The 142,917-nt window shown below is 48.6% G+C and overlaps 2 protein-coding genes and 1 long non-coding RNA gene across 6 annotated transcripts in view; 2 read left to right on the top strand and 1 right to left on the bottom strand.

Moving 5' to 3' along the window:
* The first annotated feature begins 2,642 nt into the window (after positions 1-2,642).
* On the top strand, positions 2,643-106,670 carry LOC143645122 (guanylate cyclase D-like). Its single transcript, XM_077114717.1, has 25 exons — positions 2,643-2,681; positions 3,171-3,303; positions 5,761-5,957; positions 11,657-11,758; positions 14,666-14,715; positions 15,083-15,213; positions 22,748-22,879; positions 67,805-68,563; positions 72,191-72,486; positions 74,224-74,578; positions 80,549-80,633; positions 81,288-81,384; positions 81,486-81,614; positions 82,973-83,053; positions 85,604-85,780; positions 86,018-86,174; positions 86,486-86,635; positions 89,688-89,836; positions 93,301-93,464; positions 93,887-94,079; positions 98,327-98,501; positions 99,436-99,534; positions 100,383-100,477; positions 102,001-102,086; positions 106,353-106,670. Exons 1-25 carry the CDS (start codon positions 2,643-2,645, stop codon positions 106,456-106,458), a joined length of 4,137 nt encoding a protein of 1,378 aa, XP_076970832.1. The 3' UTR covers positions 106,459-106,670.
* A 22,794-nt stretch (positions 106,671-129,464) lies between these two features.
* On the bottom strand, positions 129,465-131,635 carry LOC143643452 (uncharacterized). The gene is made up of 3 exons (XR_013156284.1): positions 131,526-131,635; positions 130,308-130,379; positions 129,465-129,926 (listed from the first exon to the last, which is right to left on the bottom strand). It is a non-coding gene; the product is annotated as an uncharacterized LOC143643452 (long non-coding RNA).
* A 397-nt stretch (positions 131,636-132,032) lies between these two features.
* LRRC32 (leucine rich repeat containing 32) overlaps positions 132,033-142,917 on the top strand; it is a 13,288-nt gene continuing 2,403 nt past the window's right edge. The window contains exons 1-3 of one of the 4 annotated variants that reach the window (XM_077113526.1): positions 132,033-132,190; positions 136,582-136,672; positions 141,097-142,917. The exon at positions 141,097-142,917 is cut by the window's right edge and continues 2,403 nt beyond it. In XM_077113526.1, coding sequence (XP_076969641.1) covers positions 136,586-136,672; positions 141,097-142,917 — 1,908 coding nt within the window. In that variant the 5' untranslated portion in view covers positions 132,033-132,190; positions 136,582-136,585. The other 3 variants (XM_077113523.1, XM_077113525.1, XM_077113527.1) reach the window with 3 other exon arrangements.

Below are 142,917 nucleotides of genomic sequence, written 5' to 3' on the forward strand. Positions count from 1 at the left end.
AGCTTACTCGGACTATTATATTGTCACTGTTGTCTGTCTCCTGCAACAGAATGGCGGCTGTGGGCCAGGGCAGGGATGTTTTCTGGGCCGTGCACTGCTCTCTCTCCAGTACCTGGAGCAGTGCCTGGCACATAGTAGGTGTTGGGTCACTATTTGCGGAATGAATTTGTGGTCAGTCCTTTGCTGCGTTTGGAATGCTACATTGACCCAGAGCCCACCCCTGTCTTCTAGAAGCCTCCAGGGTGGTGGGAGAGGCAGACGCAGACAGTTATCCCAAATGATCTGTGCTGTGATAGAGGGGGGGAGGCATCCGGACTGGGGAAGCCAGAGCAGGCAGCAGCTGAACGAGGAGTGAGAGGAGGCTGGGTTCGGAGGACTGGAAGCCTCTCAGGGAACCCTCGGCTAAGATGTAAAAGATTAGTCAGCCTTGGAGGAACAAGGGAGGGGACAGCATTCCAGACAGAGAGAACAGCATGTGCAAAAGCATGAAGACGTGAAAGATTGTGGAAATGCAAAGTAGGGAGTGTGTGTGTATGTGTGTGTGGTGGGACCTGGGTGTGAGGCCCCAGGAGTGTCTGATGCCGTAGAGAGATGGATGCAGGGGGCGGGGAGGCGGATTGGTGGAGAGTCCCAGAAAAGGGGCCATCCTCACACTGTCCCTTTTCTGCATCTCCCCACCACCGGCCGGGTCCGTTCTGCCTTCAGCGGCCACAGAACTCCATCAGTTCTGTAGACTCTGGCCCTGGGCACCCTGGCCAGGCCTCGTGCTGGTTCCCAAGGATGTGAAGAGAAACCAGAAATGGCCCTAGAGGGGATCACGGTCAAATTGGAGGCACGGACCAGTAGGCATCTAATTTCAGTAAAAGCTTAGGGTGTGAAAGAGAGTGCTGGAACTGCAAAGCGTGAGCAAGGGGAAGTGAAGAAAGCAGGGCAGGTGTCTAAGATGAGACGTTTCTGTGTTGTTCAGCAAGGACCGAGGGGACATGGACACATTCAGTCTCTCTGCCCCACTCTAGAATCAGTAATATCCCCGCTGATATTTAAACCCCTATAGGGGTTCAGTCTCTGATGTCTCACCAAATAGCCCCCAATATCTATCTTATTGAATCCCCACAGCAGCCCTGCCAGAAAGTAACTCTTATTCCCATTGTAAAGATGAGAAACTGAGACCTAGAGCAATGAAATATCTCCCTGTACCTGGCACAGCTGCTTGGAGCTGGATTGAAACTAATCTAGCGAAAAGCCTCTCTCCGGGCTTTGCTGTGTGTTGTTTGTCCTTCTGTCCCTGCCACGGCTCGGTTTGGGGTCTGTTCCTTCCTAGAGCTTTCTCAGAGCTCCCCCTGGCTTCTTGAGCATTTCCTCAGGCCAGGGGGTCAGAGGGGGAAGCTCCCGGCTGGGGCGGAGACTCGGGCCTGGGCCTAGAACAGCTCCTCAGAACCTCATCACCCGGGGCTGGTGGCCTGAACCCCCGGTTGGATTCCAGGCATCTGCCAGCAGCCTCAGGATGTGCACGCTTGTGTAGGCGAAGGGGAGCTCTTCCTAGCATCCTAGCCCTGTCAAATCATGCTTTCAAGGTGGCCTTTTCTGTAACAGATAGGCAACAGGCAGGGAACTGGTCTGGAAGCCCAGAGCCCTGGCTGGCCCCTGACATGGAGGGTGATCTTGGAAGTTCTTTGGGGTTTCAGATACCCCATTCGCAGGCAGGAGGAGACTAAAGGAGATCTCCACGCAACCCTGTCTGGGTCTGATCTAGAAGGGTAGATGTGATTCTGAATGTCCTCCCCTATCCCCTTCCAAGCCCCTCCCACGTCTCTTGGCTGCCGCAGCTGGGTCCAGCCCATGTCTTCTCAGTGGCGTGTCCTTTTCCATTTAGGAGAGGAGTTCCCGCAAACAGTGATGTAGCAGGAGGGGCTTGGGAAAGATGAGATCAGTGTGGCCCAGCTGCCCAGTGGCGTGGTGAATAGAGTCCTTGGAACCTGACAGACCATTAACCAGCTGTGTGACCTTGGGCAGAGCTCTGAACCTTCCTGAACCTTCCGTTTCCATATCTGGAAAATGAGAATAATAGTGCCTACTTCTCAGGGTTCTTAACAGTGAAGATAAAATAAGGATTAAAGGGAAACGTGCCCTGCCAAGGACCCGGGACAGAGCCTGGTACGTAGTAAGCATTCAGTAAATTGTGGCTTTAATGACGACAGCAGTGATGATGACAGTGATGACAATTAGAGGGAATGATGATGACAGTTATGTTGAACGGCACAAGGCAGGCCTGTCTTCTCTGAACATGCTTTCATGCCTCTAGGCCTGTGCCCTTGCTGTGTCTCCTCCCTGGAAGGTTGCTCTGCCAGACTCTTCCTATCCTGGGCCCGCAAATGTGTCGTGGATAACTGAGGCCCTCAAGTCTTGGTTCCGGTCCCTGAGGATCTCATGCTGATCAGCCCCCAGCAGCTGTGCTCTGCTTGTGGTGGCTGCACCAGTTTTGGAGGATCTAATAGAACATTTCCCAGGGGAGGCAGAGCTGAGCTGGAGTCTTGACAGGAGTAGAAATTGGCTGGAAGAAAGGAATAGGACTTCTTTTTCCATTTAAAGACATTCCAGGCAGATGAAATAACACGTGCAGAAGCAGAGAGGTGTGAAATAGCATGTTGAGCTTGGGAAACTGCAAGAAGCACAATGTGGGGGTGAGCCGGGAGGGGTGAGAGATGAAGAATGTGTTGGGGGCTGACCTTGAAGAGCCTTGTGTGCTAAATAAGACATTCAAAATTGAAGGCAATTTGTCAATTGCTTTTGTCACCGAACAAACCTTTTTGGGCATCTGCTGCGCCCAAGCACCTCTATAGTGGCTGCTGCTGCCCAGGTACCCCATCCCCACCCCACTCCACCCCGGCACCAGGGCACACACCCCACAGCTGCTAGGCGTGCTGAAGCTTGCAGCTGAGACTCCCCTCCCTGCGATGGCTTTAGGCTGAAGAGATCCTCCTCCCTGAATGCCATGCTCCTTCTAGGGCTAACTGGTATCCAGTGATTGGTTCAGATAGGGATATAACGGATATATAGAATATAAAGACCAGGCCCCCCTCATCCCAAACTGGGGCAACTGGTGAAGCATCATTCCAGCTCCTGCCCTCGCCAGGGGGCTGGCTGAGACCTCTGAGGGGTCTTCACCACAGCCCAACTTCTCCTTCTCCCAGCCCGACTTCAGTCACTCCTCCTCAGATGTTGATGTCGAGAGCACCGCCCAGCAAGCCTTCTTCCAGAAGCTCTTCATCTCAGAACCCCAGCTGGCGACAACCATCATGGAGGGTGTTCTAGTTTGCTAGCTGCCAGAATGCAATATACCAGAAACGGAATGGCTTTTAAAAAAGGAGAATTTAGTAAGTTGCTAGTTTACAGTTCTAAGGCTGAGAAAATGTCCCAATGAAAACAAGTCTATAGAAATGTCCAATCAAAGGTATCCAGGGAAAGATACCTTGGTTCAAGAAGGCTGATGAAGTTCAAGGTTTCTTTCTCAAGTGAAAGGGCACATGGCAAACATGGTCAGGGTTCCTCTCTCAGCTGGAAGGGCACATGGTGAACACGGCATCATATGCTAGGTCTCTCTCCTGGCTTCTGACTTCATGAAGCTCCCCAGGAGGTGTTTTCCTTCTTCATCTCCAAAGGTCACTGGCTCGTGGACTCTCTGCTTTGTGGTATTGCTCTCTCTGAATCTCCCATTCTCCAAATGTTTCCTCTTTTATAGGACTCCAATAAACCAATCAAGACCCACCCAAATGGATGGAGACATCTCATCCCCTAATCCGGTTTAACAACCAGTCTTGACTAAATCACATCATCCAGAGAGATGATCTGATTACTGATTAAACATACAGTATTGAATAGGGATTATTCTACCTTTATGAAATGGGATTTTGATTAAAACATGGCTTCTCTAGAGTCCATATATCCTTTTAAACCAGCACAGAGGGATTTGAGCAGGAGAGCCCCCTGCTTCTGGAAGGCGGCTGCCCACAGTGTGAGGATGAAATCGAGGCAGAAACTAGAGCCCAGAGACCAGTGAGGAGGTGAGAAATGTGGAGGGCACAAGGTGGATGGGAGTGGGAAGGAGGAATGGATCTGGAGGACTTAGAGGAAACGTAATTGTCACACGGGGGACAGCGTGGGTATGGAAAGAGTCTTGGGCAACTCCGGGTTCCCGCCTGGAGCATCTGAGCAGAGGTGGGGTCAATCCTTGGGATGGATGAGTCTAACAGGGAAGACTCAGAAAGTGGCAAAACACGTGCTGCCTGTGAGCCGTCCAGGGGCGGGGCCAGGAGGGGGGGGTGAGTGTCCGTGACCCGGAGCTGGATCCAGGATGCAGTCATGAGTCTGGGAGTTGACCAGCACTTTGTATACTTTACGGAGCATTTGCTCACACCTGTGTAATTTACTTTGGACACCAACTATTGTCAGAAGGGCCACCAGAGTTCTGGAGACCCCCTGCGGGGCCAGATGTTAACCCTTTAGTTGCTGAATCATGGCGAGGTCCCAGAGGGTCCTGGAAGGGAGGGACACTTAGGGGACTCAGGATAGCAGCTATTCACTAGGCCGTAATTACATCCTTTGCGTGCCAGCTGGTTATCCGTTTCTGTTGGTTCCTCGTTTAATCCTCCTGGTAGCTGTGGGGGCAGATGCTGTATCTCATCTCAAAAAGAGGAAACCAAGGCTCCGTGGGGAAAGTAATTTGCCAGACACCAGGCAACTCCTAAGCAGAAGAGTTGAAGTTAAACCCAGGCCCACCTGGGCCCGCATGCCATGCTGGTAATTGTTGGAGTAGAGACCAGAACCTGGAATTCTTGGCTTTTCAACCAAGGTCTTTTCCCCTTGTTCAGTCATCCGCTTCCTATAGTGAATTCCAGAACTTTTCTGATCATGAGCCAACATCTCCTTCCAAGAAACGGTGCTGAGAAGGAGTGGAGCGGGACAGGCATGAGGGACTTTCCAGGCCCGGGGATCCCCCAGCCCCGGGTTTGGAGCCCAGGCATGTGGGGATAGGGGGTGATTCTGGGTGGCGTGGTCCTCTCCAGTTGGATGTTCATTCCCAGTATCAGAATGAGCTGGGGGTGGGGGGGGTGGGGGTGAAGCAGGGAGGATGAGTGTGTGTGTGTGTGTGTGTGTGTAGCTGGGTCTGCCTCAGCTTAAGCTCACCATCTCCAACTTGTTCCCTCTAGGGAAATGGGCTGCCTGCAAAGCAGTGAGCTCCTATTATTGAAAATGTTCCTGCGGAGTCTGACAATTCATTGGTTTGCTCATTCATTTATTTAACATCGAACTGCTGCTCAGCCAGCACCTCTCCTGGGCCCTGTGTCACCCTGGGCCCCACCCCCAGGGAGCATCCCCTCTGGCAGAGGAGTTGGATGCTGAACATACACCAACAATCCGGTGGGGCAGACTGGGGAGCAGACAGGGGCTGGGGAATACACAGGGGCTATTTTGTTCAATTTGTGTCTTCTGTGACTGGCATGAAGCCAGCACAGAGATGCCATTGGGACTATTTGATTAATGGATAAAGAAGGGGGGATTGAGGTTAGAAAAAAGGCTATCTCTGCTGGCAAGAGATAAAACACTGCAGGGGGCAGTTAGGGAGGGGTAGCGTCTCCATCCCTGGGGAATCCTGGCCTCTGCCCTGCAGGGTTTCACATCCACCCATCTAGAGGCAGGAGGCTGCACTCAGAGATCCTGGACCTTCCAGACCTGGGATCTTCAGTTCTGTAATGGTGCCAGGTGCCATCCAGCTGCTTAAAGGACGCCCCAGCTGTTTCGTCAAGCGTGACCCAGAACACAGGGAAATGACCTCGCAGAGCCCCACTCAGGGAGCCTGGGAGGGCTGTGGCCTGGAGGAGAATGGAGGTGGGAGAGGCCCCTCTGTAGTGCTCTGGTCTCCCGTGCTGGAGCCCACCAGAGGCCCTCGGCCTGGCCGGGTAGGGTTACACGAGGTTGGGTTTTTGAAAACATGACCTGTTTTTTTTTTTGCTTTTTGTTTTAACTTCTTTGAGAAGGTCATTTTAGAAGCCAGTTCCTTACTCTTCTTCATTCCTCAGTCACTGTTTCATCATGGGGCTGTAGAATTAAAAGAGAAAGACTTCCTTGTGGCCACCTATGGAAAAAGTGATTTGATGAGGTGGGAAAGGTGAGGAGACTGAGCTCTAGTGAAAACTTATTATGGCCTTTACACGGGTAAAGTAAAAAATTACAGGCTTTACACGGATGCTTTGCATATGATCTTCTTTTTTAATTTTTTGATGAAGAGACTGAGAGACAAAGTAATATGTACAAAATCACACAGTTGATAGTGATTATGCTAATAACAATAAAAATGATAATTATTAGGATGGCCCACGTGAAATTGCCATTACTTGAAAAACCAACCTGTTTTAATTTCCTAGGACGCTCAAAGCAAATACCATGAAATGGGTTTGTTTAAGCAATGGGAGCTTATTAGCTTACAGTTTGAGACTGAGGAAATGCCCAAATCAAGACATTATCAAGGCGATGCTTTCTTCCTAGAAACTGGTTGCAGGCGATCCTTGCCTCCTCTGCCACGTGGCAAGGCACATGATAGCATTTGCAGGGCTCTCCCTTCTCTTCCAAATTGCGTTGACTTCAGCTTCTTGCCTCCGTGGCTTTCTCTCTCTCTGTCTCGTTGTATTTATTCCATTTATAGAGGAGTCCAGTAATAGGATTAAAACCCATCCTGAATGAGGTGGGTCACACCTTAACTGAAATAGCCTCATCAAAAGGTTATACTTATCATGGGTTTACACCCACAGGAATGGATTAGATTTAAGAGCAGGTTTTTCTGGGGGTACATACAGCTTCAAACCACCACAGAACCCCAACTATTAGGTTTGGGGTTTCAACCTAACACCTGTTACTCAGGCCTGCTGTGTGCAGCCACAATGCAAGGTGTTCTCTCTCTGTTCTTACTCAGTTCTCTTAGGGCTCTGCAAGGGACAAGTTATTATTCCCGTTTCAAAGATGAGGAAATTGAGGCTAAGAGATATCAGGTGACTTGCCAGTGTCCCCCAGCAAGTCAGTCATGGAGCCAGGCCTCAAACTCAGATCCTCTGGCCCCTCAGCTCCCCAACCACAAGTCAGACCCCTTGTTTGTCCCCTTTCCTGTGATTCATGCTGACTCACTGGCCTGGTGAGTTGGGAAACCCGGGCTGGAACAGGCTCTGTCCCAAAGCACTGGGTGGCTTTGGGCAGGTTGCTCCCCTTTCTGGGCCGCGCCTTCCCCATCTCTAGAGTGAGGGGTGGAACTTGACCATCTTCCCACTGTGACTGCCTCTGGATGTGTGATGGGTGCAGGGGAGGCTGGGACCACAGCTGCCTCATTGATGCTCTGCAGGGCCTGGGGTGGCTCTTAGCTCAGAGGGGGCCTCAGTGAACTTTCATTGACAGGGTGGGGGGATGTGGGATGTGGGTGGCTGAGGATAGGGCAGCAGGAGGGCACCAAGTGAACACGCAGGGAGCTCAAGGCTGGGGTCACGCTGTTCCTCAGTGTGGACGGAAGCTGCCTTCCTGGAAGCAAGGAACCTTCTGTCCAGGCCTTGGGCAGGTCTGTCAAGTGGGGCAGGTTCTGGAAATCCCTCTCCAGGCTCACGGCGGGGCTCATGGCCTGGGTTGCCACTTAACAGAAGACCTGTAGCCGCTTGGCCTTTCTCCTGAGCTTCCCAAAAGGCCAGAATTGGAAGCTTGCTAGGGGCTGCAACGTCTAGATGCTTCCCCGGAACTGCCATGGTCTCCTATGTCAGGAGCTTCTGACACCTAATCTGGAGATAAGGAGACCAGGGCCATGGGCATTCGCAGCAAGAGACAGAGCTGTCTGCCCTCCTCGGTAAACACCCACCCCAGCTCAGAGGGGAGGAGTGAGAACAAAACCTGGGCTCACAGAAGGAAAGGGAAAATCTGTTGGCCCCTAGGGAAGGAATTTAGGTATTTTATGCTACAACCTGAGTTGACCTCCTTGTTGGTGGTTCAAGCCAAGGGGAGAGAGTGCAGCCTCCGTCTTAGCATCTGGGCATTTGGCCCACCAGCCACAGTAGCAACAGTGGCCATTTATTGTGTGTTTCTTGTGTGCCAAGCATGATGCTCAGCTCTTTGCATTTATTATCACATTTGAGCCTCACACCAGCCCTGTGAGTAAGTTACTATTTATTCCCATTTTATAGCTGAGAAAGTGGAATCTTAGAGAAATTATGTTGCGTGGGACTAATAACTCCAATTTCATACATCTCATAAGTGGTAGAGCTAGCATGCAAATCCAAGCTCAAAACCTGGGTTCTTCACCCTTACATTATACTGGCTCCATCCACCTGACCAATTATCCATTTATCTTAGTTTGCTAGAGCTGCTATAATGAGTATCTGGATTGATTGGTTTAAACATTACAAATTTATTCTCTCACAGTTTTGGAGGCTGGAGGACTGAAATTAAGGCGTTGGTAGGGTCCTGCTTTCTCCAAAGTCTGGAGAGTCCTGTGGTGGCTCGCCAGCAGTCTATATCTCGTGCTCTGCCTCTGTCACCGGTCCTTGTGTCTCCTTCTGACTCCTACGGCCTCTGTACCCAAGTCTCCTCTGCTTCTAAGGACTCCGGTCATATGGACCAAAGCCCATCCTGCTTCAGTCCGTCCCCATCGCCACAAGACCTTTGAAGTTCCTATTCACGAACGTGTCCGCGCCCACCGGGCGGTGGTTGGGACTTGAACATATCCAGGGAGGAGAGGGACGCAGCCCCTGCCCCTGAGCGCCCACAGACCACGGAGGGATCTAGCCAGCATCGCGTTCATCCTGAGAGGAGCTCTGGGCTGCCCGCTGCTCAGGAGAGTCTGGGGTCGGACGAGATGGAAGCAGTCGAACCAGCAGACAATCTGTTCGCTGAATTTATTGACCCAACCCATTATTCTTCGGATTCTATTTGCCTTTGGGCGTAGGGGCTGGGCTCAGCCTGTAGTCACGGGATGAGGGGTCCTGTCTGGGACTCAGCGACTCAGTCTCATGAGCGCCATGATCTTATGAAGAAGAAATAGCCCTGGCCACATGGGGAGCAAATCACAGTGCTCCTGAGGTGCACGGGGAGCTCGGCAGAGTCCACTTATCAAAAGAGCTGGCTTCTCTCTCAGCTCAGCTGTGCACCCTTAGAGGGGGCCCTGCCTCCCTCTGGGAGGTGCCTCCCCAGCGGTGCGGAGGCACTTGTGAGGCTCTGTGAGTCTGGGAGGAGGCCTTAGCGTCCTGTCCTCCAACCGCCTGAGGTCTGACCTCCTCTCTGTGTCATGAGTGTGCACTCCACCTCCTGGTTTAAGGGACGTTACTGCCTCCAGGGTCTCATTTGGGCCTTGGAACGTCTAAGTAAAATTTGCATTATTTATCTTTTGCTGTGTAACAAATTACCCCCAAAAGGTATATTTTGGGATAATAAATGAAATAACAATAATTTATTATCTTACAGTTTCTGTGGGCCAGGAATCTGGGAGCAATAGATAACAACACACAGGGAAGCCTGTACCTTGAACTTGTCAGACCCAGCCCTCCCGTTTATTAGTGGGGGAAACTGAGGCCCAGGGTTTTGCTGGAGTGGAATAATAAATATGATGGAGTGGAATAGGGAGAAGGCTTGGAGACAAAAGAAGACCATTCTGTACCCCCCTCACCCTTCCTTGACCCTAATTTTGGGACCTGTGTCTCCCCCAGGATGAATGCTTCTGCCCAAGGAGTGCTGGGTAGAAACGATCAAATGATGGTGGTGGCAGCAACAAAGTGGGGTGGGCCACGGTCAGGCAGAGGGCCAGGTAGGAGAGAGGTGGGGAGGCTGCACCGCCCAGCCCCCCTCCTGGGTGCAGATGCATCAACCTTAATGCTTGCCTTCCATTCTGCTCTGGGGAGGAGCACCAAGGCCCCTTCCGGCTGGAGCAGTCGCTTCCTTGTTGGAGCCGGGCCGGAAAGGGAATCGCACACCTGTAGGAACACCATCTTTCCCACACAACCGAGTTCCATATCCTGCCCACCCCGGGCAAATGTGCCCTCCCCCCACCTGGGTGCGGAAGACTCCTTGAGTTCTGTTTCCCTGGTTGTGTGTGTGTGTGTGTGTGTGTGCGTGCGTGTGTGTGATTCTGAACGTGACGGCATGAGTGTGAGCAAGTCTTCACAAGAGAATGTGTGTGCATGGGCGCATACATGGGACCTTGTTAAATAAAAACAAAAATCAGATCACACTGAACAAAGACCCATTAGGGGCTGCAGGCGCTTAGGTCCCCGAGTCCAGGTGTGCGTTTCTGACGAGGATCCCTCAGCTAACACGTTTGAGAGTCACCCAAACTGCCTGGTTCAGCGGCTCTGAGCCGCGGGCCCATCAGCTGGGCTTTCCTGCCAAGTTGGCCAGTGCCTTGGTTCAGGCTGAAAGGTGAGGGGAGTGCTAGGAAAATACTCTGAGTCACTCAAAGCAAGCATGAGCCTTTATTCAGATCCCACAGCAAAGACAATCCCTGGATGCATCCAGGGGAAGCACCAGCCCTGCTGGTGGGGAAGGGAGAGGCGGACCAAGCATGGAAACCAGAGGAGGGAAAGATGGACTGTGTACCCCGAAACAGGCCCTGCGTTCAGTCCATCTTCACCACTGCCCGGGGAGGTTAGAACATTATCCCCATTTTACAGAGGCGGAAACTGAGGCTCTAGGAAGGTGAATGACTTGCCCGAGATGGTGCAGCCGGGACTAAACTCCACCCTAACACACAATAGAACACCTTTGAAGAAGTGGAGAGGAAAGAGGAAGGTCTGGGCTTTCCCCAAAGATAGAGTGAGTGACCAACATCCTGACTCCCAAATTCACAGAGCCTGGCTTCCGGGAGACTGGGGTTAGGAGCACACAGGGGCTTTGGAGTCAGTCTCTGCGGCTCCCTGGGTGAGTAATCTTCTTCTTCTTTTTTTTTTTTTTCATTTTTTAAAATTAATAAAATCAATCAACATACAAACATGAACATTCTTAACATATGAACATTCCACACTTGGTGTGCAAGCAATGGCTCACAATATCATCACATAGTTGTATATTCATCACCATGATAATTTCTTAGAACTTTTACATCACTCCAGAGAAAGAAATAAAAAGAAAAAACTCATACACACCATACCCCTTACCCCTCCCTCTCATTGACCACTACTATTTCCATCTACCCATTTTCCATTTAAACATTTGTTCCCCCTATTATTTATTTATTTTAATCCATATTTTTAACTCATCTGTCCATACCATAGATAAAAGCGGCACCAGAACAAGGTTTTCACAGTCACACAGTCACATTGCAAAAGCTGCATCATTATACAATCATCTTCAAGAAACATGGCTACTGGAACACAGCTCTACAATTTCAGGCACTTCCCTCTAGCCTCTCTAATACACCACAAACTAAAAAGGGGACATCTATATAATGTGTCAGAATAACCTCCAGGATAACCTCTGAACTCTGAAATCTCTCAGCCTCTGACACTTTATTTGGTCTTATTTCTCTCTTCCCCCTTTTGGTCACTGGCTTAGTAATCTTGAGCAAGTCATTTCACTTCCCCGATTCTCAGTTACCACCCCTGTGAAATGAGGTGACAGTGCCCGCTGCGTCCTCCATCAGATTGCTGTGGCTTTCAGCGTGGTGCTGTGTGGGAAGCACTTTGCGCAGGGTCTGGCTGGAATGCTCAGTCTGGGGCTGAACATGGATAGTACTGGGGGTGGCGTGAGGTTGCTACACCTGGCGAGATTGAAGGGCAGGGTGTCCCCAGGGAGGAGAGGGCCTGGACAGTGACCGGAGTTGCTTGGTGCCTGGGAACAACGCATGGGGCAATGCAATTTTCTCATTCTTAGCCCGAGCTATTCCCATTTCCACGTCCTCTACTAGCCTTTAAGCCCCGCATGAACAACGGGAGATTTGAGAAAATTGCCTGGCCCGTCAGATTCAATCTCCTTGAATCTCCTCATTCCTCTCCATTCCTCTCTTCCGCTTCACTCCAGTCTTGGGAAGTCTTTATTCATAGGGAACACAGAGAAATTCTGGCCTAGCAGTTCCAAGGTACTTGCCTCTCTCCAAAGGCCAGATACGCTCTCTGGCTCCAGGCTTTTGCACAGCTGGTCCATCTGTCTGAAATACACTCATTGGTCTGTCCCACCTGGCTATTTTCAGAGGCCTTGCAGGACCTTCCCCTCCTATCCAGTTGACCGCTGTGGCTGGCTCTGTGGCCTTTGGTTCAAGCCTCTGTTTCAGTACTTGCTCTTCTGCCAGGTTTGATCGTGGCCTCACCCCCGTCCTTCCCTGTCTGTGGCTGTGAGTTCTGCCTTGGAGGGACGGTGTCTTTGCTTCTGTGTCCCCAGCACTAGCTCAGGGTCTGGGACAACGTTATATGTTAAGGCATCCACACGAAACTGCGTGTAGTCACGCCCTTCGCAAAGCATTTTGTTGAAAAGAACAGAATGACATAAAGGGAGTATAGATTCTGTTTACACAGATATCAGATAATGTAATAGTTAAATATTTAGAATCAGGATGTCCCAGGATGACCGAGGCAATGTGCTTGCCACGGTGTTTCTTGACACAAGGGAGCCCAGTGATGAGCTGATTCACCCCAAAACATGAAGAGCTGCAGATGTTTACTTTTAAAGGAAGAGCCCTGGAAAGGCACCATGGAAGGGGGCACATGGGTGGGTTTCAGGCACATGGCCCCCCCCACCTTCGCATGATGGCTGCATCTCCAGACATCTACATGCACCTCAAGGCTCCCCTTAGAATTCAGACGGGTGTGGGTGCCCCATCAGAAGGAGTGTCCTGAAAGGTTATATTTTCTTTAATGAGAGAAAGCAGAAAATGTCTTGGAATCCCTGAGTGTGGCTGTCCCCAGAAAGTTGCTGCAGGGAGGCCCCTGCTGTCTGAGGAGAGAGAGGGTCCCCTGCGGGGAAAGGGGACGGTGGTTGAGGGGTGCTGAGGGGGCAGACACTGGTAGCAACCTCAACCTGACTCCAGGACAGCCGGCACCCTGGGGAGTTGATTGGGAATGGACTGTCAGAATTTAAAACACATATAGCTTTGTGTATTTGACCCAGCAATTTCACCTCTTGGTATCTACTCTTAAGAAAGACTTGTGTATATGTATATAGAAAAAGGTACACAGATGCTTATTGTAGCACTGCTTATGATAGCAAAAAATTGGAGGGCAACACACAAGAACAGGGGATGATTAAAGACACTGGTACATTCATTCTATACTAGGCAGCCACAGGAGAGCGTAGCCCTGCAGACTTGGATTTAGAGTGTGGTCCGATAGATGGAGGCCTGAGAGTTTGCTTTCTCCAGCAGGGCTGTGTTCCAAGTGACCTGGATGCCAAATCGAGAGTCAGTGAGCTAGTAGGCCTGGGAGGGTAAAGGGCCTGGGCACAGAGGCTGAGAGGAGGCCACCGGGCCGGGAGCTGGTTCTGCAGCTCTGGTTCTGCAGGCCTTGGGAGCCGGGTGTAGCCGGATCAACTGGGACCATCACTTGGGGCCTGGCCTGGGCTGAAAGAAGATGCTAGAGTTCAGCTGCAGACCTCAGCACAAGGAGCCACCAGGCAGGCGCTGCATCGCCCTGGAGAGGCGAATGCATCCTCAGGGCGATCCCGCACCTGCCTGCTTGCTCACAGCACCTGCCTCCAGCTGGAGAGGCAGGTAGAGGTGGAAGCTACCTGCAGGATGGAGCATTTTCATACATGACGGACTGAAACCACCTAATGAGACTGTTTAAACAGTCAGATCAGGCCAAGCTTTAAACCAAATTGGATGATGACATTACCTAATATTTTCCTCCTGCTAATTAAGGGCGGGGGGTTGGGACAGAGTTCAGATTAGTTACAAACAAAATAATTATGGCTTCTTTGCACATTGGAGTGCCTGGTGAGCTGAATTTTGTGACACCCGCCACAGTCCCCGCCCCATGCCGGGCACTTTGTCCGTCTGCCTGGCATTTCTCCCACCCCTCTCCTCCTGCTGGTTCCTACTCAACTCTCAGCACTTAACCCTGATGTCCCTCCTCGGAGAGCTGCTCTTGAACCCCCAGACTAGCTCCACATCCCTGAACTTCCCTTTATCATAGCACTTAGGGCACGATAGACTGTGAGCTGGGGGTGGGAGGCAGAGGCCATCTGATATTTGTCAATGTACCCTGTGTCTAGCGTAGTACTTGGCACTGGGCAGGGGCTCAGCTAATGTCTGTTGAAAAAAATAAGAGAACAAATGAATAAATAAGGGAGGACTACATTTAAAGATGACCTGAAAGCTGTGTGACCTTGGGCCAGTCATTTTCCCTCCTTGGACTTTGGTTCCCCCAGGAGCTCTATCTGGAGAAAGGTGGGGGTGGGGCAACTGGGCTTCTGTCTCATGACCTTGTCCAGCCCAGTCCTTCTCCTGCAAAGCCCACGACTGCCCCTCTGCCCTTTCCTCACTGAGAAATTCCAGACCCGGCACCGCAGTTTAACATACCCTCCCCACCCCTTCTGCCCATCTGGGTCTTTGCACAATCCTGCTGCTTCCTGTTTCCAGACATGGCTCATGCCAGGCTTGGCCCCACACCCTCATCCCTGCAGACCCTGACTGATGGGTGTGGCCACCGCCGCTTTCCAGGAGGCCAGCCAAGAGGCTGCCCAAGGCCTGTTCCGTACCTGTGTGTCTCCGTATGTCTGCGTTCTCCACTTCTGTCTCTCTGTCCCTCTCTCCCTCTCTGTGGGTCTGCATATCACTTGGTCTCTGTGCTACTGGGTTTGTCGTTGCTTCTTTTTTTTTGCTCTCTCTTTCTACTTGCTGTTTGCGGTAGTGTTTCCCTCTCCACCCTTCTCCCCTTTTCTTTATTTCTCTCTATTCATCTCTCCTCTTTCCTCTCTCCAGACTCCTGTCCCACCCTAGTAGCCCTCTTCACCTCCACAGGCCTTACTCTTCCCGAGCCTGGCTGAGGGTGGCTCAGTTTCTCCCAAAGCTCCTTCCTGGCCCCTGGATCATGCCTGCATGCTCCAGCTGTGGCCAACCTGAACCCTCACCTCTCAGGCCCGCTGTCAGGAGCCTGGCCCCAGCCCGCCCGGTGCTCCAGGGCAGTGGCCGGCCCAGGAGGGTCAGGGGCAGCGAGCACTGCCTTCCTGAGGAGGAGGAGGAGGGAGTGGTTATAATCCACGGGCAGAGTCAGTCTGGCTCTCTTCCGGCCTGGAGTTGCCCCACCCCCACCCTGTGCATAGCAGCCTGGCACCCCTTCCTGCCCTTGACTGCTCCGATGGCCTGGCCAGGGAGCGACCTGAAAACAAGAGCTGCACTCACGGGCTCCCGAGGGGGCTGCTTCCCACTGCCTGCTCTCCTTGCCCCTGGGCCCCTGCCCCTGGAGCACAGCCTGCTGAGAGCTGGGCTATTAGACATCCTGACTGCTGAAGTTGAAAGGAATTAGACCCCAGGACCTGGCCAGAGGAATGAAAGAATTAACTGGCAAGTCAGAGAAAGTGAGACTGGAATGTGAAACCTGAGGAGGGGATGAAGAATGTAGATTCAGCCCTGTTGGAATGTTTTCTTTCCTGTAAATTGGGACAATGGATTCCCTTCTGGCGCATGTTGTGAGAATCAAATGTTAAGACATGGATAAAGCATCCAATGCCAAAGGCATACGATAAATACCTGAGATAGACCCTGGATCCCTGATAAAGGAATGAACAAAGAGTCAGGGTATCTGGTTCACATCCCAGCTATGCTTTCTGAGGCTGGCACAGGGGAGATGCTGGAAAAGGGGTGAGGAGGGAATGAATGAAGGAAGGAAGTGGCGAGTGACTGAATCTCTGTGACCTTGTATAAATCACAGGTCCGCAGTAAAAAGGAGATTTACTACTTACCTTGCAAGGGAAGAACAAATTTAAATAAGGTACGTAAAAGGGCATGGCTGGTGCTCAGTATTAGCCTTTATACAATTTATAGTAATCACAGTACAAGGATTAAAATAGAAGATTGGGTATATAAAGACCAATCCTGACTCAAAATGCTGGGACAGTTGCCCCGTTTAAGCCCAAACTGCTAAGGAGCATGGAAGAAGAGTCCAGCTTGCTTTTTAGGGGCCCTCAGGTCCATAGCAGACTGAGTGAAGGTATCTGGGAATTTTTGGGGGGGGGGATTTGCAGGGGAGGGGAGGGGCTTGGCTCAGACCAAGTGGTCAGGGTGACTTGAGAAGCCAGAAAAGCCACAGCCTGGAGTAGACCTGAGGAGGTCAGGGGCAGAGAGCTGCACCTGTCCAAAGAGTGCTTAGACCCAGGGAAGATGCTGTTTCCATGACTACAAGGCCTCACCCCCCCACGCCCACCCCTTGGCAGTGAGTCTGGGCACACGTCATCCCCAAGATGGGCCCTGGACTCCTCCCTACCTGGGCATGGGTAACAGTGGCCTACCAAGCTAGACCTGCCCTTCTCCAATCCAAACACATCCTGAAGGTCAGCACATCCATGTCTTGGCTCCTGCTGTCCCCTCCACCTGGCATATGCAGTCCAGCCTTCTCTTCCTGCCCATCCTTCAGCCAGCTCCACTGCAATCTCCCAGGATCGCCCTTCATGAGAATGATTCACCTGCTCGTTGGGTGACCTTGAACAGGTTACCTGATTCATTGATCCTCGGTTTACCTGCTTTCAAAATGGAAGATTACTACCAACTGTGGGTCTTATGAGGATGTAGAGAGAAAACTCACATAAAAATACCCAGCATGACTTTAGTATTTAAATTCTCCCCTGCTTCCTCTAATAAAATGTTTGTCTTGCTGTCCCTCTTATGTTAGTTGATACATTAGAACGGGAGTTCCTTGAGGCCCGGATCTGGCTGCATTTATTCCATCCCCAGTGCCTAGACCTGCACCTGACATCAGCACCTGCAGAGGCTGACAGGTGAATAGAGCCACATTCTCTGAGGGCCAGGTGACGTGGGAGTGTCTTCTTTGCAACGTTCATTCACGCCACAAATATTTAGTGAGCCTCTGTCACATGTCCTATCCTCGGCACTTAGGATGCATCTGTGAATAAAAGTGCAAAACCCTGTCCTCTCAGAGCTTGCCTTCCAGCAGAGGGAGGAGATGACAAACAGTTGGCACAGTGAATATTAGAAGGTGACGAGTGCTGCGGGTAGAATTAGAGCAGTGTAAAGCAGATGGCCGGAGGGGTGGGGCAGCTTGCAATTTTAAATAGGGTGGTCAGTGCAGGCTTCTTAAGAAAGGGGCATTTGAGCGACAGCTTGAGGTAGGTGAGGGAACTCGCCATCCAGATGTCCGTGGGGAGTGCCTCCCGGGCAAAGGCCTGGCCTGGAGCCTGCCTGGCTTGTTGGGGTGGAGGGAGAGAGCAAGAGGGCGTTAGGGCACCAGGTCAGAGTGGTGACAGGGCCCTGTCATCAGGCCCGTGGGCATTCGGAAGGACTTTGGCTTTTGCCCTGAATGAACTAAGGAGCCGTTGGGGGTTTTGAGCAGAGGTGTGGCATGCTTTGACTGTTTTAAAAAGATCACTCAGGGCAATTGGGTCAGTTCAAATCTCAGCTCCACCACTTCCTAGCTACATCCTGGGCAAGTCATTTTGCCACGCTGAGCTTTCGTTCCCTCTCTGTGATATGCATCTGACAGATCCTTGGCAGAAATCCCTGTCTGCATTCAGTCCTAAGAATAGCAGTACTTCTGAGCAGTTGGTCCATTTCAATCCCATGGACACCGTGGGACCTGTTTCTCTCGCTTGCCGGCTGCTGGGAAGCCGAAAGCAAAGCGTGCACTCTACCCAGAGCACACACCGGTGTTTGGGCAGCTCTCCCTTTATTCCTGCCCTTGATTCTTTCACGCCTCTGTTTTTTTTCTTTAATGTTATTCCCTTTTAAAATAACTATTTTTCCTTGTTACAAAAAACAATACATGTTCACATTAGATATTTTGGAAAATGTACATGAAAATCACCTTGAAGAAAAAGTTGAAGCACTTTTTGTAGTTTTTCTTTTCAATCTTTTTCTTTATCTAGTGATCCTCTTATTATAGATTTCATATTTGCAGATTTGTCTACTTGCTAAAATGTATTTGAAATCCTCAGATCAATACGCACAGCGCTTTGCAGACATGTGCAGACCATGGAAGATTTGTGTTCCCCGACGCCCGGGTTTCAGCTCTCAGGCTGGAAACAAGCATCCTTCCTGCAGTCTATTTAGTGCCACGTTTTTTTGTGTGTGTGTTTTTTTTTTTTTTTTTTTGCATTTTGCTGCTTTTTTGTTGTTGTTTTGCTGTTTATATGGTTCCCGAAGCATAGTGCTGAACGCTGTAACAGCATTCTTAAGGGTACAAAGGTTGTGATGTGTCTTAGGGAGGAAATATGTGTGTTAGATAAGCTTCCTTCGGGCATGAATTAAAAGTACTCTTGGCCATGAGTACAAAGTTAATGAATAAACAGTGTATATTAACTAAGACATCTTCAGCAGAAACACACATAGAAATAAGTTTTTATTTACTTATTGGTTGATGAAAATGCTGTGAGCAGAGGCTGACAGGATCATAACCCTAATTCAGTGTTGTGGCAAGTTTAGAAAACATAACTACCACAAATAATGAGAATCAAGTGTTCATACATGTGGCCAGAAAACAAGTGAGCTATTAGTTCCTTTAACCCCGTGCCCCCCCCTCTAGCCCGGGCTGCTGGGCAATTGCAGCTTCACGCCACAGAGACATGTGGGTAGTAAAGGGGTCAGACACTTGACTTTTGAGGTTAGAACACAGCATCACATTTGGTAGAATCAATGACGAGTCAAACAGCGGAGGCCCCGGACCAGACAAGAATGTCCTGACTGAGAAAAGAGAGTGAGCGTTGGAGGGAAGGTGAAGGACTGTGGGTGCCTAGAAAGGCCCCCGTGCCATCTGCGTCCCCGGGCTCTGCCCCAGGAAGGGTGTGTGTGGAGACACCAGCCACAGCAAAGCAGAGCAGGGTGTGAACTCCAGGAGCAGAGGGGACCTCCTCCCTCCCTCTACACCGAGCCTGGGACAAGTGATTTCCTTGCCCGAGGCTGAAGTCCTGGACCTTAGAGCAGAGATGATGGAGGGAAGCCCAGACAGATGGGTCTGAGGGAGCCTGGCATAATGCCCCCAGCCTTGGAGAGGCTTGGGGGCGGGAGAGTGAGGTCACGGGCCCCTGGAGGTTGTGGGAACGATGGACAACCTTGGAATCGCTTACCCACAAGGAGAACAATCGCGGTGCAGCTGAGAGGGGCCGCAGCTGTATCAGTTTCCTGTGACTTTATTCATAGATTACCACACACTGGATGGCTTAAAACAAATGTATTCTCTCACAGCTCTGGAGGCCGGAAGTCTGAAATCAGTTTCACTGAGCCGAAATCAAGGTGCAGCCCTGATCTGGAGGCTCCAGGGAAGAATCTGTCCCCTGCCTCTACCAGCTCCTGGGGGCGCTTTCTACATTTGTTGGCTTGTGGCTGCATCTTTCTCTGCTTTATCTTCAAGTCACCTTCTCCTCTGTGTGGCTGCCTTATTTCCCTGTCCTTCTCTCTTATAAGGATACATGTGATTGCACTTTGGACCCACCTAGATAATCCAGGATGAGTAACTTTTCTCGAGATCCTTAACTTAATTACATATTTTGCCATAGAGAGAAATGCTGGTGTTTTGCCATAGGAGCTAATGTTCACAGGTTCTGTGGATTAGGAATGGATATATCTTTGGGGCAGGGGTGGGGTAGGGTGGGGAGGTATGGCACTTTTTCTGTCTATTTGCCCTGCAGCATCCAGGATTGCTACCTGGAACTAAGGGCCATGTGATGGGGGACAAGGCTTGACCAAGCAGAGCCCAGGGCAGTCTGACCACCAGGCCTCAGAGGAGCTGATGGGGAATCTTAGGGAATACAGTTACGTGCAGCTGGCACAGGAAGACCTACCTGCAGAAATAGGGCAAAAGCAGTGGGGGGGTGGGGGTGAGTGAGGTGAAGTTTCAACCTCACAGAATGGAAGTTCATAAGAGAAATTAAATTCAGTTTGAAAAATGAAGTTACCACTTTTTTTTGCACATCTGAGTCTGCAACAGGAATTCATCACATATACACACATTCTCCAAATGAGCACTCATCTATTAATGCTATTTGGTAGGCTAATTTTTTTAACTTAATAAAATGCTTAATATGTTTTCCCATGGTAGGAAATATTCTTCTATAGCATCATTTTGGACTGCCTTTACATTCTACCATTTGGATATATAATCCCACATATACACCATTTTGTGTTTTTACATAATCTTCAATCTCTGTTTTACTTTCTGACATGATGGGAAGGAAGTATACATATGAATATCTTGCAGGCTTGTTGTAAGGATTAACTATATATAATGTATATAATATTTGAAATTGTAATTCATTCAAATCTGAATTCACTCTCCCCAAACTCACCCTCCAAAACTTACTTCCCACCTACTCTTTCCTTTTGCAGTAATACTGCTGCAACAATCAGAGATCTGGGGGTCACCCTTGACTTCTCCCTCTTTCTCACCTCCCCCTTTAATCAGTTGCCCAGTACAACCCATTCCGCTTCTGAAACAGCCCTGGAATTGGCCAGTCTTGCCTCCCTGGCAGCCACGCCCGTGGTTCAGGTCATTTTCATCTCACCTCCGCCCTGTTGTGCTGGCCTTCTCCCCGGCTGTCTCAGTTGGGATTTCCCTAAAAGCAGACCCTGTGCAAGGACTTGGGTGCAGGTAGTTTATGTAGGAGGTGAGCCTAGGAGGCAAAGTGAGGCGATGGAGACGTGAGACAGGGAAAGGATTGAAAAACAATGTGGGAAATGGGGAAAGGATTGAAAAACACGTGGGAAACGAGCTCAATCTCACTGGAGACCCTCTGTCTGTAGACAGCGCCTGCTCCCGTGAAACCCTTTCTCTTCTTGGGTAGAGATGCAGAGAGAGGAAGTCACTAGGGGTGGATGGGAACTGTTCCCTGTGGCTGCAGGTGAATTCACTGGTGGTCCAAGGACCTATGGGGGACCTGCCTCTCATATCATGGCGTCTGTGACGTGGTTCTTCTGCCCCCAGTCTCTCCAATTGTCTCTGCCCTGCAGCTGGAGGCGTCTTTCTGAGAAATAGTGTCCCAGGTTGAACTGGTGTGAAAAGGAGAAAAGAAGAGGGGCAGTGAGACAGACTAGTATCCACTAGGACTCCTTGAGGAGCTGCAGCTTGGCCCAGGGGCTCCCTGGCTTCTGAGTTCACCCCCAAACTGAGCTCCCCTGAGTTGGGTTGGACTGAGTTGTTGGGACAGGCTAGAGGTATGTGAGCAGCCTCAGGACACTCTTATGTGGTTCAAACTAAACCGGAGAGGTGGAGCCCATAGCTCCAGATGAGAGGAGAAGGTGGTCCAGGAGGCCCACGGAAGTCAGTTAGGTGTCCACCCTGACCAGGGATAATCCGCAAGCAGATAATAGTGCCTGTGTCTTATGAGTAAGGTTTGAAAGGTACAAAGATGTTTTAAAATGAGCATTGAGTCCAATTAATGTCCTCATATATGGCTGCAGATCTTACCAGAAGGAAAATATGCCCCTCTTAGAATATTGCCAGTATTGGAAAATAAGTGAATAAATAGGAGGCTCATTTGTATCATGAGATCAGCTGAGAAAGCAGCTGCCTGGTGGCTGGTGACTTTCCCCAATGGCCTCGTGACTCATTTCATTCACCGGATCTCAAAAAAGCCTGGAGTTGGTTCCCAATCTTGTTGGAAACATGCAGTTGTCACCATCAGCCAGACTGAACCCATCTGGGCCCCCTTGAAGGAACAGGTTTCATCATGTGCAGGTTAATTAATTAGTTCCGCAGTCATGTCCTGGTGCTAGCCCTTGGGTGGGTAACTGGGCACAGAGAAGGTTCAGACATGATTTCTGCTCTCAGAGAGCTTACATGCAGGGGTGGCTGAGATGGGAGACAGAGTTCAATGCTGCGATGGAGGGAAGCACAGAGGTCCCCAGGTGGATTGATGTGTCAAGGGAGACTTCCTAGCAGAGGTGATGTATGAGATGGGTCTTGATGAATAAGTAGAATTTGCTGGGGAAGCACAATGGTAAGAAAAGAGGGCATTCCTTCCACTCCACTTATACAGGATCTATTATAATATCTGACATATTATAGCATATTAAGATCCCCTGCTGGGTCTTAGAGCTATGAGAATGAGGGACACAGGAACCTTGGAGTTGAAGAAGCTGAGACCCAGAGAGGTAAAGCAATATGCCCAGAATCACACAGCACATCCAGGGCATACAAAGGACCCAATTCTACAAGTCCAAACTTTTTTTGCCACCTTCACTGGGCAGAACTCTGGAGGACAGTATCAGGCAGCTGGTGGGGACATGGCTTCCTACTTTGAGTATATCCGTGGGGTTTGCTCCATCCCACCCCTCTCTTCCCAACCCCTCAGCCCAAATGGATCTTGGATACATCTTTAATTCCTGATTTTGGGATCTCTCTCTGCCATCAAGGGTGGGTGTCATGGTCAGGTTCATGTGTCAACTTGGCGAAGTGGTGGTACCTGTTTGTCTGGTTGGGCAAGTGCTGGCCTGTCTGTTGCTATGAGGACATTTCATAGAATTAAATCATGAGCATGTCAGCTACATCCACAGCTGATTCCATTTGTAATCAGCCAAAGGGGAGTGTCTTCTGCAATGAGTGATGCTTAATCTGATCACTGGAAGCCTTTTAAGGAGGATTCAGAAGAGACAGGCTCTTCCTGCTTCGGCTGGTGAGCCTCTCCTGTGGATTTCGTCCAGGCCCTCCATCCGAATCGTCGGCTTCACAGCCTGCCCTGTGGATTTTGGACTCTGCATCCCCGCAGTCACGTGAGACACTTTTATAAATTTTATATTTGTGAGTGTTCCCTCTTGATTCTGTTTCTCTAGAGAACCCTAACTAGTACAGAGGGGCTCTTTCAGTTGGGGTCTATGCATGCCCCAGGTAGAGCCAAGCAGTTTTCCAGGTTATGTGGGTCTGGGAGAGGATATTACTATCTCGGCTGGAGGAAGCCAAGCCGAAGTATACACTAGCATGCAGGATCTCATGACACCAGGCTTTAAGCCAGAAAGGAGCTCTGCATTACCTGCAAAGTGTAGGTAATGTAGGTTTAGGGGGAGAACAGGCTGGAAGCAGGGGGTGGAGGTTGAAGTGTGCAGAATTTTTTATGATCCAGCCTCAAAGTCCTATAGTGTTGCTTTGGCTGTACCTTATAGGTCAAGGCAGTCAGAAAGGTCTGCCCAGGTTCAGGGGGACAGGACAGAAACTCAACCTCTCAATGAGTGAGGAGTGGCAAGCTTCTAGAAAAGCATCTTTGGAAAATGCAATTTCCCACACCCATTTGGTAACTTGTATTTTTACTTTCTTTATGGTATCATTTGATGAACAGAAGTTCTTAAATCTGTAGTAGTCAATTTTATCACTTTTCTCTTTATGTTTGGATGTTCTTGTCTTGTTTAAGAAATCCGTTCTACCTTAAGGTCTTAAAGAAAAATGTGTCCATATTTTCTTTTACACAACCACAAAAAATGGCTCTAAGTCCTTAATCCATCTGGAATTGATTTTTGTATATGGTGTAAGGTAAAGATCAAATTTCATTTTTTTCCATACGGAAAACCAATAGTGTCAACACCATTTAGTGAATAGTCCTTTCTTCATCTGTAATGCAGCTGTCACATATCAAGTTGCCATATGTATATGTGGGCTATTTCTGATGTCTCCATTCTATTGCATTGTTCTATTTGTTTCCAATCTGTGTCAATACCACACTTTCTTGATTTCTATGATTTTATGATAAAGCTAGTAGTCCAGGTACTCTCACCTTGTTTACCTTTTTAAGGAGCAGCTCAGCTCCTCCATTAAAAAAAAAATTAGAATCAACTTGCAAAATTCTCCAGAAGACTTGCTGGAATTTTGATTGGACATATTTGGAATCTATAAGTCAATTTGGAGATAATTGGCTTTGATAATTGACCATTAAAAAATTCTTTAATTAAAAAAATACTTTTATTGAGAAATCTTCACACGCACAAAATCCATTCATAGTATACAATCAATGGCTCACAATATCATCATGATCATTTTTAGAACATTTGTATCACTCCAGGAAAATAAATAAAAAGAAGAAACTAACATATCCCATACGCCTTATCCCTCCCTCTCATTGACCACTAGTATTTCAATCTACCCAATTTATTTTACCCCTTATTCCCCTATTATTTATTTATTTTTATCCTTATTTTTTTATTCATTCGTCCACGCTGTGGATAAAAGGAGCATCAGACACAAGGTTTTCACAATCACACAGTCACATTGTAAAAGTTATATAGTTATACAATCATCTTCAAGAATCAAGGCTACTGGAACACAGTTCAACAGTTTCAGGTACTTCCCCCCAGCCACTCCAATATACCATAAACTAAAAAGGGATCTCTACATAATGCATAAGAATAACATCCTGGACAACCTCCGAACTTGAAATCTCTCAGCCACTGAAACTCTATTTTGTCTTATTTCTCTCTTTCCCCCTTTTGGTTAAGAAGCTTCTCTCAATCCCATGATACTGGGTCCTGGCTCATCCCGGGAGTCCTGTCCATGTTGTCAGGGAGCTTTACACCCCTGGGAGTCATGTTCCACACAGACGGAAAGGCAGTGAGTTTATCTGCCGAGCTGGCTAAGAGAGAGAGGGGCCACATCTGAGCAACAAAAGAAGTTTCTTTGGGGTGATTCTTAGGCATAATTATAAGTAGGCTTAGTTTCCCCTTTGGAGGAATGTTTCATGGGGGCAAACCCCAAGACCAAGGGCAGCAGAGGTAGGTCGGACTGGGGCAGGTATGTATGTGTGTGTGTGTGTGTGTATGTGTGTGTGTGGGTGCACACGTGATGTGGGGCAGGAGAGTGGGGCAGGGATGGCTGGGGGGAGGTGTTGGGGCAGGAGTGCTTAGAGCATGATGGGAGGTGGATGACAGAGTTCAGGTGATTGGAATGCGGGCGGATTTGCAGGTCGTGAGTGGGGTTGGTAAGTGTGAGGGTAGCGGTTCGAGGAACACAGGTTGGCTTACTTCCTTGTCCCTCTCTCCCTGTTCTTACACTCCTGAGGGCTCCAAGCCTCTGCTTGGATGTGGACTTACTGGGCTGCTTGCACTAGCTGGATGGTCTCTAGTTTCCTGCACCTCAGTTCTTCAGCTTTTGTAGCCGGGGCCTCCCTATGTGGTATAAAAGATCCTCCCAGGTCACTTACCCTGGAATCACCCTCCCAGTCACCTTCCTGTCCCTTCTCTAGCTGTTCTTTGCAGCAGGGGTGATCCTAGACCTATCCTATTCTGCCATCTTCCGAACTTAATCTAGGAAGTTTTTGACTATTCTGAGTCTGCAAAGAGGTTTTTCATTTTAATGAAATCATGAATGAACATTGAACTTTATTGAATTCTTTATTTTTTTCCATCTACAAAATGAAAATATGGCCTATCTCCTTTAATTTGCTATTGTTGAACATTAGTTGAGATTATGTTCATCTGTGAGTGAGAGAAAACCCCAAATAATAGTGGCTTAAATATAAGAGGGGTTTGTAGCTTTCTCACATCTGATTCTGGAGTAGACAATTTGGGAGCAGGTTGTTGCTCTGCCCTCCTGTGAATGGGGTCACCCTAATGATCCAAGAGGGCACGCTGCCAGGACAGATTGCAGAGAGGGGAGGAGGACCAAAGGAGAGCAAAGGGCTGGCCAGTGGGCTCGCAGGACAGGCTCCTGGAAGGCAGTCTACTACATTTTGCTTCTATTTTATTTGGGATTTTTGTAAATACATTTATAGGTGCTGTCATGGTCAGGTTCATGTGTCAACTTGGCCAGGTGGTGGTGCCCGTTTGTCTGGTTGGGCAAGTGCTGGCCTGTCTGTTGCTATGAGGATACTTCATGGACTTAAATCATGATTACGTTGGCTGCATCCACAGCTGATTGCATTTGTAATCAGCCAAGTGGAGTGTCTTCTGCAATAAGTGATGCTTAATCTAATCACTGGAAGGCTTTTTTTTTTTCATCACATAGATGTATATTCATCATCATGATCATTTCTTAGAACATTTGCATCAATTCAGAAAAAGAAAACAGAAAAAAAATCATACATACCATACCTCTTACCCCTCCCTTTCTTTGATCACTGGCATTTCAATCTACTAAATTTATTTTAACATTTGTTCCCCCTATTATTTACTTATTTTTAATCCATATGTTTTACTCATCTGTCCACAAGGCAGATGAAAGAAACATCAGACACAAGGTTTTCACAATTACATAGTCACATTGCAAAAGTTTATCATTATACAATCATCTTCAAGAAACATGGCTACTGGAATACAGCTCTACATTTTCAGGCAGTTCCCTCCAGCCTCTTTGTTACACCGTAACTAAAAAGGTGATATCTATTTAATGCATAAGAATAACCTCCAGGATAACCTCTCGACTCTGTTTGGAATCTCTCAGCCATTGACACTTTATTTTGTCTCATTTCTCTTCCCCCTTTTGGTTGAGAAGGTTTCTCAATTCCTTGGTGCCAAGTCCCAGCTCATTCTAGGATTTCTGTCCCACGTTGCCAGGAAGGTCCACACCCCTGGGAGTCATGTCCCACCTAGAGAGGGGGAGGGCAGTGAGTTTGACTGTCGTGTTGGCTGAGAGAGAGAGGCCACATCTGAGCAACAAAAGAGGTTCTTTGGGGGTGACTCTTAGGCCTAATTTTAAGAAGGCTTAGCCTATTCTTTGTGGGGTTAAGTTTCATATGAACAACCCCCAAGATTGGGGGCTCAGCCTATTGCTTTGGTTGTCCCCACTGCTTGTGAGAATATCAAGAATTCTCTACTTGGGGAAGTTGAATTTTTCCCCTTTCTCACCATTCCCCCAAGGGGACTTTGCAAATACTTTTATTCACTGTTCAAATCCTTCTGGGATTTATCGAGGCATCACTCTGGACAAACCTACAAAAGGTTCCATGTACTTATGGTGTTCAATTAAGCTGTACTGGAAGGCTTTTAAGGAGGATTCAGAAGAGAAAGTTTCTCTTCTGCTTCAGCCAGTGAGCCCCTCCTGTGGAGTTCATCCAGACCATCCATTGGAGTTATCAGCTTCACAGTCTGTCCTACAGACCCTGGACCCTTATATCCCCACGGTTGCCCAGCCAACCTCTCCTGGGAGTTTGTTGCGGACCTTCATTGGCGTTATCAGCTTGTGGACTGCTCTACAGACCTTGGACTCTACGTTCCCACGGTTATGTGAGACACTTTTATAAATTTTTTATCTATGGATATTTCCTGCTGATTCTGTCTCTCTAGAGAACCCTAGCAAAAACAGTGCTATCAGCTTATTATTTTCCTTTATCATATCAACTTTGATTTGGTATTCTGGTTGTACATAAAAGAAGTTGGGACTTTTTTTTTCAATTCCATCAAAGAGTTACATGAATTAGGTGTTATTCATTATTTAAAGGTTTGGCATTGTTTATTTGAAAAACTATTTTGGGAGTCTTATTGTGGGTAGATCAGAAATTTATTTTAAACAATCTCAAATTTACAGAAAAAGTTGCAAGTAGAATACACATGACTTTTTTCTGAATGAATAATTTACTGTTTCCTACAAACAAGGACAGTTTCTTAAATAACCACAATAGAGCCATCAAATTCAGGAAATGAAATGTTTGATACATTCAAAGGATCCAGTTAAAAAGTAAATCAGAATACAGGGTCAAGGACGATATTGTCTGTATTTTACAACTTCAACTTGTGTACAAGACCAAAAAAGAAACAGATTTTTTTGGGTACAAAATTTAGATTTTTCTCTAGCACATTATCCAATTTAACTTAACTGGTCAGTTTATTTAAACAACCTAATAGAACCTAGAATTGGGAATGAAGGCTTATTATTTTCTATAGGTTAGTGTAATACCTGGAAACTTTTTAAAGTCCCCTTGAGGGACTGGGGGAAAATGTGGAACTATTAAACTTCCCTACCTGGGGAAATCCTGATAGTCTCTCAAGCTTTAGGGACACCCAATTTAATAATCCAAGTCCTTGATCTTGAGGTTCGCCCTTATGAAACTTATTTCTGCAATGGTGAAGGTAGGCCCGCATGTAATTATGCCTAAGAGTCACCCCAGAGAGACTCTTTTGTTGCTCAGATGTGGCCTTTCTCTTTCAGCCAACTCTGCAAATCAACTCACTACCCTTCCCTTACATGGGACATGACTCCCAGGAGGGTACAATTCCCTGGCAATGTGGGACATGACTCCCAGGAAAGAGCCTAGCCCTGGGATTGAGAATGCCTTTTTGACCAAAAGGGGGAAAAGAAATGAGACAAAGCAAAGTTTCAGTAGTTGAGAGATTTCGAATGGAATTGAGAGGTTACTTTGGAGCTCACTCTTATGCAAGCTTTAGCCAGATGTTGAAGAATACCACGGTATGCCAAGCACCAACCAACAATATTCCTGAAAACCCTAAGGGGTGCCCTAGGCACTATCTAAGACTCTAAATGTTTCTTATTAGTAAGTTTTTTTCAGAAACTTAAGGCCCCCAGATTTTTCCTGTGGAAGATAAGCCCTGAAACCCAGAGTTACTAGTCCCTGCAAGAACATCAACCAGTTTCATTCCTCTACCCCAAAGGTCAACACCCCTTTACAGCATGAAGAAGTTAAAAGTGCCTTTGCCCAAGATATCCCTGAAGCTTGAGAGAAAGAGCAAATGAGAGGGAGGAGATATAACTGCGAAATTAGGTTCTAACAAAGAATTGTGACTACTGACTCATTATACAGGTATGTCTTTTTAGTTTCTAGTGTTTTAGAATAGCCAGAAGGAAATAACTGAAGTTGCTGAAGTATAATCCAGTAGCCCTGAACTTTGATAATGATTGTATAACTACATTGCCAAAGGAAAAAAAAAGTCAGTACCCATATTGGTATGTATCTACTTCTGGATATTTTGTTCTGTACCACCGATATATAATATATCTATCTCTGACAATACTGCACTGTCTTAGTTACACTACCTCTATTGTAAGTCTTAAAATTGGGTAGAGTGCAATACTGGTGGTCAATACGAGGGAGGGTCAAGGGGTCCAGGATATTTGGGGTTTTCTTTTCTCTTTTTATTTTTTTTTCTGGAGTAAGGCAAATGTTTTAAAAATGATCATGGTGACAAATGCACAACTGTGTGATGATACCGTGAACCATTGATTGTACTTTGAACGGATTGTATGAATCCATGTGTGAATATATCTCAAAAAATTTATATTAAAAAGCAAAAGAATCCAGTTCAGAATCTCACACTGCATTTAGTTGTCATGTCTCTTTTCTTCTGACACGCAAATGCCTTACCAATAAGTCTAGAGTAGTTTCTACTTCTTGCTCACTATGTCCAATCAACATGATGTCATCAGTGTAATAGACCAGTGTGATATCTTTTTGGGAGAGAGAAAATATCAAGGTCCTTGCAGACAAGATTATGACACAGGGCTGGAGAGTTGATAAACTCCAGAGGTAAGATGGTGAAGGTATTCTGCTGGTTTTGCCAACTGAGTGCCAACTGTTTCTGGTGGTCCATAGTAACAGCTATTGAGAGAAAATATATTGCCAGATCGATAGCTGCATACCAGGTACCATGGGATATGCTGATTAGCTCAGGCAGTGATCTTGGAACACCTAGAACAGCAACTGCAACTGGAGTTACCACCTGGTTAGGTTTATGATACGTATCCTGTCCAGTGGTGCATCATTTCACTGTGTTCCATTAACGGTGATGCCCACTTTTATCACTTTGATGGTGTTTGCCAGGCTTCCTATGGGAAAATTACCACATAAAATTATTCCTTTTCCATTTGTAATGAATAATTGTTTTGTGGGCGACTATATAAATATCCTGTTCCTCATCAATTCTTTCTTCCCTCCTTCCTTCCTTCCCTCAGTTTAGACTCATGATTCCCTAGTTTATTCAATGAATTAAAATCTGTAATTATCATTATTTATTTTGATGCACAAATTGTTCCAGATTTGACCAGTGGGAGCCCCTTCAAGGTGATTGCTGTCTTTTTTATATGTCTCCAATACTCTCTGGACACTTCCTTACTTTCTTGTACAACACACAGTTCCAGGCTCACCTTGCACATTCCCTGCCCCATGCCTGTAATAAGCTCTTTCCACAAGGAGCCCCCGGCCCTTTTAGAAGCCAAGAGCTGGATGCTGGGGGTGCTCATTGCTATTGGGTGTTGCTGCTCCCAGGCCTGCTCGGTGGAGAAGTAACACACCTATCTGGAAAACCACAAATCCACACCTCTACTTCCAACTCCAATCCAACACTACAGAGTTCGTTCCATTTTCCTTTCTTACCATATGTGTAACTTCCTTCCCAACCTGATTCCTTTATCCTCACTGTATTTATTTACTCATTTGATCACATTTGGCCAATCTTCCGTCACAGCCTCCCTGTGGACACCCAATGCATCCCGCCCGTGCTCTGACACTCCGGGCTGGGTCACCACCTCTAAGTGGGCCCAGGGTCAGGCCCAGGGAAGTAGGGGTCAAGGTTTGTCTAAGTGACCCACTCAATACTCAGTCTTGCTTGAGAAACCCTGACTTAAGAAACTGAAGTTTTTTCCTAAGAAAATATCTCTTAATTTTGCATCGCTGCTGAAAAGGAAAACATTTGCTTTTACAGCAAGAAAGAGAATTTTGAGAATATTATCAAGCAAAGGAGAAAACACAATGAAAAATCTGCAGAGAAAATATCCCTCAGGAATATGTGGTTGATCTCAATTTGAGACAATTTTTCTGAAATGCATTTTATGCTTCTGCGCCTTGACAGGTAGAGTTTACTAAGAGCGATTACACGTCCTTGATAACCATGAGTCATCATTAAGCACCGTCACTGTTGCGATACTGGTGTCCCATATTGTGAAACCAGGTGATTTCTTGTATTTGCTGTTGATGGTTGTATGTTCTTCTCTCCCATCAGCTGGCATTTCTTAGACCTGCCAGTGTGATCACCTCTAGGAGGATCTCTCCTTCCTCCTGATTTACTGCTTTGAATCTAAAAAGGTCTGAGAAACCAACTCACCAGGCCTGAGATAAAAACGTGCAAAAAAAGAAAAGTCAGTGGAACAGTATTTGTTCACTCTACCCCATGCCTCCTCCGCCCAAACCGCACCACCACTCTTCTTTCCATCCTCTCTTTCCCTGCTTGGAGCTGGGATCTGGACCATCCAGGAGGCCAAGATTCTGTTGGCCATGGCCAGACCCCCGGCTGATGGAGTTCCCTGCTCTGGGGTCAAGGGTCTCCCCTGGCTTGTGGGTCACACCCAGGCCTCTCCTCCCCACCTGTCACTCTCCCTGCTCCCTTCTTCTTCTCACTATTTCTCTATTGACCTCCCATTCACCGTTTTTATTGCCTGCATTCTAAGTCAGATTCTGTCACTGATTTGCTGGGCCTCAGTTTTCTCATCTGGATAATGGGGAGAAGGTTGACCGTGGTGGATTCCAAGGTCCTCCTGGCTCTGTGGCTCCCCCTGGCTCTTGTCTCTGGCATGCTTCCTTTTAGTCGGGCTTCTCCCTTTTCTCCTTCTCCATTTATCATCTACTCTTTCCTTTCTGTTTCTGATTCTCTTGTTGGAGTTTCTCCCTCTCTGTCCTTTCTCTTTCATTCTATGACCATTTCCCTCTCTAAACATCTACTTCCTGTCTTAATTTTTTCCTTTTCCCTGTCTCCCTTTCTCGGTTTCATTTGCCTTTTGACTCTATCATCTCTTTCTCTATCCTTCTCTCTGACTTTTTACCTCTTCCCTGTCTATGACAACTGTGTTCTGAATTCCATTCTCGTCATCCTATTACTACTCCACCAGTATCCACCCCCGCCCCCGCCCCAACTCCCTGCCTGACAGCCCCTCTCAGGCTATGCCTGATACCAGTGTCTCCAGGTCCCACCCACTCCCCTGTCCCTGCCCACAGCCTCCTTCTCGTGCACGCCCCAGCCTGGGGCTGGGAGCCAGTGCCACGCAGCTCCCACCAGAGCCAGGTTCCTCCCTGTAATGGAAACACTGGCTGTGAGGCTGACTCCAGGAAACAAATTAGGCTCAGCCGGCTGCCTCTGTCTCAAAGAAGGCTGAGAAAGTCAGACATGGCACGCAGATGGTGGAAATCCTGCCGCAGCACAAACCCGGGAGTGGATACTGGCTGCACAGGCCATGCCTACTCCATGAGTGCACGTACGTAAGCACACACACAGCGGGAGTTATCTCTCATTGGGAACTTCTGCTGCCATTCTGGCTTCCCCACAGGGTGCTTCCTCTCTTTGGAGCCTTCTCCAGCCAGCCTCCTGGAACATTCTCCATGGATCAATACCTGGTAGGGAGAGAGAATTCTAACTCATTCACAGAATAGGATCTGGCTTAATTCCCATCAGACCCACAGATCATGCACCTGGCATCTGGCCCATGACTTCGAGACTCTGGGTCTAACATTTATCAGGCACCTTCCTCCCAGTGCCAAGTGCACCTGTCACCCCACATCAGGCTCCAAGAAACAAACCCTGGGAGGCAGTCTTAACTGTCCTCTATTTCACAGGCAAGGAGACTGAGGCTCCCAAAGTCACGGGGCCAGCCAGAGCAGAATGTTTCGCCTAGCATGTCTGCCCAGCCGACACTGCCCTTTATCCACTGTGACAACCCAGTGAAGAAAATGTGACAGTGCAGGAGAATCTGCCAGAGCCCTCAGAAGCAGACCATTGACAGCTAGTTCTATTGCTGGAAAAGGCACAAGAGAAAGAAAATAAGTCAGATCTGACACCCCGGTAGATGCCCTGTTATAGTCAGATTCCTGACAAAGGCTTGGTAGTCGACGTTTTAGGGATGAGGAGTGTCCCTTAGACTGTGGCTTGGGGGCTGGGCCACATCCCACGCAGGCTTTCCTACCTTGAAGGAAGTGAAAAAATTTGCAAAGGATGGCCTCGGATGTCAGCAACGGACAGGAGGGCTCCCTTTCTGGAGGGGCCTGACCGGTGGCTTTTTAGCACAGAGGACGTGACACTGGGTCAGCTGGGCTGCTGCACGTCCTAGTGTCCGCTCAGTGTTGCTCCCAGCCAACGGTTATTTCTATAAATGTTGTGCTACTCCCTGCTCTGTTTTGGGCACTAGAGCCATGGGAAATAATGTGGGAGTGCTTCGGGCCTGCAGACTCTCAGCTCCAGGCCCCTCCGGTGGCTCCCTTCCTCACCACGCTGCTGCTGGCAGTCTTCTAGATCCTCCCATCTGCTCCTTCTCTTTGCTGCTGTGTCTTTGCAGGTCTCAGCCAGCCTGCCCTGGGTTACCTCTGCCCTATTGGATCATTTGGCTGGAGATTGGGATGAGGAAGCAGCAGGCAGGCTGAGCAGCCTGTAGGTGCAGTGAGAGGGGAAGGGCCCAGATTCCCAGGGCTTTGGAGTCCCCATCCCAAAGCCAGTTGTCCCTGTCTCATGTGGTGCCTCCACCTCCACCTGGTTGCAATCTCTGTCTCCCCTGAGGGGTTGCAGCAGGGCCCTGGCTTAGTCACCCTTGTTTTCCAGCACCAACCACAGACCCGGCACAGGGTAGGGGGTCAGAAAACATTGAACCTACGGATAAATGAAAGCTTGAACCTCCACAGGCTGGCCCAATGAACAAAAGGCACCCAGAGGAGCTGTAACAGGGATGAATGCAAAGATCCCACCTTTGGAACCAACACATGAAGGACTAGAGGCCAGGACAGGGAGCTGGGTCCACGGGCTGCTGGTGGAAGCCGCAGACCCTGCCTGTCAGAGGCTGTCAGACCACCCAGAGGAGGTAGCACAGGGGGCTGCTGACAAACTAAAGTAGCTCAGGCTGCAGCCGCAGCTGGAGGTGCAGCTGGAGCCGCAGCTGGAGCCGGGGTAGACCAGGGAGGGAGGTTATGGATCCGCTCAGCTCCACACTGGCCCATAGCACCTTGACCAGGTCTGGATAATGCCATATGAGAAGAAGCAGAGCAAACCGAAATCCTCACCCCTACCTTGGACCCCATCCCGTTTTCTAGGGCTGCACTGTAGCTTCTGAAGTAGGAGCACTGCAGTGTGGACCAGATTTTGTTACCTGGGGCAGGGGCTGTGGCTGGCTTGTTGTTTGGTATTCCCAGCCGGCCTTTTCCTCAGCTCAGCACGGCCACTTGCTCCAGGAAAACACGAGGCTGGTTTTCTCTGTTCAATTTTTGAGGCCAGATAGAACTGGGCTCAGTCCCTGCAGAGCATTGTCTGTTGAAAAACTTATTCTGAAGGAACTCAAGCCGGGTCCAGTCCCTGAGATAAATCCCGAGCAGGGATCACAAGTGACAGCAACACATGAAATAAACGCCAGGGGGAAAATACCCGCTTAGGGTGGCAAATTTGCAGCCAGCCGCGGGGGGAGGTGCCAGGCAGGTGCCTCATTAAAATGTTGATTTCCCACATTACCAAGTTGCACCTGGCACTCCTGGTCCAGCTGTGAAGTGTGTATTTGGTCCCCATCCCAAGTGATGGGATACTCAGCTACCTCCGCCCTCCCCAGAATCTTCCCCAGCCTCAGAGGAGCTTCTCCTCAAAAACGTCTGCCCAAGACTAGAGCTGTCTTCATTCCCCCAAGAATCATTTTTGTTCTTGTTGAACTTTCTCTCTTCTCAGAGAAATCTCATGAGGCTTCTCAGAGACTGTTTTATTTCCTGCTTGTCCTTGCTGGGTGGCCTCTGGCAAGTCACATAAATCTCGCAGAGCTTCCAGTTCCTCAGTGTAAGTGTCGGGGGCCTCCAAAGCACCAAGCGCTCCCTAAAGTGCCTCTCAGCTCGTCCCCGTGACGGCCTCAGAAGGTACACTCATGTCCCAAAAGGGAAAGGGACTCTGTCGTGTGAAGTTCTCTCACCTCTCACTGAGGTCTCCCCGTTACAGGAGGTGGGCCCTGGGCTTGTCCCTCCCATGAGCTCTGACCTGGTCCCTGTCTTATAAGCCTTTTGCCTGTTAGAGCTGCCAACAAGCTTCTGGTCCGGTCCAGTTTTGGCGCTTGGTGGACCACCTACCCAGCAGGAGGCTGAGTGTTTTATTTTTTGATCACCAAACACTCTGGTCTACGTCAATTATTGGAGTGTTGGTGCCCTCTGCTGGATAAAGGCTAAAATACCACCCTGAATCTATGCAGACACGTTACTTTTTTAAAAAGAGCATTTATTTATTCATCTGTCCCTCTATCCATTCATCCATTCATCTATCCACCTACTTAACTCCCCATTGATCCACTCATCTGCCCTTCACCTGCCCATCCATCCGTCCATCCATCTATCCAATTCCATCCCAGTTTCACTGGGCCTGCTGGGTGCTGGGCACACCGGGTATCCTGCAGGCCTCACCCTCAGTCCCTTGACCTCTCATTGCACAGAGTCTCCAGCTTCTGTCTGTGCCAGGCCCTGCCCAGACCTCAGAGACACAGAAAAGGAAACAAGGAAGGCCCGTGCCCATGTGTCACTTTCCTGTTTGCAAAACATTATATCCTTTCCCTACAATTTAAATATTGAGGAAAGGCAGGCAGCAAGACGCAATAGAAGCAAACTCAGGAAGTAGAGAGACTGGTTTCAAATCAGGCCTCTGCTATTTACTAATTCCGCCACCTTGGACAATTTCCTTACGCTTTCTGAGCCTCAGGTCCTCACTTGTACAGTTAACTAACTTAGCATGTCCTTACAGCGCATACACCAGGAGCCAGGGGTGGCTTTGGGGATTAACAATGAACAGGACAAGAAAGGCCCCTACTCCTCCGCGCTTGATGCTGCAGAGGACATGATGAGGCATAAATGAGACGGGAATACCATAGTGCTGTATAAAAGCCCCTGTCATTATTATCATCTACACGAGGAACATGAAAGGGTTTGGAGATATTTTCCTGAGAAAATGAACATGGACAGAGTTGCAAAGTGAGGCTGTGTCCATTGACCGGGTGATGGAGGGCCAGATGTGGCCATGCCAGGCCATTCTCCTGCTCTCCACCTGCCTCCGCTGTGAAGCCCAGTGGGGCTTTCCCGGGACTGCAGATTCAGGGAGCCGTGGGGTACTCACCGCGAAGCCGTGCATTCCTGATGGCCGCGCTGCGATGTGACCCTCCCTGCGGTCAGCTCATCAGGTTCGTTCTCAGGTGTGAGTGTGCTCTGTGATTTGTGAAGTTTGGTGCAAACGCACCGGAAGAGAGAGCCCAGGCTTTGGGTTCAGGGAATGGGGTTCAAATACTGGTTTTCCAACTTGCCAGCTCTGTAAGACCTTGTATGAGTTTCCGAAATTTGGTTTCAAAATTTGTAAAAATAATCTCTACCTTCTAAGCTTGCCATTATTTTAAGCTAACATTTGTTGAGTACTCACTAAATGCTAGATCCTTTGTAAAATGCTTTCCATGCATGTTCTCATTTAAGTCTCCCATCCCACCTTATAAAGTAAGTATCATAATCCCTATTTTACATGAGGAGGCTGAGGCTCAGAACAAGGAAGTGCTAGCCCACAATCACACTGCCAGCATGGGGTGGTGTTAGGGTGCAAACTCATCAAGAGGGGGCTCCATACCCCTTCCCCTTAAACGTGACTGCTTCGACCAAGAAAGAATAGCAGATATGACGTTGGTGACTTCTGGGGCCAGGATGTGAAAGGTAAATGCAGTTTTGGCTGGCTCTGGCTCTCAGGAGGCTTGTCCTTGCACCCAGCTGCCTTGCTGTGAGGAAGTGCCGGCCACCTGGAAAGGCCCACATGGGGAGGAACCCTGGCTCCTGCCCTCAGCCCCACTGACCTCTCAGCCCACAGGCAGCGCTATGCGGCCAGCTGCCTAACTGCGCCTTCTTGGTAGCCAACCTCCAGGCCTCAGATAAGCGGCCCCAGCCGACACTGTACAGAGTAGCAACAAGCTTTCTCCGCCAAGCCCTGCCCACTTGCAGATCCATGAGCAAAATAAATGATTGCTGTTGTGTTAAGCCTTGACGTGTCGAGGTGGTTTGTTTCACAGCACTAAACAGGTAGAATATCACACCGTGCTCTGCTTTTCTCCCTGAGGATTCAGAGATGATACGCTTCAGAGCGTATGGCATGTGCTGAGCACATAGTTGTGTCCCTGCACAAGCTGCTTATCCTTCTGAGTCTGTTTCCTCATCTGTACAGTGGGAACAATAGCAACCTCTCCAAATGCAAAGAGGGTCACACGTAAAACCCTCTTATACCCACCCTTTGTCTTTAGAGTAAGAGCTGAACTCCTGGTACTTAGGACCCGTTTTGTTTGGTCCCTGTAAACACCTCTAGCTTCATCCCCTCCACATCTCCAACCGCAGGCCTTCTCCATGCTCCCGCACCTCCAGCGCTTGCTTGTGCTGGTCCCCTTGCCTGACACACTTTTCTACCCTAGCTACCTGGTGAGCTCCTATGGACACGAGGCATAAGCAAATGATACCTCCTCCTTGATGTCTTCCTTCCGTCTACCCATGGCAGTTATTCTTCTCTTCTGGGCTCTGATCTTCTATCAGAGCTGTTATGGCTACAGGAATTTCTCTATGGAGGCAGACATCAGAAAGTCGGCCTTTCTGGCATGGAGAACCATGTCTTATTTTCAAGGCCGGCCACAGAGATGGAACTCAGGAAAGATGTGTTTGGTCAGATGAACCCTGGCAAAGCTCTGAAGTCCTCAGATATGGGGTGGACAGCAGGGTAGAATGTGTAAAGTTCTGATAGCCAGTGGGATCAGCCCTTGGCGAACACTGTGAGAGGCGTCTCCTGAGGTCTCTGGGTGCCCAATAGGGGAGGCCCAGAAAGATGGACAGATTCCAGAAGTAGGGTATACTCTGGAATAACTGAGATTTGGTCCCAGAGTTTGAGCCCAGGCTTGCCTGTCAGCTGCACATGTTGGCACTAACTTTCCTTCCAGGCAAGCAGTCAACATCCGGTTATACCTGGCACTCTCTCGCCTCTGCAAATGTGCTTGTATCTTTCCACTCTTCTTAAATGCCCTCCTTTGATTTGTCCTATAATGGTTAGGTTCTAGTGTCAGCGTGGCCAAATGATGATGCCCAGTTGTCTAGTCAGACAGACGCTGGCCTGACCATTGCGGGAACAATATTTTGTGGCTGGTTGATAAACCGGAAGGCTGGTGTATTAAATCATCTGTCAGTTGATTGCATCTGTGGCTAATGACATCTGCCATCGACTAAGGCAGGTCTCCCAAAAAGAGATAATCCAATCAACTGAGAGTGTTTAAGGAAGAAGAGAGACTCTTCCACTGTGTCTTCAGCCAGCGAGGCTCTCCTGTGGAGTTCATCCAGACCCCTCATCAGAGCCACCAGATCACAGGCTGTCCTATGGATTTTGGACTCTTCCATTCCCATGGTTGCATGAGGCACCTTTATAAATCTCATATTCACAGATAACTCTTGTTGGTTCTGTTTCTCTAGAGAGCTCTGATACTTGCCTCTGGGAAAAGCTTTCCCTTCAAGGCCTGGTCGGTGAGGTACTGCCCTGCCCTTTGACTCTCTCAAGTAAAAGTGGTTATGCCAATGCTGTCCCTTTGTCTGACCAGGTACACTCGCCACACTCGCCCACCCTTCTGCGGGGCACATCACCATCCTCGGAGAGCTCTGTGGTGTTTGTTCTCTGTAGGCCAGAGGTGGCCATGGGAGATGCCATAATGGACAGGACCCCCCTGTGGGTAGCGGGAGCCCAGCTAGGTGGCAGCACTGAGCCAACAGAAAGAAGGTGGGCACAATTACTGTAGTAAGACACAAGTATGGAGTGGTCATGAGAGGGTTTTAGGCATTTATGAGGATGGTTCCTTAGTTACACTGTCCCAGAAAATAAATAGATCAAAGCCTTAGGGTGCTGCTTGATACATCTAGAAAGAAAATTTCTAGGTAGGGTAGGATTGCTGGGGAGAAGCCGATCCTCAGTCATCACAGTGTGGAGGCAAAGCCTCAGTTCCCAGACCTAATCCAGGTCCCAGGCTCGGAGCCCTTGGCTGAAAGGGATTCAGGGTCCTTTTGAGGAAGGACCTCGGAATGGACTATGCCTTGGCTCTTCCTCCAAAGTGGAGAATATGGCCATTTACCAGGGCGGCTGTTCTCTGAGGAAAGGGAAATGCCCTGATTATCCAGGAGCTTATTAGTTAAACGTTGGTTCTGACTGTCACTGATCCCTAAAGAGCTGAAATGTCCCCAGATCCTCCAGTAAAGAGTAGGATCTTATCAAGGTCAGATAAAATATGTGGTCGTGGCCTGAGACTTTCTACTAGAGGGCCTTGGGATCATGAACTCATCCTGTGGTTACTTCTGTAGACCCAGAATGAATGATGGGGCCAGACATGCCCAGTGACTGGCAGCATCCCTGCCTGGTTCCCTGACCTTTGGACTGAGGGCTTTGATGACACAAAGTGTCACATGTACCCGAAACTGCTCCCCACCTACCTTTCCCTGTCCAGAGAGTAGACCAAAAACAAAATTATTTCCTTCAGAAATAGTCATTGCACAAGTTAGTGCCTACATCAAAGACTTGAGAGATGCAAGGTTAATAATTCCTATTGCATCCCCATTTAACTTGCATTTTTGACTGGTGCAACAGGCGGAGGGGTCCTGGAGAATAATAGCAGATTACCACAAACTTACTCAGAGGATGATGCCAAGAGAAGCTGCCATTCCCTTTATCTTTACTGGAGTAAACCAATACAGCCCCTGACACCTGGTATGCAGCCATAGCCCTGGAACATTTTTTTTCCCATTCCTATTACTAGGGAAAATTAAACGTGGTTTGCAGGACAGCAATTCGCCTTTTCTGTTTGCCCCCAGAGTTATTTCAACTCTTCAGTTCTCTGTCACAATATAGCTCAAAGGGCCTTGAGTCAGCCTGATAGCACACAGAATATCCCGCTGGTGCATTATATTGAGATCACTTTGCTAATTGGACTTGGTGAGCAGGTAGTAGCCAGCGTCCTAGATGACTTAGTAATACATGCCAGATGTGTATTAATACATACACACTGCAAAATTCAGGAGGCTGTCACATTGGTGAAGGTGGGTCTAGAGGTTCAGTTGGTCTAGGGCCATGCTGGAATATCCTTTCTAAAGTGAGAAATGTTGCGACACCTTGTATCACACATGACATAGAAAGGGACATAGTGCTTGGGGTGGCCTATTTGGACTTTGGAGGCAACATATACCCCATTTGGGTATGACCCTGATCGATTTGTCAAGTATCCCATAAAGTTGTCATTTTTTAGAATTTTTTCTTACTATTTTCTTGCGATTTACATTTTTTAAAAATTTATTTATTAATTAAAAAATTAAGAAACCAAATAAAACATCAACATATATAATCAGTAATTCACAATATCATCATTTAGTTGCATATTCATCATTACTTAGAACATTTGCATTAATTCAGAAAAAGAAATAAAAAGACAATAGAAAAAGAAATAAATGAACACAGGAAAGAAAAAAAAAAAAGATTATACCTACCATACCCCTTACCCCTTGCTTTCATTGATCACTAGCATTTCAAACTAAATTTCTTTTAGCATTTGTTCCCCCTATTATTTATTTTTATTCCACATCTTCTACTCCTTTCTTGACAAGGTAGATAAAAGGAGCATCAGACACAAGGTTTTCACAATCACACAGTCACATTGTGACAGCTGTATCATTATTCAATCATCCTCAAGAAACATGGCTACTGGAACACAGCTCTGCATTTTCAGGCAGTTCCCTCCAGCCTGTCCATTACATCTTGAATAACAAGATGATATCTACTTGATGCATAAGAATAACCTCCAGGATAAGCTCTGGACTCTGTTTGGAATCTCTCAGCCATTGCCACTTTGTCTCATTTCCCTCTTCCCCCTTTTGGTCGAGAAGGTTTTCTCAATCCCTTGATGCTGAGTCTCCGCTCATTCCAAGATCTCTGTCCCACGTTGCCAGGAAGGTCCACACCCCTGGGAGTCATGTCCCACATAGAGAGGGGTAGGGTGGTGAGACTGCTCATTGTGTTGGCTGGAGAGAGGGGCCACATCTGAGCAACAAAAGAGGCTCTCTTGGGGGTGACTCTTAGGCCTAAATTTTAAGTAGACTTTTCCTATCCTTTGTGGGGTTAAGTTTCATATGAACAAACTGCAAGACTGGGGGCTCTGCCTATAGCTTTGGTTGTCCACACTGCTTGTGAGAATATCAAGAATTCAACTTGGGGAAGTTGAATTTCTCCCCGTTCTCACCATTCCCCGAAGGGGGCTTTGCAGATACTTTTTCATTCACTGATTGAATCACTCTGGGATTCATCGGGGCATCTCTCTGGACAAACCAACAAAATTTCATGTCCTACCTGAGATTCCAAGTACTTATGGCATACAATCAAACTATCTACATAAGTTATATTAGGAAATGCACTAGTCAAAATATTAATGTTGTAACAAATAAACATTTTTTGCTTTAGTCTCACACATAAGGTAACATTTTACAATATTAATTACCATCTATTTTCAGAACCCTGCAATAATGACATTCCTTTGTTCTTCCTCATGTAAAAACATTTTTATAATTGTACCTTGTACATCTCACTATTATTATACACTCTAGGCATTCCTAGATTATACCATTTAAATCATTACATCTATCTTTCTTTCTGATTTCAATATATCCCCAGGCTTCCTTCCTCTATCATTCTCACATGCAGCTTCATTCAGTGTTTTAACATAATTATATTACAGTTAGGTAGTATTGTTCTGTCCATTTCTGAGTTTTTGTATCCAGTCCTGTTGCGCAGTCTGTATCCCTTCAGCTCCAATTACCCAATATCTTACCCTATTTCTATCTCCTGATGGTCTCTGTTACCAATGACATATTCCAAGTTTATTCACTAATGTCAGTTCATATCAATGAGACCATACAGTATTTGTCCTTTAGTTTATGGCTAGTGTCGCTCAGCATAATGTTCTCAAGGTTCATCCATGTTGTTACATACTTCATAAGTTTATTCTGTATTAAAGCTGCATAATATTCCATCGTATGTATATACCAAAGTTTGTTTAGCCACTCGTCTGTTGATGGACATTTTGGCTGTTTCCATCTCTTTGCAATTGTAAATAATGCTGCTATAAATATTGGTGTGCAAGCGTCCGTTTGTGTCTTTGCCCTTAAGTCCTTTGAGTAGATACCTAGCAATGGTATTGCTGGGTCATATGGCAATTCTATATTCAGCTTTTGGAGGAACCGCCAAACTGCCTTCCACAGTGGTTGCACCATTTGACATTCCCACCAACAAGGAATAAGTGTGCCTCTTTCTCCACATCCTCTCCAGCACTTGTCATTTTCTGTTTTGTTGATAATGGCCATTCTGGTGGGTGTGAGATGATATCTCATTGTGGTTTTGATTTGCATTTCTCTACTGGCCAGGGACATTGAGCATCTCTTCATGTGCCTTTTGACCATTTGTATTTCCTCTTCTGAGAGGTGTCTGTTCAAGTCTTTTTCCCATTTTGCAATTGGGTTGGCTATCTTTTTGTTGTTGAGTTGAACAATCTCTTTATAAATTCTGGATACTAGACCTTTATCTGATATGTCGTTTCCAAATATTGTCTCCCATTGTGTAGGCTGTCTTTTTACTTTCTTGATGAAGCTCTTTGATGCATAAAAGTGTTTAATTTTGAGGAGTTCCCATTTATTTATTTATTTCTTCAGTGCTCTTGCTTTAGGTATAAGGTCTATAAAACTGCCTCCAATTATAAAGATTTATAAGTTATTTCCCTACATTTCCCTCTAACTGTTTTATGGTCTTAGACCTAATGTTTAGGTCTTTGATCCATTTTGAGTTAACTTTTGTATAGGATGTGAGATATGGGTCCTCTTTCATTCTTTTGCATATGGATATCCAGTTCTCTAGGCACCATTTATTGAAGAGACTGTTCTGTCCCGAATGAGTTGGCTTGACTGCCTTATCAAAGATCAAATGTTCATAGATGCGAGGGTCTATATCTGAACACTCTATTAGATTCCATTGGTCAATATATCTATCTTTATGCCAGTATCATGCTGTTTTGACCACTGTGGCTTCATAATATGCCTTAAAGTCAGGCAGCATGAGACTTCCAGCTTCTTTTTTTTTTCCCTCAAGATACTTTTAGCAATTCGGGCACCCTGCCCTTCCAGATAAATTTGCTTATTTATCTGGTTTTTCTATTTCTGAAAAGTAAGTTGTTGGGATTTTGATTGGTAGTGTGTTGAATCTGTAAATCAATTTAGGTAGAATTGACATCTTAACTATATTTAGTCTTCCAATCCATGAACACGGTATGCCCTTCCATCTATTTAGGTCTTCTGTGATTTCTTTTAACAGTTTCTTGTAGTTTTCTTTGTATAGGTCTTTTGTCTCTTTAGTTAAATTTATTCCTACGTATTTTATTCTTTTAGTTGCAATTGTAAATGGAATTTGTTTCTTGATTTTCCCCTCAGATTGTTCATTACTAGTGCATAGAAACACTACAGATTTTTGAATGTTGATCTTGTAACCTGCCACTTTGCTGTACTCGTTTATTAGCTCTAGTAGTTTTGCTGTGGATTTTTCAGGGTTTTTGACATGTAGTATCATATCATCTGCAAACAGTGGTAGTTTTACTTCTTCCTTTCTAATTTTGATGCCTTGTATTTCTTTTTCTTGTCTAATTGCTCTGGTTAGAACTTCCAACACAATGTCGAATAATAGTGGTGATAGTGGACATCCTTGTCTTGTTCCTGATCTTAGTGGCATCTATTTCTTCTTGAGTCAAAGTTGGTTGTTCATGCCTTTCTAGGGAAGTGTCCATTTCATCTACATTGTTGTATTTATTAGCATAAAGTTGTTCATAATTTCCTGTTATTACCTCCTTTATTTCTGTGAAGTCAGTGGTTATGTCTCCTCTTCCATTTCTGATCTTATATATTTGCATCCTCTCTCTTCTTCTTTTTGTCAATCTTGCTAAGGGCCCATCAATCTTATTGATTTTCTCATAGAACCAACTTCTGGTTTTATTGATTTTCTCAATTGTTTTCATGTTCTCAATTTCATTTATTTCTGCTCTAATCTTTGTTATTTCTTTCCTTTTGCTTACTTTGGCGTTAGTTTGCTGTTCTTTCTCCAGTTCTTCCAAGTGGACAGTTAAATCCTGAATTTCTGCCCTTTCTCCTTTTTTGGTATAAGCATTTAGGGCAATAAATTTCCCTCTTAGCACTGCCTTTGCTGCATCTCATAAGTTTTGATATGTTGTGTTTTCATTTTCATTTGCCTCGAGATATTTACTGATTTCTCTTGTAATTTCTTCCTTGACCCACCGGTTGTTTAAGAGTGTGTTGTTGAGCCTCCACATATTTGTGAATTTTCTGGCGCTCTGCCTATTATTGATTTCCAACTTCATTCCTTTATGATCTGAGAAAGTGTTTTGTATGATTTCAATCTTTTTAAATTTATTGAGACTTGCTTTGTGACCCAGCATATGGTCTATCTTTGAGAATGATCCATGAGCACTTGAGAAAAAGGTGTATCCTGCTGCTGTGGGGTGTAATGTCCTGTAAATGTCTGTTAAGTCTAGCTCATTTATTGTAATATTCAAATTCTCTGTTTCTTTATTGATCCTCTGTCTAGATGTTCTATCCATTGATGAGAGTGGGAAATTGAAGTCTCCAACTATTATGGTAGATGTATCTATTTCCCTTTTCAGTGTTTGCAGTGTTTACCTCAAATATTTTGGGGCATTCTGGTTCGGTGCATAAATATTTATGATTCTTATGTCTTCATGTTGAATTGTTCCTTTTATTAGTACACAGTATCCTTCTTTGTCTCTTTTAACTGTTTTACGTTTGAAGTCTAATTTGTTGGCTGTTAGTATTGCTACTCCTGCTCTTTTCTGGTTGTTATTTGCATGAAATATCTTTTGCCAACCTTTCACTTTCAACCTATGTTTATCTTTGGGTCTAAGATGTTTCCTGTAGACAGCATGTAGAAGGATCCTGTTTTTTAATCCATTCTGCCAGTCTTTGTCTTTTGATTGGGGAGTTCAATCCATTAACATTTAGTGTTATTACTGTATGGGAAGTACTTCCTTCTACCGTTTTGTCTTTTGGATTTTATATGTCATATGTAATTTTCCTTCTTTCTACACTCTTCTCCACACCTCTTTCTTTTGTATTTTCATATCTGTCTCTCGTGCTCCCTTTAGTATTTCTTGCAGAGCTGGTCTCTTGGTCACAAATTCTCTCAGTGACTTTTTGTCTGAAAATGTTTTAATTTCTCCCTCAATTTTGAAGGACAGTTTTGCTGGGTATAGAATTCTTGGTTGGCAGTTTTTCTCTTTTAGTAATTTAAATATATCATCCCATTGCCTTCTCGCCTTCATGGTTTCTGCTGAGAAATCTACACATAGTCTTATTGGGTTTCCCTTGTATGTGATGGATTGCTTTTCTCTTGCTGCTTTCAAGATCCTCTCTTTCTCTTTGACCTCTGACATTCTGACTAGTAAGTGTCTTGGAGAGTGTCTATTTGGATCTATTCTCTTTGGGGTACGCTGCACTTCTTGGATCTATAATTTTAGGTCTTTCATAAGAGTTGGGAAATTTTCAGTGATAATTTCCTCCATTAGTTTTTCTCCTCCATTTCCCTTTTGTTCTCCTTCCAGGACACCCACAACACGTATATTTGTGTGTTTCATATTATCATTCAATTCCCTGAGTCCCTGCTCATATTTTCCCATTTTTTTCTCTACAGTTTCTGTTTCTTGTCGGATTCAGATGTTCCGTCCTCTAGTTCACTAATCCTAACCTCTGTCTCTTGAAATCTACCATTGTAGGTTTCCATTGTTTTTTTCATCTCTTCTACTGTAACTTTCATTCCAATAAGTTCTGTGATTTGTTTTTTCAGACTTCCCATTTCTTCCTTTTTGTTCATTCCTTGCCTTCTCATATCCTCCCTCAATTCATTGATTTGGTTTTTGATGAGATTTTTCCATGTCTGTTTGTATACTCTGAATTAATTGCTTCAACTCTTGTATCTCATTTGGACTGTTGGTTTGTTCCTTTAACTGGGCCATATCTTCAATTTTCCTTGTGTGATTTGTTATTTTTTACTGGCGTCTAGACATTTAATTACCTTAATTAGTTTATTCTGGAGATTGCTTTCACTTCTCTTACCTAGGGTTTTCTTGCTAGATGAATTTGCTGTCTATCTGTTCTTTGACCTTCAGTTCAGCTTTTTCTGGACTTCTAGCTTAGGTTTTGTTTAACAGAGGATAATTTTTCAGTTCTTGTTTTCTTGTTTCTTGCCCTGCTTATATGGTGCCTTTTCCCTCCCCACCCTTAGGAGGGTCTACATAGGTATTATAGACTCCAGCCAGGTTTTTCTGGACTAAACTGGCCTCCTATCAGGGGGAAGGAGTCACTGTATCAGTTTTCCCTGAGGGTGAGACCCAGCAGGTTAAAAGACTTTTCTGTGAAGTCTCTGGGCTCTGTTTTTCTTATCCTGCCCAGTATGTGGTGCTTGTCTGCCTGCGGATCCCACCACCATAAGATGATGTGACACCTTTAACTTTGGAAGACTCTCCCTGCTGGGGGCGTGGTGGAGACAGAGGAGAGGTTGTAGGCTAGTTTTAATGGCTTCAAATTATCAAGGTCTGAATTCCTTGAGGGAGGGATTCCACCTGAGTTGGGCTTCACCCCTCCCCTGGGGAAGGCACAGGTGGGAGAGTAGTCCATTTCTGCCTTTGCCCAGGGCAGTTGCAGCCTGAGAAGTCTTGCCGCTGAATCCAGAGCCAGCCAAGCCTCTGTTGAAACACAGCCACAAAAACCTCCGTTTCCTCCCCTTTCCTCTTTTTCCGTTAGCCCAATGAGCGACCTCCGCTTTGACCAAGTTCACCTGAGCTGGAGGCCTATTTTTAGTAGTCAGAATTTGTAACTAATGCCACAATTGGTGTTTGGTTGGACTCAGCACCAGCTGCTGTTAGAGTCTCTTTCCTTTCCCCCCTGGTAAGTAGCCTGTGGGGGAGGGGTGCCGGCTGCCACGGCTTGGGGAACTCATGGTTTTGGGGAGGCTCGCAGCTGGTCCAGCAGGTCCAGATTGGGGTATGCTGTGTTTCTGGTCACTGACGTGGCCCCAGGAACTGTTCTGTACTGTTTCTTGTTATTTAGTATTTGTTCTGAAGGACAAACTAAAACGTGCACATTGCTAAGCCGCCATCTTGGCCACCCCTCAAGTTGTCACTTTTTAGTAGAACTGAGAGCAAGACAGGGCGTTATAGCAGATCCATGCTGCAACACAAACTGCCCTGCCACTTGCGCCTATGACCCAGCAGACTCAACGATATCTGTTGCAGGCAGAGATGTGTATGGAGCCTCTCAAAAATTCCAATAGAATTGTAACACAGACCCACTAGGATTTTGGAATGAACCCATATTCTTTCCTGTGGTCAACTTTTATTAATTTGAAAAGCAGCTTCTGACCTGTTCCTGGCCCTGGTGAAGATTGAATGTTTGATCATGGAAGACCAAGTGAATGTGCCACCAAAATTGACAACATGAATTGGTTTTATCCAATCCACTGAATTGTAAGATCAAATGTGCACAGAACCCTTCCTTTATAAAATGGTAGTGGAAATATGAGACCAAGCAGGTGGCTGAGACTCTCACAGGGCTCCTATTTTTGCCACTTCTCCTTCAACCCAAACCCATGACTTCATGGGGGAATTCTTTATTACCATTAATGGAGGATGGCTCATTGATGGCTACACATGGTATGCTGACACAAGCCAGAAGTGGGCAGCAGCTGCATGATAACCCCAATCAGGACTGGCCTTAAAATATGGGTGGTGAAAGGGGTACATCTGATTGCCCATTTGGGCAGAAGTAGGTACTTACTCACTCTTGTGTGTGGGCGGTTAGTGACTTCTGGGTTGTCTGGAAAGTCAGGGTCATGTTCTACACAGAACTGGAAAGCTGGTGACAGTGAGGTGTGTGGATGAACCTCTCAGGAAAGGCAGATGGCCTCGCATATGGCATCTGTGAAAGAGGAAGCTTTCAATAACCAGGTGACAAGATGACCCATCCTGTGGCTATCAGTGAGCCACTGTAGAGTTCATTTCAAGAGTTGAATCCAATGGGGCAGGGTGGACTATGACTGGAATCCAGGAGATTAACTGAGATCCTTGTCAATGGCACATGAAGCAATCCATAAAGATCAGACCACTGAGGACTCAGACCGCGCAGAAATAAGAGAGGATCCCCCTCCAGGTAGGGAAGTGCAGCCGCCTGAGCTTCTGTCACCAGGGTACAGGGAACCTGGAATCAATGACGCATGAAAGCAGCGAGGGTTACCAATTTACACCTTGTAATTAGCTATGGAGATGGGGGCTGTAGCAGCCATGCTTTATGTTAATTTTCTTCTGTTCTCATTTCTTATGTAAAGAACAAATTGTGACCAATGTTGTAGGTTCCAGGTGATTGTAAGATGAACAGACATCACCTTTCCAATACAGCAGGTGATGGTGCTCTGTGTACTCTGTCTTAGAGACACAATTTTCCCTGGATGAAGGACAAGGGTGCATACTCAGAGGCAAAGGGGTGGACTGTGCCAGATATCTTCTCTTTGCCCTCCAGATCATCTCTCCCTTTCCCACCTGCCTGGAGGCTGACTTCTATGGGCTACACTGGTGGGCCTCCCTTCCCTTTAACTTTTGGTTGGGTTTGGCCATGAGAGTCCTGGTGTATCAGAGGAAGGCCAGAGTATCTATTTCCATTGTAGCCTCCACAAAGAATTGACTTGGGCTGGCTCCAATCGCTCAACCATGGGTCACTATCCCTCTCCGGGCAGCCTTCTTTTGAGACTTTATTTTTCTGAATCTCTGTGTGGTAGTTGGGTTCAGATGACAACTTGGCCAGGTGAAGGTGCGTAGTTTTGTTGCTGTAGACAATAGCCAGTGGCATGTGAAGCTCATCTGTCGCTGATGACATCTGCAGTCGGCTAGGAGACATGCCTGCTGCAATGAATGAAGTTTGATTGAATTGGCTGGAAACTTAAAAATGTAGCACAGCCAAAGCAGCTCAGCACACTTCAACTCAGCAGTCGCAGCTCAGCCCAGGCCTTTGGAGATGCAGAAAGGAATAAACCTGGGGAAAGTTGTTGGAACCCAGAGGCCTGGAGAGAAGGTCAGTAGAGATCGCCCTGTGCCTTCCCATGTAAGAAAGAACCTCAGTTGGAAGTTAGCTGCCTTTCCGCTGAAGAACAATACATTTTTAACTAAATAAATCCCCTTTTATTAAAAGCCAATCCATCTCTGGTGTGTTGCGTTCTGGCAGCTAGCAAACTAGAACACTGTAACTGCTCCCTCCCTCATTCCTTTGGACCTAGGGATGGTAACAGCTCTGCTACCACTGCATATTCTACATCCAATCAGCCCTTTTGCTAGTGCTTCTTTTTTAAACAAATCCTCAAATTACCCTAATTTGCAAGTGCCATCTGCTTCTTGCTGGGATCCTGACTGGTACATCTTTTCTTTCTTTAAACATCCTCCAGGGCACTGAGCTCTTTGAACTGTGGGATCTGTGTCAGTGAGCACAGCATCAGGCCCTGAGCTCTTAATCCTCACATTCAACAAAGATTTGGAGAATCTACTCTGTGCGGGGTTCCGGAGCTGGTGCAGTGAACGAGACAAAGTGCTGGTGCTTGTGGACCTGACCTGCCAGTGGGAGAGACCGGCAGCAAACAAGCCAGACCACCTGGGTTAGAAAACTGGCCCTTCCCTCACCAGCTGTGGGGCCTTGGGCGAGCCACTTACCCTCTCTAGCCTTAGCTTCTTGTTAAATAAAGTAAAAGAGCAAATACATAAATAAAACATATTTTCTAGGAAGTGAGATGCGCAATGAAGGAAAATAAAGTCAGGAAAGGCATAGAGGGTGATAGGCGAGGGTCTATGCTAGATGGCTGGATCAGGAATGGCCTCCCTGAGGAGGTGACATTGGAGCAAACCCTGAATGAGGGATCTTGGAGAGACGAGTCCCATGCAGAGGCGGCTGCCCATGGTGGGGTCGGGGTGGTGGTGGTGCAGGATTGGAAGCCACAGCTGCCTGACTCCAAAATCTGCGTGCTCTCTTCGTTCTAAAGTCTGCTGCCTGTGTATGCAAAGGTGTATACAAGGCTCAGCTCACCTCTCACCTTGGCCTTCTCCTTCAGACCAGCAGTCTGCGTTTGCAGGAAGGGCTGCCAGGGTAACATTATGATAATTTTAAATTAAAATCAGCACACTTTAGTATTCCTATTTGTAAAATGATCCTTACCGAACATTTCACAAAATATGGCAAAGAGGACATAAAATGCTTAGCACGGTGTCAGGTATCCAGTAAGTGCTGAGAAATGCTAATTGTTGTTATTATTATGTGCAGTGTTTATTAGTTACCAAATGCTTTAATTCTCCCCATGAATGCCCTGAGAGGTGGATATGTAAAATATTATTACCACTTATAGATAAGGCAACTGAAGCTCAGAGAGGCCATGATATACCAAGATGACTCAGAGTGAATTATGGGTTGAGGGTTTTAACCAAGAGCTGTAGGCCCCAGAGTTGCCTTCTGTTCACTGTGTCAGCGTGGAGATACTGCATCTAAGGTCATAATTGACTGATTGCTCCTTCCATCCCATAACTGTCCCCAAAGATCATTTATGCCCTCCAGTGTCTAAGAGTAAATCTTCATTCTCCTGGAGCCAATCCTTTTGTTGTCTTTGTTACACAGGAGATACCCTGGGCTAGAGATCCTAGTAAGTCATTGTGCTGGTTTAAAAGGAAGTGTGCCCCCTAGAAAAACCATGTTTTAAACAAAATCCCATTTCATAAAGGTAGAATAATCCCTACTCAATACTGTATGTTTGAAACTGTAATCAAATCATCTCCCTGGATGATGTGATTTAGTCAAGAGTGGTTGTTAAACTGGATTAGGGGATGATATGTCTCCACCCATTTAGGTGGGTCTTGACTGGTTTACTGGAGTCCTATAAAAGAAGAAACGTTTTGGAGAATGGGAGATTCAGAGAGAGCAGCACCACAGAGCAGAGAGTCCACGAGCCAGAGACCTTTGGAGATGAAGAAGGAAAACGCCTCCCGGGAAGCTTCATGAAACCAGAAGCCAGGAGAGAAAGCTAGCAGGTGACGCTATGTTTGCCACATGCCCTTCCACTTGAGAGAGAAACTCTGAACATCATCGGCCTTCTTGAACCAAGGTATCTTTCCCTGGATGCCTTTGATTGGACATTTCTATAGACTTGTTTTCATTGGGACATTTTATCGGCCTTAGAACTATAAACTAGCAGCTTATTAAATTCCCTTTTTAAAAGCCATCCTGTCTCTGGTATATTGCATTCTGGCAGCTAGCAAACTAGAACAGTCATTATTCACCATCAGTCCTTTAGGGAGAGACTGACCTCAGCATGACTTACCCAAGAGAGAGTTTTAGACTAGAGAACAGAGACTTGCTTGGGACATGAAGGAGAGGGGAGGAGGTGGAAATTAGGAGTGGAGAGGGGAGGGGAAGAGGGACAGCTCTGGCCTGCCCTTGAGAGAGCCATCACCTGATGGGAGGGGGTAGGTGAGAGATGTGGGTTCTGGTTCCACCCTTGATCCAGTTCCCTGCAGAATGTTATCAAGTCTTTGAACTTCTCCAGTCTGTCAGTTTCTTCCACTATTCAATGCATTGGTGGATAGATGCTTAGGTGGCCCCCTCAATTCCTGCCTCCTTCTATTCACATCTTATAAAATCCTCTCCCTTTGAGTGTGGGTAGGACCTGTGACCTGCTTCTAACCAATAGAACATGACAAAGGTGAAGGGATGTGACTCTCATGATTATGTGACATTAGGTTATGCTGCATAAGACCCTGCCTTGCTAGCAGATGCTCTCTCCGTTGATGGCTTTGAAGAAGTTGGCTGCTGTGAATCCTATAGCCAATAACCTGAGAGAGTTTGGAAGTGGATCCTTCCCCATTTGAACTTTCAGATGAGAACTCAGCCCTGTTTGCAGCCTGTGAGACCCTAAGCAGAGGTCCCAGCTCAGCCGTGCCCAGACTTCTGAGCTACAGAAACTTTGACATAATAAATGTATACTGTTTTAAGCCACTAAGTTTGCAGTAATTTTTTTGCACAGCACTGAAAGCTAATCCAATGCATGCTTTTAAAAAATGTTGGTTAAATTAGGAGAAAAATATACAATATTAGATGCTGAGGAGGATTTGATGAAACAAGTACACTTACATTATTAGTTGGTACAACCTTCAATGTTACTTTTTATTTTCAAACATATACAAAAGTAGTAAGAATAATATAATGACCCCAAGGATACCCATGGCCTAGCTTAAAAAAATCAGTAGGATTTTTTCATATTTTATCCCTCCCTTTTTGGTATAATAATTTCAAAACAAATTGCAAACATCATGTCATTTCCCTCCTCACTTCAGCATGCGTATTTGAAAAAAATATGCAATTTCTTAAATAAGTACACTGTCATGATCAACCTAAAAAAATTAAGAATAACCTTGTGTCAGATTCCCAGTGCATTAGCTAAAGAATATATTGAGTTCAATACACTTTTTATAATATAATGTGAAGCAGTATGTAACAAGGGACTTTAAAATGTTCATATTCTTTGACCCAGTGTGGCTCTTCCTGAAGGTATACCATGAGGATAAAAAAAAAGATGCAAAAGCAAAATATTTATTTTAATTATTTTATTTTAATTATTTTAATTCTAAATAAAGAATTATTTAGAATAGTGAAAAATTACAAACAACTCAGATTTACAGTGTATTGCTCAGAGAACACTCCGGAAGGCAGAGCTCTTGCCAGTAGGTCAACAGTGGGAAATTAGGGTGGGAGGATGACAACAAAGGTGTTGGGATGTGAAGCAATTCAGAGATTGGCATCAGCAGGAGGCCACTACCACCCCTACAGTACAGCGAAAGGGAGGGAGGAGACGGTGGTACCAAAAGCCAGAAATTGGGACTGCATAAGGAGGGGCATCTGGAGGCATCTGGCATAAAGAACCACAGAGGAGATGCAGCCATTGCTGGGCATGGTCAAACACAGAGAGCAGGAGAACTTCCCAGACTTCTCCCTTTTCCCTGTCCTCCAGTCTCCTGCCAGTGCTTCCTATTGACTGGATCCAGCCAGAAGCCAGGGGCAAGGAATTTTGGGAGGTGAAGTTCCCAGGACTCAACCCCCTGCTGCACAGAGGCCCCTCCCTTCCCCCCACCTGAGAGCCCCATCAGGTCTGGCATGGGCAGAGAAGGGATCTGAGAGCAGGCAAGCACGTGTGGTTCGGTGTATCAATGAGAGACCTAACATTTTTCCAAACAAGATTGGGGCTATATAAAAAATTCCAACAATAAGATAATTGCTAACTTATAACATATCCACTCCTTGTGCTCCTTGACCATTGAAATTAGACTTACAAAGATTGTGCAGCAATGTGGAAAACACTTGTACTGAGGTATGGTATAGCATGGTTACCTTTCTTTTTTCTTTTTCTATAAGACCTATCACTTTCTAACACATAAAATAATTTACTTACTTCTCATGGTTATTATTTGTTGACTTCCATACCCTTTCCTACTCCCGCTGGGAAGTAACTTCTGTGAGGGTGGAAATCTTTGCTTTGTTCATTTGTTGATGTGTCTTAAGGGTCTAGAATAGGGCTTGGAATATAATAAGTACTCAATTTGTTGAAGGAACAATGACATAACATGAAGAAAGTAAAATACAGTGCCCATTTCACAAATTATTGCAATGGCTAGAATGAGATTGTGTAGATATGGTCCCTGCTACATGCTATTTAGGTACCTAAGTACTTAATCTCACCTGGCAAGAAAGAGCAGGTAGAGGAGGGACGGCTGAAAGCCAACTGGTGGGTGGTTTCTAGCTTTACATAAGGATTCATCCCAAAATGGAAGATAAGAAAACCTCCATTCTAAATCCTCAAAGGGTCTGTGTGGTGTGGTGAGCTTCTTAGAAGCCTGGACAGACAGTTGGTTCTTCCATTGTCCAGTTCTGTGCCCTTTGTCAAATTCCCTAACCTCTCTGGCCATGGTTTCCCTATCTATAAAATGGATATATTAATGCCTGTCTCAGCAGATTGTATAAATACTGGATGCTCTGTAGGGCTATTTCTGTACTACCTTTCCACCCTTCCTTCTTCCGGGGGACCCCGAGCCAGGTCTGGAGCTGTCCAGAGTGCTGAAAACATCCTCCCTCCCTCCCAACCTTCCTCTCTCCATCCTTCCTCTCCTGCCTTTCCTCCTTCCTTTCTGCTTGTGACTTTCCAGAGCCTGGGCTCCAAGCAGATCTAATTTTCCAAGTGGCTTCTTCAGCTCCTAGGGGGATGGGGGAAGGGGTGGGCACAGAGATGCATCATATATGAGGCACTCTTCAGGCAGCAGTCTTGGAAGCAGCCAGAGTGACAACCTGCAGGCTGCAGTGGGAATGGGGGTCCCCAGGCCAGAGCCTGCTCTGAGAGCTTGCTACTTGAAGACCCTGGTGCAGGAACCTTGGGATCTGCAAAGAGTCCACCCTCAACAGCACAGTATGGCAGGTGGGTCTGCAGGGGGCTTGTCCAGAAGGAAGGCAAGGAAGACTAGGTTGGGGAATTGGGAGGGTGACCCTGGCTGCAGGGGTTGAAGGGGCCCTGACCTACATAGGAATCCACATTCCCCTTCTCTGGGTGCCTATTGCCTTCCTATTTTTGTCATTCATCTGTTAATGCAGCTAACGGCATCTTCACCTTTTGGGGCTATGACACTATGGAGTTGAATAATCTTGCACCAAGCAATCTGAGGCTGATCCTCAGGGTCCATCTCCTCAAGCCTAAAGATGAAAATGGTCTACCTCTAGGAGAGTGGCGCATTACCTCACTGTGCTGAGGTGGTGGGTACTGGCAGCCCACACACTCCCAGGGGGAGGGAAGGAAGAGGGGACATGAAGAGCTCCAGAGACAAAAGTCCCTTCTGTCCTGATTTTTATTGGTACCTAGAACATCAGAGCAGAAAAATCCTTAGGGTTGTAGACCTCTAAACCAAACCCTTGGGGAAGCTGAGGCACAGAAAGGGCTATGGGTTCTGCCTCACAAATCAGCAGCAGAGCTGGGGCTAAAAGCTGACTCCTGCTCTGGCCAGAAGCTGGCCCTGCAAAGGGCCCAACCGCTCTGTGAGCCCCTGCTGGCCACCAACTGCATAATTCCTGGGACACTGAGCATGACTGGCAGGACTGTGGTGTGTGGGACAGGGAATTCCATGTTCCTTTCTGAGCCTCGGTTTTACCACCTGAACTGGGAGGGCTTAGTTTAGGAGCTTTCTGCTCTGCTGTTCTAAATATTAACGTAGGTGATTTTTGTTTATGGCTGCGAGGCAGGAGGCCAAGCTCAGGTCCTAACTCAGCCCCGACTTTGGTGAGATCTTGGACAAGTCACTGTCGTGCCCAGTGTCACAGTCTCCTCCACTGAAAAGGGACTAAAATATTTCTTCTCAGGGCCTCTTGGAGGACGAGGCAAAGCAGTGGATCACAGATCCTTTGGAAAGTACAAAATGAGGGTGACATGGCTGTCATTATTATCAGTAGCAGCAAATGACTCCATTCCCAACTGGCCACGATTAACTCTTTGTCAGCCCAATCTCGCCCAGCAGCTCTGAGGGATTAGTCTTGAGCGGCATGGATGAGCTTCATCCCAGCTGCTAGGAGACCACTTCAAGCGGGGGTGGGGGGGGGGGGTCCTGAGGGCTTCTCAGAAGCTGGAGAAGAGAAATCCTCTCCAAGTCCCCAGGTCCCTGAGCCCTGATGTGGGAGAACTGCAGCAGCACAGGCTGGGAGGTGCCTTAAGTTGCTATCCTTGAAACCTGGCTACTTCTTTTATTTTTTTATTTTATTTTTTTTTACATGGGCATGCACCAGGAATCTAACCCGGGTCCTCTGGCATAGCAGGCAAGCATTCTTGCCTGCTGAGCCACCGTGGCCCACCCTAAACCTGGCTACTTTTAAGATGGAGAGTCTAAGACCCAGAGTCTATACTCAAGGCCAGAGCCAGGGGACTGCAATTCAGGTCTCCCACCTCCTTATCTAGCTCTCTTTCCACAATAAAACATTCACCTTGTCTCAAAGATCCAAAGATAAAGATAATGATGATGATGCTAACTATTCCATTTAGTTAGTGCTTACTATGTTCTTACTTCCCATGGTAGATAGTCTACATATTTCACAACTCTACCAGGGAGCAATTCTCACCTCCATTTTACAGATGAGGAAACTGAGGCTCAGAGAAGTTGTATCTTGCCCAAAGTCAGAAGCTAGTGAGTGATACAGCAGAATTTATTCCTGTGTGTGAATCCAAGGGCCTTCCATTCCTCTACTAAACACATTTCATCCAGAATTACTCTACCCAATCACTGTTGGCACTTTGGAGGGCGACTTGGTACTCTTCTGATATACACTGATAGGTTCCTCAACAGGGAGGGAGTCGAAGAGACCAAAACTCAAGCAAAAGAGCTTTATTGTGAGGCTAGGCACAGGTGGGCTGATGCCTAAGATGGCGATAGCCCCCAGGAGGGGATGGGGTACAGCTTATATAGGATGATAGGAAGGTATGGAGGTGGTGGATTTCATTTTCTACCTTGGGAGTGAGAAATTGGCAGGCTAACCAGGGAGTTACCACAAGCTTGTAGCTGCCGGGGCTGTAACTACCAGAAGGCGGATGTTGGATAAGGGGAGCAATTGCAAGATTGCAGCTACCGGAGGGCAGATGCAGGGGCAATCATGGGACTGCTGCATCATGAGAGGGGCAGGCTTGGTTTTGCAAGGGGCCTCCTGGAAGTTATGTGTGAGGGAGTTTCTTGGAATGTTTGCAAAGGGCCGGTTATTTCATGGAGGAGGTGGATTAGCCTAACATTCCAGTCTTTTCCTTTTAATTTTCTTAGGATGCTAAAGGACAAACGTCTGTCTTCCGTATCTTCTTCCAGCTGGTGGGGGGCAGGGGACATAGTGCTGTCCCTGTGTTTTGTCATAGGGCGGTGGCTGGTACTGGTGTTTTTGCTGGAGGAGTAGCATGTCACCAACAGCTGGATTTGTCATTGCTTGGACAGTTCTGTGAATAAAGCTGGTTAAGAGTTATAAGAGACAGGGCCCAAAAATGAGTAGTGCAATTATGAGAAGGGGTGTTGTAAGGAGAATTAATTGGTTTCAAGAGTCCCACTTGTAGGAGGCATTTAATAATGGGTTCAATTCCTTGGAGGGCTTCAGGCGGTATTGGGCATTGGGGGCGAGCTGGAAAGGAGGTGGGGTCCTTTAGGTGAATAGGAATTGGCTCATGGTGGGCTGTGACAATGGGAGTTTCTGTGTTCCGTACTTTAGAGTCAAAAAGAGAGGGAGAGGAAGAGTGAGAAGGGGGGTGGGTAGGGTTTGTTGAAGAGGTGTTTCGATTGAAGACAGAAGGACCAATGCAGTTTGTGGAGAAGGATTGAATATTTGGGCTTTTCCAATTATTTCAGATATCAGGACCACTGAGTTTTATTTTAGTGATTTTAGGTATTCCCCTCTGTCTACTCCATTATCCCAGAAAGCAAAAAGAAATGTGATTCAGTAATTAAAATTATCCCCTAAATCCTAATATCTGTTATAATTCCTCCCTTTCGTTTGATACTTATCTCTCAATTTTGAGGGATAGCTGAGCGATGACTCTTTAACTGCTTCAAAGCTGGGTGTTGTTATTGAGGGGCATAGGGACAATACGATGAAGCTGGTTACTGTTCTTGGAGAGTCCAGTACCTCTGGGTTTCAGGGCTTCTTTGGCATTGGAACAATCTGGAGGTTTTAAGTCTCTGAAAAACAAACTTAATAAGTAAAATTTTATAGGGCACAGGACATCTTTCAGGGTTTCCAGGAGCACTGTTGGTTGGGGTCTGCCCTACTGTGGCAGTTTGTAGTATCTGGCTGAAACTTGTAGAGAAAAAGCTCCAGAATGACGCCGAAACTTGTACAAGAGTAACCTCCAGAATGACTCCTCTACTTGATTTGACAATTTTTAGCCTTTGAAATTTTCTTTCTTTCCCCCCTTTTGGTCAGTTAATACATGATGCTAGGGCCAGGCTTATCCTTGGAACTTATGTTTTATGATGCCAGGGTCAGTTATGTCCCATGATGCCAGGGCCAGGCTTATACCTTGGAAATTATGTCCCATGTTGGGGGAAGTTCAGAGTTTCGTTTAGAGGGAGACCACATTTGAGCAACAGCAGAGATTTTCTTAGGCACTAATCATAAGTAGGTTTAGTTTGCTATTAACAGAAATAAGCTTCATAAGGGCCAGCCTCAAAATTGAGGCAGTAGCTTATTAAATTGGGAGTCCCTCTTGCTTAAGAAAATGTCATGAATTCCCCAGGTGGGGAAGTTTAATATTTCTATTTTTCCCAATCTTTGAAGGGACTTTGCAAACACTTTTTCATTTTCTGCCCAAAATACTGTGAAATGTATTATTGCATACCATTAATTTGTACAGAATATTAAGATTTTATTCCTTATCTTAGATTCTATATTAAATAAAGCTGAATTACATTGTTTAAATTAACTGACTAGACAGATTAAATTACTGTGCTACAGAACACTTAAATTTTGGACAAAATAAATATTTTTTACTTTATCTTACACAAAAGTTAAAGCTATAAAGTATAGACAATATTCTTTATCTTGTATATTGACTTACCTTAGTTTTAACCAGATCAGTTTCATCATATTTTTAATTAGAATTTGATCTTTTTCAGGTTTTTTTTTTTAACAGTTGCTTTTGTACCCATGCTGAATTTCAGAGCTGGAGAATAAAATCTGAGTTTCAGGTGTCATACAGACATTTAAAGTTCCAGGGAGTTACTAGGCTGTACAAAGAGTAAAGCATTTTAGAATTTAGAGATAACAGTAAAACCTAAAATCTGAGCTTTAATTTTTATAAGCTTTTTTTTTTTTTGGCATGGGCAGGCTCCAGGAGTTGAATCTGGGTCTCCAGGTGAGAATTCTGCCATTGAGCCACCATTGCATTGCCCTATAAGCATTTTTAAATGAAGCTACTTTCAGAAATAAAAATGTTAGACAGTTGTTTTATATTAACAAATCACAACAGAGCTTTTGTTTTTTTCACTTTTACACATTTATCAGTTTTGTTAATTAACAGATAAAATATAATATATATATATATTTCTCCTGCCTTTCTTTAAAAGTTTTTGCTTGTTACAGATGGAGCTCTGACCTATAGCTAACCACATCTACTTTTAGAGAAATATTACAGTAAAGCAGTGCAACTGGTAATTTGGCTGTTTTTATGATCTGTAGCTTTTTAAGAATAATTAAAACTATGACTAACAACACTGTACCATTGCTGAGCACATACAGATTAGTATCAGAATATAATATGGATAATGAGAACATTGTCAGATTTTTAGGAATTTTATACAATCTCTAAATATATGTATAATATTGTTTTACTTATACAAATTTAAACAACAGTAGGATAAAAAATTTTTAAGTGCTCTGGTACTTTCTAAATACCTATTATGCAATAGGTTAAACTATTTTAATACCTTGCTTATACAGGATGAAAGAACAAATTATCTGTGACAGTTTTTCCCTGAAAAGTGGGAAGAATTGTCTTCTGAAATAAAGGATGAGAAGGATAAGGATATTAACAAGGATATTATTTTGACATAAAATCTTTGTTTTCTAGACGCAGTACTCAGATGATTAAGAAAAAAAAATTTTTTTTAACTTTGCTCTATGTTATTTTAAAGGGAGAAAAACTAAACTTCAGTTTTGTGTGACTACCCAGCTTGACACAAAAGCTTTTTTTTCCCTAAATATATAAATTTTGGTTAACATGGACTATGACAGACAGAATTCACTTTTATAAACTTCTTTTTACAACTCTCTACATTCATTCAGAGCTTATAGTTAACAATGACTATAACAAACAAAATCCATTTTCTCCAGCTCACTACTACATTCTGTATCCACTCAGAGCTAGTAGTGAACGATGACTATAACAAACAAAATCTATTCCATCAAACTTTTTATCACCTTCTATATCCATTACGCCTATATATATATTTTTAATTTATCTAGACTGCACATAATCAGAAATAAATTTGATTCACTTTGTGAATTTGATTAAACTCACAAAGTTTTTGAACTGGCATACTTCCTTCCAATAACAGTATTCATGAAGGGGAGAAGAGACAGAGATGTAAAAAAATAATAGTAGAAGAAAGAAATTTATGCTTGGAGTAGGAACACAGCCATGCATTTATACACTTTATATTCAGAACACACAAATGATTATACTACAATATGCCTAAAATCTTTCAGTTCAATTCAGTATTGCCTTAGGCTAGCTTATTTTATCAGTAAGCTTGTATAAATTTAAGGAGAACACACCCAAGCAGAATAAAATTGCATTTGTTTAATTTAAAATTTACCATAACATTTGTTTTATCAGAGGTTGAAAAAAATCTTTATTTTGATAATATGTTAAAATTACAAACAATTTAAACAGTACATAGATGGTCAAGTTTTGGAAATCCTTGTTTTCATAACATCTGAAAATTACAAACAATTTAAAAAAATACATTGATTATCAAATTCTGGAAAATACACTGCAATTGTTTAATTTGCTCCAAGCTTAAATTCAGGAAAAGTTTTCTATATTTCTTTTTTTCTTTTTTTTTTTTCTAGCCAGTAGGAATTTTTACTAGAAGTTCAAAGGATAAAGGTAAATCATGAAGTTTGTGAACAGCAGTGTAGATATGCAGGTCTCCATTACCATGAAATGTGGACAATTATCCAGGATTAATGAATAAAGCCCCTATTCATACATGAGTGCCATTATATTACAAAGAAATAATTATTTAAGAGCAGGAAATATCTCTATTTATAATTATATAGTTGGAAGTGAATGACATTTATCAAAGGGTAATGTCTGTACATTGGCAATTCCAAATTTCTTTCCCATAATCCAATTGGATTCACTGTATGCCTTCCTGAACACATTCCACAGATAAGAATTTCAGTTATATTTTCACTAGAAATGAGAATCAGATCTCACTAGAATAGTTATAAAAAATTTGACCTGATTATTCCTCCATACATCTATCTATGGTGTAGGAAGGATTATCCACAGGCTGAGTTACTAAATATTTTCCTCCTCAGCCACTCACAATGGCATGCAGAGGCAGAGCAGTGTGTGTTATAGATTTCATTGCAGAGTGGCCTATTATTTCTTCTCTCAATGAAACAGATATGAATTGTAGATAGAACAATTGAAATTATCCATTCTGATGTAGAAAATAAACAAGGGTGAAGGAAAGTGAACAGATTATAAGGAAGCTATGGAAAGACATCAAGTGAATAAAAGTATTCATTATGGTAATCCAGAAGGGGATAAAGAGAAAAATGTGGCAAAAAATATTGGAATATATAACGGTCAAAACTTTCCAAGTTGGATCAAATATGTGAATCAAAACATACATGAAGCATGGGTCGTGGTGGCTCAGCAGGTAGAGTTCTTGCCTGCCATGTCAGAGATATGGGTTTGTTTTCTGGTGCATGCCCATGCAAAAAAAAAAGTATGAAACTCAGCAAACTCCAATTAGGATGAACCCAAAGAGATCAGAAGTAAGACACATTATAATTAAATATGATGAAAGAAAAAATAAAAGAAAGAATTTTGAAGAAAGAAAGAGTGAAGCAACTCTTCACCTACAATAGATTCTACGTAATAATAGTTTATATCTCATCAGAAACAATTAGGGCCAGAAGACAACGATGTGATATACTTAAAATGCTGTTGAAAAACAAATGAATAAAGTCTTCTTCCATTAATTCTATAACCAGTAAAATAATCTTTCCCTAGTGAAGGATAAATGAAGACAAACCCAGATACACAAAAGGTGAGGTACTCCATTATTAAAAGATGTGCTCTAGGGTGGGCAGTGGTGGTGGAATGGCAGAATTCTTGCCTGCAGTGCCAGACACCTGAGTTTGATTCCTCATGCCTGCCCATGCAAATATGCAAATATGTACGCTCTAAAATGATTCCTTCCAGTTAAATGAATGAAACTAGACATTCACAAAAAAGATGAACAAAGAAACTAACATCACTGATGAAGTTAATTATAGTAGAAAATATCAAAGCCCATACAATTATATTTGACTTCCAAATCCTCTGTTCATGTCCTACATGATTAAAGGACAAGGAAATTAAATAATATATGTTATTGGGCACACAGTGTATTGAGTTTTTTTTTAAATGACAAAAATCACATAAAGAGAGAGCTGTATAGGAGCTGATTTTTCATCTACTATTGATATTATGTTGCTATCAATCCACATTTGTTAAAATTTATGCTGTTAATTTTAATCCCTATTAATATTATGAAGAAAATGTCTGAAATGTATAGACAAAAGGAAAAGGAAGGGAAAAAGTTGTTTAATATGAAAATATCTGCTTAAAAAGAAAGTTGTAAGGAAGGAATTTAAGGGATATAATGTATAATATGTAGAAAACAAAAAATAAATATACATTGTTAAGGAAATTTTGTGGAATTGATCAAAACACATGATCCAACTATTTGTTGTCTATAAGAGACCTCCTTTAGATCCCAATACAGATAGATTGAAAGTGAAGTATTAGGGGGGAAATCAGGCATATTGTATCTGTTTTCATTTGCTAAAGCTGCCAGAATGCAATAGAATAGAAATGGATTGGCTTTTATAAAGGGAATTTATTTAATTACAATCTTACAGTTCTTCTAAGGAAAAGCAGTTAACTTTCCTCTGGGTTCCTCTGTCATATGGAAAGGGACACAGCAACATCTGCTGGCCTTCTCTCCTGCTTCTTGTTTCAAACAGCTTTCCCTTCTATATTTCTTAAAGATCTTTCATTTTACTTACTGAAATTTGATGCAATTTTATTCATTTACTCTAATTCCAAAACTATTTATATTTTATATGTCATATCTAATTTTCCTTCTTTCTACACTCTTCTCCACACCTCTTTCTTTTGTGCTTTCATGTCTGTCTCTGGTGCTCCCTTTAGTATTTCTTGCAGAGCTGGTCTCTTGGTCACAAATTCTCTCAGTGATTTTTTTTTTGTCTGAAAATGTTTTAATTTCTCCCTCATTTTTGAAGGACAATTTTGCTGGGTATAGAATTCTTGGTTGGTAGTTTTTCTCTTTTAGTAATTTAAATATATCATCCCACTGTCTTCTCTCCTCCATGGTTTCTGCTGAGAAATCTACACATAGTCTTATTGGGCTTCCGTTGTATGTGATGAATTGCTTTTCTCTTGCTGCTTTCAAGATCCTCTCTTTCTCTTTGACCGCTGACATTCTGATTAGTAAGTGTCTTGGAGTACATCTATTTGGATATTTGGGGTACGCCGCACCTCTTAGATCTGTAATTTTAAGTCTTTCATAAGAGTTGGGAAATTTTAAGTGATAATTTCCTCCATTAGTTTTTCTCCTCCTTTTCCCTTCTCTTCTCCTTCTGGGTCACCCACAACACGTATATTTGTGCGGTTCATATTATCATGCAGTTCCCTGAGTCCCTGCTCATATTTTTCCATTTTTTCCCTATAGTTTCTGTTTCTTTTTGGATTTCAGATGTTCCATCCTCCAGTTCACTAATCCTATCCTCTGTCTCTCGAAACATACCATTGTAGGTTTCCATTGTTTTTTTCATCTCTTCTACTGTGCCTTTCATTCCCATAAGTTCTGTGATTTATTTTTTCAGACTTTCCATTTCTTCTTTTTGTTCATTCCTTGCCTTCTTCATATCCTCCCTCAATTCATTGATTTGGTTTTTGATGAGGTTTTCCATGTCTGTTTGTATATTCTGAATTAGTTGTTTCAGCTCTTGTATCTCATTTGAACTGTTGGTTTGTTCCTTTGACTGGGCCATATCTTCAATTTTCCTGGTGTGATTTGTTATTTTTTGCTGGCGTCTAGACATTTAATTACCTTAATTAGTTTATCCTGGAGATTGCTTTCACTTACCTAGTGTTTTCTTGCTGGATGAATTTGTTGTCTGTCTGTTCTTTGACCTTCAGTTCAGCTTTTTCTGGACCTCTAGCTTAGGTTTTGTTTAACAGAGGATAATTTTTCAGTTCCTGTTTTCTTGTTTCTTGCCTTGCTTGTATGGTGCCTTTTCCCCTCCACACTTAGGAGGGTCTATGTAGGTATTATAGACTGGAGCCAGGTTTTCCCAGACTAAACTGGTCTTCTATCAGGGGGAAGGATCACCTGCATCAGTTTTCCTGAGTGTGAGACCAAGCAGGTTCAAAGACTTCCCTGTGAAGTTTTTCTTATCCTGCCCAGTATGTGGCACTTGTCTGCCTGTGGGTCCCACCAGCATAAGACAATGCAGCTCCTTTAACTTTGGAAGACTCTCCCTGCTGGAGGTGTGGTGGAGACAGAGGAGAGGTTGTAGGCTGGTTTTAATGGCTTCAAATTATCAAACCCTGGGGTCTGAATTCCTTAAGGGAGGGATTCCACCTGAGTTGGGCTTCACCCCTCCCCTGGGGGCTTGAGACAAGCCCTGAAAGCAGCTTGTTTCTGCCTATGCCTGGGGCAGTTGCAGCCTGAGAAGTCTTGCCACTGAATCCAGAGGCAGTCAAGACTTTGTAGAAACACAGCCACAAAAACCTCTGTTTCTTTTCTTTTTTTCTTTTTCCATTAGCCCAATGAGCGACCTCCGCTTTGACCAGGTTCACCTGAGCTGGGGGCCTACTTTTAGTAGTCAGAATTTGTTAATTAATGCCACAATTGGTGTTTGGTTGCACTCAGCACCAGCTGCTGTTAAAGTCTCTTTCCTTTCCCCTCTGGGAAGCAGTCTTGGGGGAGGGGAGCCAGCCGCCACGTCTTGGGGAAACCACGGTTCTGGTCCAGACTGGGGTATGCTGTGTGTCTGGTCACTGACGTGCCCCAGGAGCTGTTCTGTACTGTTTCTGGTTATTTAGTATTCGTTCTGGAGGATGAACTAAAACGCACACATTGCTAAGCTGCCATCTTGGTCACACCTCCCCCAAAGCTATTTATATTTTAATAATGGCCTGATTATTGCAGTTACTATTGCAAAGGTTTTATTGGAAAAAATGTTAACAAACATAGCTTATTCTGTGACATTTTTATGCCTACCATTTGTAATTTCCAGACCCAGTAAAAAAGAAAAAAAAAAAGGAATTTTAAACCACACCTCACCATACTTTTCTGTGCTTTGCCCAACCCCCATAACGGCTTTAGGTGGTTGGGCCTTGGGGCAGGGATAGGTTGGACAGAAATAAATTAGGCTTGTTGAACTTTGGTTTAGTCTGGAGATAAAGGACTGTTATTTTTTGGCTGTGTTTCAACAGCAGCTGCAGCCTGGCCAAGACGGACTGCAGAGGAAGGTGGGAGAGAGGGGTTAAGGAAAAGGTTTTCAGTGGGGTTAAAGGAAGAGCTGGGATGGGGAGAAGAAGGAGGGCTGAGTTTGGAAATAGTTGTTTTGGGAGAGGGGAATGGAGAAGGATTTGGTTAGTGGAACAAGTTTGGCAGGGAGAGAGAGGGGTGCCTGCACATTCAAAAGGAGGTGTGGATATATGGGACTCCACTCCACATGCCAAGACGCTGACAATAATTGACAAGGTTTAGAAGAATTTGTGGGTCAAGGGTTTTGTTTTCTGGTCAAACTGACACATTTCCGAATTTATTCTGTGGCCAGGAGGTATTGCAATAGAAAATTAATTTCTTGGGTCTTATATCAGGAGCAAGACCAAGGACTGCCCATATCCCATGATTGCAGATAGGGTAAGGAGAGACTCCTGCTCTTAGATGACTTAGAAACAATCAAGAGGACATCCTCCCTGAGAGTTGTAGGTCCCAGTGAAATGACTTAGTAACAATCAAGAGGGCATCCCTTCTTGAGAGTTTTATGCCCCAGTGGGTATGTGGAGAAGTGGATGGAGGTGCCTACCATCTCACTTGCTCCTAGGGTCCCAGACCCTGCAGAGGCAGCTTTCTCCTAGGAAGCAAGTGCAGAAAAGAGGAGAGTGTTTTTCCTTACCCTGAGATGATTTGCTGGTGTTGGTGCTGAAGTCAGGCATGGGTTCCACCCCCTCCTATGGAGGTTTTGTCTCCATTTCCGGTCCCAGGTTTTGGCACCAAAATAATCGGTTTCTTGAATGGGAGGGAGGAGAAGAGACCAAAACTTGATCAAAGGAGCTTTATTGCAAGGCTATGCACAGGCAGGCTGATACCTAAGATGGTGACAGTCCTGAGCAGGGGAAGAGGTACAGCTTATATAGGACAGTTGGCAGGGGTAGGGAGGTGATGGATTTTCATTGTCTAGCTTGGAAGTGAGAAATTGGGAGGCTAAGCGGGGAGTTATTGCAAACTTGTAGCTTCCAAGGCTGTAACAGCTGGAAGGGAAACGTTGTATAAGGGGAGCAATCGCAGGAATGCAGCTAAGGAGGGTGGATGCAAGGACACTCATGGGACTGCTGTGTGAGCAGGGGCGTTTGGTTTTGTACAGGGCCTCCTGGAAGTTATGGGAGTTTCTTGGAATGTTTGCTAAGGGTCGGTTACTTCATGGGGGGCTGGGGGTGTTTAGTGTAACATACCTTTCCTCCAAGGGCTGGTTCTAGTTGTGTCTTATCTGGGAAAAGGCTGCTGATTGTGTAAATGGTGTAGGGTGACTGAGTCCTGGGGGAAGGGTGGATGGGCAGAGGCAGGGAAGCAGGCCAAGACCTAGCAGGAGCCTCAGAGCCAGGGGATGGGCATCAAGGTCTGGAAACAGTGAGATGACATGGGGAATGGTGCAGTCCAAATGCCCTGGTCCAGGGGGTCACGTGTGGAGGGCTGGGATGGGCTGAACAGACTTCGGTCAAATCCTCTCTCTCTACCTACTCAGTGTCAATTGTCCTTATGTGTACAATGGAAATAGAACAGGGCTGTGAGGGAATTAGAAATGGGACTGTGCACTGTCGACTCCCTAGGCACAACTCCCCGTGAGCACGCAACAGGTGGGCTACGCAGACCCAGGAGTTACTTACACCTGTGCATAAGCTACTAGGGCCCATTGAATGAAGCGCTGCTGGATGGTGCTGGGGTGGGAGGGTGAGCTGCAGGGTGGCCCTGTGGTAGGTAGATGTTGGACACAGAGGGACACCAGGTGAACTTGGCCCACCTTGGGGGATGAGTGAAGAAAGAAGTAATAATAACAGATCGAAAGAGGCAGGATTTATTAAACACTTAAGGACCAGGGAATGTGCTAAGTGCTTCATTTGAGGTCATTTAATCATCATGGTGACTCTATAAAATAGGTTTCATTGTCCATATTTTACAGAGTAGGAAAATAAAACTCAAAACGCTTCAGAGGTTGGCCTGGGCCACAGAGACAGCACTGAGCCGGGGTCTGGACAGCTCTGGCTCCATAACCCACATATTAGTGATCCAGGTGCAGCTCAGGGTTTTGCATGGGCATCTCGAGGCTATGAGCCAATCCTGGGGAGGATGTTAGGTCCCAAAAGCTGGGGGATCCATGGAGATTATGGGTCTAAATCCTTTGTTTTACCAGTGAGAAGGCTGAGGCTCTGACATCCCCCACCCTCAAAAGTACCCAGGAAGTAGGAAAATGCTAGAAAGCAAACTTTGTCCTTATCTCCCTTTTCCAGGACTGCAGGGTGGCTTGAACCCTCCTGGTTGGTGCTTCACGCTGCCACACAAGGAGACCTGCCCGCCCTGCCAGAGCCGATGGAGGGCCGCGCTCAGTCTCCCAAGGAAAGTCCCTTTCCTGCCACTTTCCTCTGCGGTGCTGTGGGGTGCCCTCTTGTGGATTGGCTCCCTCCCCCATCTGGCCTGGGGGAGAGGGACCTTTACCCTGGGGGTGCTGGGTCCCTGGGACTGTGACCCCATCTTTGCCCGGGCTCTCCCCAGAGTGGCTGCCCAGCTGGCTGTGGACCGAGTCAACCAGGACTCCTCCCTGCTGCTGCATACGCAGCTGGATTCCGTGGTTCTCCCCACGGGCTGCAACACCCCTCATGCCCTGGCCACGTTCCTGGCCCACAAGGATACCGTGGCTGCTTTTGTGGGCCCTGTCAACCCTGGTTACTGCCCCGCTGCAGCCCTGCTAGCCCAAGGCTGGCACAAGACCCTCTTCTCCTGGGTGTGTGGGGCCCCGGAGGGAAGAGGCGACCTGGTGCCCACCTTGCCTTCGGCAGCCCGTGTGCTGCTGTCCATCATGAGACACTTTGGCTGGGCTCACGTGGCCATCGTGTCCTCCCACCAGGACATATGGGTGGCCATGGCCCAACAGCTGGCCATGGCTTTCAGGATGTACGGGCTGCCAGTGGGGCTGGTGACTTCTCTGGGACCCGGGGATCAGGGGGCCACAGAGGTCCTGAAGCAGCTCCGCCGCGTGAATGGCCTGAAAAGTAAGTGCACGCTGTTGCCTTCCTCCTGCGGCCAGCCTGGACTTCATCTCCATAGTGATACGGCAATTGAGGGGCGCTCCCTCTGCACCACACGTGGCCAAGCACTTGAAAGTGGCACTGTATCTAACTAGCCTTGTGAACTAGTTCTAGAACTAGATCTCTGCCGAGATCTCTATTTTACGGCTCAGAGAGGGTAACTAACTTGCCCAAATCACACAGGTGGCAAGTGCTGAAGTTAGATTTGTTCTTTAAATTTTTTTTTTTTTGCATGGGCAGGCACTGGGAATCAAACCTGGGTCTCTGGCATGGCAGGCAAGAGTTCTGCCTGCTGAGCCATCAGGGCCCGTCCCCCCCCCCCCCCCCTTTATTTTTTAGATTTTGAGTTCTCATTCCAATGTTGATTGTGGATTGGGAGCAAACTTGACTAGTAAAATGAAGGAAATGTTAGTGGGGCAATACCTGGGCCCCAGGGACAGAATTAGTCATAGGCAACACTGATTCCTTCATTGATTGATTCCTACATTTATTGAGCTCTTGCTTCTGCTGGGGGCTGGGTCACAACGGTGAACAAGACAGACAAGTTGTCTGTCCTCCAGGAGATGACTGTGTGATGGGGAGACAGGCATGGAGGCTGGGAACTCAGGGAATCTCAGAGAGCAGGGGCCTGAGACCTAGAGGAACCATGCGGCCAGGCCCTTGGGCATCCAAGAAGCCCCTCTTGGGGGAGGTGTGCTTGGCCTGCCTTGAAGGAAATAGTGAGCCAGGGAAAGACATGGTGGGGTACAGGGGGAGACAGCACCTGAGAGACAGAAGGCCCTTTAGAGTTCATCTGGGCTGCGGGTTTCAAACTGGGTTATGGTCCATTTGGGCAAAAAATTTAATTTGGTGAATCAAGACTAGCATTATAAAAGAAAAGGAAAGAAAGAAGAAAGAGAAGGAAGGAAGGAAGGGAGGGAGGGAAGAATAATAAATTGAGAAGAATAGAAAAAAGTATAATAAGATAAAATTAGTATATATGAGAGTGCTTTGCAGGTAATAAAGGTATCATTCTTTGACATTTTCTTTCAGTTTTGTGAGTGCATTCAATTTTATATGATCAGTATGTAAAATGTATTTCTTACTATGGGGCACGTCAAAGCAGTTTGAAAGTCGTTAAACCAATGCCTTGTTTCATATTGGAAGGAATTGAGGAAGGGGGGTGGGCCGCCCGCTGAGGTCACGTGGCCGGCTAGTGGGTTAAAGCCCAGTGGAGAATGAGGCCCAGCCCAGGTGTGCTCACCAGGTGTGCTCCCTTCCCTGGGCCCCAGTGGTCCACCCAGTTAGTGAGATGGGGATAAGGAAGCCCCCACAAGCTCAGGAGGAGAAGGTGGATGTGTGGGAGTGCTTTGTAAACGCCATTCAACCAAAAGTCAGTGAGCTCTGCAGGGCTGACCCTGGCTGGGCTCTGGGGACACGTGAGGAGCCTGAGTCTGGCCAGAGAGGCAGATGTGTAAACAGACATGAAATCGCAGGGACAGAGGCTGGGGCAGCTGATCTGCTTGGGGGTGGGGAGGGCTTCATGGAGGAGGTGACATTAGCGCTAACCCTGAAAATGAGAATTCGACTGCAGGTGGAGATGAGGGGGAGAGGTATTTCCCAGAAAACCAGGCAGGGCAGAGGAATAGAGGTAGGGTGTTGATGAAGTAGGAAGCGAACCATTCCGTGTGGCTGGGGCCCAGCAGTGGGCATAAGGGAGTCCCGTTGGACTCGTCCATTCCTGTTACCAGGGAGCAAATTCCAGTCGTGCGCTGGCATTCAGGAGACAGGCAGGGCTAGTGGTTAGGGGGTACATTCTCTGGAGTTAGATGGCAGGAATCCCACTCCTGGTCCCACCTCCTACCAGCTGTGTGACCTCAGGCAAGGCACTAAACCTCTCTGGGCTATAGTTTCCTCATTAATAACCTGGGCCTAATCAAAGCCTTACCTCATAGGATTATGAAGATGACATGAACTCAGTCAATGCTAACTGTTCCTGGGTATACAACCTGTTACTGGTTGTGCGGGTCAGCTTCCCCTTGTGGCCAAATGGAAAACTGAGCCTCCCACTCTAAAGAGAAAGGGACGTTTTGGTGAGAAGCCTGAACTGAAGCTGGGCAGGAGATGGGACACAGGAAGCCCGGTTCTGCTTCTGTCCTGCCTGGTGGGTCACTGTCCAAAGGCTCTCCCTATAATTTGGGTCCTGCAGGAGGAGGTGGCCCCTGGCCTGCAGCCTGCACAGTGTACCCCCCCAGGGGCTCAGTAGAGGCTGGGGCTCCAGCTTTTGACTTCCCCATGAAAAGGGGTGCTTAGGTTCCAGCCACAAGACCCCCTGGCCTTCCTTGGTGGCCCCATTTCCCTGGATTTTCTGGAGAAAGGAATTGCAATGGGAACCAGGACCACGTTCAAAGCAAGTGTTGACACTTTTTGGCTGTGGGCAGCTCTGGTCAGGAACCCGAGTGGGGGACCAGAGTTAAAAAAGGCAGCAGTCCGGTGTGTGGACTCGGGCAGGGGCTCCCTGCTGACCTGGTGCCAGGGGATGAAATTAGCCGATTACGAAGGGCCTATCACTTTTACTAATGCAAAGGCGAATGTCCTCATGTCTGCTTAGCCCTTGAGGGTGCTGTGCAGGGCCACGGTTAAGGTTATAAGCTGGTGATGAATGGATAGCAAATTGTGGTATATCCGTAAAATGGAATATTACTCAGCCATAGAAAGGAATGGAGTGCTGATACATGCAATAACATGGATGAACCTCAAAAACATTATGCTCAGGGAGAGAAGCTGGTTGCAAAGGACCATATACTGTCTGATTTCATTTATCTGAAATGCCCAGAAGAGGCAAATGCATAGAGACAAAAAATAGATTTGTGGCTGCCGGGGGCTGGGGGGAGGGGAACGATGGGAAGTGGCTGCTACTGGTACAGTAGTTTCATCATTTGGGGGAGAAGAAAGTGTTCTGGAATTTAATAGTGGTGATGTTTCCACAAACTTGTGTATATACAAATTGCATTCTTTTATTTAAAGTGAATTTTATAGTATGTGAATTATCTCAATTTTAAAAATCTTAAAGAGAAAAAGATTACAGTCCCACCTGCCCAGGGTCAAATCCTGGGTTTACCGTGTCAGTGGTTAGGTATCCTGGGAAATGCCTTACCCTCTCTGTGCCTCAGTTTCCTCATCTGGAAAGTGGAGATAATGATGCACATATCTCTTAGGTTCATTGTCGTATTGAATGACTCAATGTGTATGAAAGCACAACACATAGCAAGCTGTCAGGGCCAGTGCGGTGAAAGGAAGGTGGGACATTGGTCAAAACGATTGGGCAGGCTGGAAGGGACGTATTAAGATGAATCTATAGTCGGTTGAGGGAATTGTGTTCACCAGATTTGGTGTCCTGGGCTGGTATTGCTATGGGGCACAGATTGAGGGGAAACTCCACCCTTACCCAGAGCGACGGGGTGGAGATGGGGTGGGGAGTGTCAGCAGAGAGGGGGCCTGGGAATTGCGAGCAATTGCGTGCAACCCTCCACGGGCACAGAGCTCCAGGCTCTGGGGGAGGCCGCGGTTGAGCTCGGCCAGCACGGGTGACTCTGCCATCTCTGCCCCCAGTCGTGGTGCTGTGCATGCACTCGGTGCTCCTAGGAGGCTCCGAGCAGAAGGCCCTGCTGAGCCGTGCAGGGGCCGAGGGCTTGGTCGATGGGAGCCTCGTCTTCCTGCCCTACGACACACTGCTCTTCGCCCTGCCCTACGGCAACCACTCCTATCCGGCCCTGGGCGACAGTGGGCCCCTGCGACGGGCCTACGACGCTGTGCTCACCGTCAGCCTGGAGACCCGGCCTGCAGACAAGGCCTTCGCCACCGCCAGGCTGGGTGGAGAGGGGGCCGCTGGCCTGGAGCCCGAGCAGGTGGGTGCAGACCCTCACACGCCGGCACGAGACCCTCCCCCCAATCCTGAGGACCTGGGAGCACAAGGGGGTGCGCACAGGCTCCCCACCTGCTCTGCACCTTCCTGACCTTGGCCAGTCCCCACCCGCTGGCCAGGCCTGCCTCCACTCCGGGCCCCTGATGGGGCCTTTATTTGACAAAGTGTCTCTGCCTAGTTCCTGGGTACTTAATCTCTCTCTCTCTGTTGTGTGTGTGGTGCATGCGTGTGCATCTCTCTGTCTCCCTTTCTCATATTATTCTTTCTTTTGATCTCCATTGTTAATTCCCCTCTGTCTCTCTTTTGCTTCTGTTTTTCTCACTCCAACTCTCTCAATTGCTGTATTTTCCATTTCCCAATGGCTCTGACTCTTGCAGGCGTTTTTTCTCCCCCTTCTCTGCATCTCTAGGAAACTGTGGAGATCAGGAGAGAGTTTTGGAAGTGCAGGAGAGAGGGGAGGGTTTTCTGAAGCCACTGCTGTGAATCTGAAGTGTTTTAGTGATGGGAGGAATGGGGCTGCTGGCTTGGTTTTGGCCTATGGGATCTGGCTGACCTTGAGCCTTCCCCCAGTGATAAGAAGACAATAGCGTATGAGGTGGTGACAGGGCTGTGAGACTGACGGAGGGCCATTTGATCGGCCAATCATTTGAAGTGTTGACTGAGGCCTGGCCATGTGTATCATGCCGAGTGTCAGGAGCGTGGTGACGGGGGAGGCAGGCCTGGCCTTCCAGGAGCTTCCATTCTGTTAAAGGGAGACAGACAGTAACCAAGGGACCAGTAACCAGATTCAAATAATAATTATGCCACTGAGAAAACAGAGAAGCACTGAGAAAGTGTTAGAGAGTGGCTGGGATGGAGTAGGAGGCAGTTAGAGACAAAATGGTAAGGGAAGCCCTCTCTGAGGAGGTAGCATTTGAGTTGAGATCTGAGTTATAAGGAGGCAGCCAGGTGAAGATCTATATGTAGAGCAACCAGACAGGGCAAAGCAAGTGCAAAGGCCCTGAGGCAGAGGGAGCCTTGGTTGCTGGAGGAACAGGCAGAGGCAGTGTAGAGTGGCTGGAGTGTCACAAGTGATGGGGATGTGCTTGGGGCCTGTCATGTGAAGCACTGCAGGCCAAGGTAAGGAGTCTGAACTTACCACAAGTGAGTTTTAAGTAAGAAATGATTAATAGTTTAAAATACATCACTTTGGCTACCTTTCGGGGCATGGCCTGAAGAGGGCCGGAGGAAACAAGGAGGCCCCGAGGAGGCTCCTGTGTGGGCCTGGTGAGCAGCGAGGGTGGTTTGGACCCAGATGGCTGTAGTTGAGATGGTGAGAGGTTGGTGAGGTTGGGCATGAATTCTGAAGCAAAGACAAGAAAACCTTTGGTGAACTGAAAGAGAGAAAAAGAAGAACCAGGGACCACGTCCAAGCAAGTGAGAAGCTAGACAATTGGTCATTCCATTTTCAAAAATGGGAGATAACAGAGGAGGAGTGGATTTGGGGGTGGTGGACCCAGGTGTTCTGTCTTGGGCCTATCAAGTGGGCTTGAGATGTCTGCGAGACATCGGAGGTGGTGGCCATGGACACCGAGCAGGTCCAGAGTGAGAGGGGAACTGAAGAAAGGACTGTGTGTGTTGGGGGAGGGGCGGTAATCCCCACAATTGCTGCTGGCAGGAAGGCCAGGACTCAGAGATGTCTGGGAACCTGTGCCATGGGATGGGCCCTTCTCCTCCTCAGGTGTCCCCGCTCTTCGGAACTATCTATGACGCTGTGGTCCTGTTGGCCCATGCCCTGAACCGCTCGGAGAGTCGTGGGGCAGGGCTCTCAGGAGCTCACTTAGGGGACCACACAGGGACGCTGGACACGGCCGGCTTTAGCCAGAGGATCCAGACGGATGAGAAGGGCAGGAGGCTGGCCCACTACGTCATCCTGGACACAGATGGTCAGGGAGGCCAGCTGGTCCCCACCCACATTCTGGACACAGGCACATGGCAAGTGCAACCCCTGGGCAGGGCCATACACTTCCCAGGAGGGGCCCCTCCAACCCGTGACTCCAGCTGCTGGTTTGACCCCAATACGCTATGCATGAGAGGTAATTATCATTCATCATCCATCATCCATCCATCTGTCCATCCACCCCAATATTCATTAAGTCCCTCCATGTGGGCAGTCTTAGTGAGAAGCAGGGGCAGGGGCAAAGAAAGTATGTGACATGCCTTGTCAAATCCATTCTTCCGTTGAGAAGAAGGAGCCAGCAGTTGTGACACACCAGGGACTATCGAGGCCTCCCCTCAGGGCTCACATGTTTGCAGGGCACATGTCCCTTGCTTGGCTTTCTTGAACTAACCTGTGACTAGGCTATTACCCTCCATAGGCACAAATGGAGAACTGAAGCTCAGAAAGGTTTGGGGACTTGTTCAAGGTCACACCAGGAGGCTGAGTTCATGCCAAGCCCAAGACTGATGACACCAAGTGCAGGATTCCTTGGGGGAGTGTGAGGAAAGGAAGCACGCACAGTTCAGATTCCAAACACTTATCCATCCCAGAGTTTCATCTCTAATGAAGTTGCACTGACATGCACACACAGACACACGTAGAGCTGAATGTGCACATAGATGTACAAATAAACACGTGGCCTCTGTTCCCTACTGCAGGCCTCACTGGGTTACTGCAGTTCGTGGGCAAGCTCAGGTTTGGTGGGGCTTGCTTACGTCCTTACCCTGCCCCAAGGTTTCTGTGGCTGTCCAGCCTCCTTGTGACCTGAGCTTGCCTGTTGGCCAGCCCTGTCTCCCAGCACTCCTGCGGACAAGGCTGACTCTTGCTATTTCCCAGACACAAGCTGCCCCCTGAAGCCCCCCTCCCATGTGCATTGTCCTCTCCCAGAGCACCTTTCCCCGACACCCTGGCTAGCTCTTACTTGTCCCTACAGGACAGCTCTGCAGTCAGGGTTGGGGGTCCTTCAGTTGCAGTCCCCACCCCGGTGTGCAGCACATCCTGCTGTTAGAGTGAGTGTCCCATGCCGGGAGGATCAGGACGGTCTGTCTCCCGGATTAGATGGGAGCCCATAAGAGGAGTCTTTGGGGAGGGCGGGCATTGAAAAAGGCTTTACCCACTTGTTCATTTGTCCTTTCCTTCTGCAAATATTGCTCGGGGAACTGCTGTGCACCAGGCACTGTGCTCAGCTCGACGGGAACAGATGCAGCATGAATGAGACAAGGCCCCGCCCACATGAAGCTGATGTTCTGGAAGATGAGGCCCAGGCCTGCCCTCCAGGGGCTTCCAGTCTGGTAGCAGAGGCAGGGACAATAAGGGGAAACAGCACACGGGTGATCAGAGCTATGATAGGGGCAGCCACAGGCTGACAGAGCCCACGGGAGATCTGTACAAACTCCTTCTCCATCAGACCAGGCTCTCAGATTCACCCTTATTCATCTAATAAAGCTGTTCTCCTCAGCTTTGTGTGCTGAGCTCACACTGAGATAAAATAGCAGATGAGATCTGTGGTCACTGCCTGCATCCATTTTGGGGTTCATGGTATATTTAGGGCACAGGGGAAAGGGTGAGGTGGACAGGCTCTAAGAGGGGACGTGAGCAGGAGCCTGAGTAGCAGCACCAGTCCTGGACTTGTCTTTCTCAAGGAACTGCTAATGACAGCACAAACTCTAACTCATGATTTCTGTAGTGATCACTGATACAATTAATTGGTTGCCATGGATTGAGAGACTGGAGAGCAGGGGCTTTGGGACCAATATACTTAGAGAGACAGCTCCACACTGCTGCTGAGGAGCTGTGTGACCTTGGGTAAGTCGCTTACACTCTCTGGGCCTCCGTTTTCTCATCTATAAATAGGTATAAAGACCCTGAGCCCTCATTTGCTTGTCCTTGGGGGTAGGATGGGGGCAACCCCAGGGGCAGGCCCTGTACTTTCATGGTGATAGGAAGATCTATGTAACTCAAATGCTTTCCGTGAGAATCCTTTCCCCAGGCGGTACACAGAAGCCCAGGACCTGGCTGGACCTGTCCTAACTGAGAGATGCAGCAGGAGGAAGTCAGGAGAAGATGCTCATATAGGACCTGACCTCTGCTGATGTATCAGGGTCTTGTTAGCAAGAAGATTTACCACTGTCTTCGTTTTCTCTCTAATAGTTTCTTTTCTTTTTTTTTTTTTTTTTAAAGATTTTTAACTTTTTTTATTGTATAGTATAACATATATACAAAAAAAGAAATAGAAAAGCAATAATTTTTAAAGCACTCTACATCAAGTGGTTACAGGACAGATGCCAGAGTTTGTCATGGGCTACCATACGAGCCTCTCATACTTTTCCTTCTAGCTGCTCCAGAATATAGGCTGCTAGAGGGCTTAAATACTTTTTTATCCTCACAATTGACTTTTTTCCCCTTCTTTTATTGTGAAAAATAAAATATACAAAAAAGCTGCAAATTTCAAAGCACCGCTTCACAATTAGTTGTAGAACACATTTCAGAGTTTGAAATATGTGGGTTACAATTCCACACTTTAGGTTTTTACTTCTAGCTGCTCTAAAATATTGGAAACTAGAAGAGATATCAATTTAACGATTTGGCATTCATATTCACTTGTTAAATCCCATTTTCTCTGTGTAATTCCACCATCACCTTTTATTTTTTCCATTCATCTCTTTAGGGGATTTGGGCTATGGCCATTCTGAATTTTTCATATTGGAAGGGTCTGTCACTAACATGGGGTAGGGAGATGGAACTATTTGATGTTCTGGAGAGGCTGGGCTAGGTTTCAGGACTTGTCTGGACCAGGAACTCATCTGGAGATTGTAGGTTTCTGGAAAGTTACTCTAATGCATGGAACCCTTGTGGAATCTTATATATAGCCCTAGGGGTTCTTTGGGATTGGCTGGAATGGTCCTGGTTGGGGGTTGGCAGGTGATGATAGGTAGCAAGGGCTACCTGAAGCTTGCATAAGAGCAACCTCCAGAGTAGTCTCTTGACTCTATTTGAACTCTCTCTGCCACTGATACTTTATTTATTACACTTCTTTTCCCCCTGTTGGTCAGTATGGAATTATTGATCCCACAGTGCCAGATCTGGATTCATCCCTGGGAGTCCTCTCTTACATCACCAGGGAGACTTTCACCCCTGGATGTCATGTAGCAGGGAGGGCAATGATTTCACTTGCAGAGTTGGGCTTAGAGAGACTGAGGCCACATCTGAGCAACAGCAGAGGTCCTCCAGAAGTAACTCTTAGGCATGCCTATAGGTAGTCTAAGCTTCTCTGCTACCTACATAAGCTTCACAGGAGTAAGACTCATGATCAAGGGCATGTCCCTGAAGTTTGACACAGTATCAGGGGATTCCCCGATGGTAAGGTTTAATAGTTCCATATTCTTTCTCCCCTCCCTCAGGGGACTTTGCCAATACATTTTTTTTTTTTTGGCAATACTTTTTGATTATCTGCTTAATATAGTCTAGGATGTTTCCAGGCATTACAACAATTGACACAGGATTAAAGGACCTCTTTCTTATTCTGGGCTCCCTGTGTTTCAGTTGTTCAAATGAGCTATACAGATAGGTTGAATTAGATTATGCACTACGGAAAATGTCAGTTCCAGACCAAATAAACCTTTCTTCCATTGGTCTCAAAGAGTATGTGTGGTTCTAAATTATAAACACTCTCTTCCTTACCCTTATGTTCTGAATTACTGTAACCCCAACCTGTTTGGCTCCATTCTTATCTCTGAATATCAGGTTATTTATATAAGACAGCCTCTCAAAATCCAGAAATAATAATCACCACTCTGGACTTAATGTGTCTGCTCTAAAAGCTTACAATCTAGGCCCCTGTTTTCTTAGAAGCATTTCCTAAAGGTGCCCATACCACTGTTGTTCTTTTGTTTCTGGCTCATTTTGTCACTGGTTGTTTCTTGTCTCGCAGTGCTAAGCCTTAGAGATTCGTATATTTGTATCTCCCTTCAGCCTTTGCCTTGTTTCTCGACCCCTTTAACAACGAAACCCCTTGAAACCGTTGTCCCCCCTCACTGGGGTTGAATGTCTCTCCTCTCATTTTCCCTTGAACCCCCGCCATTCAGACTGTCTCCCACCCCTCCCCATTTCTGCTCTTGTCAAGATCACCAGTGACCTCCACGCGCTGAATGCAAGGGCCTGCTGTCAGTCTTCCCCTTACCTCACCAACTAGCTGACTGTCCCTCTCCGGGGACGCCCCTGCCCCGCTGGCCGCTGCCTTCCATCTTTCTTGGTTCTCTTCACCTCCAACCTGTTAGCACCAGTCCCTCTGCATTGGATGTGTTCAACTGTTCTCCCTCTACACTCAGTCCCTAGCTCCCTTATCTGTTCACAGGGCTCCCAAATTTACATCTCCACCGCATTCTGTCTCCTAAATTCCACATATACCCAACCTCCTGCTTGCCATTTCCACTCGGATGGAATTTCGACTTTGATGGGTCTGAAGCTGGGCTCCTGATCTGACCCCCAAACCAGCTCGCTGTAGACTTCCCTGCCCCAGGGAATGGTGACTCAGGCACCCTCTCTCTCCCGCACACCCCACACCTGGTCCGTCAGCACATCCATTTTTAAAATTCACCCAGAATCAGACCACTGTTCCCTCTGCACCGCCTGCAGCCTCTCCAGATCTCGCCGGGTTATTGCCACAGTCTCCCAACATGTTTCCGTGCGTCTGCCCTTACCCCTGAACCTGGGAGGACTGGGGATCCTTTAAAAATCTATGTCAGCTCAGTCACCCCCTGCTCAGACCCTGCAGGGGTGCCCACCCCATGCAGAGTGAAGCCAGAGTCCTCATGGTGGGCTTCAGAATGGACTGGCCCCCACCCTCCTCTTTTTCACTCACTCTGCTCACCGCCCCAGCCTCCTCGCTGCTCCTTGAGTGTACCAGGCACCCTCCTGCTTCAGAACCTTTGCGCTCACTGTTCTTACACCCGGAATGCTTTTCCAGCATATATTACATCGCTTGTTCCCTTACCTCTTAAAAGAGAGAAGCCTTCCTTCCCGTGAGCCCTTGGGGCAGTGGTTGGAAGCCTAGAAACCAGAGCCAAACTGCTTGGGTTTAAACCCAGGCTCTGCCACTCACAGACCCCCTCAGTTTCCTCATCTATAAAATCGTGATAGAAACCCTGCCTATGTCCAGAGCTCATTGTGAGGAATAACTGAGTTGAAACAGATAACATCCTTTGAATGGCTGCTTGAACACAATAAGTACTGCGGAGTGTTTGCAGCTATTGCCATTATCTGGACTCAACTCAGATTGGGAGCTTCAGAAGGGGACAGGCAGAACAGTCCTCATGCTCCTACAAAAAGAAGTGGTGGCGGTTTCCCCCTTCTGTGGCAGTGGAGGTCAATGCCCTCTCTCCAGAATGGGGCTGGGCATTCACCACCTCTCCACCCCAGGTTGATGCCAGGGCTGCCTGAGCAAAGTAGCCCCCCACCCCTATCGCCCAGGCAGCCCCAAACAGCCTCTCTGCATCTGGCTCCTGACATGAGAGCTAGAGATTTGGACTCAGTGCAAGGGGGCTCTTCAAACAGTCAGAGCCGTTCCACAGTGGACTTGGTTGCCAAAGAAGGTAGTGAGTGGCTCATCACAGGGGGTGTGCAAGAAGAGGAAGAATAACAACTGACAGGGAAGTTCATTTGACAATTTTTACTCAGCCCCTACCCTTTCCAGGCACTGTGTTAGGTGCTGAGGACACAGAAATGAATAAGACTCAGGCCTTGTCCTCCAGCTGCTCTCAGCTTAGGAAGAGAGGCTGAAACACCAACAGAGAAAAGGCCATTTCATGGTCAGGGCGTTAATGGGGCCTGAGCAAGCCATGGGGGTCCAAGAGGGGGAGACCAGGGCGAGAGCATGGACAATCCATGGTTACCCTCACGATGTTTCCAGAGATAAGACTTTGCCCCATTACTTTAGGCCTGGAGAGAGGCTGGGCAGGGATTGGTGTCCCCACTTCCCAGGGGAGGAGCCGAGGGGTGAGTGGGAAGGAAACTGCCCTTGCTGTGTGGTCGCTGCTGTTCTGACTCACATTTGCTCCGCTCCCCACAGGTGCCCAGCCGCCGGGCGGCCTCCTCGCCCTGGCCCTGGCCTGTGTCCTGGTGCTGGCCGGAGGGTCCCTCGCTTGCCTCATCAGGTGAGACTGTCTGTACCCAAGGCCAGGTCCGCCCTCTGGGCCACATCCCGCAGGGCCTCTTTCCCGGGAGCTCAGCCAGGCAGCTGCCACCTGCCAGGGCCTCAGGGCCACCCAGCACTCCTGTGTGTCCCAAGGCCGTGGTCGGGGATCTGCAAGGTGCTGGGCTGCCTCCTGAGAAGGCCCACCTGAGACCTGGGGAAGAAGCCCGTGACCCTGGACAAGACTCTGTCCCTCCCTGAGCTTCCGTCTACCCACCTGGACAATCAGGGCAAACACCAGGATGATCTCCAAGGGCCCTTCTGGCTTTGAAAACAATCTCCCTGGGGTCTGATTTCCCCGTGGTCTGGATCCAGACCAGCCCTCTGCACCTGGGCCACGTCGGAAGGTGGCAGCTGCCCCCTCACCCCAGGCCTCAAGTCTCCAGGCAGCTTAGGGGCCCTGAGGCTCTGAGTCAGCAGGTGCATCTGGCCCGGGCTGGGGAGGTGGTGGTGGCGGGGCCCTCTCGGCCCAGCTGGGACTGGTGGGGACACAGAAACAGAAATAGGGAGAGAATAGGGACGTTCGGAGTTGGAGGCAGGTACAAGAGGCCAGGCCAAGGAGGGGGAGGGAGGCGTGTCCTGTCCCCACAGCCCCCGCCCTGCCTCTGCCTTCCAGGTTGGGCATCCGGCAGCTGCAGCTCGTGCGGGGGCCCCACCGGGTCCTGCTGACGTCCCAGGAGCTCACCTTCATCCCTCGGCCCGGGAGCAGACGGGTGGGTCAGGCACGGGCTGGGCAGAGGTGGGGGCTTGGCCGGGCAGCCAGGCGGAGGACCGAGGCCCACCCTAGGCCTTGGCCATGCCCGTCCCCCTCCAGAGGCTGCACGTGGACAGTGTGAGCGAATCAAGAAGTGTGGTGGATGGCGGGAGCCTGAGGTCGGTGGCCCAAGGGTCAGCAAGGAGCCTGCTAGCCCCCCAGGAGCCCACCAATGTGGCCTTGTACCAGGTGAGGGCCCCTGCCAGCCCCTTCCCAGGCCTGGGAGCTGTAGTCAGTTTGGGAGAAGCCAAGGGAGGCCGCTGCCTCCTGGGCCTTTGTCCACCGCACTCCTGTGGAGAGAGGGTTTAGTGGGTCACATAGTAAGTTGGTGGCAGGGCTAGAAGCGGTTCAGGACCTCCAGTTCCCAGTGCGGCATGCTTCGCAATCTGACTTTGGGAAACACCCAGCTCCTGGCCTCCGGCCTGGGGCTCTGCCAGTCATGGCCCACCCGAGGGTCTGTCTCAGTTGCTGGCACCAGCCTGGGCTCATCAGCGGCCCACTGTGGCAAAGGCAAATGAAATTCCTGGTCCCTGAGGCCATGTCGTGCGGGGACAGCGCCCAGCTCAGAACAGCTTCTGGGTAGAGGCTGGACTACCAGGGGAAAGGTGGGTTGGAAGGCCAGAGGTCAGACCAGTCAAGCTCTAAAGTTGCTGAGGACGTTGTGATTTTAGGCTTCTCACGGAACCAGTTTCTCAGGTGCCATCATCTGAAGCTCAACAATTCACTGCTGCTGTGATTCTCCTATTGTGTGACTCTCACGGTTGACAAGCCAGCCTAATTGTCCCTACAGGAAGCAGCATGAGATTCTTGCTCCTTCTGTTCCACCTTTTCCCCTGGGGAATTACATCTTTTCTGCTGAAAGGAGGTTTTAATGATGCACAAAACATGTTTTGCCTGCTTTTCTCGGCTAGCTGACAGGCTGTGGGTGAGGCTGAGGAGGCAGAAAACCCATCGGTGATGAGGGGAGAGGGGGCTTAGGCTGCAGTCAGCTCTGAGCCAGGCTGAGGCAAGGACAGAGCTCAGCCCGAGGCCCCCTCTCTCCTCCTCCCCTCTCGCCTTTCTAGAGTCCATGGGTCACAGGGTCCCCCATCACTTCCCAGAATTTGGGGTATCATGGTAAAGCTGGCCCTGGGGAAGGAACTAGCATCTCACGTAGCCCTCATTATGGTGTGTGTGTGGGGGGGGGGGGGCGGTGATTATCATCCTTGCTTAACACAACAGGGAAACAGGGCTCAGAAAACTGAAGAAACCTGCCCAGCGTCACAGAGCTAGAAAGCAGTGGCGTCAGAACAGGAACTTGGGTCTGGCAGTCCAAAGCCGGCCCCCGGCTCTGTCTGGGCCACAGTAGATGTCTAACTGCTATTTCTGCTGACCATGCTCGGCCCAGCTCAAAACACACAGCACGTGGTGGGGCCGCTACTGGCGTGCAGCTGCCGTCACCATCCCCATTTACGATGAAGAAGCCGGGCCTCGAGAACCTGAGGGTTCTGCCTCAAGTGGAAGTGGCGGGGGCAGCAGCTGAGCGCTTATTATCCTTTCTTGAATAGGGAGACTGGGTGTGGTTGAAGAAGTTTGAAGCTGGCACAGCCCCTGAGCTGCGGCCGAGCTCCCTTGGCCTCCTGAGGAAGGTAGGACTGCAGAGGGCATGGAGGCGTGGGGAGGGCGGGGAAAAGGCGCTGCTGGGGAGACCACCACGGATCTGGCTTGGTGCCTACTCAGTGGGGAAGCTTCTGGCCTTAAAAAGAAGTCAGTCCTCTCATCATGAGCATCACCCCTTTGCCAGCCCCTCAGTCACACTGTCCCCTGAGAGTCACCACTGTCACCTGCACACTCGGCATCCCTAAAGCCACGTCACCACCCCAATGCGAGCATCGCCACAGCCTCCAGGGGCCCAATCGCCTGCATTTGTATCATCACGTGGCCTCACTGACACCATCAAAGGACCTCAGCCTCTACCTTCCACCCACCTGCCCGTCAATCCACTTATTCACTAGGTACTTATTGAGCACCCCCGATGCACCTGGCAGGTTCTAGGATTTGGAGATACAGCCACCGAGGAGAGAGACAGGGCTTCTGCCCAGGGGCAGCTTCCAGCCACTTGTCATCACTAACCACATGCACATCTTCAGCCCCGAGAGGGTCACCAGCCCGAGAGGCCCTGAGGTTGGAGGACAGAGCAAGCCAGGAAGAACCCAGATGGGACCCTGCCTCCAGGGGACACTTTGCTGTAAATGGAGCTAATGCTACCCACCCCTAGGGGAATTAGGAGGATTGGAGGGAATGTATGAAATCGCCTGGAACCATCTCTCACCAGTAGCATACCTCTGATAAATGGTTTCATTATTTCCAACATCGCCACCATCTGAAACAAAAGCTCAAAGAGATTAAGTGCCTGGAGGTGAAGTTAGGCATTTCCCTCTGGGCATCTTGCAACCAATGTAAGTAGACGTTTCTTAAAAGAAAAGTTCCTATATATGGTTAAATAAATTTGGAAATTACTAAGTTAACCACACGACTTCTCAGAACCCTTAATATGCTATTATCTGTCATTGTATAACAACTTACCCTAAAATGCAGCAGTTTAAAATGACCATTTTATCATTACTTTGCAATTTTGTGGGTCAGAAATTTGGGCAGGGCTCAGCTGGGTGACTCTGCTTCACATGACATTGATTGGTAATCATTTAGTGGCATTCAGCTGGTAAATGGACTGGTCTTGGACAGAGGTTGGCAAACTGTGGGCCATACGCCAGATCTGGCCAAATGCCTGTTTTTGTAAACAAACTTTTATTGGAACACAACTGAACTCATTCATTGATGAATTGTCTATGGCTGCTTTCAGCTACAACAGCGGTAGTAAGTGTTTGTGAGAGAGATTGTGGGGCCCGCAAAGACCAAAGCATTTCCTATCTGGACCTTTACAGAAGAGTTTGCTGACCCCTGGTCCAGAGAGTCTAAGATGGCTTCGCTCATGTCCCTGTGCCTTGGTAGGAGGCTGGAAGCCTGAGCTTGACCCCTCTTCCCTTACAGGTAGTCTCAGGCTCTCGCCATGTGGTCCCTCCAGTGTGGTGGTCTCAGGATAGAAGGGCTTTTACATGGTGGTTCAGGGCTCCAATAGCGGATGTTTCAGGAGACGGAAGATGGAAGCTTCCAGGTGCCTGAGACTCAGCCCAGACATGTGCAAGCCTCCTCCCACCATGCACATGTGCAAGCCCCCTCCCACCATGCACATGTGCAAGGCCCCTCCCACCATGCACATGTGCAAGCCCCCTCCCACCATGCACATGTGCAAGCCCCCTCCCACCATGCACATGTGCAAGCCCCCTCCCACCATGCACATGTGCAACCCCCTCCCACCATGCACATGTGCAAGGCCCCTCCCACCATGCACATGTGCAAGCCCCCTCCCACCATGCACATGTGCAAGCCCCCTCCCACCATGCACATGTGCAAGCCCCCTCCCACCATGCACATGTGCAAGCCCCCTCCCACCATGCACATGTGCAAGCCCCCTCCCACCATGCACATGTGCAAGGCCCCTCCCACCATGCATGTCCTATTGGTCACAGTAATCGCAGAGTTTGCTCAGATGCAAGGGGAGGCAGCAGAGATCCCACCTCTTGATGGCAGGAGTGTCAAAGAATTTGAGACCATCCTCAACTTAAGCCATATGCCAGTGGGCAGTATGCAGGTTTCTCCCACAGCTGACCCTGAACTGTTTTTGTGCGGACTGTGATAATCTAGCATTCCATCTTTCCTGCTTTGGCAAATGCTACTGTCTCTGGTCGGCTCTGAGCTCTCTAACTTGCTGAGCAGCCATCTGGGTGGCTGGTTTGTGCTTGTTCCTAACCCCTTCTGCTCCCCTTCCTACCTTCCCCAATCCCTGAGTCTTGGGATAGAGAATTTGAACAGTTTTCAGGTTCATGGTGTTGCTTAGGTTGGGAAACAGGGCTTGATCCTATCCTGTGGAGTTGGCCACAGCTCATTTACATACTCATCCACGATGCTTTCATTCACTCACTCCATTCTTTCATTCCTTCCTTCATTCATCCATCAAACCTCTCCTGAGCCTCCCTGTGCTCATCTCTGTGCTTGGTGCTAAGTACAGGGCCCAGAGGTGGTACTCTAGTCCTCAGGGAGCCCCCCAGGGGCTGCTAAGGCACCCACTGCCCCAGCAGATGCGGGAACTGCGGCACGAGAACGTCACCGCCTGCCTGGGTTTCTTTGTGGCCCCCGGGGTCTGCGCTGTGGTGCTGGAGCACTGCTCCCGCGGCAGCCTGGAGGACCTGCTGCAGAACGAGGCCCTGCGGCTGGACTGGACCTTCAAGGCCTCCCTGCTGCTGGATTTGATCCGCGTGAGGACCCTCCTTGGGCTGTGCTTTGGGGGGTCGCGGGGTGCAGGGGAAGACAAGAGACGCTCAGATTCCCCAGACCTGGGCTCTTTCCCCTTCAACTAACAGAACAATCTGAACAGTGTGGCAAAGGGAGAGGTGAGGTGGGAAGGTTTCCTGGGCCCCGTGGGACTTCCGAGGGGACGCAGGGCCCCTCCCATTCGTCACGGAACTTTTACGCCCCCACCGTGCCCGCCCCAGGGTGTACGGTATCTGCACCAGCGCCGCTTCCCTCACGGCCGCCTCAAGTCCCGCAACTGTGTGGTGGACGGTCGCTTTGTGCTGAAGGTCACTGACCACGGCTACGCGGAGCTCCTGGACTTCCAGAGGGCTCCCCGTCTCCAGCCGGCCCCGGAAGGTCAGCTCAGGGGTGGGCAGGGGGCGGCCGCTAGGCTCTGAGGTCTTTGTTTAAATCTGGGGGCTTGAGGAATTCCTTACGAGGAAAGGGCGGCGTGGGGGGCGCTCCAGTCCGCCGGCCCTTCCCGTGGCGTGAGCTTGAGTGGATGCCCGCTGTTGTCTGAGCCCCAGGGTCCTGGTCTGTGAGCTGGGGAGAGAACAGCCACCTCCATCCTCCCGTGGCCGAAGGGAACAGCCCAGGAGATGTGGAGAGCCCTGGGCCTGTCGGGTGGGCCCTGGGTGACGGAGGCTGGCCCTGCCCTGTGATTGCAGAGCTGCTGTGGACGGCTCCGGAGCTGCTGCGGGGGCTCGGCGGCCCCGGGCAGGGCACTTTCAAAGGGGACGTCTTCAGCGTGGGCATCATCGTGCAGGAGGTGCTGACCCGGGGCCCGCCCTACGGCGCCTCGGGACTGTCAGCAGAAGGTAACTGCAGCCTCGTCCCTCTTCCTTGGCCCGTCCCTGGCTGGAGCCGACGCGCCCTCGGGTAGCTCTGCGGCCATCAGGAAATAACCACACAGACACACGTGCCCAAGAGCAGCCTTGAAAAATGGGTGACCCTCTTTGAGCCTGCGTTTCCTCGTCTCTAAAGTAGGGGTCCTTTAAAACCCAGACTGATATGGCTTGGCTGCTCCATATTTGGGGATTTGGCACCTGCCTGGGTGGGGTGCATTCCAGAGTCTCTGCACCCTGATTCTTTCGGGTGTACAGGATAATCGCTCTCACCTCTCCCGAGGTCACCTGCTCTGTCCACATTTTCTCTCTTCTGGCCTCGGTACCAGGGTCCAAATTCAGAAATGTTTCCTCCTTTTCCAGGTTCTCTTTCAGGGCTCCTTGGACCCACGCTGCCTCTGCCCAGCCCCAGGACATCTCCCCACAGATATAGTGACATCAGCCCACAGTGTGGGCCTGTGATGGAGCTGAGCCCACCAGCCCCTTTCCACCCCTAGTGAATTATCTTTAACTCATACGGAGGCCCAGCCTTGCTTCTTTTCTCCTCCGATGTGCTGCCTGGTGAACAATGAGCATTCCAGCCCAAAATTTATGAGGTGGAGGAGTGGGAAGGAAAGGGGGCTTTATCAGGCCATTGTCCAACACTCCTCAGTGGCCTTCCCCATACCTGCCTGCTGATCAGGGAAGGAGCAGCTGCAGGGAGGCTGCAAGCCCTGCCACTAGCATCAGGTCCTCCAGGCCGGGGCTCCATCAGGCTTTGGGTACAGGGACCCAGGCCCAGATCCCTCTAGCCTGCCTTAGACAGGGCTGTGAGTCCAGGGCCTGCTGCTTCCAGGGTGTGCTTTCCTGGGCCATGGAGTATACAGGGTCCAAAACACAGGCCTTGCAGTCATGTACGGAGTCACTGCATGACTTTAGGTATGAGCCTCAGTTTCCTCATCTTTAAAATGGGACCACGGTGCTTGCCTCTGAGGGTAGCTGAAGGATTCAGCGAAATGCTTTAGGCCAAGTGCCTGACACATGGTGGAGACTCAATATATATCTGCTTGGGCATTTTGAAGTGTGTGCTTATGGGGGATCCCAGGTTCTCTCCTGACTCGCCCACAAGGGCAGATACTGCATGCTCTTAGAAACAGCATCTGGTGAAGAGCCTGGAAGACCAGGGCTCTTTGTAGTTTCCAAGTCACTTTCATATGTATTATTCTATTTGAACTTTGGGACAATCCTGGGAGATGGGTAACTGTACCCTTTTTAGAAATGAACAGAGGCCCAGAGAGGGGAAGGACTTCTCAGCAGAGACGCAGTGGGACTGGGGTTTGTTCTTAAGTCCTCTGATCCAAGCTCAGTGCTCTTGTCCCTAAAATCTCTTGAAGTCATCGTTGGAGGATCTGCAGAGCTGCAAGGCCCATCCATCATGGTGATGCATTGGGTGTAGACAGGTGCTTGGCTCAGCACGGGGAACACGAGATCTGCCTGGCCTGGGGCATCTTGCCTATGAGGACTCCATTCTAATGTCAAAAAAAAAAAAAGGTTGGATCCTCACATGCTACTATTTGACTTTTAATATCCGCTGATTGAGAAAATACCCAATGACAAAATCCACTCTAAAACAACACTTCAGCAACACTTCAAAATGGATTTGTATTTTATTCATCACAATACCATCCACATACTTTTGAAAAGCAGTTGTACACGTGTGTGTATGATGTATTATTGGTTCCATCTGCACGCACTCTTAAGCACATACAGCTTTCCAGACCTTTTATGTGGAGGCTCTGGGGTCTGAGGTTTGCAGGCTGAGAACTTCTGTGCAGAGAAAGTCGTGCAGATGGGGGAGGAGGCCAGGCCCAATTTTAGTGTCTGCTTTTTACTGGCCCTGTGGTCATGGGTGACCTACTTCACCCCAAGACCCTCAGTTTTCCTGGCTGTAAAATGGGACAGTGGCCAGGCACTATCCCCAATAAGGAGACCAAAAAAAAAAAAAGGGATGGAAACGGGAGCCCTCATTGGCTCAAAGGGCTCCCACATCCACGCCTTTCCAAGGAGGGTAACCTGTCACACCTCATAACACTGGGGGTTATGCATTATTATTATGCCCATTTTATAGATGAGGAAACTGAGACCCAGAGAGGTGATATAACTTGTATGGAATGTAAATGGATAATCCAGAAGTCCCCGATCTGGCTGACTCTGAAGCCTGAGCTTGTTGCCCAGCCTCTCACTGCCTTCCTTTCCCAGTGTCCTTGAAAAAAAAAGTGGCAAAATATATACAACAGCTATCCTAGGGTACTTTTGAATCTTGCAGCTCACCCAGGCTTCCCAACAGCTTCCCGAGGTAGGGATTATTTCCAGCTTTTGTTAGTGGGAAACTGAGGCACAGTGGCTGAGCCAGAGCTGGAACACTGGCCTTTCTGACCATGGCTTGGTCTGTGTTTTTACCACGGTAGTGTGGGGGCTGGAAGGTCCAGCGAAGGGGATGTCTTGGGAAGATAATGATGACGATAATGACAAGTAGGCACTCTTGCTTCACACTCATGGAGAATTGGCACCTGAAAGTGTCCAGGTGGCAGGGCTGGTGGAAAGAGCCCCCAGTGTCAAGGCTTCAAGCACAAAGGTGGGCATCACTGGTGACAGAGCAGCAGCAGTTGTGGCAGGGTCTGGGGTGATGGGAAAAGCCCACTAGATGCCAGGTACCTAACAGCTATCATCTCCTTCCGGAAAAAGGCAGAGTTCATTAAGCTCATTTCACCGATGGGAAGACTAAGGCTCTGAGAGAGAACTGGCAGCAGATCCAGAACTCAAACCCAGCTCTCCTGGTTCTCAGAATGTGACCCTTCCCCTGGGCCACCTGGGGCAGAACCAGGGAAAGCCAGTTACTCAACAAGCCAGTGTCCACAGGCCAGCCATGCCATGGGACACGGAACAGGGGGCACCGTGGAGTGGCCTGGGGCATGAACCCTGCACCCTTCTCGGCCGATCCGGTCCCCGCCCAGTAGGTAAGGCCAGTAACTGGCATTTGTTGCAGAAATCATCAGGAAGGTGATGTTCCCCCCTCCCCTGTGCCGGCCCCTGGTGGCCCCTGACCACGGGCCGCCTGAGTGCATCCAGCTGATGGAGCAATGCTGGCAGGAGGCTCCTGAGGACAGACCCAGCCTGGACCAGGTCTACAACCAGGTCAGTCTCCCAGGACAAGCTGGGGTGCAAGTCACTTCACCTTGCTTTGCTTGGTGGGACGTGCACAGGCTCTCCTGAGGCCTAGAAACCCTACGACGCCGTGAGGGGTCCATGGGCCAGCACCCCACCACTGAGGGGAGGGCCTGAGGACAGGGCTCTCTCTCTCTCTCCATCCACCAACGACAGCCTTCACAGACCCACACATTCCAGGAGTGTTTGTTGAGTACCTGCTGGAGTGCCAGGCCCTGTGCTAAGGGCTGCACTTACTTCATTTAATCCATGTGATAACCCTGTGTAGAAGCACCGTTATTATGTGGGCTTTGGTTTATTTTTATTTTTATTTTATTTATTTTTTGCATGGGCAGGCTCTGGGAATTGAACCCGGATCTCCAGCTTGGCAGGCGAGAATTCTTGCCACTGAGCCACCATTGCACTGCCTTAATTTCATTTTTAATTTTCAAATTTCCAATATTTCCAAATACTACACCCACCAAGCAACAATCACCTCTTCCTTCCACCCTCCATCCCCTGTAAACCTCTAATCTACTGTCTCTAGAAATTTGCTATTTCTCAAGATTTCAGACATGATATCACATAGAATGTGTTGTAATGTCTTGCTTATTTTACTCAGCATCATGTTTTCAAGGTTCATCTATGTTGTAGCTTGTCTCAAAATTTCATTCCTTCTTACAGCCAAATAATATTCCATTGTAGGTATGCTACATTTTGTTTATTCACTCATTTGTTGATGGACACTTGGTTTGTTTCCACCTTTTAGCTATTGCGAACAATGTGCTATGAGCCGTGGTGTGCAAGTATCTGATTGAGTCCCTTCCTTCAGGTATTTTGGGTATAATTTGCCGGGTCACATGGTAATTGTAAGTTTAACTTTTTGAGACTGTCAAACTGCTTTCCACAGTGGCTGCACCATTTTACATTCCCATTTTATCTGGACTTCCAGGGAAAGGAAACTGAGGCTAGAGAAGTGAGGCGATTTGCCCAAGGTAACCAAGGCAGTGGAAGGTAGGGCTGGAATCCACACCAGGCTTGTCTGTCTGCAGAGCTGGTGCTGGGATCCCCCGCCCTGGCGCCAGAGCGGAGAAGCTGGTTGTGGCTGTGGAGACAGCACCAGTCCCCGTGTCAGTGAGTGGAAGATGTGAAGGGACTGGCCCCCCAAACCTGCCTCGGGAACTGCAGCGGGAGGGGTGAGGCAAGTCTTTGCGAGTCTGCGGGGCGGGGGTAGAGTATGTGGGCCTGACTGAGCTGGCTAATGGCCCCCACAGGGCCAACTCATCAAGCCTGAGGTGACATCTTCATGCCTCCCCTCCTCAGGCACAGTGGGAAAGTTGCCAAGGAGCGGTTCAGCAAGGGAGAGGGGAGTTCAGACAGGTGATGAGAGAGCGAGAGGCGGAAAGACAGCAGAGAGACTCATAGTTGTCCTTTTAAAAGACTTCCCACATCTACTGCATTCCCACATCCCCTATATTCCCACATTCCCACTCCGCCTCAGCTCTGGCATTAGCAATGGTGTCTGCATTTCACAGACGAGAAATCGGCATCTCAGAGTAGATGGACTCTAAGGAGCCACCATAACATGGGCTGCAGAGTTAGGGTTAGCAACCTGTTCTCACATCAGCCTGGAATCTTTCCAGGAGAGCAGTGGTTGCCAAAGACCAGGGAGGAGGGCAGGAGGACCTGAGAGGTCCCTGTGGGAAAAGACCCCTGCCTAAGGCTAAGCTGGGCATGAGAGATTTCCCCCAAAGGTGGGGAATTGTATGACACTGAGGGAGAGGCTAAGACCAGAATGCCGGGACTCAAATCTCCTCTGCCACTTACTTACGACTTGACCTTGGGCAGGTCAATGCTCTATTGAGCCTCAGGAACCTTCTGTGTGGCCTGGAAAGACTACCCTGGCTTAATGAGCTATATTAATGTTACCATCAAATGAGATAACTAATGTTTTTAAAAGGCCATTTTGGAGGAGAAATTAGTGAATGGGGTTTAGGAGTAAAGAGCACTGATCTTGAAGTCAAAAGACAAGGGTTTATACCTATTTAGCATTGTTCTGTTAAATGCAATTAAACAAGAAAATAAAGAGTGGAAAGGAAGAACAATATGGTCATTTTTTGCAGATCCTATCATTGTGTTCCTAGCAATCCAAGAGAAATAATGGGAAAAAACCACAACAACACTCCAAATGATTAAATAATTCAGTGGGGTAGCTGGAGCTCCACTTTCTGGTCTCTGGCAAGTTAGTTTACCTCTCAGAGCCCATGTTTTCTCATTGATACAATGGTGACCCCACATGTAGAGGTGGCCTTGCAGCCAGCTTCATGTCCTTGTTGGCTTCTCAAGGTCAGCAGCTCTCATGCCCAACCTAGCTGACCTTCAAAGCTTGTGCCTCTGCTTTTAAGGGGCAATACCAAATAGTCACTCCCCCCCACCCCGCAGGCATGTGGCTAACTGGTAATAATGGCAGTTGTATATGCACGCATGTTTGTGCGTTTACATGCACACACACACACACTCAGCCCAGCTGCTGGATTAATACAGATAGAGACCCTTCACTTTGACCATCACCCATTTGCTTCTACTGGCTGTACTTGTGAAGGTGCAGACCTCACTGGGGAAGTTTAGCAAGTCTCCCGAGGAAGCCCACTGCCCTACTCCCTGTAAGATGACTGAAGGCGCAATTCATAACCATGCATAAGCACACTCATGTAAAGAGAGAGGTACTTCTCTCTGCTCAGCACCAGTCATTAAGTGCAGCTCCTGCTGAACTAGTTTCATGTTTCATTGTCTCATGGACCCTATGAGCTGTAACTTCTATTTCCCGCCTTGTTTGCTGTTTGCTTTGTTGGAAGCTCAGATCCAAAATGGTGGCCAAATTCTAGCGTGCAGTTTTGCTTACCAACCTCACTCCTGGATTTTTCTTTTTCTTTTTTCCCTTTACTCTCCTTTCGTCCCAATAGCCTCACATATTTATTGTTATTTTATTTTGTAGTAATGCTTGTATTTTTCTTAATACTTAAAGAAATTTTGAAATAAAGAGAAGGATAGGTAGGTAGAAGAGACATTATATAGAGAACTATATATACTCTATCTGTGTATCTATTACCTATCCATCTATTGGAATGTATCATCTATCTTTGAAAATAACAAGGAATGCTTATTTAACAGTACTGTGAGACTCAATGCCACCGGGTTTTCGTTTGTTAGTGGGAAGGCTCTGGGCCCAGGCTCCTTCCTCAGTCCTCCCTGTGCCCACCACCACGGCACTCTTTCATCCGTCGCAGCTGCCTGTGCTTTTCCTTCGTCCAGCCACCCACCCCTGTGCCATTTCACATCTGCTCCCTACAACGCTCCAGCTCTCCGGGCAAGGGCTGTGGATGTTCATTCCCGGGACCCCACGCTCCCCGCTGCTGACCTTCAGGGACGAACTGGAATTTTTGTTCCATTTCCAGTTCAAAAGCATCAACCAAGGCAAGAAAACCAGTGTGGCTGACTCGATGCTGCGGATGCTGGAGAAGTACTCGCAGAGCCTGGAGGAGCTGGTCCAGGAGCGCACTGAGGAGCTGGAGGCGGAGAGGCAGAAGACAGAAAGGCTGCTCTCCCAGATGCTCCCTCCGTGAGTGCCCCCTGGGGCCTGAGTGCACCTCCAGCTCAGCTCTGAGCACGGACCCTGCAATGTAGATGCTCCATAAATCTGGGTCCCATGAATTCATTTCATTTGCTCACTATTAATTCAACATATTTTTATAGAGCCCTCACCATGTGCTATGCACCGTGTGGAGCGTGCGAATGTCCATTTTGTGCCCTTTTCCAGGCTTGGGAGCATGGCGGGGGTACAATGTCCCTTATCACACTTTACAGGAAGCACAGTCCAGAAAGGGGCAGGTATGTGCTCAAGGACAGTCAGTGCACAAGCAGACTTGTCTCAGATCCCCTGATGCTCGGCCCAAGGTCTTCTCCCAAAGTATCCTTCCTCACCTCCAGGCTGTAAAGAACGGGTCCTCCCACCATGTGACCCTGGCCCTCCCATCCCTTCAGGTCCGTGGCTGAAGCTCTGAAAATGGGAGCGACTGTGGAGCCCGAGTACTTTGACCAGGTTACCATATACTTCAGTGACATTGTGGGTTTCACCATCATCTCAGCCCTGAGTGAGCCCATGGAGGTGGTGGGTTTGCTCAACGACCTCTACATCCTGTTCGACGCTGTCCTGGGCAGCCATGACGTGTACAAGGTGAGGGTCCCGGGAGGCTGGCACCCCATCCCTTCTCCTTCCACCACTGTCTGAGTCCCTCTACATTTACTTCCATTCACTTATTTCTGTGTTTGTATCAGTTAGCTCTCCCCTGTAACAAACAACCCCACAACTCATTAGCTTAAAACAATTAGCATTTACTTTTGCTTACAAGCCCTGGGTCAGCCGGAAGTTTCTTCAGGACTCAGCTGGACTCACTCATGCATCTCTGGAGCATCATGGGCTCTCTCACATCTCTGGAGCTTTGGCTGGGACAGCTCAGCTCTGGCCCCCATACTCCCTCATCCTCCAGCAGGGCAGACTGGGATGCTTTGCATGGTGGTGGCAGGGTTCTGAAAGGGAACAGAAGCACGTAAGCCTTCTCTGTCAGGCATGGGCAAACGTTCTATTGGCTGAAGCAAGTCACAAGATAGCCTGGATTTAAACTTTGGGAAAATAAACTCCACCTCTCAGGGTGGAAGACCACAGTATTCACCTGTCTGCTGTTCACCTGTTCATGCAGCTTTTATTGACCAGTCCTGTGTGGGTTGAGGCAGACGAGTCCGCCCCTGCCCTCAAGGTGCTCTCAGTCCTGCAGGTAAAAGATGATGACAACTCACGGTGAAAGGGATGGTCAGGAGAGGCAGAGGAGGTGGAGAGGCCCCAACTCAACTGGTGGCAGGAGTGCAGAGTGAAGAGCAGGGAAGACTTCCTAGAGGAGGTGCTGTCTTCATAGCATTGTCTGGTCTGGGCTTGGCCACTCCAGGCAAACAACGGGGGAGTAATGTGCTCGAGGTCTGAGAGGGCCTGGTGAGTGTGAAGCAGGCCTGAGGGTTGTGAAGTGCACCCGCGGGGGCAGGGGGAGGGAGGCAGGCGGGGACACAGGGTGAGGTGGGGAGCAGCAGGGACCCTGGTGGAGCTGTCAGGCTCCAGTTCCATGGTCCAGTTCCAATGCACTTCTCCCTCCTGGGTTTGAGTCCCAGCCTGAGCAGCTTTGGTGTGGCTTCAGGCTAATGGCTTCCCCTCTCAGGGCCTCTGTTTCTTTATCCATGAAACAGGACAGGAGCCCAGGCTATCCCCCACGTGGAAGGGCTGTGCATACTGTGAGGTTTGAGGGCGAGCAGCCGCCTGCCCTCTACTTGTCGGCTCTGCCCCTGTTTGGGGACCTTCCCCTCCCCGGTCCTCCCCCTTGTTCTGATCTAGGGACCCTGGGCCAGCTTCAGACACAGTGGAGGAAGTGGGAGGGGGCACTCAGGAGACGGCCTTAGCCTTCGTTTGTGACCTACCAGCCCCCTTTCAGCCATAGCCCCCCTAGGAGGCAGGGGCGGGTGAGCGCCAGGCCCCGAGGGTGAACCGTGGTGAAAAGGAAGCCTGGGCAGGAAGTTTCAGAGGTGAGAACTAATGAGGTGCCAGGCATACTGCTGATGGCATTATTTACATTATCCCAATAACAATAATCCCCAACACTTATTGAGTGTTTACTATATACTGGAGGCTGTTCTAAGTGCGGTATATGTATTAACCCATTTAATCATCAGAACCACCTATGAGGTAGGTGCTGTTACCCCCAATTTATAGATGAGGAGCCTGAGGTCACAGAAGTTAAGTGCCTTCTTTAATGACATATTCCCAGTGAGAGGTGGAGCTGTGATTTGAGTCTGGGCATTCCTATTCTGAGGCTATGTACCATTCGGCCTCCTCCTTCAGGGCTTCTCATGGTCTCCATGACACGGAGGCCCTCGGGTAAATCAAGAGGGTCATAGTGGTCCACAAGGCCCTCTAGGAGCTGGCCCCACCTATCTTCCAGCTGCATCTTCTACCATTCCACCTCTGCAGACCTCACTGTTCCTTTCCCATGCTTTGCACTCTAGCCTTCAGGCTTTTACACATGCTGTTCCCTCTCCCTGGAATGCTGCTTTCCCTTCTTGTCACCTGGGCATCCCCCCCCCCCCACCCGGTCATCTTCCTGGTCTTAGGTTAGCTTCCTTGCCCTCAAGTCATGGGTAGAAGCTCTTGTTTGATGTTCCCATAACTCCCCTGGACAGCACATATGCACTTTATGACCTTCTCCAAAGCACTCTGTCCCCAGTGCCTGGCAGTGTCCAGCACACAGTAGGTCCTCAGGAAATAGGCGTTAACTGAATGAGGCCCAGAGAGGGACATGACATGCTCGAGGTCGCACAGCTGGTAGGCAACAGAACCAGGATGGGAACCCAGAATGTCCACCACCACAGCCTGCCCTGCCTACTGCACCACACTGCCCCAGATGACCCGCAGAGCTGAGCCACCCACATGCCACAGATGCAGCTTCCCTCCTGTCCCCATATCCCTGGCCTACTCCCAGTTGTTTTCTCTCGTGCTGGCTGAGTTTCCCTCTTTCCTCCAGAGCCACCCTGGCCCAGCAGGCCCCAGGGAAAGATTCCTCATCTCATCTCTCCGAGCCCCGCAGCTTTGATCTGCCCTGAGTCACCCCTGGCCTTGTCTCTTCCTCCCCTGCTAATCTTTTCTCACACATGTGTCCCTCCCAGCTCTGAATCACGCCTTCTGATCTGCTCTGAACTCTGGCCAAGAGGTCTGCATCTTTCTGGCAGAGTGAAATGAAATAAAACGAGGCCCACACACCCCTCCAGATGGGGGGGAGAAAGAGGCCCTGTTCCTTATGATGTGCGACTGTGTCTCTCATCACTCACGCCTTCCGCCTCGGTTTCCCCTCCATCCCCACAGGATCTGGTTACTGCTCTTTAATCCGACCTGGGTTGGGAGGCAGCCAGGCAATCATTTCCCGGCTCTGCAGGGATCTGTGATTCCCCCTCGGCACTCGCTGAGTGAGCACTTCTGTGGCTATCGCTCCAGAGCAGAGCCCGCGGGGGCTGCAGGGAGCGGAGGACTTAGCTCCAGCCTGGGCCCTGAGTCCTGCCGCGGCCACACTGCAAATCACTTACGCCTCTGAGCCCCAGGTTCCCCTCTTACTAAACCGATGAAAGCGCCCCCTGCCCCAGCGGTGTGAAGGTTAACATGAAAGGGCTATGGCTCATTCAGTTACCCACGTGACTGCCAAGCACCTGCCAAGTGCAGGATGGCGAAGCAGTCGAGGCAGAGATAGCCAGGGGCAGGGAGAGACTCAGGGATGCAGGCAGTAGGACACAGCCCCCTAGCTAATGTTGTGTGAAAGGGATTTAGTTAACTACAGCATCCCCTGTGGGCAGGGGAAAGCATGCGTCTTATCATCCAAGGTGCTAAGGGAGAGCAGAAGGGCTGGCCAGAGGGGAGGCTTTGCTCCGCAGCCTCAGCAGTGCCAGGACAGCTGTAGCAGGGGCAGTGCAGAATCTGGGCACTTTAGCCTGGAAAGGAAGACTCAGGGAGCAGAGTCACTGTCTTCACTCTGGCTGGCCACCCCTGCGGCGAGGGAGAAGTCCATGGTTCACTAACATCTCCCCCACACCCAGAAGAGGGCTCCGGCAGAGCGTGCTTAGGAAAGGTTTGTGCCCGAGTTCAGGAAGCAGAACTGGAGCCAGCAGGGGGATGGAGGTTTCAACTCAATTCAACTTTTGAAAATCAGAGTTGCCTAAAAAAGAGAAGCAGCCTCCTTAAGGAAAAAGGGACCTTCCTATCAAGGGGTGTGAGCAGGGCAGGGCAGGCGCTGAGACTGGGGGAGGAGGGCTGAGTGACCTTTAAAGTCCTTTCAATTCTGAGATTCTTGGATTCTATCTTCTCTAAAACCATTAGCCATGGAAATAATGATGACAGAGACGATGAAGTCAGAGCCTCCATTGGCTGAGCCTCCGTGATGAGCCTGGGTCTTTAAATATCTTATAGACCCACAGAAGGCTCCCCAAGGTAGATGGCGGATTGAACCCACATCTGTCTGATTCCAAAACCTACACTCTGTCCAGTACATCCTGGAGGGATTTGGAAATGGGGTGCGGGTGGGGTTGAAAAATAGAAGGTAGCTAAGAGACAGCTGCCCTTCTCCGACGAAGCCCCTTCTGCCCCGCGGCGCTGTGCAGACGGGGTACCCGGGTCTGCAGCCAAGAAGCTCGTGGCCTGGAGTCAGAGGAGTCGAGGCAGCCCACAGCCATCCTTGGTGCAGACAGGGGCGCTCTGACGTGCAGAGCGGGCGGGTGCTAGGGCGCCTGGAACCGGAGGTGTGGTTGGGGTGGGTGGGGGGGAGGGACTCACGTTGCGTGGACGTGGAAGGGCCGGGAGGGCATGTTCCCGAGCTGCAAAGTGAAAGCTGTGGCTTCTAGGTGGAGACCATCGGGGATGCCTACATGGTGGCGTCGGGGCTGCCGCGGCGCAATGGCAGCCGGCACGCGGCCGAGATCGCCCACATGGCCCTGGACATCCTCAGCTCGGTGGGCGACTTTCGGATGAAGCACGCCCCGGACGTGCCGATCCGCATCAGAGCCGGCCTGCACTCAGGTACCGGCCCGGACAGACCCCCCCCCCCCACCAGGACATTGGGGTGCCCTCAAGGCCGCACTTCCGGAATTCTAAGAGTCTAAAATTCTTTGATGGAAACATTTTATGCTTCTTGTTTCCATCTATAGTTTTAGGGTTCTAAGATGTAATAAATTAAATGATCTGTCTCGGCATCTGTCAAGGGCATCTAAAAGCTGAGAGTCTGATGGGACAAACAGGACAGAAACCTCCTGTGGTCGCGTGAGCAACTAAATGTTTGCTGGGATGGGTTTGGGAGGACCCGAGGGATCCCAACATATCTCTTCCGTGTTCCCATCATCAACCCCTCTTTCCCTCCGTGGCTCCCCACGCCTGCAGGATTAAGTTCAAACGTGTCCACGTGGCCCCAAGGTCCACGCTCACCTCCCCAACCTCACCTCCCCTGTTTTCACTCGGCCCTCCAGCCCTGCTGAGCTGCTTGCAGCTGTCCGTGGACCACGGGCTCCCTGCTTCTGTGCCTTTGCACCTGCTGTTCCTGCTCCCTCATTCTCTCATCCCTTAAGAGATTGTCCACGCATTGTCTCCTCCAGGAAGCCCTTGGGCTAGGTCTGGGGCCCCTTTCCTGGCTGGAACAGCCATGGTGCTTCCCTCTGCACAGCACGGAGCATGGTTTACATGTCTCCCTCCACCAGGCTGGGAGCTCCCGAAGGCCAGGGACTGGCTTCAATTCATCTGTGTCCCTGCCCCCTCCAGCCCAGAGCCTGGCACTGGTGTCATCTCCTCTCTGCATTGCTGATGGAGACTCCAGATGGCTTCATCCTCATCCTGCTCCCCCCAAGCTGGAGCCCAGGATGTGGGGCGGGGGGCGGCAGTGGGACTGGGAACGGTGAGGCTATTGCTGGGACCTCTCTTAAGCTCGACCTGCTGGAGTTCACCAGGCACATTTGGGTTCCAGGGCCCTGTGTGGCGGGGGTCGTGGGCCTCACCATGCCTCGGTACTGCCTCTTTGGGGACACTGTCAACACTGCGTCCCGGATGGAGTCCACAGGGCTGCGTGAGTATCTCACACATCTGTCCTGCCCTGGGGAAGGGACTCTTTCTCCATTCTCCCTGCAGTCTGGCTGTTTGATTAGAGACCAAATCACCACTCGGTGACAGTGTACCCAAGTTTCCCTAAAGCAACTGTAGGGAGATGATGTACGTGATTGGTTCTTTTAGCTTTCCACGGGGTTTTTGTGATGATCTCATGTGGGAAGTAGCAGAAAACCTGCCTCTGCAAGTGGTTTGCTGGTGCCCTTGAGCAAGCTGTTCCTCCCCTAGGCTTTGGTTTCCCACCTTGATAACAAGGAGACTCCCAGTTAAAAAGAAAAAAAGGAAAAGAAAAGAAAAAAGGTAAAGAAAAGCCACTCTGGGCCCTTGCTGGCAGCAGGGGTCTCCCTGACAACTTGGCCAGAGCAACAGAAATGGTCGGCATCCCAGGGCCCCTGCTCCTGGTCGCACAGGCTGTGCGCTCCTCACCGTTCCTCAGTGCACATCCTGCCTAGCTGGACGTGGTGGCCCTTTTGGAAAGTTTGGTTCCTAAAAGAAAAATGAAAACTCCTTATCTGCTATGACTCAGCCTCAGAGTAGAAATTCCTGAGAAGTAGCAATTCTGTTCCTAGGAGTTCTGACTTCATCGCCAATTCTCCTTAACATTCAGTCTATGTAATTTGCTCTTCCTCAAGGCTTCCGTTTTTTAGGGCTTCCTTTTGAGAGATCAACTATCTAAAGAGATGAGAGGGCCAGGTGAAGGGTATTGCATGAATTAGAGTTGTGTTAATGACTGGTGGGAACTGTCTCTTAATGATTTTACTAAACACTTGGTCCGCCGCCACCAGGCGTGACCGCATTACTATCTCTCAGCATACAGAATTCATGTCAGCCGAAGCACTGTCCAGACACTTCTCAGCCTGGATGAAGGCTTCAAAATTGATGTCAGAGGTCAGACTGAGCTGAAGGTGAGGTCATTTCTTTACCGGGCTTGGTGAGAAAAGGATCTGGTTTCTGTGGATAGCAAGAGAGATTCTCATCTGATTGATGTGACCGCAAGAAACACTGGCCTCGAGTCAGGGATGGAGTTGATCACCTTTACACAGGCATTTATGCTCCCCAGATGGTAAAGGAACATTTCTACATGGGAGCTGCTCCCTCACCCATTTGGTTCCTCATGAAGGAAAGGGCCAGGATAGAGAAGTCACTTCTATTGATGACCTCCATGGGCAGCACACTGGTGTACAACATACATCAATGCATTTTATCACTCACAGAAATCATGAAAGGAGGATCATTGTCCCCATTTTATCATAGAGGAAATTAAATCAGAGAGGCAAACTGACTTGTCCAAAGCTGCACAACCTGTAATCCAGGTCTGGTGACTCCAAAGACTGTAACTTCTTCATAGGATTGTTGGGCTCTTACTCATCCCTCAGAACCCTAGCTCAGATATCACCTCTCACTGAAGCCTGCCCTAATCCATAATACCCATCTTCCTTTTTTACCCCCAACAGTGACTATCGTGCCTTCTCTGTGCACCCACTAGTCTCTGTTGTAGGTTATAGGTGTGATTTGGGTTATGCGTGACCATGAGTAACTTGAAGGCAGAGACATTAAGCGCTTTTAAAAAAAATATTAATGTTTGATCAATATGATGCTACAGTGTTTGTATAAATGACTTTTTCTTCCTATCACATGCCTTCTCATCCCCTGACTTCTCAAGTTCAGCCAGGCCTGATGGGGGGACTGGAATGTTCCAGGCATTTAGAGGTTCTGAGCTGTGACAGGGTCCAGAAATTTGGTGCTCCATGGGACTCAGTTCATCACGCTGTGGAATGGCAGAGCAGGAGGTGCAATGATTTGTCCATGGTCACCCAGCCTGTGAGGAACAGCATATGTGGGATCCTTTGCTCTTGATGGCTAGGGCTTTGGGGGAGTGAGCTGGAACAAGTCAGGGTAGGTGCGTCTTGTTCAGGGGAGTGGACAATGGGTGAGGAACACAGGACTATGATGGTACAGAGGGGTGGGGAGGGCAGTACCCCGACCTCAGGCTTTTCAGGCTGTGCTAGGGACTCCAAGGGGTAATGCCTGGGATGGAGAACAGAGACCCTCCAAACCTCATGTCCCCTCTACTCCTACTCCCCAGGAGAGGCCACCAGACCTTGGATAGTGATGTTTGGAGAAAACCACAGGTCATACTGGGATCAAAGCATCCCAGATCCCCTGGCCATAGAATTCATGATTCGATATTTATTTATATAACAAATAAATATTAGCTTATTTAATCTCCCTTACAAGTCTATAAGGTACTGAGAAACTGAGGCACAGAGAGGTGAAGTAGCCTAACCAAAGTCACACAGCTGGTAAGTAGCAAAGTCAGGATTTGGTCCCAGGCTGCCCAACTCCAAGCTGTTGGAATCATCCAGCTTGAGAAGGTTTGGGTGTGGCTGGGGGTGGGGACTTCCTGTCCCTTTCCTCTCTCCTCCAGGGGAAGGGCATGGAGGAAACCTACTGGCTGGTGGGGAAGGCAGACTTCTCCAGACCCCTGCCCACACCTCTGGACATCAAACCTGGGTGAGTAAGGACTTCCCCCAAAAGCCTGCATTAGGTTTTGGGTTTTGTTCATCAACATTCTTTTTTTCTGGTTATAGAACTATTATTTGCCTGTTGGAGAAAACTTGGAAAATACAGAATTGTTCAGAGATTAAAATAATCACCATCTTTCCATTCCTGGGAGAAATCCACACTAGCATATCTCCTTGCAACCTGTTCCTGGTGTGTTTGGCGAGGATGAGCTCATGCTGCTTAGATAATTTTATGTCCTGATCTTTGTCTTCTACTCAATGCTGAGCCCCTTCCCACACCATCAGGGCGCTCTGTAAATCCCCCTGTAAGAACACACCCCGATGCAACAGGTGGGTGCGAGCAGTTTGCTCCACCTTTCTCTTATTGTTGAGCATTTAGAATCCTTCCATTTTGAGCTATTACAGGTAACAAACTGATAAATATTATTGTGCACTCATTGCCATTGGCATTATTTCCACAGACAAAGATATACATCGAAGAGCCCCCATGTTTTAGGAGCTGAACGAGGATGACTCAGAGTGCTAGTGGCCAGCTGGCGGACAGTGGCTCTTCCCTCTGTCCTTTTTTGACCCTGTGTCCCTCACTGAGGTTTACACGGGTGGGGTCAGGGGAGGGACGATAACTTTTTGCTCCAACGTGCTGCTCCTCACTCCCTTTCACCCAAGCCATGTAGCGTCTGCAGAAGGCTGGGGGGCTGAGCCCAGGGTCCCACAGCGTGGCTGTGTCAGAGTCTCGGCTGGAGTCCAGGCTTGCTGCTTCCCGCCAAGATCACCCCTTCATCAGACCTTCTGCCTGGCTTCTCCCAGCTCTTCTGGGAAGGCCCCCACCCGAGGCAGCCCCCTTCCATCTCTCAAAAATGAGAAATGTGTGGGCCACAGACGGGTTTCCTGGGAAAATGAGCAAGCGGAAGCCGTCCGGGTTGAGTGTCCCGGACTGCTGTGGACAGCAGCTACTGGCAGGAAGCCGGCCATGGCTGCGATTTCCCTCCTACTCCGACTGTCAGGGGGCCCCGCGGCTTTGGGATCCCAGGGAGCCTAGGGCATAGGGGTAACGGAGGGCATGGATTGTCCTGTTCATCGCTGGGTGTCCCCCCTCCCCAGGTTAACCCCCCATAGGGTGGGGTCCAGCAAGGGGGGAGGGGGAGGGGATGGGCAGACACTCGGGGTACAGGACACACAGACGCATGGTCTCTGTGAGGACACCCAGCCTCCTGGGTGCAGAGTCAGCCTGTGCTCACAGAAAGGCACCGAAGCAGACTGTCAGCTTTCCAGCCTCGGCACAGCCTGCCTGCGGGGGAGGCGGCATGGCGTGAGGACAGGGCATGGGTCTGGGCGTCCCTAGGACAGAAGGAGCGTCCTAGCTTGGGTGCCCACTGCTTGGGTGACCCTGCGCAGATCCGTGCTTCTCTCTGGGCCTGGCTCCCCGAGGGCAATTCCAGCTATAACGGGAGAGTCTCCAGTGCTCTTCCGATGTGCCATAGCAGGTCCCCTCCCCTCCACCCCATATCTTCCAGTAAAGGGGACCATGGCCCTTTTCATCCTTTCCTCTTACATCCCAGCTCACTACCCCAAATTCTCCACCCTGCTTCTCCCCAGCTGTGTGACACACGCTCGGCTCTCTTACCCCTTAAGACAAAGTCCTCCTTTGACCTCACCTCTAGAGCCTGCCCCGTTTCTCGCCTCCACTTGACAGCTGAACTTCTCAGGAGGCCAGTCTGCTGACTTCACTTCCTTAGGGCCCTGCGCCCCTCCTCCCCCGCAGTCAGCCTCCCGCCCCCGCCCCGTATGGAAGGCTTTGTGAAGGTCACCAGTGACCTCGGCCGGTGTCGCTGGGCCCGTGGGCAGCTGGAGTTCTCACCCCGCCTGCGCAGCAGCAGCCTCTCCCCTCTGCCCTCCCTCTTCCTAGAAGCACAGCGTGCCCTGGCCTGCGGCCCTGCCGCCCCCAGTTCCCCCAGCCCCAGGCTCCTCCGCCAGCTTCTCTCCTCTCCCCACCGTTACAGGCTGGGATTGCCCAGGCCCCGCCTCCTCGGCCTCCCCTCCAGGTCGCTGTGGTCTGGGCCGCCTTGTCCACACCCCCCCTTACCCAGACAGCACCCATCGTCCACCTAGAGCTCCTCACTCCTCTCTGAGCTCCGGGCCCGTGGAGCCCACGCCGCCCCCCACCGACGGGTCCTTCTGGAGCTCCCCCAGCACCTCACGCCCTCTAGGCCCATCCACCCTCCCGACCTCCTCCAGCCAGTGTGCTGATGCCAGACCCAGACTCTCCACCTCCTGCCACCCGGCCCCACCCGGAGCTACGCCTCCACCACGCACCCTGAACTCTCCCCATGCCTGCACCCTGGTCCAGGCCACTTTGTCTCTCACCTGGCCCTCTGCAGGTACGCCCTGCCCAGTCCCCCGCCACCCGTGCTCCCCGCCCTGTCCAGCTCCACACAGCAGCCACGATGACCTTCGAGAGACGCAGATGTGAGCAACGTGAAAGCTCCCTGCTGAGCACCCTCAGTGGCTTCCTCCTGCTCCGAGGCGAAGCGCCGATCCCCGGGTGCAGCCTCTAAGACCCGGTGCAGGCCGGCCTCTGCCTGTCCCCCCACCCCAGCCCGGCCTCATCGCTCCTCCCTCCTTCCCCTGCTCATTACCCGCTTGCTGCCTCCTCACTGTTCCTTAAAAGATGCCAAGCTTCTTCCACTCAGAGCTTGGCTTTTGCTGTGGCCTGTACCTCGAAGGTTCTGCCCAGAGGCCCAGTCCCTTCTGATCACATAAATCTCTGACCGCACACTGCCAGCCAAGCCCTGTCATCACCCTCCAGCCCACCTCCCAGCGTTATGGTCTCCACAGCACTCATCACTACCAGATATGTCTTGTGCAATGGGTTTATGAAGCATTCCCCATTCCCCATAAGCTTCCCGAGACCCTGGACTGTGGATGTGCCTGTGCGTCCGTCAGCGCCCAGCACACAGTGCACGTGAGTCCTCGATTCCCCGTGCACGGGCCACCCTCTCGCCGTCGCCCCACGGGTCCTGTCGATGCAGGGAAGCCCGCACCCACCTCCCCGCCCGGTCCTGGGATGGGAACCCGCAGGCCTGGCAGCCATGTGTCATCCCCAGCTCCCTCAGCTGATGACTTTTCCACTCTTGGACAGAAACCTTAGAAAGTGCCAGAAATGTTTTCATCTTCTTGGCTCAGGGAGGGAGGAGATCAGAGATTAGTTCCAGCAAACACCACCCGACTTGGGCGCCTCCCAGACCTCCAGGCAGGCAGGGGGGAGTCCCCACATTTGCCTAGACCCAAGGCTCAGCCCCAGTATGTGAACTCACACAGACACACACGCGCATGTGTGCACGGACATGTACGGGCATGCACACACACACACACACACACTACCACACTCATCATGGGCACCAGATACACACACACATGGGAAAATAACTCCACATGCTCCTCCACCAGCCCGGAGATGAGGTCCCAGACAGCAGACAAACATCACACACCCAATCTGCAGGGGGCCCCAGAATTTCTGCAAGAGAGGGATGGGAGCTCATTTACAAGGCAGTGACCAAAACTGTACTTGAGTTGTATGTTATAACTTTTTAAGTCATTTTCTAAAGATGTTTTTATCTTCCCTGTATGCATTTTTCCTACAGAAGTTATTTTTATATTTGTGGGGGTTAGTGGAGATCAGGGAGAGGGAACACCCACCGTCCCCCTCCCACGTCTTGGTCAGCCACCTGCCCAAGCAGCAGTGGCCCCAGAAGTGCCCCTGGTCACTGGTCACAGAGACACTCGACACAGCGGCCCTGCTAACCAGGCTCAAGTGTGTCCCTGCCAGGCTGCCGTGGGAGCCTCGTTTCCTTCTCTGTGTAAAGGTGACCACCCAGCTCCACCTTTCTCCAGGCACGTGTGGGCAGCAAATGGGACGTGTGCGCAGAGTCCAGAGGCCCCACCCCAGACCTACAAAGCCCCCTGGGATCACAGGGCCCTCACCCCACACGTCCTGAGGAGGGGGCAGAGCTGGAACGTCTCACTTCCTGGGAGGCCACTGGACTGGAGGCCGCACGTGCAGACAAGGCAGTGCTGTGTGGTCTTGGAGCAGGCACGTCACCTCTCTGAGGCTCACGGGGGAACAGTGGGCTGTGAGCTACTGCTGCAGGGGATCAGGAGAAACATAGGAAGTGAAAGGGGCTACTTTGTAAGCAGCGTGGGCTCGAAGTGTCAGTGATGGTGGTGGTTTTATTATCTTTTTTTCCTTTTCCCCCAGAGACCCCTGGCAGGACCTCATAAACCAAGAAATCAAGACAGCCTTTGCCAAAGCCCGGCAGTGCTTGGCCAGGACCCAGTCAGGGAAGGCCTTGGCCCAGCCCTGAGGAGAGGGACAGAGCCAGGCAGGTGCCTGCACCAGCCTCAGAGACTCTTGCGCCTGGACACTACCCCACCCCCCACCCCCCACTCCACTTCCCTCAAATCTTCTCCCGCTGAGCTTCTGGCAGCCAACTAGGACCTCATTAAGAGGTGCCCTGGAGCAATATTAATTGATGTGTTCCAGTTGGAATCCTAGGGGTAAACCTGCCTGTTGACACAAAAACAATAAAAATAGAAATATTCCGTTCTTGCAGCACTTTGTTCTTGACACAGCATTTTGACGTGGAGAGCTCATTATTCCTCACATCAGCCCCAGGAGACAGGCAGGGCACACTGTCCCATTTCACAGCTGAGGTCCCCGAGGCCCAGAGGGAGGAAGTCACTTACCCCAGGCTGCACAGCTGTCACAGGCAGGATGAGACAGGGGCCAGGAACTGGAGCAAGGCAGGCGAGGGTTCTGGGCTGTTGGGCCCTCTACTTACGTCATGCCACCTCGTGAGCCTGTTTTATCCTCTATAAAATGGGCATTGAAAGGATTTTAAAAGTTCCTAACAGAAGCCCCACAAGTCCACGGCAAACACTCAATGCACGCTGCCTCCCTCCCTGCCTCTCCGCCCCAATCCAGCCTAAACCTTTGGGCATCAGTGAGCACTGTGCTAGGAGTCCAGGCCTTGGGGTCTCAGAATTTTAGGGTGGAGGGAGGGGTTGAGAATTCCTTGGCTCTCAGGAAAATGAGACTTTTATCTTACAAGGGGAAAAAATAAACACAAACAGCTCATTACAACTGGCTTCTGACATTAAAGGGTGCTTACCAAGTCCCAGGGGTGATTTCAGAGCCCGCAGATCAGCACACGTGGAATTCATTGCCCCACTGAGGTGGGGGGGGGGTGGACCGAGGGGCCAGGTTTAAGCCCTAAACAAACTCATCCTTCTTCAAAAGACCCCTTGGGAGGGGGAGCTGGTGCTGGGGGTCGTTGGGAAACAGTCCAGCTGGGGGGCAGTATCCAGAGAGAGCTGTTTACCCGTGTGTGTGTGTGTGTGTTTGTGAGTGTGTGCAAGAGAGATGTGCAAGACATATGAGTGATGGCCTTGTGGAGCCATGTGGTAGAAGCCCTAGGCTTGGCTTTGAAAGAGGACCTTGCCTGCCTACCTGAACTTCTTTGGACCTAACCGCCCAGGCCTGTTGCCTTAAATGCAACATGGGCCAGTCACCCTTCCCACAAGAGGAGACTGGAAGGAGAGGACGTGGAGCTAGCCTGCAGCAGGGCTGAGAAGGGAGGGTCTGCACATGTGCCCCTGTGGCCCTGTGGGGTGGGGGAGGTTTGCGACGGCTGTGGAGAGGAGGAGGGGAGAAGTGTGTCCCCGGTTCCTCCACTGACTCCGTGTGTGGCCTACCTGAAGCCTGTGGATGTTCTCTTGGGCCTCAGTTTCTTCATCAGTACGAGGAGCAGTGGGTCTAGGTGGCTGCTGAGGTCCCCTTGGGTGCACAGCCACGTGTACGCCATGAGGACACACGAGAACACGTACAGGTAAATGGCGGGCAGGCACAGGGAGACCAGCAGTCAAGCCAGGAATCAGCCTTCCTACTCACGAGCTGTGTGACCCAGGCCGCATCCCTCAGCTCCTTGAGCCTTCAGGTTCTCTCTGCAAAACCAGGACAAGACCCCTCCCTGGCCGGCCCCGCAAGGCTGCTGCCAGGTCAGAGGCACCGCTGTGCACGGAGCAGTGCAGTACAGATGGCGTAGGGTGGCCAGGTGCGAGCAGACCTGTGCAGCCTTGTGTAAGGTTATGTGGATATCAGAGCTCAAAGGCCCCTAGCAGGCACATGGCAGTGTCCCGTGCATGCGTCATCCATGTGTGTTGAAGACATCTGAGTGTACACTGCTCGTGTATGTGTGCCTTTGCATGTCTGCATGCGTGCCATGTATGTCTGTGTAGAGTCAAGTTTGTGTGTGTTTATGTACATGTGGGTCTTAGTGTATCTACACCCATGTGAGAATAGAGTCCCCAACATCTCTCAGTGTTCTCACCTCTCCCCAACTTTCTCCAGCCAGAGATGAGGTTGCCAAGGAGAGGTAAATGAGTGCCGGCCCCCTGCATTCACCCCCACCCCAAGGCTGGGCCGCCACCCTCTGCCCTGGGAGTCTCTGTTTATTCCCTGTGTATCCCCTGCCACGTGCCTGCAGCCCCTGTTACACAGGATCCCCATGATGACCCTTTGAGATGGGAGTTACTTGCCTACTTTACAGCTGAGGAAACAGAGGCTCAGAGAGGGGAAGGACTTGCCCACATCAGTCTGTCTGCCTCCTGATCTGGGTGGTTATAGGGTGCTACGAACTTCCAGAGAAATAGCAAGGCTCCCAGGGGGTACATGGCTTTCTCCCCTGCAGAACTGACACCTGCAGGCTGGAGGCTGCCTGAGGGCAGGGCTGGGTCCAAACCTTCTTCCTATGACCCCAGCATCTGCCACAGACCTGGCCAACAAAGGTCAGTAGGATGAAGAAATCTAATGGGACAGGGGAGGCGGAGCAGGCTACGGTGATGGCGGGTCAACTCGTTTGAAGGAAATCATCGGCATGAAAATCTAGATTAGCTCAAAAGACTGTCAGATCTGAGTTTACACTCTCACGGGCAGGAGGGAGTGGCACCCATGTGCTGTGAGCCTACTGCGCGCCGGGCCCTTTGCAAGCACCCTCTCAGGGAGTGTCCTCGCGGCCCTACGAAGTAGGTGTCCTCCTTCCCAGGGATGGGCGAGGCCCAGGTTCTTTGAGCTGAAACAGAGCGGTGGAACCGAGGCTGCCTGCAGGGCTGTGACGCCAAAGCCTGTGCTGACCCCAGTCTCCCCATGAAGACGTGGACAGGGCGGAACTGACTGTCTGGGTCCCTTTCCGATGGGTCTCCACGAGTCCGTGAGTCTTCAGAGGTCCACTAGGGGGCAGGCAAGTTGTTCCGGAGAGAACCAGGAGCCCCTCCAGCAGCCCTGGAGATCGCCAGGTTTGGCTGCCCCTGCTAGGGCAGTGGGGATTGGGAGACAAGGAGGGATAGGTGGGGCCCACCCACAGAGGAGTCTAGCTCGGGCGGAATCTTGCTGATGGCTGAAGGACCATGAGAGAACAGGAGGTCTCAGTGTCCTGGACCCATGCCAAAGGCCTGGCCTGACGTCGGCCGATTCAAAAGTTTGTCCAACCTCCAGCCTTTTCAGTTTCTATTAACGAGCGCGGAGGTGATGCTCAGCCATTACAAAGTGCCTTCCTGGCTGCCAGCTCCCGCAGCCTGCTGCACCCTCTTTGGAAGTGCGGGTGGGGGGTGGGGGTGTGTGCAGCTTTTCCCAGCAGTTCCCAACCACCGCTGACTGTGACCATCCTTCCAGGCTCCCCGCATCGCCCCGGGTGGCACCCCTCACCCCAACTGTGCCCTGCCCTGGCCCCCGCCCTGAACCGGGGCTGACTGCCCTCTCTCCCCCAGCCCCAGATCAATCTCCAAGCCCGCCCAGTCCACCACGATGGCCTCTGTCTCTGTTCAGGCCTCAGCACCCCTGTCCTCTGCGACGGCCCCCTTGCTGCTCTCCCTGCTTCTGCGGCCCACCCCGCATCTGTCCCCAGCATCTCTGCCACGTCCCTTTCCTACTGAGCGTGTCCCCACGGCCTCAGCCCAATGGCCAAGGCCCTTTTCCATGGAGCTCTGACTCCCTCCACCCTCTTGCCCGCTGCCCAGCCCTCTCTCATCGTCTCAAATCGTCCAGATGCCCAATTTTGACCTGAGGATTTTTAGTATGAAGATTATTCCTATTTATTATTATAATAAGCCCTTAAGACCTGGAACTGGTGGCCTGGATTGTGTAACATTCCACCGTCACCTCTGTGGCAAAGGTGCAACATCTTCCCAGCTTGGGGATCATCACAGTGTCCCATTCGACCCATTTTCAGAACGACCTGGGGAGAGCCAGGCCGTGGGGGCAGCCTCTGCTCTCTCCGTGTGTCCACTTGAGCCCACACTCAGCACCCTGATACATCACTGACACCAGAATCCAATGGGGAAGGTCGATTTTGCTGAAGATTTTCCAGAAGCCAGGGAAGGGAGCTGACATTGCACATCATTTAGCTAAACTTCACAAAATGGCCTTTAAACCTCTCAGTTCTTCTCAGAGCCCACTACCTGGCAGCTACCCCACTGTCCTCCCTCCCCTCCCCTACACCCTTCGGTCCCAAATCTCCCCTGTCTTTCCAAGTCAACCAACCTTGGCTTCCTTCGTCATTGGTCATTACCCAAAGAACAACTTCAAGATTGATTTAAAAACAAAAGGCCCAGGAACCTTTTGAAGGGTCGATTCTGGTCTTCCCAGGCCCTGGGCAGGCTGTCCGCAGGGCATCTCTGGGGGGCACCCTGGGGAGGGCTTTCCACTCCTGCAGCCAGGCTCCCCTCTCTCGGCTCCCAGACAGGAGGTGCAGACCTGAAGTCCCCTTGGTCAGCGGGCTCTGCGTTCCCTCTTTCTTTTTAAATTTGCATTGTGGTGACACATATAATCAACACAAACTTCCACATTTTAACTATTTATCTATGTACAATTCAGTGATAACTATATTCATGATACTGTGTCATCATCACCAACATTCATTACCCAAACTTTCCATCACCCCAAATGGAAACTTTATACCATTGAGTTACTTCCCCATTCCTATGAACACTGGTGTGCAAATATAAGTTCAAGTCCCTGTTTTCCATTCTTTTGGGTATATACCTCGGAGTGGGATTGCTGGGTCATATGGTAATTCTACGGTTAACTTTTTGAGGAACTGCCAAACTGTTTTCCACAGCAGTTGCACCATTCTGCATTCCCAACAAAGCTTCCTATTTCTCTACATCCAGACCAACACTTGTCATTTTCCATTTTTTAAATAATAGCTTTTCCAGTGGTTGTGAAGTAGTATCTCAATGTACTTTTGATATGCATTTCCCTAATGGCTAATGATGTTGAGCACTGTTTCATGTGCTTATAGGACATTTATATGTCTTTTGGCCCATTTTTTAAAGTTTTTTAAAACATTTTTTAATGTGAAATGTAACATATATACAGAAAAGTGATAAATTTCAAAGTACAGTTTAACAAGTAGTTATGGAGCAATTTTCAAAGCATAGTATGGGTTACAATTCCACAATTTCAGTTATTTCTCATACTTGAAACTAAAAAGAACTGGCTGTTCTAATATACTAGAAACTAAAAAGAAATATCTACATAACAATTCAGTAGTCATAATCCTTGGTTAAATCCTACTTTGTTAGGATTTCTCCTCCCTCTGATCATTCTCTCAATCTTCAGGGATATTTGGGCAATGACCACTCTAACGTCAACAAGGGGTACTGATGTTATGTTGTAGGAGAATACAAATTAGAGACTGGAACCTCTAAGTTTCAGAGCTTACCTGGCATATGAACAATTTGGAGATTTTTAACTTTCTGAAAAATAAACTCAGTAAATAAAATTTTTATAGAGCCCTGGGTTTTCTTTAGGGTTTTTAAGAATTCTGTTGGGGCTTGGCATACTGTGGCAATTTGTACTATCTGGCTGAAGCATGCATAAAAGTAACCTTCAGAATGACTTCTTGTGCTCTTTGAAATCTCTTAGCAGCTAAAACCATATTTTGTTACATTTCTTTTCTGCCTTGTGGTCAAGCAGGCACTCTCAACTCCATGATGCCAGGGCCAGGCTCATTCCTGACTCTGCCTATTTTTTTAATTCGGTTGTTGTTGAGTTGTAGGCATTCTTTGTCTGTTTTGCATGTTAAACCCTTGTAAGAGGTTTGAGTTGCAAAAATTTTCTCCCATTGTGTAAGCCTCTCTTTTCTTGTTTATGTCCTTGGAAGTACAAAAGTTTATAATTTTGATGAAGTCCAATTTTTGTGGTTGTGCTTTTGGTGTAATGTCTAAGAATCTATTGACTAATACAAGGTCATGAAGATTTCTTCCCATGTTTTCCTCTGAGAGTTTATGGTTTTGCTCTTATATTTAGGTCATGGATCCATTTTGTCTGCTTTTTGTTTGGCATGGGGGCCACACAAGCTAGTTCCTATAGCCCTTGCCTACGGAAACTCTAAAAGGAGTGATGAAAGACAGAGAGGGAAAGATGGGAAGGAAGAAGAAGAAAGGGAGAAAGAGGAAGGAAAGAGAAAGAGAGGAGGGGAGGGAGTTTGGCAGAGATAATAGCCTGTTTGGGAGAGGGCAGGAAAAGAGAGAGGAGATGATGGAGGATACATGTGGATGTATGATATGGAATTTGGCCCCCTTTGAATAGTGAAAGAGACAGGAAAATGGGAAGAGTGACATGTGCTTGAACCCCAAGGGCCATCAAAAGGTTTTAAGCAAGGGTAGTGACCTGGTGGAATCTGTGCTTTGGAGAGCCTCCATCTTGTTGCCGCATGGAAGGTAGATGGATGGATGGACGAACAGGAAAGGGAGACCCTGGGGCAGGAAGCTCACCTGGGGATTGCGTGAGAAGAGAAAGAAGCTGAGGACCAAAGCAGGAAGGAAGGCCTGGAGCTTCCACATTTAATGATCAGGTAGAGGCTGTGGAAGAGGAGGAGTCAGCAAAAGGATGCAGGAGATTCTAGAGAGCAGGAGCAAGAAAGGACACAGGAGCCAAGGGAAGGTGGTGATGCAAGGAGGGAGTGGGCAACATGAGAGATGCAACCATATGACCTGGGGGGCCGAGGATGGAGGAGTTTCTGTCCACAGCAGTTATGGCCACGAAGGACCATGGTGGAATGATGGGCTGGAGCGAGTGGTGGAAGGAATGAGGGAAGTGGAGGGAAACACCCAGCAAGAGTAGCAACTCCTTTGACAGGTTTGGCTAAGAGGAGAAGAGAGGGAGGGGCAATAGCTGGAGGGAAACTGGGAGGCCTGAAGGGGGTTGTGAAATAGAGGAGTGTCCATGCCAGTGGGAGAAATTGCCAAAGAGGAGCTGCCCAGAAATTTTCAGAGGAAGTGGGAGTGGGAATGGGGTGCGGCATGCAGGAGGCGGGATGAGCCTCTGCTAGAAGGAAGGTCAGGCAATCTGCCAGGAGGCCAGGTGGGCACTGAAGCAGGCAGAGGTGTGTTTGGGTCTGGGAGTTGGGTTGAAGCCTCAATCCCAGGTCTCCCACCCTCCATCCCATAGAGGAGAGGGAGAAGTCACACGGCCCAGAAAAAGCCAGAGAGTCAGTCCTGGTGTCCGAATGCCCCATTTCCCAGTTTCCAGACCTGGAGAGAGGGACTGGCTTTAGGGACAGGGCTCAATATTCACCCCTCAGGAGATATGACAGCCCCGGGGGTTCCACATTTTGGAGTCTCAGTCCAGCCTCTGAGCTCTTGGGGTCTGGCAAGCTGAAGCCCTGAGCTCACAGCATCCTGTCTGGATTAATCACGGAAACCCTGGGAGGCCACAGTAGTCTGTCTCACTTATTTAGGCCAAACTGTGCCCTTTCCCCTTTTTCCCTCTTTATAACCCAGGAAATCAACCTGAGTGGAAGCCACTGGACTTGTGTGTGGTCTGCTTCTGAGAAAATCAGAATCACAAGCAATGCAAGCCTGCAGCCCAGTTCCCAGGAGCAGGCGAGCACACACATATGCGTGCACTAGCACACAGGTACGTGCATGTCCACCCACTAGGGCGTGCTTATGTATGTACGGGGCTGGTGGGTGTGCACTGGGTTTGGGGAGCCTGGGTATTTTAAGTATATGCTGGATATGTGGGGTGTGAGCTATGTTTGTATGCAATGTGTGCATTGTGTTGTGGCTGTGGGTGTCTGTGTAGGACATACATGTATTTGTATACGTGTGTGTGCATCGTGTGTGTTACATGTGCATGTTTGCAATGTGCACAGTATATATATATATATATGTGAGCTGAATGTGTGCAGGGGGTATAGATCTGTGTATGGTGACGGGGTGACTTTTGAGGGTGTCTCTGTGACATGTTTGAAATGTTTGTGGATAGTCTGTGTGCCTGTGTGACATTTTTGTGTGAGGTTGGTGGATGCTTGTTTTTGTGAGCTGTGGTCATGTGCATCCTCTGTTGTCTGTGAGGGCCTATTACAAAGGGTGCATGTGCCTGTGTGGGTGCCATGTGGGGTATATGTCTGTGTGGGTGGGCTTTTATAGGTGCATCTTTGGGGGGGAGTATGTGTGTGGCTCAGGTCAGCAAGTGGAGAAATGTCATGGTGGGACAGCTCAACACAGCAGAGGGGGGCTGGAGATCGAGCCCCCCACTTGGTCATTCCCTGGCCGGGTGCCCCTCAAGTCTTGGCTTCTCCCCCAAGACCAGTACTAGAAGTACTTGGGAAGGTCGTGTGTGGTCAGGACGAGAAAGGCTGTGTGAGTGGGACAGGAAGGGTCACAGTGGCCTAAGAAGTCCCTGCTCCAGTAAGATCTGGGTGGGTCCCCCTGGACCCCCTGGACGTCCCCTGGGGGCCTCATCTGCCCCCTGCAGAGTGAGAACAGGGCCTACTTTTAGGCCACACCCTGCACACACACACACACACACACACCACCTGCAACCACAGCCTGCGACGCTTCACAAATCACTTCCTCATCTCTCAAAGTAAAGCAGCACGAAGATAAAGCACTGACATAAAAACCAATCACCCCGCAAGGGATCCCAAGCAGTGCCACAGACTGGGGTGAGCACCACAGGTGGGCACTTGACACAAATGAGCCCATTCTGCAAAGACCCCTAGTCATCTATCATTGTTGTTCCTTTACTAAGTGGAGTGGGTTCAGGAAGGTAAGACCGTTAGCCCAAAGTCACACAGCAGTGAGCAGTACAATGAGGATGGGAACCCAGGTCAGTCCGTCCCTCTCTATAACCCGGGCTGCTTCTCTCCCTCTAATCTGCCCTCTTCCAGGCCCCTCCTCATCCCATCCAAGAGAGGGGAAAATACAGCTCTACACTCAGTGCACGTCATGAACAAATTTAGAATTTGTAAACTTTTTGCTCTTTTGGCTAATTAGTGCTCCACTGAGTGAGAATACAGCAGAGTATTAAGCAAGTAGGCCTGGACCCATCCATACTGGCAGAGTAAGCCTGAGTTACTTACTTAACCTCCGTGGGTTTCTACGTGTGCCCTCAGGTGCCTCTATCTGTAAAACGGGAATAATAATGACATCTGCCTTAGTGGGCATCATAAGGATTAAATGGGTGGCCATGTGCAGAGCTGCAGTAGAAAGTGCCTGGTCCAGCCCACGCCCTTCCCAACATGAAAGCACCCGGAATATAGTCACTGAGTGTTACTTATGTTAGAAACGTTAATAAAGTTGTCAACTCTAACCTTTAACACTGAATTCCTTCATTTCTGCAGCCCGGTGAGGTGGGGCTTATTGTTATCTCTATTTCATGGATGGAGAAGTGGAGGCCCAGAAAGGTTAAGAAGGCACCACTGTAAGAGCTGGGGCTGGGCTCACACCGGGCCACCCACAGAACCCACCTGCCCCTGACACTGTCACAGCCGCAGTGCTGCTCTGGGCCAGCACATCTCATAGGGCAGGCCACCAAGGGTAGGTCAGGGAGGTTTGCTCAGGTGTGGAGTCCCAGGCCCTACCTCGGATTGCTGAGTCTGAGTGTCTGGGGCAAGGCCTCTGCAATCTGTGTTAAACCCTCAGGGATTCTGCTACTCACAGCTGGAGAACACTGGACTGGGCGTCAGAAGGGGTTGCTGGGAGTACCTCAGGGGTACCTCACTGAGGCATGTGCAAGAAAGTAGCATGGGGTAGGGCAATTGCACCCTCAGTCTGCTGTGTGACCTCAGGGCTTTCCTCACCCTCTCAGGGCTTAGAATCTGCATCATTCTTGGAGTGGAAGTAGGGAAGGCAGGCAGGATTCTTTGATGCTTCCAGAAGTGACCAATATCTCAGGGATTACCTGGGCCCATGGGAGCCAGTTTCCAGGAGCACTGCTAGGCCCTGGGGCCCTGACCCACCCTGGGGAAGGCAGAAGCCCATGGCCTGCTGCGAGCCCAGCACAGCGAGGAACCTAGAATCCTGACCTTGGAGTTGGGAAGGGACCTCCAAGAACCCTGGAGCTGGCCACACCCACCATGGGATGCCTCACAGTGCCAGGCCCTGCCTGAGGGCCCTGGACACCCCCTGCCCCGTCGGGGCCTCCCCCTGTCCGCTTGACCCTGGTCCCTTGGCCTTGCCTTCCAGTACTCATCAGTCATGGGCACCATCACGGGGCACTCCGTCACCAACAGGTCTGTCCAGCCAACCACAGAATCACAGACTTCCAAATGAGGGCGATGATATCAATAATCACAGTGGTCTACCTCCTCCTCCAGGCAGCGTTCCACGGTGTCAAAGCACCAGCACGCTCATCATCTCACCACACTCCCTCAACGACCCCCGAGGTTGGCAGAATAACTTGTCCCGTTCTAGAGATGAGGAAACTGAGGCTGAGAAGGGACGATGACTTGTCCAAGGTTGCCCAGCTCCCCAGTGCCTGGTCTGTCCCCAGTATTCTGCTCTGATGAATGCTGTCCACAGGGACATTCACATGTTAGCAGTTCCCTCACCCTGGCCTTGGCTGGTTGGTGTTAACTTGGAGATGATGCCTTATTATGTCATGCACCATAGTTGAAGCCCATACTGATAACCCTGGATCATCAAGAGAAGGGTACATAGGGTGACATCATCAACATGGTGACATAAACAGCTACTAAAATCTCTCTTTGGAGATTCAGCTTAAAAATGAGCAATTCTGAATTTTTCAGAAATCTGGAGGAGGACATGGACTGGAGAGGGATCCTACAAATCTGGAATTAAAGAAGTAGAAGAATATCAGGTAGGAGATTTCCATCCTGGACCGGCCAGTCCCCTCCCTTCCCTTCACTCAGTCTCACAGCATCGGGCAAGCAGAGAAATAGCAGCAGGGACGCCTCCCAACAGGGACACAGAACTTGTATTTTCTCACAGCAGTGGGACAGACCCTCACGTTTTGGAGACCTGGAGGACAGGGGACAGCATTTCAAGGGCCAGGTCAGTGAGAGACAGATGGTCTGAGAAAACAGAACAGAAGCTGTGTTTCTAGCCTGGGGTCATAAGGCTCTCCCCACACCCCAGACAGAAATGACAGCAAGAGCCCTGATCTCTGCCTGGGGAAGGCTAAAGACTGGGACAGCTGGGGATGTATTCTGTCACAGATAATGTGGGGGACACAGCTCCATATTGAGCCAGATTTTGGATGATAAAGAGGAGGAACAGGAAACCTGCTTTCTCAGCCAGACCTGAACAGAAGCAATCAGTGCTCTGAGGTAGAGTACGTTATTGAACAGTGCCATCTGCTGGGCAGAACAGAGAGTGCAAGAGAATTGCAGGACTTTTTAGAGACTACCCAGAAAATTATTTCCGGCTGACTGGAGTGGGTCTAGAACCCCTGCATGGGAACCTGCGTCTATTTTGGCTGAGAAACACGGAAGACACAACTGTTAAAGGAGTGCCCTAAAGCAAACCCAGGTCCAGCAGGACGGTGAAAGACAGAGCACCACTGGGAGACAGCAGGCATGTTTTACCCACAAACAGAGACAACGCTGTATGCCCAGTGCCTACTCCCATCCCTGAGGCAGGCCGCTGTAGGTACCTGGTTTGGGGGGAGACATGGAAGCAGAACACATCTGAAAAGTGGCCAGCGAGAGAGATGAACAAATAGGGAACAAACCCAACCAACAGGAAGACCCTCAGCAAAAGAGACAAAACGATTTCCAAAATAAACTAGGCAAGAAAATCAGATGTCTGGACACAATCTGACTCATATCAGGAAGAACGAAGATATGGCCCAAACAAAGGGACAACCTTACACCCCAACTAAGATTCAGGATTTGAAACAACTAACTAGTGACATTAAAACAGATCTAAATCAATATTTTTAAAAAAGGGAAAGTTAAAGGAAAAAAATGGAAAAAGACAGGAAGGATAAAAAGAAGACAAAGGGTGTTCATGCAGAAGAACTCAAAATGCTCAAAAACAAGTGGCAGAACTTATGAGAATGAAAGGCATAATAGAAGTAATGAAAAAAATGGAGACATACAACAGCAGATTTGAAGAGGCAGAAAAAAAGGATTAGTGAACTAGAAGAAAGGACATCTGAAATTCTACACCCAAAAGAACAGACAAGGAAAAAAACTGAAAAATTTCAGCAGGGTCTCAAGCGACTGAATGACAAATGAAGCTCATGCATGTACATGTTATCGGTGTTCCAGAAGGGGAGGAGAGGAGAAAGGGAGCAGAAAGAATAATGGAGGAAATAATCAATGAAAACTTTCCAACTCTTATGAAAGACATAAAACTACAGGTCCAAGAAGCACAGTATACCCCAAACAGAATAGATCCAAATAGACCTATGCCAAGGCACTTACTAATCAAACTGTCAAATGTCAAAGACAAAGAGAGAATTCTGAAAGTGGCAAGAGAAAAGTGATCCATCATATATAAGGGAAGCTCGATAAGACTTAGTGCAGCTCTCTCAGCAGAAACCATGGAGGCAAGAAGGCAGTGGAATGATATATTTAAGATGCTGAAAGAAAAAAATTGCCAACCAAGAATTCTATACCCAGCAAAACAGTCCTTCAAAAATGTGGTAGCGTTTAAAATATTTACAGACAAATAGACACTGAAAGAGTTCATGTACAAGAGATCTGCTCTACAAGAAATATGAAAGGGAACACTACAGGCAGATAAGAGAAGAAAGGAGAAGTTTGGAGAAGAGTGCAGAAATGAAGATTAGCAGGAAGAGTAACTAACAGAATTAAAAGAGAGAGAAAAAATAAGATACAACAGATTAAATGTTAATGGATTAAACTCCCCAACCAAAAAACATAGATTGGCAGAACAGATTTAAAAAACAAAAACAGACATGATCCATCCATATGCTGTCTACAAGAGACTCACTTAATACCCAAGGAATAAAACAGGTTGAAAGTGAAAGTTTGGAAAATGATATTCCATGCAAACAACAACCAGAAAAGAGCAGGGGTAGTTATACTAATATCAAACAAATTAGACTTCAAATGCAAAAAAGTCAAAGAAGGACACTATGTTTTAATAAAAGGGACAATTCATCAGAAAGACATAGCAATCTCAAATATCTATACACTGAGCCAGCATACCCCAAAATACATGATGCAAACACTAACAACACTGAAGGGGAAAACAGACACTTCTACAGTAGAAATTGGAGATTTCAATACACCACTCTCATCAATGGATTGAACATCTATACAGAGGATCAATAAGGAAACAGAGCTCTTGAATAATATGATAAATCAACAAGACTTAACAGATATTTATAGAACATTACACCCAACAAGAGCAGGATATGCATTCTTCTCAAGTGCTCATGGATCATTCTCCAGGATAGACCACATACTGGGGCACAAAGCAGAGCTCAATAAATTTAAGACTATCAAAATTATACAGAGCAATATCTCTGATCATAATGGAATGAGGTTGGAAATCAATAACAGGCAAAAGCCTAAAAAATTCACAAATTTATAGAGGCTAGACAATATACTCTTAAACAACCAGTGGGTCAAGGAAGAAATTACAAGGGAATTCAGTAAATATCTCAAGGCAAATGAAACTGAGAACACAACATATCAAAACTTATGGGATGCAGCAAAGGCAGTGCTGAGAGGGAAACTGATTGCCCTCGATGCCTATATTAAAAAAGAAGAAAGAGCAAAAATTGAGGAATTAACTGCCCACCTGGAAGAACTACAGAAAGAACAGCAAACTAACCCCAAAGCAAACAGAAAGAAATAAATAACAAGGGTTAAAGTAGAAATAAATGAAATTGAGTATGAAAACAATAGAGAGAATCAATAAAAACAGAAGTTGGTTGTTTGAGAAAGTCAAGAAAGTCATTGGACCCTTAGCTAGGTTGGCAAAGAAACAAAGAGAGAGGATGTAAATAAATAAAATCAGAAATGGGAGGAGTACATAACTAATGACGCTGAAGAAATAAAGGAGATAATGAGAGAGCACTATTAACAAATATATGCTAACAAACGAGACAACTTAGAAGAAATTGACAACTTCCTAGAAAAGCAAGAACCACCAACACTGACTCAAGAAGAAACAGAAGACCTCAACAAACCAAACACAAGTAAAAAGATTGAATTGGTCATCAAAAAACTGCCAAAAAAGAAAAGTCCAGGATCAGATGGTTTCACATGTGAATTCTACCAAACATTCCAGAAAGAATTAGTACCAATCCTGCTCAACCTCTTCAAGAAAATTGAAGAGAAGGGAAAGCTACCTAATTCATTCTATGAAGCCAACACCACCCTCATACCAAAGCCAGACAAAGATATTACCAGAAAAGAAAATTACAGACCAATCTCTTTAATAAACATAGATGCAAAAATCCTCAACAAAATACTTGCAAATTGAATCCACAGCACAATGAAAGAATTATATACCATGACCAAGTGGGTTTTATCCCAGGTATGTAAGGCTAGTTCAACACAAGAAACTGATTAATGTAATGCATTAATTACATCAATAAATTAAAGAGGAAAACCCATACGATCATCTCAATTGATGCAGAAAAGGCATTTGACAAAATTCAGCATCAAACACGAATCAGCATACAAACACGAACATTCTTACCATATATCATTCTATTCTTGGTATGTAATCGATAACTCATAATATCATCACAGAGTTGTATATTCATCAGCATGATAATTTCTTAGAACATTCACATCAATTCAGAAAAAGAAATAAAAGAAAAAAGAAAAAAATTCATACATACTGTTCTATTCTGCTAGCTGCCAGAATGAAATATACCAGAAACAGAACAGCTTTTTAAAAGGAGGATTTAATAAGTTGCTAGTTAACAGTTCTAAGGCCGAGAAAATGTCCCAATTAAAACAAGTCTATAGAAATGTCCAATCAAAGGTATCCAGGGAAAGATACCTTGGTTCAAGAAAGCTGATGAAGTTCAGGGTTTCTCTCTCATCTGAGAAGGTACATGGTGAACACAGTCAGAGTTTCTCTCTCATTTGGACAGGCACATGGTGAACATGGTCAGTGTTCCTCTCTCATCTAGAAAGGCACATGGCAAACATGGTGTCATCTGCTAGCTTCTCCTGGCTTCCTGTTTCATGAAGCCCCCCGGGAGGCATTTTTCTTCATCTCCAAAGGTCGCTGGTTGGTGGACTCTGCTTCTTGTGGCTATGTCGTTCTGCTCTTCTCTCTGAATCTCCTCATTCTCCAAAATGTTTCGTCTTTTATAGGACTCCAGAAACTTATCAAGACCCACCCAAATGGGTGGAGACATGTCGTCACCTAATCCAGTTTAATAACCACTCAATTAAATCACATCTCCAGGAGATTATCTGATTACATTTTCAAACATACAGTATTGAATACAGATTATTCTACCTTTATGAAATGGGATTTAGATTAAAACATGGCTTTTCTAGGGGACATACATCCTTTCAAACCAGCATACATACCATATCTCTTACTCCTCTCTCTCATTAACTGCTAGTATTTCCATCTACCCCCTCTATTTTAACCTTTGTTTTTCCTATTTTTTTCCTATACCTCTTACCACTCCCTTTCATTGATCACTAGCATTTCAATCTACTCAATTTATTTTAACATTTGTTCCCCTATTATTTACTTATTTTTAATCCATATGTTTTAATCATCTGCCCATACCATAGATAATAGAGCATCAGACATAAGGTTTTCACAATTACACAGTCACACTGTTAAAGCTATATCATTATATAATCATCTTCAAGAAACGTGGCTGTTGGAACAAATCAGCATCCTTTCTTGCTGAAAACATTTCAAAGGCTAGAATAGAGGGAAACTTCCTAAACACGATAAAAGGAATATATGAAAAACCCACAGCTAACATCATATTCAGTGGGGTAAGACTTAGTTCCCTCTAAGATCAGGAACAAGACAAGGATGCCCACTGTCACCACTGTTATTCAACATTGTGCTGGAGTTTCTAGCTAGAGAAATTAAAAAAAGAAATAAAATGCATCCAAATTGGAAAGGAAGAAGTAAAACTTTCACTGTTTGCAGATGACACAATCCTGTTTGTAGAAAATACTGAAAAATCTACAGTAGAGTTACTAGAGCTAATTTACAAGTACAGCAAAGTGGCAGGATTCAAGATCAACAGGCAGAAATCAGTAGTGCTTCTATACAGCAGAAATGAACAATCTGAGGAAGAAATTTAACCAAGGACATAAAAGACCTATACACAGAAAACCACAGAACTTTACTAAAAGAAATCAAGGAAGACCTAAATAAATGGAAGGACATATCATGTTCATAGATTGGAAGACAAAATATAGTTAAGATGTTAATTCTGCCCAAATTGATTTATAGATTCAATGCAATACCAATTAAAATCCCAACAACTTACTTTATAGAAATAGAAAAACAAATAATCAAATTTATTTGGAACAGTAGGGTGCCCAAATACCTAAAAATATCTTGAGAAAGAAAAATGAAGTGGGAGGTCTTGCACCACCTGACTTTAAAGCATATTACAAAGCTACAGTGGTCAAAAGAGCATGGTACTGGCATAAAGACAGGTGTGCTAACCAGCAGAATCGAACTGAGTGTTCAGAGATGGACCCTGACATCTACAGCCAACCGATTTTTGATAAGGCAGTCATGTCAACTCAACTGGGACAGGGCAGCCTCTTCAACAAGTGGTGCCTGGACAACACCCTATTCATACCCAAAAGAATGAAAGAGGGCTCCTATCTCACATCTTATACAAAAATTAACTTAAAATGATTCAAAGACCTAAACATTAGGACTAAGACCCTAAAACCTTTAGAAGAAATGTAGGGAAATATCTTCAGGATCTTGTGATAGGCAGTGGTTTCCTAGACCCAAAGCATGAGCAATGAAACAAGAGTTAGAGAAATGGGATCTCTTCAAAATTGAACACTTTTGTGCATCAAAGAACTTTGTCAAGAAAGTAAATAGGCAGCCTATTCCATGGGAGACAATATTTGGAAACCATATATCAGATAAGCGTGTAATATCCAGAATATATAAAGAGGTTCTACAACTTAACACAAAAATACATACACAGAAACTTTTCTGATGAGGAAATACAAATGGCTCAAAAACATATGAAAAGATGTTCAATGTCACCTGCTACAGGGAAATGCAAATCAAATCACAATGAGATATCATTTCACACCTACTAGCATGGCCATTATAAAAAAAAAATGACAAGTGCTGGAGAGGATATGGAGAAGGAGGTGCACTTATTCACTGTTGGTGGGAATGCAAAATGGTTCAACCACTGCTCTGGAAGGCAGTTGGGCAGTTCCTCAGGAAGGTAAGTATAGAATTGCCATACAACCCAGCAATCCCATTACTAGGTATATATTCAGAGGAAGTAAAGGCAGAGACACAAACAGACATTTGCACAGCAATGTTTATAGAGGCATTATGTATGACTGCCAAGAAATGCAAACAGCCCAAATATCTATAAAAACACTAGTGGATAAACAAACTGTGGTATATACATAGATGGAATATTACACTACTGTAAAACAGAATACGTCATGAAGCATGTAATAATGTGGATGAACATTGAGGACATTATGCTGAGTGAAATTAGCCAGAGAAAAAAGGACAAATACTGCATGGTGTCACTAATATGAACTAACATTAACGAGCAAACTTTGAGAGTTAGTTGAGAACACAGGTTATCAGGAGATAGAAAGAGGGTAGAAATTGGACATTTGATGGTGAAAGAGTACAGAATGTTTTAACAGGATTGATTGTAAAGACCCCGAAATGGATAGCATAATACTATCTGATGGTAGCACAATACTGTAAGCTGAGTGTGAGTATGGCTGAGGGAGGAGGGCTGGGGACATGCATGATACCAGAAAGAAAGATAGCGGATAAAGGCTGGGACAGTATAACTTACAATGCCTAGAGTGAACAATGACAGTGATTAAATGTACAATTATAAGAAAGAGTGTTTTTGCATGAGAACAATTCAGTGTCAACATTGCAAGGGGTTGAAGATGGGATGGTACAGGGCGGGGAATACAATCAATGCAAACTAGGGTCTATAGTTAACAGTAACATTGTAATACACCTCCATCAAATGGAGCAAAGCAATATGCCAAAGCTAAATGTCAGTAAGTGAGGGACATGAGGGAGGAGGGATACTTTGCAGAAGAAATGGAAATGTCCTATAGATTATGGTGGTACAGGCACAGCTATGTGATTATACTGGGAACCATTAATTTTTTACTTAGGTTGGATTGTATGATGTATGAATAAAACACTTTAAAAATGAACAGAGAGATACAAGTGCTGGAGAAAACGTGAAGAGAGATGTACCTATTCACTGCTGTAAGGAAGTAGAGTGGTGCAGCCGCTCTGGAGGGCAGTGTGATGGCTCCACAGGACTCTATATGGGAGACACTATATAGGTGGGGTTGCCATATGATCCTGCAACCCCACCGTTAGGTGTACACTTGGAGGAACTGAGAGCAGGGACATGAATGGACATCTGCACACCGGCATTTATGGTGACAGTGTTCGTGAACTGCAATGGATAGAGGTGATCTACGGGTTCATCGACTGGGAGAACTGTGGTGTCTACATACATTGGACTTTTGAGCAGCTGCAAGAAGGAATGAAGTCGCAAGTCACGCAACAAGGTGAATGAACCTCGAGGACAGTAAGTTGAGTGAAATAAGCCAGAAACGAAAACTCAAATATTTATAAAGCCTCACTAATATGAACTAACTATAACGTACAAACTCTGAGAATTGAAATTCTGGTGCATAGGTTATCAAGTGAAGGCCTATTATAAAGGTTCCTAGATTGTAAGCTCTTACAGCTATAACTGATATTTCTAAATTCTGAGATGCTGAGCTCTTTGTGTATAACCTGGTCATTCCATGGAACTTTGGGTATTCGTGTGATACCTGAGACTCAGCGAGTTCTCTACGAAAGTCAGAATTAATCCATGCAGTAAAAGTAAAAACACTGAAAAAGTGATCAGAAATCAATTAGAGATATGAATGAAGCTGATCTGGGTAGGGTTAAAGTAAATCAGACTAGCAGGTAAAGGATGATATGGACTGTATTTTAAAACTTCAACTTCTGTGTGAGACTGAAAGAACAGATGTTTGTGAGGTGCAAATTTTATATTTTCAGGAGCACACTAATTTAACTTGTCTGGTCAGTTTATTCTAGCACCATAATTACATGGAACCTTGAATAGGGTGTGAAATCTCATTGGTTTGTCCAGATTACTGTGAGGCCTTGGTATATCCCAGAGTAATTTGGGTAGTGAATGAAGACATATTTGTAAAATCCCCTTGAGGGACTGGGGAGAAAGAAGGAAATATTAAACTTTCCCACATGGGGAAGACCTGATATTCTCACAAGCATTGGGGACTGCCAGACCCTCGACCTTGGGGACTGCTCTTTGAAACTTATTCCTGCAGAGGAGAAGCTAAGCTAATTTATAACTATGCCTAAGATCCCCCCCTCCAAAGAACGTCTTTTGTTGCTTAGATGTGCCCTCTCTCTCTCTAAGTCAACCGCACAGGTGAACTCACTACCCTCCCCGCTACATGGGACATGACTTCCAGGGGTATAGATCTCCCTGGCAACGTTGGACATGACTCCCAAGGATGAGCCCGGCCCTGGCATCATGGTAGTGAGAAAGTCTTGACCAAAAGGAGGGAGAGAAATGAAAACAAAATAAAGTTTTAGTGGCTAGGAGATTTCAAACAGAGTTGAGAGATCTTTCTGGAGGTTATTCTTAAGCAATATGTAAATACCCCTTTTCAGTTTTTTTAAACTTTTTTAACTGTATAATATAACCTATATACAAAGCAAAGAAAGAAAAAAGCAATAATTTTCAACAAGTAGTTACAGGACAGATCCCAGAGTTTGTCACGGGCTACCATCCCATCATCTCAGCTTTTTCCTTCTAGCTGCTCCAGAACATTGAAGGCTAGAAGGAATACATCTATTTTTATCATCACAATCAACATTTTTTCTCTTTTTTTGTGAAAAATAACATATAAACAAACAAAAAACAATACATTTCAAAGCTCGGCACAACAATTAGTTGTATAACAGATTTCGAGTTTGATATGGGTTACAATTCCACAATTTTAGGTTTTTACTTTTACCTACTCTAAGATACTGGAGACTGAAAGAAATATCAATTTAATGATTCACCTTTTCAGTTTTTGGTGTATTGGAGTAACTGGAGGGAAATACCTGAACTTGTTGAACTGTAATCCAATAACCTTGCCTGTGAAAATGACTGAATAACTACAGAGCTTTTAAGGCGTGACCGTGTGAGTGTGGAAACCTTATGACTGACACCCCTTTCATCCAGTGTATGGACAGATGAGTAAGACAAGAAAAAGATACAAAAGAAACAAACACTAGGATGGGATGAAGGGGGTGCTTAGTATGTTTTGGGTGTTCTCTTTTACTTTTATTTTTATTTTTTTGTTTTTTGAGAAATTAAAATGATGTTCAAAAATTGATTGTAATGATGATTGCATAGCTACATGATGATGCTGTGGATGACTATACACTTTGGATGATTCTATCTCAATAAAAAAATCATTAGAAAAAAAACAAAAAGGAAAAAGAAAAGGGTGGGCTGGCCACGGTGGCTCAGTAGGCAAGAATGCTCGCCTGCCATGCCAGAGGACCCGGGTTCGATTCCTGGTGCCTGCCCATGTAAAAAAAAATTAAAGAAAAGGGTGCATGGGGTTTAACCTTCAAATAGTTAAAACAGACAAAAAAGTTGTGTGGCTCACAGGGACAAACGCTTGGTTTCCCGGCACCTTTGGCGCTGTAGAGAGCTGCGGTTTCGTGCTTCGTGGCCTGGCACAGACTCAAACTGTGGAGACGCTTCTGATCCTGCCCTGCCTGATTTACCCAGTCTCAAGTTTTCTCACCTAACATCCCCTCCTCCCTTGGGGCCTCTGGGAGCTTCCAGATCCCTCAGGCTCAGCTCTTGTTGCCCAGACTCAAAATCAGCAGCTTCCTGTAGAGTAGCCAAGGGGTCCACAGGGCCTCCAGTACTAGTTTCCTGTCCGAGGGCCTACTTGAGGGGTGACTCGTACCCCACTGAGAACAGATAACCAGCTAAGCAAACTGCTGGCCACACACCAAGGGCCTGTGGTCTCAGGATCGGATGGGGAGCCTGCTCTGCCCTGCTAGCTGTGTGTGACTGTGGGTAAGTCATGGAAGCCCTCTCAGCATCGGTCCCTCTTCTGTAAAAGGGAGTATGGTAGGAGCAATGAGAGTTCTACCTTGGTATGGCTGTAAGCAGGAGATCATTCGAGTAAAGTGCATGGCACCAGGCCTGGTCCTGCTAGCCTTTACTCTGATTAAACAGACCTGGGAAAGACACCAACTTCTACAAACATTTGTTCCCCGAGCACCTAATGACTCCCTAAAGGCTGATACCTCACAACCTCTGTTTCCCTCCCCAGTTGTCCAGCTAGGAGGTGGGTGGCCCATGGCTGGTATGGTCTGAGCTCAGTTGCCCTAGGGCAGCAGGGGAATAACTGGGGAACCTAGGGTTCTGCCCCATAAGGTAAGGCCCCAGTAGAGGCTGATGAGGGAACTCCCTGACCCCATGGGCCCACATGGTGCTGAGTAAGGAAGGGAGGGCAGCCATAGCCTTGTACCAAAATCTAATCTGGGAGTCAGGAGACCTGGGTTCAATTCTTAGCTCTAAAGCTCTGTGACTTGGGTCAGCTACATAACCTCTCTGAGCTTCAGTTTTCCCATCAGTAACTGAGATAAAGGGACCTAGTGGGAAGGTTGTCTGTGGCTGTCTTTACCTTGATTGGCCACATGAGATGAAGGACTGGCCCACAGTGTATGCTCGGCAAAGAGCAGTGGAATCTAAAGTGGGGATTCAGGATGCCACAGTCCTTCCCATTACAGTTTTATAGTTCGATGAGGACGGCAAGGCTCAGAGTTGAGTGACTGGTCCAAGGTCACAGAGAACATGGACATCATTGCCTTCCTGTGCCATTGCTGCTACGTGGGAACTTGGGCTTTATTCTGATCTAAGGTGAAACTCACGCAGCAAACCCTGAGACCTCACTTGGTGCTTGAAAGGGTTTCTAAAGACACAGAAAGAGATATGTCTCTCATCCTCACTGATGGATGAATGAAAGAACAGAAGCACTTCCAGACAAAAAGACCAGCACTGCGAAGTCTAAGTTATCCACAGTCCAATCTCCTGGGCTGTCCAGAAGAATTCCCCATTCCTGGAGGTGCCCAGGGGCTGAGCGACATTCGATTGAAAGCTGGCCTTCAACACGGCAAACGAGCTCACTGTCCTCCCCCCTCTACGTGGGACATGACTCCCAGGGGTGTGGCCCTCCCTGGCAATGCGGGACTGAAATCCTAGAATGAGCTAGTACTTGGAATCAAGGCATTGAGAAATCCTTCTTGACTGAAAGGGGGAAGAGAGAAATGAGACAAAATAAAGTGTCACTGACTGAGAAATTTCAAAGAGTCATGAGATTATCCTGGAGGTTATTCTTATGCATTATATAGATATCCTTTTTTTAGTTTATCATGTATTACAGTGGCTGGAGGGAAGCACCTGAATTGTAGAGCTGTGTTCCAGTAGCTATGTTTCTTGAAGATGATTGTATAATGATAATAGCTTTTGCAATGTGGCTGTGTAATTGTGAAAACCTTGTGTCTGATGTTCCTTTTATCTATGGTATGGACAGATGAGTAAAAAATATGGAAAGAAATAAACAGATAATGGGGGAACAAAGGTTAAAATAAATTGAGTAGATTGAAATACTAGTGGTCAATGAGAAGGAGTGTGAGGGGTATGACATGTATGAGTTTTTTCTTTTTTTCTTTGTTTTGCTGGAGAGATGCAAATGTTCAAAAAAATGATAATGGTGATGAATATACAACTATGTGATGATGTTGTGAGCCATTGATTGTAACCATATCAAGAATGTTTGTATGTTTGTTCGTTGTTCACAATAAAAATATTTTAAAATAAAGAAGAAAGTTGGCCTTGATGACCTTCAGAAGGGCACCACCCTCCACCTGTGCCACCAGGCGAATGTAACCCTGCTTAATTCTCACACAACAACTGCAGAACCAAATTCAGACTCCTGGACTTGGCCTTTGAGGTCTCTGGACTCCAACCATCCCTTACGCTCGCATGTGCGTCCCATCTGGTCTGGGAGTTCCACAAGGGTGGATACAGGACATTCTTATTCAACAGCTACCCCTTAGGCTCCCTGGGGAAGGGAGGTCATGTTCACTGAGCAAGTCCTGCAGACCAGGCACCAATCAGGTATCTTATGCACATCACCGCATTTGATCTTCACAGCAAGGAAGGACATCAGGTGCTAGTATTAGTCTCACTTCGCAGATGAGTAAGCCGAGGTCAGAAGGGCCAAACAACCTGCCAACAGTCACACAAGTAACAGGACTTGTGAAGAAGAGATAAAGGAAAGGACATGTGGAGTTCCCAGCTTTTAGGGCCCCCAGTCTCAGGGGACATCTGCAGCTGGTAGGCATGCTTGGTTGCTCATCTGTCTCCAACTCCTGGGGATCCCCATCCGGGCACTGAATGAGGTAGAACTCCGTGAACTAACCACAACCACTGCCTTGCAGCGAGTGCAGGAGGTGGCCATCCATCCTCAGCCCTCCCCTGCCCCGGCCCAAGCTCTGTGCCAGAGGTTTCTGTTTGGTGGCCATCCAGGGAAGGGTGAGGGGGCACTCAGCCAGCCTGGGCCTAGATGAGGAGATGGAGTAGGGGGTAGTAGGTGAGCCCAAGAACTACCTGAATCCGATTCAGTCATGCTCTCTCTGGGCTGTGGAGTTGCTGCGAAGCACTTTCCTGGATGTGTGGCTCCTTGGACAAGGACATGGAAAAGAAATAGAAGAAATTTCATCAATGGCTTACAGTAAAGAAGACAGTGAGAAGTTATCCAATCCCTACTGGATGCAGGCCCTAGCCTGGGCCCACCACACTTAATTCTGAAACCAATCCCAAGAAGTAGCTATAATTCGAGATTCCATTTGACAAGATGAGTGGAGTTGAACAGAGTGGGGGTTGGGATGGAAGCTGGAATTCCTATAAGCATAGATTGGTGGTTCCCATGACTGAGAGGGAAGAAGTTTTGATACCCTTCCCAGGCCCTGCCCTGGTTCCTTATCTGCAACCTCCTACTCATGTCCCTAGTAGCTGCTCATGCCCCTCCTTGGTGAAGCCTTCCATGATCTTCTCCTCTGTGGCTAGGTCCGGTCCTGGAGCCACTGGCTGGCAATGTTTATATTTTCTGGACTGTCCCCTTCTGCACAGGTCAGTCACTACAGCAAGTGGGATGTTAAGAAGGAAAGGCAGCAGCCATCTAGGCCTCTGAGCCCGGCTTTACCCTGTTATGCCACTAGGTCTCAGGTGGTCACTTCCACATCTGTAAAATGGGGGCACCCTGCCCCACTCTCAGGGCTGAGGACCATCAGGGATGAGAAAGACTGTGGAAGATGAATATTCTATCTACCCTTGGAAGCTCCTTCCGCTGGTGTGGACGAAGCACAGCAGGGCATCTGTAACTTGGTAGAGCCAAAGCATTTAGAAGAGGGGGTGGTTTTAGGGAAGATATGTTTCAACCCCTGATGATAATGTCACCATCCCACTTTTGCACAGCACTTAAAAAAAAGAACAAAAACTGGCAAGATAGTGCCTGGGAAAGGACAAAACTGTCCTGACTCAGCTTTGTGGACAGATTGGATTCAAATCCCTGCCTCTTAAGGGTGTGCAACTTTAGATGTCATTTAACTTTTCCCAGCCTCAGTTTCCTCATCTATAAGTGAGGACTTCAATAGTCCCAGACGATTTTTATTTATATTCACTGCCCCCACCTCTAGCCTCGATTTCTCCATCTGAAACCAGGAATTTGAGGGTTTCAAGGCAACAGGGGCCGTTGAAGGGTCCCGAAGAGGGTGGAGTAGGATGCGTCTGAACATTACAGCAATCCAGAGAGCGGAAAGGACTTACCGGGACTCACCAGAGGGGACGGCAGCGATGCGGGGAACCCCCTCGGCGGCCGTCCCAGGGCCAGTGAAGGGTCATTTCCTTCCACGTTCGGCCGCGCTGTCACCTCTCCGGTTTGCACCCCCCTAAATGCCGCGGCGCCGGCAGCGGGGAAATCGGGGCCAGGCCGGATTTCCTCCGCGGACCTGCGGCTCCTCGAGCCTCCCCGCCCCCTCCCGACCCCGCGGGGCCGCGAACTGCACGTGCAGCGGCCCCCGGCCGGCCCGCGCTCTCCCGGCGCTTCCTCTCCGACCCCATCCCTCTCGGCCTCTTTCATCCCGCCCCCTCCAGCCCCCGCCCCTTCCCAGCCTGAGTTCCAGCGTGAAGAAGATGCTTTACCCCTCTCGCCAGTTCCGGATAAACCGAGTCACGCGGGGGCAGGCCGACGGGCGCTAGGACCCCGCGACTTCACCGGGGGGGGGCGTGGTGGGGCGGGTCGGCGGGAGAGATCTTTAAATTGAAGCCCGAGCCGCCCCCTCGCGGGTCTGGCACCCGTGGGGGCAGTGGAGCAGCCGTGCTCCTCCTCGGGCCGTGACCCCGGGGTCTGGCGCGGGGTGGGAGCGGGGGGCAGGATTGCGCAAAATGTTCCGGGGCTGCGGGGGAGAGGAGCAGCGGCCGCGCTGAGCCAGGTAGGAGCCGCCCAGCGGCAAGGCTGGTGTGCCCCCTCGGGGACCAGACGGCCCCGCGCCCTCGGACAGCTAGGCTGGGGCTGCCCTGGGAAACTTCGGGACGAACCTGCCCGCCCCCGCCCGCCCACCCCCACCCCTCCTCTCCCCCCACCGCCCCCCACTTCTCTCGTGGAGCCGGGGTTGACCCTCTCTGGGGTCTGAAGAGATCTTTAGAGACTCCGTTCTCAGTGGGTCAGGACGACGAGGGCATGGGGCGAGTCCCATCGCTCCCATTTCATAGATGGAGAACTCTGGCCCAAAGACCGGGACTTGCCCAGGAACACACAACTAGTCAAGGCAGGTCAGGATTTGAATCCAGGTCTCCTACTTCTCTCTGGCCAGCGGGGGTACCCCATTTCTCCCAGGGTCTCAGAGGCCAGGCTTCTTCATGGGTGGTAAAACGTGAGGGACCCCCACCCCCACCCCAAGCTGCCTGAAATTCTGCCATCACAGCCACATTCCTTTGGGTTAAGGTCTAATTCCCCCGTGGGATGCACATATCTCCAGAATGGGGCTTGCCCTTAGTGATTCACTGCTCGGTGTGGACAGCCACAGCAGTCCTCCCAGGACCCTGCTCTGCCAGTAAGTCAGATCTGGGCTGAGAGGAGGGAGAGGGAGCGCCCCAGAGCCGGGCACTGTGAGAGTGTCTGCTTGTGTGTGGGTGTGGGTGTGAGAGGGGGGTCTTTGGTAGCCAGGGGTTACAGAGGGAGAGCTTGGCCTGGTGGAGTGGAAACATTGGCTTCAGAGTCAGACAGACTGAATTCTGGTCCTGATTCTGCTACGAACTGCCTGTGTGACTTTGGGTAAGTCACCTCTTTGAGCCTCATTTTTGTTCTGGGCGAATGGGGACATCTCTGCAGAGGGGCAGGTGGCTCGACACCTGCTGGAAGAAACACAGCCTCTGGGTCATATAGATCTGGGCTAAATCCCGGCTCTGAAACGGTTATAAGTTGGGTAACTATGGGGGAACTGAGTCTCAGTTTTCTCATCTGTAAAATGGGAATTATAGTTATCTCATTAGGTTGTTGTAAAATTGAGATGATGTAGGTCAAGTCCTTTTTTTCTTCCCTCCCTCTCTCTCCTTGCCTTCATTTCTTCTCTCTTTCTCTCTTTTTCTCCTTGCCCAGGCTGCCTAGCCCTAAGGGTTATTGTCCCATGTGGGACACAGTCATTCTCTGTCTGACCGTCACAGTAGTTATGGGTTGCCAGTGGCAAAGGGGAACCCAGTTGCTGTGGAGTTGCGAGGCGAGCCTAGGCCTAACTGCCCCCCCGCCCTTCCTCTTGAGAGAGTGTGGCCCTGCAGTGCTGCACACGTGTCCTGGGCACTGCTGAGGGGTGTCCGGAGCCGAGGGGTCCTATCTTGTCGGATGCCAGGGCAGAGTTCCCATGTGCTGCAGGGCAGTCCCTTCTGGAGGCACAGATGCCCACCTTGGGAGTGGGGTGGGGGCTTGGCAGGAAACATAAGGACCCCTTCGGGCATCTTCTGCCTTCAGGCTCAGAACCTAACCCCGGGCCCATCCTCGTCCTCATGTTCCGCTCATCACTCAGCCCACAGCAGTCAAAGCTTCTGCCACCCATTCAGTAGCTGTTTAGTGAGCACCTCTGTACTAGAGTTCTCATGTAATAAGGATAGCTTATCAGATAATACTAGGAAGGCAATGCATATGTGACGATCTGGGGAAGAGCTTTCCAGGCAAGGGAACAGCAAGGGCGAAGGCTCTGAAGCTGGAACAAACTTGCTGTGTTCGAGGAACAGCAAGAAGACTGGACTTTGGTGAGGGAAGGGAAAAGAATAGATGGAGTCAGAGAGGAGATTGTGTAAAGCCTGGGTTTTATTTTAAGAGAGCTGGGAAGCCATTAGAGGCTTTAAGTAGTAGAGATTCATGGTCCAGTATATGATTTTAAATCATCACTCTGTATGGCTGCTCTGAAAATGTACATCAGACTGTAAGGGGGCTGGGTGGAAGCAGGGGAAGCTGTGGCAGTGGTGGAGGCTCAGGGTCCGGGTGTTTCCTCAGTCTGTGGCAGGGATGGAGGAGGAAGGTAAGTAGATGAGGGGTCTGTTTTTCAGGGCAAGCAGACAGAGCTCACTGAAAGGGGGAAGGAATGTGGCAGGGAGTGAAGGGGAATCAAGGAGCACAAGAGCTCTCACCTGGGTCACCATGTCACCGAGATTCCTAATGCCAGTTCTCAGTGCCTCCCTCTGCCTGCCTTGTGCCATGAGATGGGTCCCAGGGGAGAGTGAATGCCTCCTGGCCGGGGGATACTTTGCATAGAAGGGGGGGCAAATCATGAAATGCTCAGTGCCTTGTTCCCTGGAAGCTCAGAGACTGTGGGAATCTGGAGGAGGAACCAAACATAGCCCAGACTTGGTGGACCAGGGGAGGCTTCTTGGAGGAAGTGACATCTAAGCCAAGACCCAAAGGATGAGAAGGTATTCAGCAGGAGAGGAGAGGAAGTGAAGGTTTGGGGCAGTGCAGAGGTGCTCAGTAAACTGAAGGAATACAAGAAAACCAGAGCCCCGAGTGGGGGTGGGGAGGGGTAGTGAAAAACGAGAATGGAGAAAGGATAGCTGGCCGAGCAGAACCAACTCCCTGAGGGCTTTGAAGGCCCCTCTGAGGGGCTTGCTTTCAATTCTGAGGTCACTAGCTTTCAAATGAGTTGTGTTGTTCTGCTTTTTAAACAGCAGGACAGAATCTCGTGAGAAAGCCCAATCTTTGGTGCAGGTGAGTGTAGAGCAACTGTATGGGGCAGGGCACGTGTGGCCTTGAGAACTCAGGAGCCAAAGTTTAAAAGACACCACAGTGGCCCTTGGGTGTTTGAGCAAGAAAGGGCCTCGGAGCAGCCATCTTGGTTTCAAATTAATCACTGAGGGCGCTGGTGGGTTCCGTTAAATGCTTCTTCTAAAGCATCCTTCAGATTCTTTCAACAAAAAGAAAATTGTGGCTGTGCAGTCACAATTCAGAGCTCATTTATTGGGCACCTTTTGAAGGAGAACATAAAGCGTAGAGGTTAAGGGCACAGATCCAGGAGGCCGGAGTGCCTGGGCCTGCCACTTGCTAGCAGTGAGACCTGGGATGTGTTACTTAATTTCTCTGAGCCTCAGTTTCCCTATCTGTAAAATGGGAATGATCATAATGAAACCAAGCTGTTGTGTTATTGTGAGGATTGAATAAGTTAATAAGTGTAAAGTGTTGAGAGGAGTGCCTGGTGCATAATAAAAACTCTGTGCACTTTCATAGAATAGTATCTCATTTGATTCTCAACAAAGCTTGGTGAGTAGGCATTGATCTCAGAAGAGGAAATTGAGCCACAGAGAGGTAAATGACTTGCACAAGGTCACACAGAAGATAAGTAGAGGAAGCAGAAAGGGCAGTCAGGGGTGAGTGACTCTGAATCCAGTGCACTTGGAGGGCTTTATGTGCCTTTGCTTAAGACTCTGTATGTATATGGTCATGTCTGCATGTCCTTGTAACCCCAGTTTCCAGCACAGGGCCAGGCATGAGGAAGTAGTTGGTAAAGGTGTGTGAATGAATGAATGAATGAATGAGGTTGATAGATTGATCTGTGTACCCCGAGTGCTTGGCCCAGGTCCTCAGGGTGAGTAAGAGAATAAGTGAGTCCCCAGCAGTGCTTGGATTCCACCCTTATAAGGACCTTTGGGGCTCCCCTACCCCTTATCACCCTGGACTGCCCATAGAGCTAAGGGCTGGCCCCTGAGCTGGCAGCTGCTTCAGTGAAAGTGCAGGGCCTGGCAGCTGGCTGCTGGGGAAGTCCACAATGACAGTGCTGGGGGCAGGGCAGGCCTCCTGGCGGGGCTTCCTGCCAAGGTCCTGGCCCAGCTCTCGAACAATGGCAAGGGCCAAGAATCAGAAAATCAAAAGAAAAGGAGCAAAATAAAAGTCCACTCGGGGGGTGAGTGAGGAATTCGGTTTGGGACCTGAGGAGCTGGAATAAGGGGACTGGCTTGTAGCCTGGGTAGAAATGGAGTCAGATGCCCAGCTCCCCATCTCTGCTCATTCCCACCCCTAAGCTTGGCCCAGGGCAACCCCAGACTGTCTTCCACCACGTGGGGTCTTTGGGAAACCCAAATCTGATCAGATTACCCATTGCTTGGAACTTTTGCAACCTGGTCTCCTAGAACTGGAATCAAGGCCCCTTGTAATTGGCTGTGACCACATGTCCCACCCCCAACCTGCCCGGTCCACAGACACCTTTATCCCAGCTGCTTAAAATGGAGTGGTCTTGGGTTCCTGGAGGGCAGGCACAGTCTGGGTGGGAGAGGTGGGGGCTGGCAGTTGGAGGGGGCCAGTGGACTTATGGTGTACCCCTTTCCTTCCCGCCCTGCACAGAGCCATGAGCCACCAGATCCTGCTGCTTCTGGCCGTGCTGACTCTTGGGTTGGCCACTTCCCAACGCCATGACAAGATGCCCTGTAAGATGGTAAGCAGCCCTGCCCGTGCAGACTAAGGGGACGCCTGCCCTAGAGTGACTTACCCCACAATCCTTTGCCCCAGGCTCAGCCCCACAACAGTTAGAGGAGTCAGAGGAGAAAAGGGAAAGTATCCTGCATTTAATGATCACCTGCTATAATGTTTGAATACCTTATTTATCCCACAACCCTGCCAGGTAAGTACCTTTATACCCATTTTATAAAGGAGGAAACTGAAGCTTGGAGAGGTTAGGTGACTTGTCCAAGGTCATGCAGCTAGGAACAATGGAAACAATATTAAACTCTATTCCCCAAGCTACTTCTATAGGGTGGTGGACTCAAGTGAGCAATGTAGAATATCTGTGTGTGGGTGGGTTAGGGGGATATGGGGTCAGCCACCTGGGAGGGTCTCCCCTGTACTGGTTTCCTCCTAGAAAAAAATACCCTTTCCTGACTGGGCTCCTTGTCTTGGGCTGTCCTACCACTTCTGTGCTGAGGATGACTCTTGCTCATTACCATCCAAGTCAAATACTGCCTCCTTCAGGAAGCCTCCCCTGATCCCTCCTAGGCTGACCTGGTCTGAGTGTTCCCCCTTCTGGGTTCTTGTAGTCCCCAAGCTTCCCTCCATCTCAGTACTGAGCATGCAAGTACATGGAATGGTTGGTCCATGTCTGTCTCACCTGACAGACCAGGAACTCCTTGAGGGCAAGGACCAGGTTAGATTCACTTTTGTTCCTTTTTGTGCCTCTAGCCAAAGATACTAGCCCTGAAGTAACTGTGACCCTTGGGATCCGCTTGTGAGGACGGGCTTTCAGTAAGGTTGACACCAGAGCCCAGGCTGGCGAAAAGACAGTCTCTCTTGAGCCTGTGACTCGAAGCTCATGACACAGGATGGGCAGCTGCTTCAGCAGACAGCCCTTCCCTACCGTTTGCAATATCCTGCCATAGCTAGTATACTTCTTACTCCTCAGGGTATCTCTAGAGATCCCAGAACCCAGATGACTAGGCAGAGAGGGCCTCAGACATGACCAGATGCAACCCCACATTCTGTCTTGGGGAACCCAAGGCCCAGAGAGGTGATGGGCTTTGGTCCCCCAGCCAGGCTTAGGGAAGCTGGATGAGGTTTGGATTCTGAGCAAATGAAATGATAGGAAAGCACTTTCTGAACTAGCATAGAAGATCAATACCTATGGGAGTTATGAGGATTTTCAAAATAGTAAAAAGAAATTGTCATTTGCTGAGGGCCTGCCAGATGCCTGCACTGGGATAAGGGGATTCCCTTATTTTATCCTCCCTGCAACCCCCAGATCTCCTCTTTTCAGCTGAGGAAAAGATGTGACCCACTAGGGTTATCATTCAGATAGAAAGTACGAGCCTGGATTTGAACCCAGGTCTCCAAAACTCTACTGCTTCTTCCTAGCCTGCTCCCTTTTATGCATAGATGGCAAAGCAGAGTTGGCTAACAATTCGTCTTCCCTCTGAAAGAGCAAAGGTGGGCAGTGGCCTGCTGGCACCCCAGAGAGAGTGTGCCGTTTGCGGGTGTTCGGGGGTGTGCGACTCTGAACTCTGGCCAAGGGCAGATTCCTGCAAGACTCCTGCTGGAAGTCAGTTTGTGGTGGGGTCTCAGAGCTTAGAGAGGGGTGGGGGCATTGGAAATGGAGTTCTGAGACTGCCCTGGCTTTCCAATCCCCAGTACACCCAGCCCCCTGTCCTGTGGGCCTTGATAACAGGTGTCTGGCATGTGGGCAAAAAGCAAGTCTTAGGCTCTGAACTTGGCCAGCTTTGAGTCCTGTATCAACAATCAGGAGCCAGTGCCCCAAGGAGCCTTTGAGTTTCCAGAGGAGATAATGGGGTACGGGTTTGCAGGTGAGGTAATGTGTGGCGCATGGGCAGTGCACCCCCCACACACACACAGAAAATGCTCAATAAATGGTGGCCGTGGTTGTTTACTTTGGTGAAGGAGTCCCCTAGGTAGCTGAGGACCCAGTCGTTAAAACTAGACTTGCATGGATAGCGAAAGGACTCTAGGTCAGAGCTCCAGTCCGTCTGACTTGGAACAGCCCGTCCCCGAGGCTCAGTTCCCTTAGGGGGGTGTGATGGGTAGATCATGTGGAAGAAACAAGGCAGGGGATCTAGGCACTGAGCCCAGAGCCTGGCTAGGGGCTGGTGCTTCACGATAATGGCCATCATCGTGTTTGTTGTTTCTTCTTTAAGTTAGGATGGTCCAGAGAGCTGAGGATGGGGAGGGAGGGACTAGGAGCCAGGCAGGAAAGGCCAGGCGGCCAGGGTGGGTGTCTAGTTTTCTTAGGTGCCCAATTGCAGGGGAATGCTGGGTCTCGCAAGGCTTCCATGAAGCTGCCACCCCCTGAGGTGGCCGGACAGGTTGCTGTGCTGCATTGAGCAGAAAGAGCCATCAGATGGCTGAGGGAGGGTAGTTCCCTTTCTCCTCGCTACTCACCTGGGACTCTAGGGAGGGATTGGATTGCTGGAGCACCAAGACTGTTTTGGGCAAATTACTGCCAAATCACTGCCATCTTCAGGCCTCAGTCTCCCCATCTGAAAAGTGGGTGGTCTGTATTCTTTTGGCTCCAGCCAAATATATATATAATCTCTTTTGTCCTCTCTCAGAGAGGAGATTGATTCAGTGCCTCAGACCCTTACTAAACTGATGATCTCTGTGACTTTTATTCATTAAAAAATTTACTGATCACCTCCTAGGAGCCAGGTCCAATGCCTACACATCAATCAAACCAGTCCGTTTGCTCTGAGCTCACCGTCTAGTTGGGGAGCAGGGTCCACAGATAAACAATCACAGTTTAGGTTGGAAAAGCTGTGAGCAAGGAAGCCTGGGGCAGTGAGAGCCTAGACGAGGCCTCAGCCTGCTTGGCCAGCAGGGTAGGCTCCCTAGTGGGAGGGACCCTGGAGCCCAATGTGCAGGGCTCACCATGCAGCTGGCCCAGCCACCGCAGGGAGCAGGGAGGAGGAGGCCCCGAGGGGGTGTGGGAGGGGGTGGTGGCCACTGGTCAGGTGTGGTCCTGCGTGTGCGGTGGGGTGGGAGGTGAGGGGGCAGGTCGGCAGGGTCTACAGCAGCCTGGAGTGCCCTGCTGAGAGTTCTGACTTTACCCTGAAGGGGTTTGAAAAAAGGCACAAAACAGAGTGGAGGTTTTGAGCAATTACCATGGCATGTGGTGAGGTGGATGGGCCAGAAGGGGCGAGTGGAGACAGAGAGGCTGGGGTCAGGAGGGGACGTGAGCTGGGTGACTGCAGTAGTCAGTCCTGGGAAAGGCCTGGGTTCCTAGTGACTTGGAAGAGACAAGAGGCATTTGCTGGCTCTAGAAGTTACTGGTGGAGGGGGGACAGATGTCGAGCCTTTGGTTATTAAAGACCTGGGTTCAAATCTCGACTCCTTTCCTCACCAGCTGGGTGATCATGGAGCCTTCTTTGCACTCTCTGAGCCCCGGCTCTGTCAATAGGGATGGTCACATCTAATGGGCAGGTTGTTGTGATGATCCAAAGAGACCACAGGCCTGGATGTTCTAAATAAAATGTATAAGGCTAAGTGGGGGCTAGAGGATACTGAGTTACTTTCTGGATAAGAAACCAGAGTAGTAATGTGTCTTGTTGGAGGTCACACCGCAAAATCATTGTCTTGTCACTGAGGAACGTAGGCTGGGACCGTGGCCGGCTCTTCCCCCGACCCCTACCACCCCACCCCCCAGCCCTCCACCAGTGCTGAAGAGGGTCACCGACAGGGGGTGGGGGTGGGTAACAGCTCCACAGAGCTGGTCACATCTGAGGAGCACCAGCGGGGCAGGCAGGCGCTGGGGCCAGGAGCTCTGCCCCACAGAACCAGGGCTTCAAAGAGATCTGAGACTGGGAGGCTAAAATAAAAACTGATAACAGGAATGCAAATTGTATTTTTCCCTTTTGGAAACATTTCCCAGAGGGGTTTCCCATTGAACACCCACCAGGTGCATTTAACTGCCTGGGTCCAGAGAAGAAACCCAGGACGTGGAGTCAGGAGGCCCAGCTCCCAGTGTGGCCCTGTTGCTGGCCGGCCCTGAGTCGCTCTGGATGACACATGGGTCCTCTCCGAACCTCGGTTTCCTGTGAAAGGGAATAGTAATCAGTATAGGGGTTTTAGGTTCACTCATTTGTCCCCATATCTGCCGATTATCACTCTGTCCATATATCCATTAAACTTTCATTGAGTCCTTCCCTTATGCCCAGCACTGTGCTGGGTGCCAACGACAGGGGCGGGAGCAGGATGGGGTTCATTCAGACATGGGGTGCTAAGGCTGAGGTGGAGGAAAGTGGAGAATCCAGGGAGCATAGAGAAGCCCAACCAAGCCTGGGGAGGTGCGTCTGGTTCCACCCCAGCTGGCACTTACTAATAATCAGCTTCACTCTCACCCCACACCTTGTTCCTTTCCAGGTGGACAAGGAGATTTTGTGCCAGGGCCTGGGCCTGCTCCAGGTCCCCTCTGTGCTCCCACTGGACATTGAAGCCCTTGACCTGTCTGGAAATCATCTGGAGAGCATCCTGGCATCGCCGCTGGGTTTCTACACAGCGCTTCACCACCTGGACCTGAGCCACAACGAGATCAGCTTCCTCCAGCCAGGTGTCTTCCAGGCCCTGCCTCACCTGGAGCACCTCAACCTGGCCCACAACCACCTGGCGGCGGGCCCCGCCCTGAGCGTGGGTGGTCTGGGCCCCCTGCCTCACGTGACCTCCCTGGACCTGTCCGGGAACAGCCTGTACAGCGGCCTGGTGGAGCAGCTGCTGGGGGAGGCGCCCGCCCTGCGCGCGCTCTCGCTGGCGGAGAACAGCCTAACGCGCCTCGGCCGCCACACCTTCAGGGCTGTGCCCGCGCTCGAACGGCTCGACCTCCACAGCAACGTGCTGATGGACATCGAGGAGGGCGCGTTCGAGGCCCTGCCCCGCCTGGCCCACCTCAATCTCTCCAGGAATTCCCTCACCTGCATCTCCGACTTCAGCCTCCAGCAGCTGCGGGTGCTCGATCTGAGCTGCAATAGCATCGAGGCTTTTCAGACGGCGCCAGAGCCCCAGGCCAAGTACCAGCTCACCTGGCTCGACCTGAGGGAGAACAAACTGCTCCATTTCCCCGACCTGGCGGCGCTCCCCAGGCTCACCTTCCTGAATGTGTCCAACAACCTCATCCGGCTCCCCACGGGGCCGCCCCAGGGCAGTGAGGGCATCCACGCGCCTTCCGAGGGCTGGTCAGCCTTGCCCCTCTCCAACCCCAACGCCAGCACCCATCCCCTCTCCCAGCTCCTGAATCTAGATTTGAGCTACAATGATATTGAGCTCATCCCTGAGGGCTTTCTTGAGCACATGACCTCCCTGCGCTTCCTGAACCTCAGTCGAAACTGCTTGCGGACCTTCGAGGCCCGGCGAGGGGGTTCCCTGCCCTGCCTGCTGCTCTTGGACTTAAGCCACAATGGGCTGGAGGCGCTGGAGCTGGGCGCCCGAGTCCTGAGGGCCCTGAGGACGCTGCTCCTACAAGGAAATGCCTTGCGGGAGCTGCCCCCATCCACCTTTGCCAGCCTGGCCAGCCTGCAGAGGCTCAACCTGCAGGGAAACCAGGTCAGTCCCTGCGGGGGGCCAGGCGAGCCCGCACCCTCGGGCTGTGTGGCTTTCTCTGGCATCGCCTCCCTCCGCATCCTGAAACTGGTGGACAATGAGATGGAGAAGCTCAGGACAGGTGCCTTCCTCCACACCCCACTTACCGAGCTGGACCTCTCGGCCAACCCTGGGCTAGAGGTGGCCACGGGGGCCTTGGCAGGCCTGGAGGCCACCTTGGAGGTCCTGGAGCTGCAGGGCAATGGGCTGACCACCTTGCAGGTGGACCTCCCCTGCTTCAGCTGCCTTAAGCGGCTCAACCTGGCTGAGAACCGCCTCAGCCGCCTGCCTGCCTGGACCCAGGCCGTGTCCCTGGAGGTGCTCGACCTGAGGAACAACAGCTTCAGCCTCCTGCCAGGCAGTGCCATGGGCGGCCTGGAGACCAGCCTCCGGCGCCTCTACCTGCAGGGGAACCCACTGAGCTGCTGTGGCAATGGCTGGCTGGCGGCCCAGCTGCACCAGGGCCGTGTGGACGTGGACGCCACCCAGGACCTGATCTGCCGCTTTGGCTCCCAGGAGGAGGTGTTCCTGAGCCACGTGCGGCCTGAGGATTGTGAAAAGGGGGGACTCAAGAACGTCAACCTCATCATCATCCTCACCTTCGCACTGGTC

The sequence above is a fragment of the Tamandua tetradactyla genome, chromosome 8 (genome assembly GCF_023851605.1).
Source record: "Tamandua tetradactyla isolate mTamTet1 chromosome 8, mTamTet1.pri, whole genome shotgun sequence".
In the NCBI taxonomy this organism is placed as follows: domain Eukaryota; kingdom Metazoa; phylum Chordata; class Mammalia; order Pilosa; family Myrmecophagidae; genus Tamandua; species Tamandua tetradactyla.

What these genes read in the sequence shown, in the direction of transcription:
- LOC143645122 (XM_077114717.1), top strand. Translation starts at nt 2,643, where the DNA reads ATGTTGAGCTTGGGAAACTGCAAGAAGCACAATGTGGGG. An exon ending in CTCTGCATCCCCGCAGTCAC is followed by an intron (nt 22,880 to 67,804) that starts GTGAGACACTTT and finishes TCCCTTTTCCAG; the next exon opens with GACTGCAGGGTGGCTTGAAC. An exon ending in CAATACGCTATGCATGAGAG is followed by an intron (nt 74,579 to 80,548) that starts GTAATTATCATT and finishes CGCTCCCCACAG; the next exon opens with GTGCCCAGCCGCCGGGCGGC.